The sequence below is a fragment of the Schistocerca americana genome, chromosome 1 (assembly GCF_021461395.2).
Source record: "Schistocerca americana isolate TAMUIC-IGC-003095 chromosome 1, iqSchAmer2.1, whole genome shotgun sequence".
NCBI classification, from domain to species: Eukaryota; Metazoa; Arthropoda; class Insecta; order Orthoptera; family Acrididae; genus Schistocerca; species Schistocerca americana.
Window position 1 is genome coordinate 1,022,021,562 of NC_060119.1, and position 144,179 is coordinate 1,022,165,740.

The window sequence follows — 144,179 nt, forward strand, 5'->3', positions numbered from 1 at the left end:
GATGGAGAGTGTCAATGATCTTCAGATAAGGCAGCCTCACCAATCTGTACATTGTGCCGCATAGATCAGTCCAAACACACCAAAGCCCTACAAAACTGGAGCAGATGTGCCCTGTCCCCTCCTCAAGACCTGTAGCTAAAGGCCGTTTATGATATTCAGTGCCTGCAGGGTTCTGGCTTTCATGTCTCTCAGGTGTGGCAACCATGACTACTTGCAGAAAAAATGAGGACTAGAAATCTGACTGAGTCTTTAAAAAGGAGAGTGGTGTCCTTCATATGCAAGGCAGTAAGTTAAAAATATGGTGATAACAGTTAAAATGAATGCGCATGCCCACACACCCACAACCTCCCCCCCCCCCCCTCCTCTCTCTCTCTCTCTCTCTCTCTCTCTCTCTCTCTCTCTCTCTCTCTCTCTCTCTCTCTCTCTCTCTCTCTCTCCCCCCCCCCCCCCCCCGCCCTCTCTTTTGCAAAAAACCGGAAACCTGTCTTTTCAGCCCACTCTTCTAATCTCTGCATTGTAAGTCGCAACTGGCCAGTTGCTATTGCAACACTGGAGAAGGAACAGAAAACAGCAAAATTGTCTACAAATAAGGAGCTTTGTACAGGAATCTTTACTGTAGACGTGACACTGTTTACAGCTTTGACAAAGAGAGTAACACTTAAAAGCCTGCCCTGAGGGAAACCATTTTCCTGCTCAAAACAGTCTGACAGTGTGTCACTTGACTCTGGTTGTGGCAATATTCCCCATGGAACTACTTACAGTAGACCATGCCACAGTGGTGTTTGAAACACTTAGAGACCTTGGTAATAGAACTTCGTGCAGTGAGTGCCCATGATCTGAGCTATGTACTGATATAACACATCTTGTCCATCTTGCACCCCACTTTCACAGTAAAGGCCTGCACACTGGCTAACAACTTCACATCATATCACATCACACCACATACTGAGTTATCCCATTCACTGCTGCAATAGCAGTATTCTACATCAAATATTGTAGCTACCTCTAATTCCATTTCTCATTAGCATGTATAGCACACACCGAGAATTATTGAAAAATAACCTCAATATTCAGTTTCTAAACTAATAGAATGTCAACTGTAAATTCTACGGGAGTGCAACAAAAGTTTAACTGAGAGGGTGACTATAAATTACGTGGCTGGATTCTATGTGGTTATCTTTGTGTCAGGCTGTCTGAATAGGCATGCTACTATGGAAGTCAATAGTATTAACATGCTGATACGTTCGACATTAGATACATGTACACATAACTCTTTCGCTGCTTGTCAACATTTGTTTGTTAAAGGTATATGACAGAGTGACTACAGAAAAAACATTGACAGTCATCCGACGGATACGTTTATTTGACTGGACTGTTAAAGGGTGGAAACGCAAAAATTATTAAGAGCAATCACCAAAAACTACTTTGAAATGGAATGTAACATTGACGTTACGTATCACAATTAAGATTATATTCAACAGTTTATGGATACGCAGGTCTTCACCGATTAGTACATTTTCTATCACATAGCCAAATGATAAAATGACATAGCAATGACATTCCGATTCTAAACAACCGCTACGTCGTACGTAGGTTTAACATTAACCGATAGATGTCAGCAGCGAAGACGCATTGTGCTCTCTTTCGGCAATTTTGAATACTACGCCCATACGGAGCCATTTTATAAGAAATAACTAATTACGCAGTATGTTAATTGTCAACTAAGAAATTGTAAAGGCCCCATATGCGATCTTGATGATCCGACGACATTTTCCAACATATGGAAGCTAAACGTGCAAATTCGAGTACTTGGTTGCATTCGCGCCATTGAGCCGAAATGGAGGAGGATCGAACATCGGAAACTGTCGTGCTCCCGGACATGTCCGAACCTCTTACGAATGAATCCGAGGAACATGGTGTTCTAACTTCGGATGCTCATCAGGCAGTGGCTCCAGTATCAGTTCCAGTTGCCTCGGTACCTGTTTCATTGCCTGTTGGGTCTTTAATTGGTGTCGCAAGTTCGGGGACGTTCAATGTTATCACTCCTGACCAGCTGGTATGTACATCTTATTCTGCAGTTCACTCTATATTGCACACTCAGGTGCGTCCGAATTTGTCGTCTGCTGTGACTTTAATTAGTCAGTATTGTACTTGTTGACAAAATATTTGCAATATACGATGCGTCTCTAACAACCGCGTCGGCTTCGTAATATTTACTGTGCAAGGAGAAAATATTTGCTTTAGACTAGTTTGTGGATGGTCATAGCAGTTCGAGAATTTCGGGAGGCAGCGTATGACTTACACGATGAAGAAATATATGCAAGGACAAATGCGAAATATATGCTGTTAATCCGCAAAACAAATACTTGACGTAGAAGTAATGGTTCATGTTTGACGCGTCTAGCCGTGTTGCTGCGGCGTCATAAGTTTAAAAATCTTACTTGTAATTTAAGACTGTGCTAATATTTGACGTGCCTGTTGTATGTAACCTGCACACTGTGCAACGAAAGCGCAGTTTGCAACATTGTTATTGCTGATTAGAGACTTCCGTTATTTCAGCTGGCCGGTTCAACACAGTTCAAACCTCATGTGCTGTGTGTGGATAACAGTTTCATATGTGATACGCGACAAGAAAAGGATGCCGACTCCATTAGAACCTGGGTAAGATCACAGGTATGTGCATGAAACTTGGTGGCGAAGGTTCACTCCTTGGTTAGTTTGCTATCTTTCCTGGTATTTGAAACAGTTTTGCATGAAATTGGTTCAGTGGAAGTTGGCCTTTAATTTATCCTATCTATGTACTCTTATTATTGCATTTCTTATTTTCTTTTGTAAAGAACTGTCTGACATTAAGTTTAGGGAGCTGGCATAGCCACCAGAGTCTTCCCCATACATCCCTTCTAGTGATGGGAGAGAAATGGAGAAGGGCAGTCAAGTGTCTCTGGATGCTTGTTCTGAATACTTTTTTTACTGTTATTGTTCATTGAGGCTGTTGAATTTAGTTTGTTCCTGTCATTAATGTTTGATTCTCCATAACTTTTCTAACAAATATTTAATACATTGTAAACTATATTGTTGCTGCAGATTTTATCACACACTTCAGAATTAATGGTATTGCAAGTTTAATCAGTGATAACAGCACACAATATATAATTATGTGAGATCTTAAACTTCTCTACTACTCAGGTTCCTCTTTAGTGTAGTGAACAGAGCAGAGAATGGTGAGAGGACTAGCTAGAGTCTGTTGCATCACAGGGACAGCCACATACAATGTGGAAGGTTGTTATCCATCAATGGAGTGAGCGTAATTGACTAACAGCTATAGAGGTGAATAAGATCCAGCACAAATAAAATAACATTTCATAGTTAGCTTTACATTTATCCATTCATTATGTATGAAGTATAACTTGTTCAAACGAAGGCCAACAGAAGACCAGAGTTACTGCACCTACATCTTCCTCTATTCTCTGCAAACTATATGAAGAGCATGGCATAGGGTGGATCCCATTGCACTACTTAGTAGTCACTACTATTGAACATTGAGGAGACTAATTGTAATCACATGAAATCAGCAGAAAGAATAACTTGTGAGTTCCAGAGTGCTACCAGTATTCCATTTGGCACAGTGACTGTGCCTCAAAATAGGGCATAGTGATAAAGCAGCTCCTCATATGCCACACATTTCTCTAGTCAGTGCTAAGCAACACTTGTGATGGTATTAGTGACCCCACTGGACAGTGGATGCCTGGAAAAAGTGATTTTGGTGATGAGTCAGGCTATACTCTTGCCAATCCCATTGAATGGTTTGGCTTTGGTGAGTACCTGGAGAATGTTATGTGCCATCATATGTAGTGCCAATGGAGAAGGGGGTGTCATAATATGGGATGTTTTTCATGGCTACTGCACTTATGAAAACGCTAAATCCAGACGGATGTGAATGTAGAGGATCAGTTCAGAGATAGTGTATCAGAGTGACAATGCATTGTCATAAAGTAGCACCTGTGAGACTATGATTCGTGGACAATAACATCCTTGAAATGGATTGAATGACCAGAGTCCTGATCTGGACCTGATGGAACACCTTTAGGATGAGTTAGAACACAGACTTCACTCCAGAAACCAGTGTCTAAAATCACTACCTTTTCTGGTTATGGTTCTTGATGAAGAATGGATTGCTATTCCTGCTAGGTAACATCCTGACAACCAGTGATACATTTTGACATGTTGCCTCATTATTTTCAAGGCATGAAGGAAATGTATTGCTGTGCATTGCAAATTTAATCCTTACTTAGTGGGTTTAAGTTGTGCGTAGCCCAGGATACCATTATTGAAGCATACGACAGAGCCATGTGTCCGTGGGAAATTGAAAGACCTGTAGTTTCCCCTTCTGTTAGACATGCCACAATATTAACATAATTGGCCCTTGTTAAGACCAGACCAGATAAATAGTTTGTCAATACTGTTTTCCCTGCAAATACTGAAAAGGCTGCTGTCCCTCTTTCAGTACAATATGTTAGGCTTCCGTACTGGAACCCACTTGATTTGGTTGCACACATGGCATGATTATCTGTAGTATTGAGGCACTTAAGCGATCCCACTGCAGCAATGGCAGTAAAAATGTTCCATATAACATGCCAAAGACCCACTTTGCCTTGTGTACAAATCATTGTGGAAGACTGGGAAAAATGCTCGAAAAAACTTAACTGACATTTGTGCATCCATAAGAAGGCATGTGTGTGAAACCTACAATAATTGCCACAGTCAGGTTCTGGTGAGAAAGCTATAAAAAAATCATATGAAGTTCTGTCCTTATGTGAGAGGAATTAATGGATCAAAATCTCCTTCAATTTCTCGTTAATAGAAAGTAAAAATACTGAAGTCTATATTTAACACTTTGAGACGAAGCATAGCTCGGCCTCCAACTTTGTTTTAATAAGACTGCCCAAATGGGACTCATTTTGTATGAGAAGAATGTACGGACTTCTTGTGACATGCCCCTTCACTGGTGCTGCCTCCTGTTCTCAATTTATAAAATTATTTCGAAAGACACATTAGTGAAAGTAAGGTGCTGCCGTGAATGGTTGAGCAAATAGGATTGCTTTGGTGTAATTTTGGCATGTACTTATTAGGTTTCACAGTTCGCTATAATCTTGCTGCATTTTGGAAGCTCAAGAGGAACACATTGCTCAATAAGTGAGGCCTGGCATGAAGTTGGCGTTCCAAAACATCCCAAAGGTGTTCTATAGGATTCAGGTCAAGACTCTGTACAGGCCAGTACATTACAGGGATGTTATTGTAGTGTAAACATTCTGCCACAGGCTGTGCATAATGAACAGGTGCTCAGTCGTGGTAAAAGATGCAGTCTGCATCCCCGAACTGCTCTTCAGCAGTGGGAAGCAAGAAGGTGATTAAAACACCAATTTAGGCCTGTGCTGGGATAGTGCCACACAAAACAAGGGGTGCAAGCCCCCTCCATGAAAAACACGACCCTGCCATAATGCCAGCACCTCCGGATTTTAGTGTTGACACTAAACACACTGGCAGATGATGTTCACCGGCCAGCACTCCACCCGACATTTTTCTACTATTCAATCATCCAATTTTCGCGCTCCTTACACCAAGCGAGGCGTTGTTTGGCATTTACCAGCATGGTGCGTGGCTTATGAGCGGCTGCTGGACCATGAAATCAGTTTTCTCACCTCCTGCCTAACTGTCATAGTACTTGCAGTGGATCCTGATGCAATTTGGAATTCCTGTCTGATGATCTAGATAGAGGTCTGCTTATTACACATTATGACCCCCTTCAACTATTAGTGGTCTGTCCGTCAACAGACAAGGTTGGCTTGTATGCTTTTGTGCTGTACGTCTCTCTTAAAGTTTCCACTTCACTATAACATTGGAAACAGTGGGCCTGGGGGTATTTAAGAGTGTGGAAATCTCGCATACAGATGTGTGACAAAAGTGACATCCAATCACCTAACCACGTTCGAAGTCCACGAGTCGCAGAGAGCCTCCAACTCTACCTTGGGGAACATCAGAAATCACTTCTGGTTTACTCAGTGTCTTTGTCAGTTGCTACAAACTGTGACCTCTGACAGGAAATCGCAAATCCAGTCACATAACTGAGATGATATTCCATAAACATGCAATTTCAGTACAAACTGCTTGTGTGGTACATCAGTTAACAGCTAGTTGTAATAGTAATAAGTAACATGAAATAGGAAGAAAATTTAAAAGTAAGTATTAGGAAAGGTGAACAGGTTTGTTTGAAAGTGTTTTGGGAAAAGGCAGTGCATCTGTAATGCAAATGGATACCAGATGATAGTGCAACCAGTTGTAGAGTATTGCTCCAGCATTGGAGTCAGTATCAAATAGGCATGTCTGGCATTTATACAGTTAATTCATAAGAGTGTTGGTAGGATTGAGAGGGAAGTACGGCCCAAATAATGTTTGGGAATTTAAATGGATCTTTAGGAAAAAAGCAATGTTTTTCTTGTAAAACCATATATGGTCAATTTAGAGAGCCAGAAATCTAATAAGAGGAGGTAGAGTAGGCATGTACAGAGTCCTATAGATAGCTGTTTCTTCCCATTGCTCAGTATGTGAAAGCAGAACAGAAAATCACTAATATTTGCACGAAGTACATTCTGCCAAGGACTGCCGCTTGCAGAGTATATGCTGTATATAGATTTCTGTAAATTTTAATCAAACTGGGAAGCTGCATTGCTAATCTATAAAAGCCAATTTTCCTACTTTATTTATTTTCTCTATAGAAAGGTTGATTTAATCCTTGTCTAAAACTGGGGAGGGGAGGTTGAGAGAGAGAGAGAGAGAGAGAGAGAGAGAGAGAGAGAGAGAGAGAGAGAGAGAGAGAGAGAGAGAGACATGTGATTCAAACACAAGTTTTTATTCTGAATGTTAAAAAAATTCTCATAAATATTGACATTACATTTTTAATAAGCTGTTAAGTAACTGATTATTTCGAATTAAATTATCTCATGGTTATGCGAGTTGTTTTTTCAACAATTCCTTGAAATTCTTGAATATGTAATTTTGGTGTTTTATATTCTGTGACAAATTATCTAAGGTGTTCTGTTTTAGGAATCAATCTGTATACAATGTTTCTTCTTCACCGTTCATAAGGATTTAGTATCACAATCTTGTTCCCTGCTAACAGAAATTCCATTTCTTAAAAATAATCTTGGGGCATTAATAAATCACTTGAGTTGTATTTAGTCCTTTATGTTTAGGTCACTATTGGTTTCATGGCCCCAAGAACTGCCAAGGGAGAGGGTGACCATGAGAAAAAGATTGAATAATCAACAAAAGGAAAACGTTCTAAGAGTTGGGGCTTGGAAAGTCAGAAGATAGAAATTCTGAAAAGGGAAATGCTAATGCTTGGTCTAGATGTGATGGGGGTCAGGGGAGGATTTCTGGTCAGATGAGTCTAGGGTAATAGCAGCAGCAGCAGAATATGGTATAATGGGAGTAGGATTCGCTATGAATAGGAAGGTAGGGCAGAGAGTGTGTTACTATGAGCAATTCAGTAATCAGGTTTTTCTCGGCGGAATAGAGAGCAAACGCACACTGACAACAATAGTTTAGGTATACATGCCCAACATTGCAAGCTGAAGATGATGAGATAAAGTATATGAGGAAATTGAATGGGTAATTCAGTACATAAAGGGAGATGAAAATCTAATACTCATTGGGGGATGGGAACGCAGTTATAGGGAAAGTAGTAGAAAAAGGCATTAAAGCAGAATATGGGCTTGGCGGGAGGAATGAGAGAAGAGAGGCTAATCGAATTCTGGAATAAATTTCGGCTAGTAATTGTGAATACTCTACTCAACTATCACAAAGAAGTGGTGGTATACTTTGAAATGATGGAGACATACAGGGATATTTCAGTCGGATTACATCGTGGTCAGGCAGAGTTTCTGAAATCTGATATTGGTATCAGACTTGAATCACAATTAGTAATGATGAAGAATAGCCTGATATTTAAGAGACTAGTGAAGAAGAATCAGTGGCAAAGGAGTGGGATACAGAAATACTAAGGAATGAGGAGATAGGTTTGAAGTTCCCTGAGGCTTTGGATATTGCAATAAGGAAAAGCTCAATGGGCAGTTCAGTTTAAGTGGAATGGGCATCTCCAAAAAGAGCAGTCGCAGAAGTTGGAAAAAAAAAATGTACAAAAAAGATAACTGCGAAGAAACCATGGGTAACAGAAGAAATACTTCAGTTGATCGATGAAAAAAGAAAATACAAAAATGTCACTGAAAAAACTTCAGGGAAGCTAAGGTGAAATGACTACATGAAAAATGTGAAGAAATGGAAAAAAAGATTGTCAGAAGGACTGACTCAGCATACAGGAAGGTTGAAATGTCCTTTTTTGACACTAAAAACAAGGGCAGCAACATTAAGAATGTGATGGGAGTACCACTGTTAAACTTGGAGGAGAGAGCGGGAAAGTGGAAAGAATATGTTTAAGTGCTTGTCTGATGAGATAATAGCAGAAGGAACAAGAGTCAATATAGAAGAGGTAGGGGATCCAGTATTACAATAAGAGTTTAAGAGCTTTGGGAGATTTAAGATCAAACAAGGCATAAGAATTTAGAACATTCCATCATAATTTCTAAAATTGTTGGGGAAGTAGCAACAAAATGACTGTTCATGCTGGTATGTTGACTGTAAGAGTCTGATGATACATTATCTGACTTTCGGAAAAATATCTACACAATTCCAAAGATCACAAGAGCCAACAAGTGCGAGAATTATCGCACAATCAGCTTAACAGCTCTTGCATCCATGTTGCTGGCAGGAATAATACACAGAAGAATGGAAAAGCGAATTGAGGATGTGTTAAATGACAATCAGTTCACCTTTAGGAAAGGTAAAGGCACCAGAGGGGCAATTCTGGCATTATAGTTGATAATGAAATTGAGACTGAAGGAAAATCAAGAAACGACCATAGGATTTTTCGGCCTGGATAGTGTTAGACAGTAGAAAATGGTGCAAGATGTAAGAAATTCTGCGAAAATTAGTGATTAGCTATGGGGAAAGACAGGTAACAAACGATATATACAAGAACCAAGAGGTAATAAGAGTGGAAGACCAAGTATAAAGTGCTTGGGTTACAAAGGGTGTAAGACGGAGATGTAGTCTTTTGCCTCTACTATTCAAACTGTACATGGAAGAAGCAATGAAGGAAATAAAAGAAATGTTCAGGAGTGGAATTAAAATTAAGGGGAGATTCACTGATGACATTGCTGTCCTCAGTGAAAGTGAAGAACAATTAAAAGGCTGCTGCATGGAATGGTCTACTGAGTACAGAACATCGATTGAGAATAGTCCCCCTGCGGGTCCGGGGTAAGAATAGGCCCGAGGTATTCCTGCCTGTCGTACGAGGCGACTAAAAGGAGTTTCAACCATTTCGGCCTTCCATGTGATGGTCCCCCTTGGGGTTTGACCTCCATTTTTCAAAATTCTACAGAAGTACGAGCCTTTTGGGGAAGGACACCTTACGTGGTGTACCACTGGTCGTAAGTGCACTAAGACCTTGGCACTCAGCATTGCACCGGCGTTGTAACCATACCCACTATTCCTCAAATTGGGCCTAAACGCCTGATGGGTTGTCCAAGTTACGCCCATAGTGCATCTCCATCTGCACCAGCGATCATGATGGACTTTCCATGGCACCAGAAATCCAGCACGGTAGCCAGCCCGTTGTGGTGGGGTCATCATGTACCCTCTAGGTTGTAGCCCCCTGACAACACAGGGATCGTATTGCCGATACCTGAGCTGCACCCTCCCCACGTCGTCCAAGGAGTAGATGCCCATCTCCTTGGGGCATCAGGACTCCCGGCAATGGTCATCCTGCCAGGTGGCCCTTGCTGCGGCTGGGTGGCACCCGTGGGGAGAGCCCCTGGTCGGAGTGGGTGGCATTGGGGCGGACGTTTCGCAGATGAAACGTCAACACGTATCAGGTCGCTCTGCGGCCGAGTCTTTCATAAGAAAAGGTACCGTTTCTAGTTCTGGTTCTCCTGCCCTTTCCCCCTTGGCCACTCCATGGGAGGAGGGACAGGCCCGCCGGCTTGGGGCGAAGTACTTCCCTCGCTATTTGGTCTGTTCTCGAACCGATGGGGGGACATTCGCCACCTCCAAGCCCATGTTCTTTGTTCAGCACATTGAGGACATCTTCGGGGAAATCGAGGCTCTCAGCAAGATGCATTCAGGGTCCGTTCTTATCAAGACCACCTCCGCCACACAGTCGGCGGCACTCCAGGCGTGCGACCGCCTAGGGGACATCCCAGTATCCATTGTCCCACATCTGGCACTAAATAGGATGCAGGGGGTTATTTTTCATCGTGACCTCCTGCTCCAATCTGATGAGGAGCTCAGGGCCAACCTGGAGCGCCGAGGCGTGCATTTCGTCCGGCGAGTCCAGCGCGGCCCCAAAGACCTTCGCATCGACACCGGGGCCTTTATCCTCTCCTTCGAGGGGGACGTTCTCCCAGAGAAGGTAAAGGTGATGTGCTACCGGTGCGACGTGCGACCTTACGTCCCGCCTCCTATGCGCTGTTTTAGGTGTTTGCGCTTTGGGCACATGTCGTCACGGTGTGAGGCTGAGCCCCTTTGTGGCGATTGTGGACGTCCTCTTCGTGAGGAACATACATGCACCCCACCACCTTGGTGCATTAATTGTCCTGGCGTCCACTCGCCTAGATCCTCAGACTGCCCCGCATATCAGAAGGAGAAGAAGATACAAGAACTCAAAACTTTGGATCGGCTCTCTTATTCTGAGGCCAGTAAGAAGTATGACTGCCTCCATCCCGTGCCATTGACCACTTCGTTCGCCTCAGTTGTGTCCACTCCTTCCGCGGTACCCTCACCCCTATCCTGTCCCCCCTCCGCCTCCTCCGCCCATCGGGGGGCTCTGCCTCCGCCTTCCAAATCCCTCCCTTCCAAATCCTCCTCCCCTGTGGCCCCCACCCCCTCTGCCCCAGGGGCCACCCTTCCTCCTCCTCCTCCTCCTCCTCCTCCTCCTCCTCCTCCCCCCACGCCACCTGAGAAGTGATCCTCTTCTCAGGCGTCCATCGGGGAAACATTCCGGACCCCAGCTTCCGAGGTCCGGCGTTCCAAAACGGACCCCGCGCGTGAGGACCTTCTTCGGGTCCAGCCCACCATCCCTGTGCCTCCTCGGCCTTCCAAGAAGGCCTCCAAGAAGAAGTCTCTATCCCACTCTCCACCCCGGCGCGTTTCGTCTGACGCTCCATCCGTGAGTCGCTGCTCCCGGCTGTCCTCAGTTTCGCCGGGACGCTCTGCTGCCAGGCGCGCAGCTGGCCTTTCGTCGGTCAATGATGCTGCCCCTCCTACACAACTAGGGACAGCGGCCGCAGCTGGCGACGAGTCGATGCAACCGGATCCGCCTCCCGTCGGTTGTAGCGTTGATCCCTCGCAACCTGGCCCTCCGCGGCCGTCGAGGTGACCAGCTCTTCCCCTGTCTCGTTCCACCAACTTTTTGACTAGCGATGGCGTTGTTTCATTGGAACATAAGAGGTATTCGATCTAATCGGGAGGAATTACAACTGCTCCTCCGCCTGCACTGTCCACTCGTCCTTGGTCTCCAGGAAACCAAGTTGCGCCCGACTGACCGTATTGCCTTTACCCACTATACCTCGGAGCGGTATGACCTCACCCCTGTGGACGGTATCCCAGCTCATGGTGGGGTCATGTTGCTCGTTCGGGACGATGTCTATTACCATCCCATACCATTGACCACCCCACTCAAAGCAATAGCTGTCCGCATTACTCTTTCTGCTTTTACTTTTTCAGTTTGTACCATCTACACTCCACCGTCATCTGCTGTTAGTCGGGCTGACATGATGCACCTGATCGTTCAGCTTCCCCCGCCGTTTTTATTGTTTGGCGACTTCAATGCCCATCATCCCCTTCGGGGCTCTCCTGCATCCTGTCAAAGAGGCTCACTCTTGGCGGATGTCTTCAACCATCTCAATCTTGTCTGCCTCAATACCGGCGCCCCGACTTTCCTCTCGGACTCTACTCATACCTACTCCCACTTGGACCTCTCGATCTGTTCTACCACTCTTGCCCGTCGGTTCGAGTGGTATGTCCTTTCTGACACCTATTCGAGCGACCACTTCCCCTGTGTCGTTCGTCTCCTGCACCACACCCCATCCCCACGTCCTTCGAGCTGGAACATACTGAAAGCTGACTGGGGACTTTACTCCTCCCTGGCGACCTTTCCGGACCACGATTTTCCCAGTTGTGACAGTCAGGTCGAATACCTCACGGCTGTTATCATCAATGCTGCCGAACGTTCCATTCCTCGTACTACTTCTTCTTCACGTCGCGTTTCCGTCCCCTGGTGGAACGAGGCTTGTCGGGACGCTATCCGTGCTCGACGACGTGCTTTACGCACCTTTCGCTGCCATCCTACGTTGGCGAATTGTATTGAATACAAACGACTCAGAGTGCAATGCCGTAGAGTCATCAAAGACAGCAAGAAAGCTTGTTGGGCCTCCTTCACCAGCTCCTTTAACAGATTTACTCCCTCTTCCGTCGTTTGGGGTAGCCTGCGCCGGCTGTCGGGCATTAAGGCCCACTCCTCGGTACCTGGCCTGACCTCAGGTAACGAGGTCCTTGTTGATCCTGTGGCTGTCTCCAACGCCTTTGGCCGCATTTTCGCGGAGGTTTCAAGCTCCACCCATTACCATCCTGCCTTCCTTCCCAGGAAAGAGGCAGAAGAGGCTCGGCGACCTTCCTTCCACTCGCTGAATCTGGAAACTTATAATGCCCCCTTTACTATGCGGGAACTCGAACGTGCGCTTGCACTGTCCCGGTCCTCTGCTCCGGGGCCAGATGCCATTCACGTTCAGATGCTGGCACCCCTTTCTCCGGCGGGCAAAAGCTTCCTTCTTCGTACCTACAATCGCGTCTGGACCGAAGGTCAAGTCCCCATGCGTTGGCGTGACGCCGTTGTTGTTCCTATACCCAAACCCGGGAAGGATAGACACCTTCTTTCTAGTTACCGCCCCATTTCTCTTACAAGCTGTGTCTGTAAGGTGATGGAGCGCATGGTTAATGCTCGGTTAGTCTGGATTCTTGAATCTCGACGGCTACTTACTAATGTCCAATGCGGCTTTCGTCGCCGCCGCTCCGCTGTTGACCACCTTGTGACATTGTCGACATTCATCATGAACGACTTTTTGTGAAGGCGCCAAACGGTAGCCGTGTTCTTCCACTTGGAGAAGGCTCATGATACCTGTTGGAGAGGAGGTATCCTCCGCACTATGCACGGGTGGGGCCTACGCGGTCGCCTGCCCATTTTTATTGATTCCTTTTTAACGGATCGAAAGTTTAGGGTACGTGTGGGTTCCGTATTGTCCGACGTCTTCCTCCAGGAGAACGGAGTGCCTCAGGGCTCCGTCTTGAGCGTAGCCCTTTTTGCCATCGTGATCAATCCAATTATGGATTGCATTCCACCTCATGTCTCCGGCTCTCTCTTTGTCGATGACTTCGCGATCTACTGCAGTGCCCAGAGAACATGCCTCCTGGAGCGCTGCCTTCAGCGTTGTCTAGACAGCCTCTACTCATGGAGCGTGGCAAATGGCTTCCGGTTCTCTGAAGAGCAGACGGTTTGTATCAACTTTTGGCGATATAAAGCATTCCTTCCGCCATCCTTACATCTCGGTCCTGTTGTTCTCCCATTCGTGGACACAACTAAGTTTCTAGGGCTCACATTGGACAGGAAACTGTGTTGGTCTCCACATGTCTCTTATTTGGCGGCCCGTTGTACACGTTCCCTTAATGTCCTCAGAGTTCTTAGCGGTTCATCTTGGGGAGCGGATCGCACTGTCCTGCTTCGCTTGTATCGGTCCATAGTCCGATCGAAGCTGGATTATGGGAGCTTCGTCTACTCGTCCGCTCGGCCATCCCTCTTACGCCGGCTCAACTCCATCCACCATCGGGGGATACGTCTTGCGACCGGAGCCTTCTACACTAGTCCTGTCGAGAGTCTTTATGCTGAAGCTGCCGAGTTACCATTGACCTACCGGCGCGACGTACTGCTGTGTCGGTATGCCTGCCGGCTATTGTCTATGCCCGACCACCCCTCTTACAAGTCCTTCTTCGCTGATTCTCTCGACCGTCAGTACGGGTTGTATGTGTCTGCCCTGCTGCCCCCCGGAGTCCGCTTCCGTTGCTTGCTTCGACAATTGGATTTTGCCCTCCCTACCACCTTCAGAGAGGGTGAGAGCCCGACACCACCTTGGCTCCAGGCTCCGGTTCATATTTATCTCGACCTCAGCTCACTGCCGAAGGTGGGTACTCCGGCTGCAGTGTATTGCTCACGGTTTGTCGAACTTCGTGCTCGAGTTGCCGGTCACACCTTTATTTACACCGTTGGCTCCAAAACTGACAATGGTGTCGGCTGTGCCTTTGTCGTCGGGGCCGCCACCTTTAAATACCGGCTCCTCGACCAATGTTCCAGCTTTACAGCCGAGCTTTTTGCTCTCCATCAGGCCGTTCAGTATGCCCGCCGCCACCGCCATTCATCGTATGTACTCTGCTCTGACTCACTCAGTGCTCTTCAGAGCCTTGGAGCTCCCTATCCGGTCCATCCCTTGATTCAACGGATACAGCAGTCCCTCCATTCTTTCGCTGATAATGGTGGTTCTGTCAGCTTTCTGTGGGTTCCTGGACATGTAGGAGTGTCTGGGAATGAGGCTGCGGATGCTGCAGCCAAGGCTGCAGTCCTCCTGCCTCGGCCAGCCTCCCATTGTGTCCCGTCATCTGACGTTCGTGGGGATGTATGTAAGAGGCTTGTGTCATTGTGGTGGGATGCTTGGTCATCCCTCCAAGGAAACAAGCTCCGGGCAGTAAAACTGCTCCCAACTGCTTGGACAACATCCTCCCGACCATCTCGGCGCGAGGAGGTCCTCCTGACCAGGTTGCGGATTGGGCATTGCCGGTTTAGCCACCGCTACCTGCTCTCCGGTGACCCAGCCCCGCAGTGCCCTTGTGGTCAGGCATTAACAGTGCACCATGTTTTATTGTCGTGTCCCCGTTTTAGTCAATTTCGTGTTGTCCTGTCCCTGCCATCTACTTTACCGGATGTTTTAGCTGATGACGCTCGAGCAGCTGCTCGTATTCTGCGTTTTATAACTTTAACTGGCTTGTCCAAAGACATTTAACCTTTTTACTTATTTTATCTGCATCTTTGTCAGGTCCTTCTGGTGTCCCCCCCATCCCCTTGAGTTTTACCGGATTCCATGTGCTCTAACAACAGTGACTGGGCGCTAATGACCTCAGCAGTTGAGCGCCCTTAAACCCAAACAAAAAAAAAAAAAAATTGAGAATAAATAGAAGAAAGACAAAACTAATGAAAAGTAGAAAAATTGAGAAACTAAACATCAGGATTGGTGATCACAAAGTAGATAAAATTAAGGAAGCAATAAAATAACAGATGACAGATGGAGCAAGGACATACATAGCAGAATTGGCACTGGCAAAAAGGGCATTCCTGACCAAGAGAACTCTACTAGTATCAAACATAGGCCTTAATTTGAGGAAGAAATTTGAGAATGTAGGTTTGGAGCACAGCATTGTATGGCAGTGAAAGAGGGATTGTAGGAAAAGGAATGAATGTGTGGGAACACTGCAAGACGAAGGGACAGGATGTAGGACATCAGAGAATAACTTTCGTGGTACTAGAGGAAGCTTTAGAGGTTAAAATTTGTAGAGGAAGACAGAGATTGGAATACATCCAGTAAGTAATGGAGGATGTAGATTGCAAGTGCTGCTCGGAGATGAAGAGGTTGGCACAAGAGAGGAATTTCCTGCTTGGCTACCACGTGGCCCCAGCCTTGGCAGCATTTTTTCCCTTCCGTGCTGCATGTCTATCCTCTTGCTGTTCTTTTTCCCCTCCCTCGGGGAACATGTCTGGGACATTATTGGGAATGTTCTGCATTGTGTCACTGACTCACAGAACAGTCTCACCTTTATCAGTAAACTCTTCCGGGCTAAGTTGCCGTGGTCGATCTGTAGAACTTCTTCTCCCTGACGTTTCGTTCTCAACTACGGAGAACATCTTCCGAGGTGAGTCGACGACTGGCTGCTAGGAGCTGGGGCCGCCGCTTATATAGAGATCGTAGGGGGCGCCACCACACGTCACATGGCGTCGATGTGCAGCTATCTCTGGCCAGAGATAGCTGCACATCGACGCCATGTGACGTGTGGTGGCGCCCCCTACGATCTCTATATAAGCGGCGGCCCCAGCTCCTAGCAGCCAGTCGTCGACTCACCTCGGAAGATGTTCTCCGTAGTTGAGAACGAAACGTCAGGGAGAAGAAGTTCTACAGATCGACCATGGCAACTTAGCCCGGAAGAGTTTGCTGATAAAGACGCCGGCCGTGAAAGCCTACATGGAATGAAGTCTCACCTTTGTTTTTTCCCTCCCTTTTCCTTTCTTTGTTTCCCTTCTCCACTTGTTCCTCCGCTTCAGCATTTGAGGTTCCCCTTTTTCGTCTTCCTCTCTTTGCACTCCTGAAGGCCGGCCCACACGTCTGACATGTAACACATGACTGGGTAACGTGTAATTCCCAGCCCTGGGTCAACAGGTAGGGTTCGCATGTACCCCCTGGTACAAGCAAAGCCCAGGGAGGGGTGATTGCCTGAGCTGCAACCTTCCCAAATTGCCAATTGGTCCCTCTGTCAAGTGTTCGGGAGGTGTGACCTGAAGTATGAACAATCATCTAACGCGGGTGTGCCCCCTTGTGAAGGGAGCCCCCAGTTGGAAGTAGCGCGCCATTGGAGATGCTGGCAATCGTGGGGATTTTCTTGCAATGAGTCGATCATCTTTCCAGTCAATGTCTACTAAACATGAACATAATGTGGTTAATGATTCAAAAGCCCTTTGCACTGCACCATGGTTCCTTGTGGTCTCACGTACTGAAGACGGTCAGTCCTTTGCCGCTGTAAATCCATTTATTATTTAGAAAGGTGTTCCTGCAATTGTCAGCCCTGCAAAATCCTGCTCTTGTTTACAGAGTGGCACTTTGCTTTTGGAGACTATTTCTGATTCTCGAGCATAACAACTGCTTGCTGCCTCGCTTCTACATGGCTACCCTCTTCGTGTCGAGGCCTGTAGAACTTTTGAGTTCTTCCTATGGTGTAACTTACACAAAGCTGCTCAACTGTCTGAGTCCGAAATCCAATCTTACCTCTCTGATCAGGGTGTCATTGCTGTCCATTGTATAATGAAAGAGAGATTCCTCCTTAGTGTCCACTCGCACTCTTTTTTCCTCACCTTTGATAGAGTGGTGCTGCCATCAAACATTAAAGCAGGCCATGAAATTATCAGTCCAGCTGTACATTCCGAACCCAATGCGCTGCTACCAGTGTCCTTGTTTCAACCACACTAGAACATCTTGTCGACACCCAGCCAAATGTGTAATCTCTGGTAGGGATGCACATAAAGGAGATTGTCCGCCTCCTCCTCCCCGCTGTACCAACTGCAATGGTGGCTGTGCTGCCTCCTCGCCTCCTCTCTGGAGTGTCCTGTGTATCTTGATGAGCAGGCTGTCCAAGATATTTGGGTAAAGGAAAAAGTACCTTACCCAGTTGCTAGCAAATTAGTGGCTAATCACAAACCCTGTGTTCTCCTGTCCGACACCTGTAGTTCTGTTCTTGTTACCCCCTAGCTTCATGAAGGACATGGCCACACAGACATGCGACCTCAAGTTTGGCTCTGAGGTTGTGAAATCGTCTAGTGTCAAGGTATCATCGCCACCATTCCCCCTCCCCCCTCCGTCCAGCTGTGCAACAAACCATCACACTCTCGCCTCAAGGGGTAAAGCCACCAGCTACATAACTGGTAGGCTGGAAAGAACAGTAGTAGTACTCCTGTGTAGACTTCATCCCTCCCTCCAGGCAAACACCACCCGAGTCTTCCCCTAACCAGAAAGACTCATAAAAGTCCACCAAAGGCAAACAGTCTTCTCCTTCGCCAACTCTAACATCCTCTTCAATGGTGCCGCCACGTGGTACATTAGCTTGGCCAGCCTCCATATCACCGGTGCACACCATGAACTGTTTTCATTGTTGGACTCCACAGACTGACCGCACAAGCAAGCCGATGCTTCTGTGGACCTCATGGAGCAGGATCCTCCTGCTTCTGTGCCCTGTAGTGGCAACTCCACACTGGCTGTCACTCAGCAGCCTCAGTTGACACCCCTACATTTCTTCCTCCTCATGACTGTCCACCAATGGAAAGTTCACAGCCTTCAGTCCCACAAAGAGGATTTATGACTGCTTTTAGCATCCCCTTGTACTCTGCCTCAGGAAACGAAATTGTGCCATCATGACTGCTTTGAGCTTTCACATTACTTACCATTTCATTTTGACCTTCCCCCTGAGGTTGGCATTCCATCTCATGGGGCCGTCGTGGTTCTCATACTGGATGACATTCATTGTCAACCCCTTCTTCCTGACTACCCATCTTAAAGCTGCTGCAGTTCGCCTTTTCCTTCCCCACCTGACTCCCTCTGTACCATTTATGTCCCTCCATCATTCGATGTCACCAGGGCAGACTTCCTTCAGCTTATTGGGCAGCTACCTCCCCCACTTTTGCTACTCGGTAACTTTAATGCGCATCATCTCCTTTGGGGTTCTCCCAAGATCTGTCAGAGGTGCAGATCTTCTTAACCTCGTCTGCCTTAACACCGGAGCACCCACTTTCCTTTCCGACTCTTCACACACCTATTCCCATTTGGACCCATCCTTTTGCAATGCCCAGCTTGCCCATTGTCTTGAGTGGTCTGTTCTGACACCTACACGAGCGACCATTTCCCGTGTCCTATCCATTTGCTGACTCCTACCCAATCCATGTGCATGCCCAAATGGCAGCTTATCAAGGCTGACTGGTGGCTTTAGTCCGCCCTGGTGACCTTTGAACAAGATTTTCCCAGTTGTGGTGACCAGATGGAATATCTCGCAAACATTATCCTTACTGTTGCAGAATGTTCCATTCCTAGCTCTTCCTCTTTACCACGTCATGTCCCAAGCCCTTGGTGGACTGAGGCATGCTGCAATGCAATTAGAGCACGGAAACTTGCTCTCCGCAGTTTTAACTGTCACCTTATAATGGAAGACTGCATTCATTATAAACAGATATGGGCAAAGTGTTGTTGCATTCTTCAGGATAGCAAAAGAGCTAGCTGGATTTCATTCATTAGTTCTTTTAACAGCTCCAGCCCTTCCTATACCGTGTGGGCCAAACTCGGACAGCTCTCTGGGACCAAGATCCATTCCCCATTTTCCGGCCTGACGGCAGACGATGTTATTGTGGACCCTACTCCGATCTCCAACACCTTGTGCCACCATTTTGCTGAAGTTCCGAGCTCTTCCCACTATAACCCTGCCTTCCTTCATTGGAAACTAGCGGAGGCGGCTCAGGCGATACCCTTCTCTTCTCCAAATCGTGAGTTCTACAATGCCACCTATACTATGAGGGAGCTGGATCGTGTTCTCAGTTCATCTCAATCCTCTGCCCCACAGCCAGACACCTTTCGCATTCAGATGTTGCACCACCTTTCTCTTGTGGGCAAGCACTTTCTGCTTAACACGAACAACCACATCTGGGCAGAGGGCACATTTTGCGTGATGCCACTGTCATACTCATACCTAAGCCCGTTAAGGACAGAAACCTTCCTTCTAGGTACTGCTCCATCCCTCTTACCAGCTACTAGTCTCGCAATTTACTGACAAATGCACAGTGTGGATTTAGTGTGTGGTGTCCTGCAGTTGACCATCTTGTTATTTTGTCCACCCATGTCATAAATGAGTTTTTGTGGCAATGCCAGACACTGGCAGTGTTTTTGATTCGGAGAAGGCCTACAGCAGCTGCTGGAGAACTGGTATCCTCCATACTCTTTACATGTGGGGATTCTGTGGCTGCCTGCCAGTTTCCTTCAGGCATTAAGATATTTTTCAAGGTGCGTGTGGGTTCTGCCTTGTCGGACACCTTTATCCAGGAAAATGGTGTGCCTAAAGGTTCCGTCCTGAGTGTCTTCCTCTTTGATATCACCATTAATCCTGTAATGGCCTGTCTCCCGCTGGGCATCTCCGGCTCTCTTTTTGTTGACGATTTTGCTATCTATTGCAGTTTTCCATGGAACTGTCTCACTGAGCGGTGTCTTCAGCGATGTCTTGATCATCTTTACTCCTGGAGCATCGACAATGGCTTCAGATTTTCCACCGACAAAACTGTCTGTATGAATTTCTGGTGACGCAAGTGGTTTCTCCCACTATCTTTACATCTTGAGCCTGTTGCTCTTCCGTTTGTTGAAACTACGATATTTCTTGGGCTCATGCTCGATAGGAAACACTCTTGATCCTCCCATGTGTCTTACCAGGCAGCCCACTGTATGAGGTTCCTCAGTGTCCTATATGTCCTCAATGGTACTTCCTTGGGTGCCGATTGTACCACCCTCGTCCGGTTGTATCGGTTCCTTGTCCATTCGAAACTAGACTATGGGTGCTTTGTTTATGCTTTTACATACCCTTCCCTCTTACGCTGTCTCAACACTAGCCATCATCGTGGCATCCATTTGGCTACGGGCGCCTTTTTACACTAGCCTGATTGAGTCTGTATGCTGAAGCTGCTGAACTACCCCTGTACTACTGCTGTCACTTTCTCCTCTGCATATATGCATGATGAAACTTCCTGGCAGATTAAAACTGTGCACCAGACTGAGACTCAAACTTAGGACCTGAACTGAGTTCAAGTCTTGGTCCGGCACACAGTTTTAATCTGCCAGGAAGTTTCATATCAGCGCACACTCCGCTGCACAGTGAAAATCTCATTATATATGCATGCTGTTTGTCTGCCATGTGTGGCCACCCATCCTGTGCCTCCTCCTTTGATGATTCCTTCGATTATCAGTATGGGACGCGTCCCTCTTCTGTTACCTCCTGTAGTCTGCTTTCGGCACTTGCTACGACAACTTAACTTCACGCTACCAGCAACTTTCCTGGTGGGTGTTAACCCTTCACCACCTTGGCTTTGTGAAGCAGCCCGTGTTAACATTGGCCTTCATTCGCTTCCTAAGGACACTAATCCAGCCTTGGTCTATCGCCTTCATTTTCACAACCTATGCATGGAAAGTCGTGATAGTACCTTCGTATATACTGATGACTTTCTGACAGATTTTGGGTCAGGTGTGCTTTCATCATTGGCACCCGTGTCTTTCAATATCCGCCTCTGGCACACTGCTCAGTATTTATAGCTGAGTTCTTCACCTTATATCAAACCAGTAAATCCAGCCCATCCCTTAGTGCAGCGGATCCAGGAAAACTGTCACTTGTCACTCTTGATGGAGCCATTGTGATGTTTCTATGGGTTCCTGGTCATGTCGATCTGCCAGGAAACAAGGCTGCTGACACTGCCAAGGCTGTAGTCCTCTTACCTTGGCCTGGGTGTACCTATATTCCCTCTGATGATACCTGTGTTGCTGTCTATCAGGAGGTGGTGTCCCTTTGGCATCGCCAATCTTCCTCCCTTCATGGGAATAAGCTCCGGCTTATTAAGCCTCTCCCAGCGGCTTGGATGACCTCATTTCGGCCCTCCCGCTGGAGGTCATTTCAACTAGGCTGCGTATTGGGCACTGCCTTTTTACCCAGCGTCATTTGCCAAGTGGCGCTACCCCATCACTTTGTACACATTGTGCCAAAGTTTTAACTGTCAACCACTTCCTGATGGAATGCCTATTTTTTTAACTGTTTACATTCCCATTTGGGTTTGCAGTCTGATTTATTGGCTGTTTTAGCAAATGACTTGTGGGCTGTCGACCACTTTTTACTTTATATCTGCCAAAGCAGTATGGCAAAGGCCATTTAATTTTTAATTTTGGACCTCTGTTTCTGTTTGGTGTCTTTTTAGCCCTTTTTCCACATGTCTGTTTTTAGTTGTCTTCTATTATTTCAATTGGGACTGACATATAGTCATTTTTAACTTATCTCTGTCTTCGTGTTCTATAGTTTTGACTGGGGTGCGTATGACCCCAGTTGTTTTTTGTGCCTTAAAGTAAAACAAAACCAAACAGAAGTGGAACTCGTGGTGGGCCACATCGAACCAGTCAGAAGACTGATGATACAAAAAAAAAAATTCCACAAAGCATTCTGTTCCATCTTACGTGATTGTTCTTGAAACCCTGGCAGGCACTACGTCACTACTACAGTTATTTATTCTCCAATTTTTTTTATTGCTTGCTAAGTAATGAAAGAGATGAGACACCAGTTCAAAAAGGAAAACAAGAAAATTTAAAGAATTTCTTCATATTTTGTCTTCCACAGCAGTCTGCTATGCAGTGCTGACATGTAGTATAGAATTCTTTTTCTGTAGGTATATGTTTGTTGCTTGATTTTTACCTTTTTAAGTATAGCATTATAGTGTAGTAGTCCATTTCTGAAAAAAAATGGGTACATATTATATTGATCTTGTTTTAAAATTAACAGAAATTTTATTCTAAGTATTAGTATTCTGTATTGCTTAAGTCTATTGAATATTTACTGAGAAAGGCACTCAATTTCAGAATGGCGAGCTTAAAGCAGCACACATTGTTATTCAGAGTGATCCTGTGGTTGATGAACAACAAACTCCTACAACACAGGCTAATGGATTGGCAATGCGAGAGATGCCTCAAACATCCTGGACAGAATCTGCTAATATGCCTATTCTTCCTGTTAGGTGTAAGGTAAGTCTTTGTGATATGTAATGGTTGATAAACATAAAGTTTTCCTCCCTCTTATTTGAGTAGTGGCTAATTTCAACAAGATTGTCAGAGTTTCATTCCTTCCTTCTTGAAATGTGCATCATGTTCTTTTATTGCTTTGAGGTGAAACTGTGTTAAATCTTCATACAACTAAAATCCGAAGGAATCCACAATTGTCAGAGGTAATGCTGACCATCGTGAACAAAAGTAAAAGTGATCATGTGCATGTAAAAGCTATGAAACAACTATTTTATTTATTTATCTTTTGCATCCTCATCAATATATGTTTAAACTTGTTAGAGATAATTGCATGTTATCAGCCAAAAATAATTTTTGTACTTGTGGAATTAGTTTTTATGAGAGATATGCAATCATCTCCATAAAGTTGAGTCACCTGTCTGAAAATGATCTAAACCTTTGATGTCTGAAAACTTCAGTTACCATTGTCTGAAACCACCACTACCACAATTCAGTCCAGTGATTAGAAAATATGGGAATGATTATTCACTTGTGTCTAGTGATGAGAGTATGAGTAATAAAATTGACATCATAATGTTATCCTCATCTTCTCTCGGCCAAATTTGCTAGATTTACATGCTTATTGCAATAAATCCTTCAAAAGGTGTATGCAGTTCGAATCAGAATGATGAAATATGTTCAGTAAAAATTATTTCCTTGGAATATCTCCAACTTGCAGGACATGCAAGTAACTTACAAATAAGTCCATGAAAAAGATTAGGAGTCAGTAAAGTTGTAAAATTTGTTTTAAATTGGTACCATCTGAACTCCTGATTTTTCTAGTGCTTCCCATTAGTGTTGCTACATGGGGGAAAAAATTATCTGGTTTGGCACATTTCCCGTAACATCTATGTCCACCAGAATTTGCATTTGCAGCAGAAAGTGAGTTCATGAGTTCAAAGGGTGAGAAAAATGTATCATAATTGTTGAGAGTGCAGTTTCAAATATTTTTTCTGTGATTTACGTAAATAACTTAAAGAGCACATTTGCTGCCATCATTATTCGTGCTCAATTGTCTTCAGTTATTTTTCAGTTTAATAAAACCAAGTAATAATAGTCTAACATTTTGTGAGTATTATTTAAGGACGAGAAATTGAAAATTCAACAGGTTATGGGCATCTGTTTTAAAACAATCAATCTTCCTCTTTGATGTTAGCCACAACCACTGAATTGCTGGTCCTAGAATTTTTTTTGGTAGCTTAACACTTCCTTTTGTGACTAGGGTTTTCACAACAATGCTATGTTAAGTTGAATAAGCTCCCTGAAGTTCTTCTTCTTTTTTAACTGGCATTTTTCAAATCTTTTTTTCTGATACCATTGAGTCTGAAATGCTGTAAAGGGGGGGGGGGGTGTATATCTCCATTTTTGCTTTTCCCGATGACTCCATTCAACGTACTCATCATCCAATAGCTTATTTTTCACGAAGCTGAGTGTCAAGTCTTTCATTGGCATTTTGATTGCAGTGACCACTAAATTGTCTTTTGCAGGTATTTTTGAAAATACGAGGGTCGTTCTGAAAGTAATTTTGCCTATTTTTGTTTAGCAAAACTAAAGGAGATACATAAATCACAACAGCGCAGCTAAATAGAGCAATATTTAAACTACAGACTGTCATTTTTCTACATGTTCACCACCATTTGTTATGCACTTTTGCCAATGATGAACCAGAGCCTGCATGCCACACTTCTAAAAATCAGAACTAGCTGAGGCTAACCTCTTCCTTACAGCTTTGGCAGCAGCATCTGCATCTTGAAAATGTTCGTGTCCACCTTTCAGAGGCCCAAAGAGATGGAAGTCTGAAGGCACTAAATTGAGACACTGTGGTGGATGTGGTAAAGCAGTCCAACCGATTATTGCGATGAGTTGCTTGGTCTCAAAACTGGTGTGTGACTTGGTGTTATAATAATGTCGGTGAAAGTTAGTCGTCTTTTCTGGCCGCACCCTGGAAATTCTGGCTTTCAGCGTAATCAGTGTCGTCTTAGTGTGCTGAATTTATAGTTTCTCCAAGCCCCAGTACATCCAAAAGAACCATGCCTGGCTATTCCAGAAGACTGTGCACATAACTTTGCCTGCATGTAGGTGCGTCTTGAATTTCTTCTTTGATGGAGAATTCGCATGTCACCATTCCATGGACACTTTTGGATTCTAGCACTTAATGGTAACACCATGTCTCACCTCGGGTGACGATGCTATTCAAAAAATTGTCACCTGCAGCTTAATATTGTTCCAGTGGGTCTTGACAAATTTCCATTCAGTGAATTTTTCTTGATCTTCTGTAAGCATCCATGGGATCCATCTAATACAGACTTGGTGGTAACAAAGATATTCCAACATTGTTTGCAAGGCATTACATTTGATGTTCAGCTTTGCGAACAATTCTCTGCTCATTATCTGCTGATCAGCATGGATGAGTTGATAAAGACGCTCTTCATTGCAAGGGATGACAGCTGTGCAGGGTAGACTGGGTCATGGCTTGCCTACACACCCTTTTCACCGCCTTGAAAATGCCGTACCCATCGCCTCTTATTGCTCATTATCTGCTGATCAGCATGGATGAGTTGATAAAGACGCTCTTCATTGCAAGGGATGACAGCTGTGCAGGGTAGACTGGGTCATGGCTTGCCTACACACCCTTTTCACCGCCTTGAAAATGCCGTACCCATCGCCTCTTATTGCTCATATCTAGTGTATCGTCTCCATAAACCTTCAGCAAGTGTCGATGGATTTCAGTCGGCGCAATTTCTTCAGCAGTGAGGAATTCACACCACTGTTTCATACATGCATTTATATTGGACTCCATTTTGGAACACTCAACTTCTGGCACCAACAACCGCAGAACAACAGAACCACCTGCAAATGAGAGGAAGGTTCAAGCATTAGCACTACACTGACATCTGGTGTGAACATCCAAAGCCACCACAGATTAATAGGAGGCATTACTTTTGGAATGACCTTCACAGGAGCATATGATGTCAGTTTCTTAGAGAGTAGCTCCAGTCAAAAGTAAATACCAAATAAATTAATCAGACATAAGAAAGTGATTAACTAGCATATCATTCATTGCACTGAATTTCTTAGTTAACTGTTTTCTTAACAGAAGTTGACTTGTGATTACTTTTCCCTCAAATGTATTGCACAGAGGTGTCCCTAAATCGAAAGAGGTTATCTTCTTTTTCGCATATTCCAAGTGACTGTCAGCATTGCATTGTATAAGACGAGACTTAAATTTCCTGTCTTGTTTAGTCAACTTGGTCGCCTTTCCTTTTGTGACAAACTGTGTGTCTGCCTCTGTGTCCACAAATTCCACCTTTGTGAGATAATTTGCTTGCACAAATGGTAAAAGTTCCAGTTCCTTGAAGAGTTTCCATCCGTAATTTCCAATTACCAACATTTTTTCCATTAAATAATGGGATAAGCTATTTTTCCACTTCAGTTGCCATCTCGAAAAAAACTTTACATGAGGATCCACTCGTGGCCAGGTTTAATTAAAAAGGGAAACAAGTCATTGCGATTGACCAAACGTCATATTGGAATAGCTTGCTAAAATGATTAGACATGAAAGATTGTAACAGTCAAGACACCTATGAAAGTTAAACTGGACAAAAAGGAAGGAAAAAGGATCAATAAGCCATGCTGAGAGTTTATTGGCTGCTTAACAGTGCTGCAATGACAGCAACAGGGCCTGATTTGTATTCTGTGGTCAACTTCTTAAGCACAAACCAAAACAATCCATCAGAACAACTCTGGGGATGCTCGAGAAAGATGTGAAACTACATTATGGAAGAGGGAATTGAGAAGCTCTTCTGTCCTATCTTGACACAAACTATAACAAAAAGGAAGATGCAAGATCTACCCCTGATTATCTGTTACAGTTGTTTGGAAGTATTGTCTGTTAGGCAACGAAGAGACAGACTAATGTTTTGTCTTTTACAGAGGCGGAATATGTAGCTCGGGCAACAACTGCTCTGAGATACGCTGGCTGAAATACTTACTGGATGACATGTAAATTTCACTCCAGCTACCAATTTGTCTATTGTAGGATAATCACTCCTGTATATGGCTATGGAAGAAATGGGAGCATTGTCGGTTGAGGCACATCAACGTTAAATATAACTTCGTGTGTCAGCTTCACTGCTGAGCACGTACATTTGAAGGACCAGATTGCAAACATTTTTACTAAAGGCTTACCAGCTCCTAGGTTCATAACTTTGAGAAGCTTGTTGGGTTTATCTTCATTTTTTTTATATATATTAAATCTAAAATTATTGAATTGAGGGGTTTTGAGTGCAATTTCAATGATTATATCTGTGATTTATGTAAAATAACTTCAAAGATAAAAAGCATGTTTGCTTTATTCTGTGCTCGGTTGTCTTTGGTTATTTTTCAGCATAATATAACCAACTAATAAGTCTTTAATATTTTGTTAGCTCACTTAAGTGTGAGAAGCTGAAAATTTAACAAATATTATGCACAGTACAAACATTTTTACTGTCAGCAATATGTTTTGGACAATTTTTGTTATTTGATATTAATAAAGTGAAAATTCTTTTGTATTTGGCATTTAGTAGTTTTAAAAATCTATCACTGCTTTTTGGAACTAATAGCTTTTTTTCGGCTTGTCTTGGAAGCAACAGATTTCAGAAGACAGTTGTAAAGTGGTTGATAGTGTAGTAGTAATAGTAGTTTATATATAAATGCAGTACAGTTGATTCCATTTACTTTCTCTCAAAACAGAACACAAGTGCAGAGCTACACAAAAATAGATTTGGTTCTGGTGGACGTGGGCGCTGCATAAAGCTTGGTGAAGCATGGTACACCCCAAGTGAATTTGAAGCATTATGTGGAAGAGCATCGAGTAAAGACTGGAAGAGGAGCATCAGGTACATCTAGGTTTTTAAAAAATTTATTACTTCTTAGCCTGGCTAATGTCTTAAAGAACAGTCATTAGTTGTGATCTGAAGGTGATAGCTGACAGACTTCTTGGTGTTGCTGTTGTTCTTTATCTTGGTGCATGGGTCTCGAAATCATTAAACAGTTAGAAATATAATCTATATTTACATTCACTGGATATATGCTTTAATGCACAGGTGGCATCACGTTGGATTTAATTGCCTTTTGTTATAGATTATTGCTTAAGGTCTTTAGGTTAGACTAAGAGTAATGGTGTCCTCAGAAGCTCCTCATTATGAATTCAGTAGCAGAAAGCAGAATCTCTGCTCAATATTAAAGTGCCATAAACTAATACAGTGATGATTAACAGATTGCTTTTCATATTGGTTAAACATTTTGTAAATTTCCTCTTCCTCTAACTTCCATTCTTGCAATGTATAAGAATATTCCTTCCAGGTTTGGTGGTCGAAGCCTGTTGACATTAATTGATGAGGGGATATTAACACCACATGCAACAAGCTGTACCTGTGCAGCATGCTGTGATGATGACAATGCGGTTAGTTTGTTACTGAATGCATGTAAATTTTAATTTTGCATTAACAACATAGTTAATTCTGTGTAGTTGGTTTATTATTATTGAAATTGGTCTTGTAGACAGGACCAGTTCGGTTATTTACACCGTACAAGCGACGCAAGAGGAAGGATACTGGTAACTGTGATGGAATGGGGCGAAAAATGAAGAGATCATCTTCAAAGGATGGGGATGGTAGTAATGGTGATGACAGTGATACTGGTAAGTATGGAAGAAATAAAATGAGTTTGACACAAAACATTTCGAACTACAGTGTACTCCCAATTATTTGTGTGCAGATTATTGGATTTGCGGGTTATTCATCCAAAAAAAGCGCATGTCATGCACACAAGAACTGCAGAGCCATGACTGAGCAGGCACAGTTGGTGGCAGCGGTGGCGGCTGCTGCTGCAGCTGCCGCCGCCGCCCGTCTAGTAGATATTGTCCCAAATACATGTTTGGAAATATCTTGATTATTCGTGTGCCTTCTCCCTCACATTATCCCAAATAATCGGGAGTATATTGTATTTAAATACAAAAATGTACTTGTTTGGAATGATCTGTAGCTTTGAAGTAAATTTTTGCTACTGCCATTTGTGAGGTACATTGAAGTTAAAATACCACAAATGTTCTCCCCCAGCCCCTTTGAAAAATTATCACAAAGTCTGAAACTTGTCACTTCTCGATGTAATCAAGCAAACATGCAACCTTTTATGGCTTTCTCATGCAATGCTGGAAGGAATGAAAAATGGTATCCACGTCTCACCCATTATCACAATCAATTAAAAGAAATCTAATTTATGATTGCATCACTCGTCAGCATTCATGGCACCCACCTGGAGGACACTTTCTGCATTTTGAAGTCTTCATATAGGATTGCATGCACAGATCTCGCAGAAATGGCAACTGTGGAGGCAATTCATTCCACACTCATTCAGCAATCCTCCAAAACAAATTTCTCCACTTGCTCAATTGTGGCAGACCAGCTGGTATACCAATATGTCTTCTTTTCTTGTTTCTTGATCCCGGCTTCTTGAGAACTCTTGTGAAGAGTCATGATAAAAGGTTAGTAGTGGCGTGGGACAATCTGTTGTGGATGAATTCATTTCAGACTAATAATCCATCCAGTTAATGTGCAATATCAATGTATGATAGAAGGGTTCAGAGAAACCTTATTACACGTCCACGAGATTTTAATAAATCCACCTGGCACAGTTTACCCTAGAATTGGAAGCTGATCGCTCGGGTTTAGTGCAGTAATGTCCGTTCAGTTATATTGGTATTTGTTACTGGTTGTAATGTGAACTACTGCTTGGCAGTGTTGGTGAGTATTCAAAATCTACTTGCAGTTAATGTTCATTTATCAATAAGAATAGTGTTAATAAGTGAAATGCAATAGCAATGTAGTTACGTAGCAGTTGGTAATTTAACTTTTGAAACTGCTGGTTTATTGGCATTTCTGGAAAAGAACACTCTTATACTCTCATTCGATCAGCAAATTCCATGTAACAGTTTGTATGTGTAATAGGACTTATTGTGTTGCAAATCATTCTGATGAATGAATTGATTTGCATTACAGTGCTGCTAAGCAACGTGATCGACGAGGTGATACTTGCCCTGATTGAAACAGAACCTTGATATTTTGAATAAATTTTCGGTTCATTTTTATAAAAAATCAGTCTGTCTCTCTAAGTAATTTCAAACTTTGTGCATTAAGTCCAAGTATGTTTGCAATTATTATACGCAATTTAATGGAAAGCTCAATCACACGCTAGTGTGTAACATGTTTCAAATAGAGTGCTCAGGTGTGTTTTTCCTGATAAGCTAAACAACTTTTTGTAGTAACATGATGTCTATCTCACGTAAAGTCTAAATGAAACTGGATTTCTCTCTATTCGGTTCAAAATCACAAAATGGAATTCGCTGCACAGGTCAGCAAACTGTACACATGCACTTACAGCAGTCTAAGTGGTAACTCGTCTAAGAGTAAAAGTTGCACATAAAGTCAAACTTTTTACATGCATACAAAAATCAAAACACCTTTATATTAAACAATTATGGCATACAATTACTAACAAAACATTTCCGATTCTAAATAAACTTCAAGAAACTGTATTTCATAATCAATAAAATTTTATCCCGTGAAAGAAAATATTGGTCTGCAAAAATGGATTCAGATTACTGTCAACTCATGTCTGGACGATGATGTCATGAATTGAATTGATACTGGATTGGTATGAATGAAATACCTGTACTCAAAAATACTATCAGTAGAGTAATTCACGGGCTTTTGTGACAAAGTTGGTACTCCTTGCATCGCTACACAGGTACGCAGCTGATATTATCTTGGTTTGTCGTCACACAATGTTCTGCTTTCTTTGAACTCTCACAACCACAAACGTGCATTCAACACATTCATGATACCATCCCCAAATCTCACGCAACTGACGATAAATTTCAGCTGGCGTTACACCACACAAATGGAGGGAATGAATGAAAGTGCTGTTCTTGCAATGGAAACACAATTTTAAGTATCAAGACTTTACTCTCACTGTTGCCACTAGAAGTTCTGTGTGCCATACAGGCTGCCATCTCTGCCACAGTCACAAGTGCACGCATATTTTAAAACAAATTGCATATTTCTGTTTCCAGGGCTGAGGGAAATATTCGGAGGTGTTATAATTTGAATTTACCTCACATATTTCCGCTGTTAATCAGTGCAACAGCAACATAAACAAATTCTAGTTTTAATATTAACTCTTTATTTTAAAAATTAAGATAAATGGAACTGTGATTATATTTTGTGGAAAGTATCATTTAAGTGATACTTTAAGAACCAGTTAAATGTAATTGTAATTGTGTGTGTGTGTGTGTGTGTGTGTGTGTGTGTGTGTGTGTGTGTGTGTGTGTGTGTGTGCTATGTTTGAAATTTTGTTTAAATGCAAAGTATAAAAGTAAAGCTGTCATCAACCAAAAGGTTGTTTAGAATCAGAGTGCTTTACTGGGCATAGTCGTGGTGGTGGTGGTGGTGGTGTATTCCACTGCCTTCCTCAAACTGTGTCACTGACTCATCCAGGCAGTTATAGGTGAATGTATGGTTCCACATGCGCTCGAAACCACAGTGCCGCTCATTGTTTCACTATAACAAATGTTGCTAGTTATGAGAGGTAAGTGACAGATGAAAATATCAGCAGCAACTGGGAACTGAACTGATTATTTTTCTTATTTGTAGTCCCACACTTCAGCACTGAACCACAAAGATATACATTGTATAAATTAATAAGTGTATGTGCTGTCAACCTTGACAAATATTTGAATGCTCTAATAGAGCGAGCACCCCCCTCCCTCCACATGCACGCACTAATTTAGTGGAAAGTAATGTATGAAATAGATAATGAAATAACTGTCCGTTAGATGATGGGTGGGAAAAGTTACATTCATTTAAATAATGTGTAATGAGAGTAATCACAAAGTGTGTGCTAATGTTAGTGGAATTATTGCACCATAAAAGTATAAAATAGTACTCATTTATAATCAAAAACCTCTCTAATTATGTTGACTTGTAGACATGGTGTATGTGTCTTACAGAAGTTTTATTGCTGGCTTAAAGAAATAGGACAAACTTAGATGTGAAAAGCTGAATATTTAATTTATGGAACAGGCTGAAAAACTGGCAAAATTATTACTTAGTAGCCACTACTTCTAAAAGTTTTTTTTTGTTTATATTTATGGATTGAATATCTGTGCTAACTTCATGAATTTGTAGTATCATTGCAGCTATTATTGCCGTCTGTTGCTTAGTTTATCTTCATAAATATCAGTGTAACTCCATGATCAGACCCAATGGACCACGCAGTACTGACTGGCTGCCTAGTCATTTTTTACAAAGTAGCATTATGTGGTGTGGAGAGGCTTGGTGTCAGCAGTCAGCTCTTGCTGCCACTGGCAGCTTTCTGACCTTGGAGCCACTAGTTCTCATTATTCAAGTAGTTCATCAGGCTAGTAGCACCCCATTCCTATCTTCCCACCAAGGAAAATTCCCTGGTGGTTCTAGAAACTGAACCCGGGTCTCCCACGTGGAAGCGTAATACACCAAAGGCTCACCTGCAGGGGTGGACGAAGTATCCATCTACTTTTAAGACTAAGCAGCAAGCAGTAGCAACAAAGCGAGAGGGTGAGTGCCAACACTAAAAATCCAAAGGTTTGGGGTTTGATCCCCTAGAAATTTTTCATTAATCACATCTATCACCTCTGCACATAATTTGATAAAATAAAAAATACCAAGTTGCATTTTGATTTGGAGCTCACATTAAACAGGCTATGCTTGTCAGCTCAGATTTCAGCAGGAGGTGAAGACATACCACCCGAAATAAGACCAAGTTTAATAAGGCAGTGTGAGTTTAGAACCAAACTCCACCTTCAGAGCTGCTCTAGTGGTGCAACTTTTTGTTGCAATAAAGGTAGTTGCCAAATTTCAAAAAGTAACCTCCTGATTCTGGAAATCTTACTCTGCTGATACTAAATACTGGCAGACCATACAATCTCTAGGTAATTTTAATTATGTTACTGAAATTCCTGAAAGTTTCTCCACCTGCAATTAGTCTGCATCCAGAAGATTCTGTTGTGTAGTAGATTTGTAGAACATAACTAGATTAATACTTTTGGATGCATTGGAAATGTTAACCCTTGGTTTCATATTATGCTAAAGCCCACTTCTCGCAACCTCCCGAACTTTGCTCTTCCTCTCCTCACCCAATAAATCAATGTACATTACAGACTCGATCATTGTTTTTCAGGTGGTGGAGATTGTAAGTCAGAGCAAGCTTGGAATAATACAGATTCATTTGTTCAAAGTAGACTTGGAGAAGGCATGGTTAGTTCTCCTTCACCAACTCATTCTATTGGTGATGTCTCAGAGATGCAGCAAGGAACTGTATCATCAGTTAATGAAGGCTTGAAGAGGTTAGAAGAGGTTAGTGCTATGTATCAGATTAAAGTTAAAATATGTTAACAATTTGTGTGTGATGTTTACTTATTTTTGTACTGAATGTTCCAAGCGAGGTGGAACAGTGAAAAGTCATAGAAAAAGCATATCTGAGCATAATGTTTCAAATCCAACCATCTAGTTAGTTTTACCATGGATTCTCTAAATTATTTAAGGCAAAAATAATGGGATAGTTCCTTTAGAATGGAATTGTGTAATTTTGAAGCTTATTGAGGGTGTTTTCACATGTTTTTGACATATGCACAATGTCATTTCCATTTCTGCCAGTCCCTGTCCATCGACTGCAACATGTTAAATTTTGCCTTCAGGACATCTCACATTTTAGTAGTATACAAAGTGTTGCAGATAATGTTCTTTCCATTTCTGCCAGTCCCTGTCCATCGACTGCAACATGTTAAATTTTGCCTTCAGGACATCTCACATTTTAGTAGTATACAAAGTGTTGCAGATAATGTTCTTTTCTCTGTAATATACAAAATAACAAGGGGAAACAATATTGTCTTAATTAACTGTAATAAACATTTCTCTTCCTGCAGAGTTATGAATATAATTTATTTAGTTATTTTCCACATAGTGACAGCAACAAGCTATAATTTTTAAAATAGAACACAATTTTTGTCATGTAGCTGATATATTTAAACCAACTGTGCATAAATAAATTGTAATCAAATTTCTACAAAGTTTACTTCAGGAACTAGAAATGTTGAGACTGGGGGAATGAACCAATGTTGCGTTCAATGTTCTGGTGGCAAAATGTGCACGTAAGTGATGTGTCCAAACTAGTACTAATTTTCATTAATGCAAACCTTATTGCACCTTCTAAATAAACAGCATGCAAATGAGACATAAGGTTGTTGGTATCATGGAGTGCAGAACTTAACTGATGTTCTGTTTGAAGTCACCTGGGTTGTGGGTTTGGTGACATAAACATGATTCTTTAGGCATCCCTATAAAAAGTAATCTACTGACATTAAATTGGGTAACTGTGAGCTGTTCCTGAGGATTGCCAAAGTCCTAACTACCTTTCAGGGAATCTATTGTTTGTCTTGTACAACATTACACGCAGAACAGGCTGGATGATAATAGTGTTACATCCACATATGATGTCTATTGTCTTGGAAGACATTATCAGAGATAGCACTTAAAATTGTCAACATTAAAACCTCAATATGTCTTACTTGTCACAGTACTGGCCACAATTTAATCTCAAAGGATTCTGAAATGCCCAGCTAAAATTATCTGTGGTTCAATAGTGCATATTACGATGGTTCATTGCATCATAATTTGTGATGTGGTTTTGTCAGAGAACATAACATATTGTAAGGCACCAGGGTTTAAAATATCAAATTTGATGAAAATAACTGATCGAAATTGTTCCCTTGCAGCTCTTGTCAGCCAGCAACTTTTCATAAGCTGGCATTGTTGGAGGTATTAAAATTCCTGTCTTCCCATAAAGTTTTTACATACTACAGCTCCCTTTAATAGCACGGAACTTATTTCCTGTAATCTTAACACATGTCCTGTTGTGTTGTCCCTTCTTGTCACTGTTTAAAAAAATCTTCCATTCTTCACTAATTCTGCAGAGACCACTCCATTCCTTATCGTATCAGTCCTCTTAATTTAAACATCCCTATACAGCACCACATCTCAAATGCTCCAATACTCTTATCTTCCAGTTTTCTCTCACTCTAAGATTCACAACCACACAGTAATGGGCTCCAAACATACGTTCTTAGAAATTTCTTTCTCAAATTACTCTTTTAGTAAACTTAATTTGTCCAGAAATGCCCTCCTTGCCTCTGCTAGTCTGCTTTTTATGTCCCCTTTGCTTCACCTGCCTTGTTATTTTGCTTCCAAGGTAGCAGAATTCCTTAACTTTATGCTCCAAATTTTTATGTTAAGTTTACCACTAATCTCATTTCTACTACAAGTCTTTACTTTCACCTTTCCTCGGTGTATTCTGTCCATAGTTTGTACTCATTATGCTGTTCTCTCCATTCAACAGATCCCATTATTTTTCACTTTCACTGAAAGTTGCAGTGTCACTAGAGAATCTTATTTGGCTGTGTCATGTTGTAACCAGTATAAAGTCCAAATCTAAGAGCAGTACTTTGAGTGAAGTGGAACGCATGGCACTGAAAGCAGATGGAGAGGGCTGCTTCTGTACAAACGTGGAATATTGCAGAATACAAAGACATGAAATTTTGAGAACCTTCCAGATGCGATAAATACTAAATAACAAATGATTGCTGATGGTCGGTGTTGACTGGCAACCTTAAGCACATCAGCCCAAGCCGTGTCAAACTGCATGTGCACACATACACAGCCTGTGGCATTGCTCCCTCTTCTGGGGAAAAGTGTGACATGCTGTTTCAGAATTTCTCATTGGAGCTGACTACAGCACCTTGGATGTAGATCTTGTCAATGGTTCCACATATAGCAGCATTGGCAGCTCCTCACATTCTGTTTGAGCATCAAAGGTAGCCCCCATCCATCAAAACTTCACCATTGTTGTGTGAGTCTTTGTTTCCTTGAACAAGAAGTCTCAATCAATCTGCACCTTGGAGTGTAGTAGGGCTTTGTGTGGAGAACATGGATGACATCTCTGAGCTTTGGCCTTCTTGGTGAATGGTAATAATTGTAGACTTGGTTTGCAATTTGAGACATGCCAAAGGAAAACATGTGCCCCAAAGTAACACTTTAGTGGTTTTTCCGACAGTCCCGTGTTCCTCATAAGCACACAAATCTGTAGCATGTGTCCTGGGCTATATCGCGGGGCAGTTTGGCATTCTAGTGGTCTAGGTCCTTCTCTGGGTCCTGCAGGGTCTGTATATGAGCCAGCTGTCTTGCTTCTTCAGTCCTGATGAGGAGGTCTTTCATGTAGTCGTCCTGTGTATCGTCTGGTTGAAACAGGAACAGTTTATCCTTTGTTTTGGCTTTGCAGCTATAGAGCAGAAAGAATGGTGTAAATCTCGTAGTGTCTTGCTCAGTTGTTACATGTAAATGTCATGAACTGGCAGTATTGTATCCCAGTCTCTCTGTCCACGTCATTTTAAAGATAGAGTATACCTGCCAACATATTAGTGTTCCATGAGGCCATTCATCCTGCAGCATCTTTCTCTGCTTCCTACCAAATTATCCATTGTTCAGCTGTCAACATCCCATACAGGGTGTTACAGAAAGGTACGGCCAAATTTTCAGCAAACATTCCTTACACACAAAGAAAGAAAATATGTTATGCAGACATGTGTCCGGAGATGCTTACTTTCCATGTTAGAGCTCATTTTATTACTTCTCTTCAAATCACATTAATCATGGAATGGAAATGCACGGCAACAGAACGTACCAGTGTGACTTCAAACACTTTGTTACAGGAAATGTTCAAAATGTCCTCCGTTAGCGAGGATACATGCATCCACCCTCCATTGCATGGAATCCCTGATGCATTGATGCAGCTCTGGAGAATGGCGTATTGTATCACAGCCGCCCACAATACGAGCACGAAGAGTCTCTACATTTGGTACCGGGGTTGCGTAGACAAGAGCTTTCAATTGCCTCCATAAATGAAAGTCAAGAGGGTTGAGGTCAGGAGAGCGTGGAGGCCATGGAATTGGTCCACCTCTACCAATCCATCGGTCACCGAATTGTTGTTGAGAAGCGTACGAACACTTCGACTGAAATGTGCAGGAGCTCCATCGTGCATGAACCACATTTTGTGTCGTACTTGTAAAGGCACATGTTCTAGCAGCACAGGTAGAGTATCCCATATGAAATCATGACAACGTGCTCCATTGAGCATAGGTGGAAGAACATGGGGCCCAATCAAGACATCACCAACAATGCCTGTCCAAACGTTCACAGAAGATCTGTGTTGATGACGTGATTGCACAATTGCGTGCAGATTCGTGTCTGCCCACACATGTTGATTGTGAAAATTTACAATTTGATCACGTTGGAATGAATCCTCATCCGTAAAGAGAACATTTGCACTGAAATGATTGAAACATTGTTGGATGAACCATTCGCAGAAGTGTACCCGTGGAGGCCAATCAGCTGCTGATAGTGCCTGCACACGCTGTACATGGTACGGAAACAACTGGTTCTCTCGTAGCACTCTCCATACAATGAGGTGGTCAACGTTACCTTGTACAGCAGCAACTTCTCTGACGCTGACGTTAGGGTTATCGTCAACTGCACGAAGAATTGCCTCATCCATTGTAGGTGTCCTCGTCGTTCTAGGTCTTCCCCAGTCGCGAGTCATAGGCTGAAATGTTCCGTGCTCCCTAATACGCCGATCAATTGCTTCGAACGTCTTCCTGTCGGGACACTTTCATTCTGGAAATCTCTCGATACAAACGTACTGCGCCACTGCTATTGCCCTGTGCTAATCCATACATCAAATGGGCATCTGCTAACTCCGCATTTGTAAACATTGCACTGACTGCAAAACCACGTTCGTGATGAACACTAACAGGCTGATGCTACGTACTGATGTGCTTGATGCTAGTACTGTAAGGCAATGTGTCGCATGTCAACACAAGCACCGAAGTCAACATTACCTTCCTCCAGTTGGGACAACTGGCGGTGAATTGAGGAAGTACAGTACATACTGACGAAACTAAAATGAGCTCTAACATGGAAATTAAGTGTTTCCGGACACATGTCCACATAACATCTTTTCTTTACTTGTGTGTGAGGAATGTTTCCTGAAAGTTTGGCCATACCTTTTTTGTAACACACTGTAAAAGTGCTGGTTGATAGGTGGATAATCTGCAGTGTTGATATTGTGTTTTATCATGATTTGAAAGTATCCAAAAATTATAGCAAAATGGGTAACGCTCGCCAAACATTCATCTCTTGGGCCAGATGCAGTTAGTAGCTTCCTCCTCCTACATTTTGTGTAGTGGTAGTGAAGCACAATTCTTTGTCAAAGGAATTAACTACCCTCTCTGGACTTGGTCGGCTGCCCCTAATGCACGTACCTTTAGGGATAAGCTTTGACTGCACATGACAGTTTGTAATCTGATGTGCTCCTTGACCACCTAAAATGCTTAGGACAGTATTATGAAAAGGACAGATTGCTACTCACCACAGAGGAGATACCAAACTGCAGACAAGCAAAACAGAACTCTCTCAATCTGGCAGTCTTTCTGTTGTCCTTGTCCTGTGGCTCAGCATCTCCTCTGTATGGTGGGTAGCAACCTGTGCTTTTCATCTTGTTGTTGTTATTCCATCTTTGATTTTTCCATTGTTTAAAATGCTTAAGATTGTCGCTGGCATATCTGTGTTTACACACACACACACACACACACACCACCTCGAATAGCTTTTGTCAAATGCAAAAAGTTCACTGTTCACTTCAGCTGGACATCTCGATTTATGATTGAATCTCATCTCATTGATGAGACGGCAGGATAACAACTGCTCAGAGCAATTTTTATTGTGTGTTCTAGTTGGAATAGACTTGTTAATCTGGAGCTCTGATCTTCCATAGTCTTGTTGCTTGTGATGCGTGCTAAGTCCCATCTGAGAGTATTATTAAGTACATTCTGTTAAAACAACAAATTCAAAGGTATGTGTTCTGTCATGAGTAGCATATTTTTGCACTCATGTTCTTGTGGGTTGGAGGTATTTCCAAGTTTAAACTTTCAGCACTCTCACCTTGATATTGCAGAAAATAGTCTTTATTTTTTAGCTGGTGATCAGCTTTTCGCATTACAGAAAATGAAGCCGCTAAATTGACTAGTGCCCAAACATGGCTGTCGATGAGATTTACTGATATTTTGGCGACTGTCATCTATGGAGGACTTCAATCTGCATTGGGCTCACCTCTTTAGATGGTCACTTCACTTAGTTTTCATGAATTCAATGGCTATGCAAGTGTCAGGTACCTCTGTGACAACAAAAACAGCCACAGCTTATTGGAACACCTCATCCTGGGTGCATTGTTGGGTTTTGTCCCACAGGTCAGCTATAATAGTCTGCAGTTGACTGGCACGAATAAAACTGCTGTGACAGTTGACATCTAGTGGTGTTAAAAGCTTGCTTTCTTTCTCTTTAGTAGTGTGCAAAGTGTCCAGGATTGGAAACATGTTGGCATTTTGTCCTCTCTCCTCCAAATGTCTTATCTTCTGTGGACTGTAACACTTAATGGAGTAGTGGGTAGTACTTACTTTGGTCAGGTGCTGGGCTGTAGTTTCATAGCTTTGGCAGAAGTCTGAGCTGACAGTCCATTCTTTCTGGGACACTGACTGTTGGTGAAGATTGATTCTAAAGATATGCATGTTCAACATTATCTTACCTCCTAGTGTATAAGGTCAAGATTCATTGTTCCTATCTTGTGATTACTCAGTCAGATAGTTATGGTTGCTGTGAAATACTCTCTCCTCTCATTATCTGGAGTATGAGAGAGAGAAGTTCATGGCTGTCTTCCACAACTGCCGTAGGGAAGACATTCAGGAGTCAGTCGTACATCTTTTGTCAGTCTCTTCTGTTGCATTTCCTCGTTGCACTGGCAGAGGTGATGGATTCCTGTCATTGTGACATATATTACAAGAAGAGCTTGGTAAAATTCTTTTGCACATCTTCCATGAAGTGGGGGAGTTTGTCAGCTTCTGTCATATTCGCATTCACGGTGCAGCATAGAATAAAATCATGTAGTAGGAATGTATTGTTTCCCATGACATCGGGCCTTCTTCAGTGGGTTTTTCTGCTAAGTGGACTTTCTTTTGTGGTTGCCAAATGTTTTCTTGAGTTCAGCCTGGAATTTGTCCTGGTTGTCAAGCTTATCTTTGTTATGTAACCACTGCTGGGCTGTGCCATCAGAGTAAAAGGATGGATTTGTCAGACATAGAATTTCAACACACCTATTGCACTTGGTGATTTGAATGTGTTCAGCCATTTCGTGAATCCTGACCATTTCCAGAAAACACTGATGGGTGCCTCATGTGCAGCTGACTTACCATTGTTTTGGAATCCATAAGTATTGTGCCTACACATATCTTAGGAATGCTGAACTGTTTGTATTTATGTTCCTGTAGGCAATAACTTTTACATTATCTAATTATAGCCCCACTGGTGTTTTGAAGTATCTGATATCGCCACCAAACAATTGCACTATCATAACACTACTAGTCCAGATCCAAAGGTAGGGTCGTCAATGAAGTAAAAGTTAGCACTGAAAGCATATGGATTACAAACACCACTGTACAGCCATAATAGAACTGAATTTCTTAATAGACAGCACTGCTACTTGTACAAACATCAAATATTCCAGAATGTGGAAATCTCAAACATAAGAAATTTTGAGACCGTTCCAGAAATGAAATACTGGATAACAAATAATAGCTGGCTGTATGGTTTGGATTGGCTACCTGTAACAGACCAGCCAGTGACATTAACTGCTATGCCACACTGGATGAATCAAAATTCACAGCAGTATCCTTTTATCCTGTATTTTAATCCCATTCCTGAACCTTTCTCTTATTTCAGTCATTCCTTCTTTGAACCATAGGGGTGAAAGACTATTTCCCTGTCTTACACTCATTTTGATTCAAACATTTCATTCTTAATCTTTGAATATTGTTGTTTCCTCGTAGTTCTTGTACATATTGCACATTACCCATCTTTCCCTGTAGCTTACTTGTATTTTTCTTAACATGTGGTAGCCAGTTTCATGAATATGTAAGGCTACAGCTGACTTCCCGAAGTTGTTAAAGCCAATTTGTGTAAGTTTTCTTTGTACGTTAACTTAGGTCTTTTAAGTGTTCAGCCTATGTAGTTCACAGTGCAAGTATTACATTGAATTTTGTTGACACCAGTCCTCTTGTACTTATGAACTTCATGTTGTAAATTGTTCCTTAGCTTAAAATCGCAAGAGATCGTTGGCTTAAATATGGCACTGACTTTAAAAGATTTAAAATACTAGTCTTTTTGAGAAAGATGACAGAAGTATGGGATTGTGTCACTCTTAGTATTGTGCATGGCAGTCGCCTTGAAATTCATATAATTTCCTTGCAACTTAACAATATTGTGAAAGAAAAGTTGCCACTTACCATATAGCAGAGACACTGAGTCGCAGAGAGGCACAACAAAAAGACTGTCACAAATATAGCTTTCGGCCAGACACTGTGGCCAAAAACACAAGTGGACCTCCCTGTAGCTGAACACGCTGCTAGGCATGATACCCCTCATCTGAATGACTGCTTCACAGCCTGTGCCATATGGATCCTTCCCACCACCACCAGCTTTTCTGAATTGCCCAGGTGGGAACTTTCCCTGCAATACATCCTATATTCCCATAACCCTCCTGGACTCAACCTCAGTTAGTCACTGTCCTCACCCATCCAGCCCCCTCCCTGTTCCCATTCCAGCACTACACAGCGGTCATTTCACCGCCACATCCAGTATTTCAGTTCCCCCCCCCCCAAGTTTAAATTGCATAATGTTGCTCTAAATTCTGCTGTTCTATTTTCATAATGCACAACAAAAACACAACTTCACTGATGGCACTCCCAAAAATCTTTTGATGGGTGTATGGAGCTGAAACTGTGTGTGTGTGTGTGTGTGTGTGTGTGTGTGTGTGTGTGTGTGTGTGTGTGTGTGTGTGTGGAAGGGATGAACACACTGATCTAAACAAGTAGAACAACACAGTGTTGCCAGATTGTTTGCAGTGCAGTCTCATTAATTTTCTTATACACCTTGTATACTGAATTGTGTGTTAAATATCATCATACTTTCTCCATCTTTCATCTGTTGTTGGATCAGCATACATACCTGAACTACTTTTGTTGGCGCTGGTGTGCTGTTGTTTCTGATCAGAATAATCCTATTACTGAATTGTTCACAGTAACTCACTCTTGTTCTGCCTTCATATTTATATGAATCCTATTTCTTTGCATCATTTTCTGATATTGTTGATATTATCGTACTTTCATCTAACCAGAAATCCCTATCTTCTTTCTGTATTACTTCGCTGATCTCCAATATATCTAGATTCAGCCTTTACATTTACCTTTTCGGGTTGTTTTAGTTCCCTACGTCATCATGTCTGACATGTGATGCACTGTCGTGTAGAATGTTAACTTTTCATTAGTAATTCAATCATTTTCTAATGGTAACTTCACCTTCAGCAGTCCCGTGTCAAGTGGAGAATTAATGTGCAATATTTTGCCAATGGAGAGATCGTTAAGACACCTTTTCAGTTAAATGTCCTATGTCCTGTGGATACAAATGTCTTTAATCCAATTGTTTTCATAGCCTTGCGCATCATCATGCTGCTGATCAGTGCTGATTCTTCCGCTGACCAGTGCTGGTTCTTCCGCCTTCTAGAGAAAGTTTCCTGCCAAAAGGATGCCCCCACACTCCATTCTTATATTTTCTTTGAGAAGGCTGCTGGTAGAACAAAGGTGTCTCCTTATACTAAGAGTCTTTGACTACCATAACTGATCACTTTATTCAGAATTAAAGCAGTTGTTGGGACTGAATACAGGACCCAGAACATTTTGGTTACTGGTCAAAGATGATAACCTTGGAGCATAGGTGACCAGCTGATGGTGTATTGCAGCTAAAACACTCCCACATTCTCATTTCTTGCCAATCTTAAGTCTGTTACTGTTGCACCTTCTGAAACTGTTTGTTTCTTGATGTTGTTCAGTACATAAGTACATAATGCCTGATGGAGCTCTTCAACAAGGACACCTCACATCATAAGCCATGACTGCTTCATTCGCATTGTGTTGTCACTTGCCAAGTGGTAGTAACATACACAAACTCTTTGTCGGTGTATACTATGCTTATTTCACATAAATATCTACAGCTGACCAAACCTCATCTGTTTGTGTGTTTCAACCTGGGGGTTGTTTAAGGATAAATTCTATAAAGTAACCAAATGTGACTTCCAACAGTGCATTGAGGAAGTTTGTCACTACATCACACCAGCTGCTTCATCTCTCACCTGCAGGTCACTTAGAGAGTGCAATGAGTTACGAATTCAGGAGAGTGGTGACTGGTTTGAACAGCTCTCTTAAATAAACAGTCTGCCACCAGAACATTCATCTGAACATAGTGAATTCTGTACAGTATGCAGCAGCCACCCCTAAAACTTTGCACCTTTCTAGTTCCCTACATAAAATTAATAGCAATTTGATGTAAATTTATTTTTACACAGATGGCCGAAGTACATCAGTTAGGTGATAGAAACAGATTATATTCTGTTCATAAATTGTAACCCATTGCAGTTGGGCCAGGTGATCCAGCAGTAAAGCATGTGATTGGAAACTGAATTGTCATGGGGTTGGACTGTGGGTATTTTAAATCTGTTCAACTTGGCCTTCACCTGTCAATGATGAGACAGTTCGCCAGGAATGACATGTGGTTCTGATAATAATGATAATAATAATAATTCCCGTGGAGGCCCGGGAAAAGAATAGGCCTCCGGTATGTTCTGCCAGTCGTAAAAGGCGACAAAAAGAACGAACCACTAATAGGGCTAACTCCCCTTTTAGTGTGATTAGTTGGTTCAGGACAGAACTAAAGAAGCCTCGGACAAGCGCAGTCATGGTCGGGGACAACGCTTCAACCCTATGCCTGCCCAAAATGGTAACGACACTGCTAGCCAACTGGAAAATGATTCAAATCCAAATAGAGGTGTTTTGCAGGATATGCTTCCTGCAACCACCCTAGAAGGAAAACAGACAGAGGATGAGATGGTCAGATGAAGTTAATCGATGTTCTGTTATTACCAAGCAACAAACCTAGGAACCAACACAACTTGATACAGATCACAAGTATACACAACATTTATTACCAGATACCCAAAATTAAAATTTGTAACAGAACAACAACTAGCTGATCAGATCCGTGTAATAATAAAAAATAACAGGATACCCCAGTCAGAATTAGAAAACATCAAACAAGTACAACAAATACTGGAACAAAATAATGTGCAATCAGAAGAAGAAGAAGAAGAAGAAGAAGAAAATACAGTAATGGACTAAAACATCACAGGGCAAACAAACAAAGAACAACATGCATCAATTAAACAGTCAGAGGAAAACGAAATCTTAAGACAGCCACCAGAACAAGCACAAATAGAACACGAAGTGACACACACGTTAGATATAGAAGAAAAATTTCAGCTGACATATATAGAATACAAAGACACAAATACAGACATTAGACCATTCTTGCATAGACCACCAAATAACACACAAGTCGAAACAACAATAAAAACTATCAATACAATCATACACAACAAAATAAATGAAAATACAACTATGGAAGAGTTACAACTACTGGTTTATATAGGGGCACTCACTACACTAAATATACACACTAGGCAGAGATCAGAACCAACCAACACACAGAAGAAACCCACAAAACCAGCATGGCAACACAGGCTACAGATCAGAATAGAAAAACTGAGAAAAGACATCGGACAGCTAACACAATTTATAAGAAATGAAATCTCGGAAAAAAAACGAAAAAGGTTAGGTAAAATCTCACAACAAGAAGTGATAAAGCAATAAAATGAAAAGAAGCAGAAATTACAAGCATTGGCCAAACGACTTAGAAGATACAAAAAAAGTGAAAATAGAAGGAAACAAAACCAAACATTCAACACAAACCAAAAGAAATTTTACCAGACAATAGATAACACACACATTAAAATAGACAATCCACCAAACATAACAGACATGGAACACTTCTGGAGCAACATATGGTCAAACCCGGTACAACATAACAGGCATGCACGGTGGATACAAGCAGAAACAGATATGTACAAGATGATACCACAAATGCCTGAAGTGACAATTTTGCAACATGAAGTCACCCAAGCAATTAATTCTACTCACAATTGGAAAGCCCCTGGAAAAGATAAAATAGCAAATTTCTGGCTAAAGAAATTCACCTCAACACATTCACATCTAACTAAATTATTTAACAGTTACATTGCAGACCCATACAGATTCCCTGATACACTTACACATGGAATAACTTACCTGAAACCTAAAGATCAAGCAGACACAGCAAACCCAGCAAAATATCGCCCCATAACATGCCTACCAACAATATACAAAATATTAACTTCAGTCATTACACAGAAATTAATGACACATACAACACAGAACAAAATTATAAATGAAGAACAAAAAGGCTGTTGCAAAGGAGCACGAGGATGTAAAGAGCAACTGATAATAGATGCAGAGGTGACATATCAAGCTAAAACTAAACAAAGGTCGCTACACTATGCATACATTGATTACCAAAAAGCTTTTGATAGTGTACCCCACTCATGGTTACTACAAATATTGGAAATATACAAAGTAGATCCTAAATTGATACAGTTCCTAAACATAGTAATGAAAAATTGGAAAACCTCACTTAATATCCAAACAAATTCAAATATCACATCACAGCCAATACAGATTAAGCGTGGAATATACCAAGGAGACTCATTAAGTCCTTTCTGGTTCTGTCTTGCTCTGAACCCACTATCCAACATGCTAAATAATACAAGTTATGGATACAATATTACTGGAACATACCCACACAAAATCACACATCTGCTATACATGGATGATCTAAAACTACTGGCAGCAACAAATCAACAACTCAGCCAATTACTAAAGATAACAGAAGTATTCAGCAATGATATAAATATGGCTTTTGGAACAGACAAATGTAAGAAAAATAGCATAGTCAAGGGAAAACACACTAAACAAGATTACATATGGGATAACCACAGCGACTGCATAAAAGCGATGGAAAAAACAGATGCCTATAAATATCTAGGATACAGACAAAAAATAGGAATAGATAATACAAATATTAAAGAAGAACTAAAAGAAAAATATAGACAAAGACTAACAAAAATACTGAAAACAGAATTGACAGCAAGAAACAAGACAAAAGCTATAAATACTTATGCTATACCAATATTGACCTACTCATTTGGAGTAGTGAAATGGAGTAACACAGACCTAGAAGCACTCAATACACTTACACGATCACAATGCCACAAATATAGAATACATCACATACATTCAGCAACTGAAAGATTCACATTAAGCAGAAAGGAAGGAGGAAGGGGATTTATCGACATAAAAAACCTACATTATGGACTTGTATCTAAAAACAAAGATGTGACTTACCAAACGAAAGTGCTGGCAGGTCAATAGACACACAAACATACACACAAAATTCTAGCTTTCGCAACAAACGGTTGCTTCGTCAGGGAAGAGGGAAGGAGAGGGAAAGACGAAAGGAAGTGGGTTTTAAGGGAGAGGGTAAGGAGTCGTTCCCATCCACACATATAGAGACACAAGCAGACATATTTAAATATGTCTGCTTGTGTGTATGTTTGTGTGTCTATCGACCTGCCAGCGCTTTCGTTCGGTAAGTCACATCATCTTTGTTTTTAGATATATTTTTCCCACGTGGAATGTTTCCCTCTATTATATTGATATCCTTAATTTGAACCCTACATTATGGACAGGTAGACAATTTAAGAAAATTCTTTATAGAACGAGCAGAAACTAGCAAAATACACAAAGCAATCACTCATATAAATACATCGGCTACACCACTGCAATTTCATAACCACTTCTACAACCCTTTAGATCACATAACATCAACAGATACGAAGAAAGTAAATTGGAAAAAGAAAACACTACATGGCAAGCACCCGTATCATCTAACACAGCCACACATCGATCAAGACGCATCCAACACATGGCTAAGAAAAGGAAATATATACAGTGAGACAGAAGGATTCATGATTGCAATACAGGATCAAACAATAAACACAAGATATTACAGCAAGCATATTATTAAAGATCCCAATACCACAACAGATAAATGCAGACTTTGCAAACAACAAATAGAAACAGTAGATCACATCACAAGTGGATGTAAAATACTAGCAAATACAGAACACCCCAGAAGACATGGCAATGTAGCAAAAATAATACATCAACAGCTTGCCTTACATCATAAACTTATAAAACAACATGTTCCCACATACAAGTATGCACCACAAAATGTACTGGAGAACGATGAATACAAATTATACTGGAACAGAACCATTATAACAGATAAAACACCACCACATAACAAACCTGACATCATACTCACCAATAAAAAGAAAAAATTAACACAACTAATCGAAATATCCATACCCAATACAACAAATATACAAAAGAAAACAGGAGAAAAAATTGAAAAATACATCCAACTGGCTGAGGAAGTCAAGGACATGTGGCATCAGGATAAAGTTGACATTATACCAATTATACTATCAACTACAAGAGTCATATCACACAATATCCACCAGTACATCAATGCAATACAGCTACATCCAAACTTATATATACAACTACAGAAATCTGTAATTATTGACACTTGCTCAAATACCTGAAAGTTCCTAAATGCGATGTAACATATACCGTACAGTTAAAAGGAAGTCACGCTTGATCAAGGTCCGCGTTACTTTCCATTTTTGACCAGACATAACGTCTGAGAAAAGAAAGAAATAATAATAATAATAGTAGTAGTAGTAGTAGTAGTAGTTGATGATGATGATGATGATGATGATGATGATGATGATGATGATGACACTACTACTATTAACTTATTGCTGTAACATTGGGGAAAATAACTTAAAATAAATTTGTAAAAGTAATTATATCATGCTATGATGCAGTGTGGGACTGGGGCTGCTCAATGAATTTTGGAAATATTTCAGCAGCTGTTATTTTTATACTAACTAATAACTTCTGTAGAAATATCTTTTTTGGAATAATTTGTTTCTAGCTCTGCGGAAAAAGTGTCTCATGTTGACCTATCTAAATAAATATCCCTTTCACTTATTTTATAAGTTACAGAGAAAAACACCCCACATGTTGTCTGATAAACTTTCACAGGTGTGTCGTCTTGTGGAAAAATCTAAGGTCTAATCATAGATACTCAAATCCACAGTTGAACATCTAGTTTTTATTGAGGATCTAAATCAGTATTACCTTAAAAAATCAGTGTTTGTAACAAACAAAAATTATTTCTGTATCCATAAACTGTAACACACTCAAGAAGTCAGCTACAAGAACTTGTTTGTCAGCTGCAGGATATGTTAATATGAAAGTGTAAATGATTAGTTTCCTTGTTGATCTGCCACTGCCCAAAATAACATTGTTAACCATTCATTGACCTTCAGCCTCTTCCTAATGGCCCGGAGAAAGGATTCGTAAAACCATTACACAAGAAGTAATCTCTCAAACATCCTCTCTACTATAGGCCCATTGGCATTCTGTCAGCATTTATCTAAGATTGTAGAATAAATAATTCATGAACAGCTTACTAATGACTTTAACATTGAATAACCTTTCAGACGAATACCAGCCTGATCGGCAGTAAAATCACAGCATGGGTGACTGCTGTTACAAAAGTGACTGATGTAGTGAAGTAAGAAATGGATCGGCAGGGGACAGTTAAGAGCTCTTTGGATTGGGAACAAAGGGCCACAGTAGAGGGATGCAGTATGAGTGGTCTAACAAGGATCATTATTGGGCCCATTACTTGTTAATGATGTAAACTATTCTCCCCATTTGCAAATATCAGTTATGTGCTGATGACCTTCAATTATATCTGAGTGCAAGTCTAATAAACCTGTGCACAGCAAGCAGTCTGTTACTCAAGAGGCTTATTGCCCTTCAGTTCAGAAAATCTCTGCCACCCTTAATTCTAAACAGCAAAGAAATAATCTTTTCTTCCCCTGTAAAGAATTAATAATCCCCATACTTGAGTATGGAATAATATTCTGTATGGATTTCAGCATCAGAACTCGCATCGGCTGGATCTGGTGACCTAAGCTTGTGCACAAAAAGTTCATGATGTATGTTATTTATACCATACCCCCTGCCTATGAATATATTATGGCTGCATGCCAACAAGCATTGAGACCTTCTCAATCATTGCCCTCCCTGTCTGCCTCTGTAGCGTAGTGGTAGCATTACCACCTACCACGCAAGGGGGCCTGGGTTAGATTCCTGGCAGGGGACTGGGTGTTGTGTGTCCATCATTTTAATCATCGACATGAAAGTGGCGTCAACTAAAAAGACTTTCAATACGGCGGCCAATAAATGCCATACAATTATTTCATTTTTTCATTGCCCTCCCTGTAATTGATGTTCAACTCTTAAACCATTATCTGAACACCACTGCAGAAATACCTATCCTCAACAAAGTAAAATTCTTCTGTACCACTACTTAACTCTCATATTCTCTGTATCATTTTCTATTGTAATTGGATAGATAAACTCTAGTCAATCTGTGGCAGGAGAACACACAGAGATAGATTTGCAGGTTTTTGGAACCAGTGGCTTCTTCTTATGGCAAAAGGGTTGAAAGGGAAGGAAAAGAAGTGAGGAAAAGAGGATGGTGAGGTATGGTATGATACACTCCTGGAAATTGAAATAAGAACACCGTGAATTCATTGTCCCAGGAAGGGGAAACTTTATTGACACATTCCTGGGGTCAGATACATCACATGATCACACTGACAGAACCACAGGCACATAGACACAGGCAACAGAGCATGCACAATGTCGGCACTAGTACAGTGTATATCCACCTTTCGCAGCAATGCAGGCTGCTATTCTCCCATGGAGACGATCGTAGAGATGCTGGATGTAGTCCTGTGGAACGGCTTGCCATGCCATTTCCACCTGGCGCCTCAGTTGGACCAGCGTTCATGCTGGACGTGCAGACCGCGTGAGACGACGCTTCATCCAGTCCCAAACATGCTCAATGGGGGACAGATCCGGAGATCTTGCTGGCCAGGGTAGTTGACTTACACCTTCTAGAGCACGTTGGGTGGCACGGGATACATGCGGACGTGCATTGTCCTGTTGGAACAGCAAGTTCCCTTGCCGGTCTAGAAATGGTAGAACGATGGGTTCGATGACGGTTTGGATGTACCGTGCACTATTCAGTGTCCCCTCGACGATCACCAGTGGTGGACGGCCAGTGTAGGAGATCGCTCCCCACACCATGATGCCGGGTGTTGGCCCTGTGTGCCTCGGTCGTATGCAGTCCTGATTGTGGCGCTCACCTGCACGGCGCCAAACACGCATACGACCATCATTGGCACCAAGGCAGAAGCGACTCTCATCGCTGAAGATGACACGTCTCCATTCGTCCCTCCATTCACGCCTGTCACGACACCACTGGAGGCGGGCTGCACGATGTTGGGGCGTGAGCGGAAGACGGCCTAACGGTGTGCGGGACCGTAGCCCAGCTTCATGGAGACGGTTGCGAATGGTCCTCGCCGATACCCCAGGAGCAACAGTGTCCCTAATTTGCTGGGAAGTGGCAGTGCGGTCCCCTACGGCACTGCGTAGGATCCTACAGTCTTGGCGTGCATCCGTGCGTCGCTGCGGTCCGGTCCCTGGTCGACGGGCACGTGCAACTTCCGCCGACCACTGGCGACAACATCGATGTACTGTGGAGACGTCACGCCCCACGTGTTGAGCAATTCGGCGGTACGTCCACCCGGCCTCCCGCATGCCCACTATACGCCCTCGCTCAAAGTCCGTCAACTGCACATACGGTTCACGTCCACGCTGTCGCGGCATGCTACCAGTGTTAAAGACTGCGATGGAGCTCCGTATGCCACGGCAAACTGGCTGACACTGACGGCGGCGGTGCACAAATGCTGCTCAGCTAGTGCCATTCGACGGCCAACACCGCGGTTCCTGGTGTGTCCGCTGTGCCGTGCGTGTGATCATTGCTTGTACAGCCCTCTCGCAGTGTCCGGAGCAAGTATGGTGGGTCTGACACACCGGTGTCAATGTGTTCTTTTTTCCATTTCCAGGAGTGTATGATATGATATGAGGAGAGTTTGGGAAAGTCTCCCAGAACCCAGTCAGGAAAGACTTAATCAGTCTTTCCTTCTCATCCCGTCCAAAATTCCTCCTAACCCAGGGTTCTGGGTGGCTTTTCTGAACAGTACCTTCCCCTTCAAACCTTCTGTGAGAAGGAGCCACTAGTTAAGAGAGCTTGCAGATTTCTGTGCCTTTATTGTATGTGCTGCTGCTGCTGCTTGGTGGCTAGATTTTTTTATCTAGCCAATTAAACTATAACATTTTATGTATCAGGACCCCGACTTGACAGACTTTCTCAGAATATAAGTTAGAGACAGTGCCTGTCGATGCAGCACTTCTGCCTTTTGGTGCATCGTCTCCTTCATTACTAAATAATTTGTAATTTTCAACTAGAACTTCCAGTATATTAAAATACAAGGGTATTCTTTTAAAACATAGCTGCATTCTGTTTATCCCTGGTATAAAATACTGTTTTTGGAAAGTTACTACTCACCATATAGTGGAGATGTTGAGTCGCAATAGGCACAACAAAAAGATTCACACAGTTATAGCTATCGGCCATTAAGGCTTTGTCAGCAACAGACGCATGTGTGGGCACGCGCACGCACACACAACTTGCAGTCATGTCTGCAGTCTTTTCAGTTATGAGACTGCAGATGTGTGTGTGTATATTGCTGACAAAGGCCTTAATGGCTGAAAGCTATAATTGTGTGAATCTTTTTGTTGTGCCTAACGTGACTCGGCATCTCCGCTATATGGTGAGTAGCAACTTTCCTTCTCTAATATTGGTACATTCCATCCTGGCTTTTCCCTTGTTTGTTTTTGGAAAGACTTTAGTAAATAAAGTGGAAAAAAACAGCTCTGAACTTGCAGTTATACATACAGGTATCCCATCAGATCCATTTGCTTCCATATTAGGCAACTATTTATTTTTTGGCTCCAAAATTACGTATCTCAATAATTAGTTACTCTTCTTCCCCAAACACTGTGTTTTTTAATATTAATGATTTATGTTGCAGATGGCAGGCCGTATTACAAAGCTGGCTAATTGCTTCCGGAGAACTCTTGAGGATACAAAGGAACTTTACCAAAGAGAAATGAACAAACTTAAGGATGCAAAAGACCAAGCTGTATTGGCAGCAAGAGTTGAAACTCAAGTTGCATGTTCAAGGTAATTTTATTGCAGTAAAATATTAAGTTATGGGAGAAAAACCAAAATAGCTGATAATGTTTTAAAAACCATGTTGTTTTCTTTCCATAACTTAGAGCTGTTGTATCCAAGGAGAACAAAATTTTTATAAAATATAAAAGTGTCAGGATTTATGAAGGAATGTAAGGGGATAAGTAAATTAGGTGTTGTTCAGCTATTGAAGTTGGTACTAACTTTGACATGTAAGAATTGCTGTTAAGATAATGGATAGCAGCATTTTTGCAAGTTGGCAACACTGATCATTTATGCCCTTTGAGTGATATTTTATTATAATGAAGGAAACCAGCCAGCAGTCACTTGGTATTGTGGTATATATTAATTTATTCAGCTAAACAGGTACAGAAGAAACAAGTGGAAGACTTTCCCTATAGGGACAGATGCTGGAGCAAGTGAATCCCATAATTTTAGTATGTCAAGGATGTATGGAAGCCAAACCTGTGATAAAAAATCATTGGAGATTATGTATGATTGTCAGGCATAACCATAGGAGATAATGTTACATGCATCACATCTGAATTAAGTATCAGTGCCAAAAATGTATTACCAGAACATTTTGCATTGGTTCTGCATAATTTGTGAACAGTGATTGAGAGTTGCAATATGTTTCACTGTGTCAGACTTGCAATCAATCAGTACCATATATGGTGGATGTATTAATGTGCTTTTTGCCTTCGACTGCCTAGCTTTTGTACCACTAAATGTGATGGTAAAGTGTCTTAGTATTCAGTTTTTCCCTATTACTCGCAAGGTACAAATTACAGCTACAAAGAAGGTCAGTGGATAAAATAAAATCTGAAGCTTCCAGAGGCAGTGTAGTCAGCCTGAATGATACATAACCATAATCTTTGCGCAGAGTGTAAAGAAGAAAAGGGGAAAAAAATGGATGGAAGAGGCAGCTACATGCCAGAGTTGACAGATGATGGGATATTGTTCTTTATGCCAAATGCCTCATTACATTTTGAAGAATCCTTTAGGGCGATTTCTCTTTAGATATTGAAGTGTGTGCAAAATGAGTGCAAAACTACAAACACATGCATTATTTTACTTTCAATTCATAACACACTCCATATTCCAGCATTTGAGCAGAAATTCTTGGTCACAGACCTGGTGTTAGGTATAAAGTTACTCTCTAATCCAGTGGCCAGTCCCCAATTCAGATCATTTTACTGTATACAATTACCTTCAAAGCAGCACACAAATGCGAAATAAGGCAGACTAGAACTACATTACCTTATATAAGTAGATGGGCAACTATTAGTGGACACTGAGTGGGGTCCACCTTCATGACAGCTTGAACTTGGTGGAGAAAACTTTGAGAGAGGTGTTCGAATGTCTGGAGGAACTGCAGTATTTCATAGTCCAGGTTGGGGCTCTGGGCAGGCCAGCCCATTTCAGGAATGTTGTGGTCTACAAACCATTGCCTCACAGATGCTGATTTACAAAAGGTTGCATTTTCAATGTTTCTGAACTGTTCATCCACTGTAGACAGCACAAACTGTAACCCCCTGTGGGTCTGGGGATTAAAATAGTCGTAAGAAGCGACTACAAGGAGTCGCGAAAGTTTTGGCCTTTGTGATGGTCCCCTGTAGGGTTTGACCTCCATTTTTCAAAATTTTCCCGAAGAGTGAGCCAATTGGGGAAGGGCAGCTTACATGGTGCATCATGTCTCTCGTACATAGAGATCTTTAGCCCACTTTCTTGTCGTCGCATTGCAGTCCAGCTCATTCTCCATCTCTTGGGTGAGGACACCTTCCTGGGTGAGTTTTCCACCATGCACTACGTGGTGTCGCTTTCTGCGCCAACTATGACCATGGACTTCTTTGCACCTCATATCCAGCATGGTAACAAGTCCGTTGTGGTGGGGCCGTCATGTACCCTGTTGGTTGTAGCCTCCTGACAACACAGGGATCGCTCTGCTGATGCATGCGCTGTTAACTCCCCACATATGCCCTGGGGCTTCATGACCCTAGGCAAGGGCCATCCTGCCAGATGACTTTTGATGCGGCTGGATGACGCCTATGGGGAGGATCCCTGGTCGGAGTAGGTGGCATCAGCTTGGATGACGTGCGATGAAGTGTACCACACCATCACTTGCTGGTGGTCAGACACCAGCAGTCAGTGTTCAAAGTCTCAATGCAATGCTAGAAAGTAAGACCCTAAATCGTTCCCCTCCCTGGCCACACCATGGGAGGTACGCCAGACTAAGGATGGCAGTGAACCTTATTCACCCTGGTACCTTGTATGTACGAGAACTAATGGGGACTCTTTTGTTTCGATGAAGCCAGTTTTTTGTAGAGCATTTAGAAGACAAGTTTGGGGAGATAGAGGGCTTGTCCAAAATTCGCTCTGGGTCTGTCTTCATAAAAACAGCATCCTCTGCCCAGTCATGGGCTTTTCTCACTTGTAACAAGATGGGGATGTTTCTGTTGCCATCATACCACATAAGCTCTTAAATATGGTCCAGGGTATTATATTCCACAGTGACCTTCTTTTGCAGTCTGATAAAGACAAGCTGCACACAAATTTAGAGCGGTGAGGTGTTCATTTCATGCGGTGTATCCATCGGGTTCAGAGGGATAATCAGGTTGCCACCGGTGCCTTCATCTTGGCCTTTGAGGGTGATACCTTACCCGAGAAGGTAAAGGTGATGGTCTACCGCTGTGATGTCAAACCATACATAGGCCTACCTCTCCCGATGCAGTGCTTTAAGTGCTGGAAGTTTGCCCATATGTCTTCCCGCTGTACTTCCAGCGTCACATGCCGAGATTGTGGATGTCCATCACATCCCAATACATCATGTGCCTGGTGAGCATAATTCACCTTGCTTGCCAGACTGCAGGATTTTACAGAAAGAGAGGAAAATCATGGAATAAAAGACCCTGGACTGACTGACCTATACTGAAAATAGGATTGCCTACATCCTGCCGCTATGACCCCCTCATACACCACTCCTATGAGAACAGTTGTAGCCCCCATCAGTTATGCGAATTCCAGTCGGCTGTGATGCAAAAGGCTACACCTGCCCCCTTAGTGGGGGGGCAATTCCCCCCCCCCCCCCCCCCCCACCGCCTCCCCTCCCCTGTTTCTCCTGTACCACCTACCTCTAGAGCACTGTCCCCCGCCAACCATCGGGGACACCAGTCCCCACTTCTCAGCCAGAGAAATCTCCTGCCAGTGGCTGAAGTGTCCAAAAGCAGCTGGTCGTAGGGCTTCACGATCATCCTCAGTCCTGGAGACTGAATCAGTGAAGCCCTCCCAGCCAGAGAAACCCAAGGAGCAGAGAGAAAAGTCCAAAAGGAAGACCCCTAAGACCAAGGAAATTGCGGTGGCACCCACACCACCACTACCTAAAAGCTCTGCGTCTGTGGATAAGGTAGAGATCATGGTGTCCACTGATGACCTAGATCTTGCCAGACCGTCAGCCACAATGGATATAGACTGCTCAGGCAATAAATCTGTGGTTGCAGGTGACCCTGAGGCATAAATTGCCTCATTGAATGTTCCATGCCTTCCTAGTCTGACGATGACGTCATCCTCCAGTGGAATAACGGCAGTTTTTTCCACCGCCTGGCTAAGCTTCGGCAACTGTTAAGCTTTACACCTGGTTTCTGCATTGCCCTCCAGGAAACCTGGTTCCCAGCAATGCAGACCCCTGCCCTCCATGGCTATAAGGGATATTACAGCAACTGTAGAGACTATAATGGAGTGTCAGGTGGAGTTTGCGAAACATTCTAAACTCGGTCTGTTGTGGAACTATGACCCTTCAGACCCCTCTTGAAGCTGTGGCTGTCTGCAATGTATATCTTCCTTCAGGTGGTGCAGTACCCCTGAATTGATAAACCCTGATTGATAAACTCCCAAAACCTTTCCTATTTTGGTGAGATTTTAACGCCCATAACCCCTTGTGGGCTGGCGCCGTGCTTACTGACACAGGCAGAGATGGCGAAGCTTTACTGTCTCAGTTCAACCTCTGCCACTTAAATACTGTGGCCGCCACACATTTCAGTGTGGCTCATGGAAGTTACTCAGCCATTGATTTATCTATTTGCAGCCCAGGACTTCTCCCATCTATCTGCTGGAGGTCACATGATGACCTGTGTGGTAGTGACCAGTTCCCCATCTTCCTGTCACTGCCCTGTGTCAGGCCCACGGACACTTGCCCAGATGGGCTTTAAACAAGGCAGAGAACTTTCACCTCTGGGGTCACTGTCAACTCTCCCCCATATGGTATCATCGATGTGATGGTTGAGCAGGTGACTACAACAATTGTTAATGCAGCGGAAAACACGATCCCTTACTCTTTTTGGGTGCCCGCAGCGAAAGCGGTCCCTTGGTGGTCGCCAGAAGTCACTGAGGCAATTAGTGTCGGCGAGCTCTACAGCAACATAAGCAGCACCCTTCCCTGGAACACCTCATAGCCTTTAAGCGGCTCAGAGCCTGCGATTGCCAGCTTATCAAAGGAGAGAAGCGGGAGTATTGGGAGAGATATGTCTCGACCATTGGATGCCATACATCACTTTCTCAAAGTCTGGATGAAGATCAGACGTCTCTTTGGGTACCAGACCCCAACAGGTGTCCCTGGCATTGACATCAATGGCGTGTTGTCTACCAACACACAAGATTGCTGAGCACTATGCTCGAGGCTCTGCGTCGAAAAACTACCCCCAACCTTTGGGATCCTCAAAAGGCGGACGGAAAGGAAAGTCTTCTAATTCGCTACGTGCCACAATGAATCCTATAACGCCCCATATACGGAGTGGGAGCTCCTCATTGTCCTTGCACATTGCCTCAACACTGCTTCTAGATCAGATTGGATTCACAGTCAGATGATAAAACATCTGTCATCTGACTAAAAGTGATATCTCCTCGTAATCTTCAACCGGATCTGATGCAATGGTGCCTTTCCATCACAGTGGTGGGATAGCGCCATCATTCCGATGCTTAAACTCAGTAAAAACCCAATTGATGTGGATACCTATTGGCCCTTGAACCACACCATTCTTTGTATGCTGCTGGAACATATGGTGTGTCGGCGGTTGGGTCGGGTCCTGTAGTCACATGGCCTACTGGCTCCATGTCGGGGCGGCTTCCGCCAGGGTCACTCTACCACTGATAAACTTGTGTCCCTCGAGTCTGTCATCCAGCCTCTTCCAGACGCCAACAGGTGGTTGCTGTCTTTTTTTATTTACGAAAAGCATATGACACGACCTGGCGACATCATCATCCTTACATTATGCGAGTGGGGACTGTGAGGCCCGCTCCTGATTTTTATCCACTATTTCCTGTCGCTTCGTACTTTCCGTGTCCAAGTTGGTGCCTCTCATAGTTCGCCCCATATCCAGGAGAATGGGGTCCCTCAGGGCTCTGTATTAAGTGTATCTCTATTTCTAGTGGCCATTAATGGTATAGCAGCAGCTGTAGGACCGTCTGTGTTACTGTCTCTGTATGCAGACAACTTCTGCATTTCGTACTGCTCCACCAATATTGGTGTTGCTGAGCAGCACCTACAGGTAGCCATCCACAAGACGCAGTCATGCCCACGGTTTCCAGTTTTTGGCGGCAAAGTCATGTTGTGCACTTCTGTTGGTGTTGTACCGTTCATCCGGAACCAGAACTTTACCTTAATGACGATCCACTCACTGTAGTGGAGACATACCGATTCTTAGGAGTGGTTTTCAACGCCTGATTGACTTGGCTTCCTCACCTTCGTCAGCTTAAGTGGAAGTGCTTGCAACACCTCAATGCCCTCTGCTGCCTAAGCAACACAAAGTGGGGTGCAGATTGCTCTACACTGCTGCAGCTCTACAGATCCCTTGTTAAATCCCTCCTTGACTACGGGAGTCTGGTTTATGTTTCAGCGGCACCCTCAGCGTTGCGTTTACTCGACTCAGTACACCACTGTGGTGTTCGCCTAGTGACAGGAACTTTTAGGAAGAGTCTGGTGACCAGTGTCCTGGTGGAGGCCAGAGTCTCTCCATTGTAGATTAGGTGTGCGCAGTTACTCTCCAGTTACGTTGCACACGTTTGTAATTATCCTGCACATCCCGAATTACAGTCTGCTTTTCCTGCCCACAGCGGTTCATCTCCCGCATTGGCGGCCCAGGTCAGGGCTTCCAATTGCAGTTTGTGTGCGATCCCTTCACTCCGAACTAGAGTCCTTGCCCTTACCACCTATACTTGAGGTTCATTCACAAACACCACCATGGTGTACAGCTAGGTCGCAGCTTCGCCTGGACCTTTCACGTGGCCCTAAGGACTCTGTTAACCCTGCGTCTCTCCGCTGTCACTTCCTCTAGCTTCTCGGCATGTACTGGGGCCATGAAGTAGTTTACACCGATCGCTCGATGGCTGATGGTCATGTTGGCTTTGCCTATATTCATGGAGGGCATGTAGAACAGCACTCCTTGCCAAATGGCTGCAGTGTTTTCACTGCAGAGCTGTGGGCATATCTCATGCTCTTGACCACATCCTCTTATGCCCAGGTGAGTCATTTCTCCTGTGTTCTGACTCCTTGAGCAGTCTTCAAGCTGGTTACCAGTGCTACCCTCATCATCCTTTGGTAGGGAGCATCGAGGAGTCCATCTATTCCCTGGAATGGTCCAGTCGTTCAGTGGTGTTCATCTGCACCTCAGGTCATGTCGGAATCCCAGGCAATAAGCTTGCCGACTGGGTGGTCAAACAGGCTATGCAGAAACCTGTTATGGAGATCAGCTTCTCTGAAACTGACCTGTGTTCAATATTACGCCGCAAGATTTTACGGCTTTGGGAGGTGGAATGGCATAACCTCAGTATGCACAAGTGTGCCATTAAGGAAACTACGAATGTGTGGAAGACCTCCGTGCATACCTCTCGCAGGGACTCTGTGGTTCTGTCGGCTCCACATTGGCCACACATGGCTGATATATGGATACCTCCTCCATCACAAGAATTCACCTCGGTGTCGCTGTGGCTCACGAATGATGGTTGTCCATCTCTTGCTGGACTGCCCACTTTTAGCCACTCTGCAGTGGACTTATAACCTTTCCAGCACACTATCTTCGGTGTTAGGCAACAGTGCATCAACAGCAGCTTTAGTTCTATGTTTTATTCGTGAGGGGGAGTTTTGGCATTTGCTCTAAATTTTAGCACATGACCTTTGTCCCTATGTGTCCGCCACCCTAGTGCTTTCAGGGTGGGGAGGTTTTAATGTTTTTGCAGAGTGGCTGGCTTTTCCTTTTTATCCTCATGGTCAGCCAGCCATGGTAACCTGCTTTCTTGTTTTAACCTCTTCTACCTGTTTCTTGCATCTTTGTGGTTTTATTGTCCCCTTTTGTCCATTTCAGTGTAGTTTCCCTTCAGTCGTTGTGGTTTTTCCTTTCATTTTGTTTTGTGTTGTCTCATTGTCTTATTCTCACCCTTGTGGCATTGTTTCTTTCGGAACAAGGGACCGATGACCTCGTAGTTTGGTCCCTTCCCCCCTCTTTTACATCAACCAGCGAACAAATCTAAAATTTTCATTAGTTTACCCATCTTAAGTTGTAAGGGGGCAAACTGCAATGATTACTTGACGTAAGGTGCACTACCCAAGGTTATTTGTAAACAAGCTTTGTTGTTGATCTGGTTTTGTTAAGTGTGGTTGCCATCTTCAGATCTCAAGGTTATTACATACCTCCTATACAAACAGTACAAGTACTCTTTCGAAAACATTGCTAGGTGTATGAGGGGTGAGATGAATAACGCATCGGCAAGTCAGGGTTAAAACCACTATACACAGTGATAAGCCAAATGCTTGTCCCCCTTACAGCATACTACTGTGCACTTCACTGTAGCCAGTGCATCACTACATTAATGAACCTAGGGGTCCTGTGGCTGCAATGAAGTGCACAGTAGTGTGCAATATGGGGGACAAGCATTGTGCGAATTACTCTACATTGTAGTTGTAACCTTGACTTGCATTGGCATCACTGATCTCAATCCTCGGACACATGGCAATGTTCTAGAAGCTGTTGCACAGCTGTTATAGAAGATATGTAATAACCTTTTATTGATGTCTGAAGACAGTAACCATGCTTACTGAAACCAGTAATCGGCAATAAAGTTTGTTTTTGTACCATAACACTACCTCCTCTGTACTTCGTTGTTGACACTAAACATGATGCCAGGCGAGACCCATGAGAAAGACAGGCTGCGGCACAAATGTCACAGAGGTAGGCCTGAACTTGCTCGCTCAGCTTAGCAGACAAAATGCTTTTCTAAACCTGTTAACTCGCAGCTGAGTACGTACATACTAACAAGAATCCAGTCTTTTACTGGAATCTGCTATTATGAAGTCACACTGATTAACGGTACAACAACAAAATTTAATTTAAGATCAGTACTTTATATATATGGTATAACAGCTTGTTTATAATATTTAGTCTCTTCTGCTTAAGTCCTCATTTCATATAAGAAGTGGTGCCTTATGCAACTGATAATCATTTTGACATGTTTGTACCCCAGTACAGCCACAACAAATTATAAGTAGGCCTAGGAACTTCTGATCACTGTAGGACTCCATAATAGCAGAGTCCAGTAAAAGATGCAATTCTCCTTTGTACGTACCCACCTAGTTAAGAGTTTAATAGGTGTAGAAATGTAGTTTCTCTGCTGAGTTGAGCAAGTAGCGAGCGCAGGCCTACCTTCGTGACACACGTGCAGACACGCTCCACCAGGGGGTTCGTAGTTTGTTCATGGTTCACGTGTGGCACACTTGGGACGCCAAGCTGTTGCAGCCTGTTCGTCCTTCCCAGACTGCATTTCCATCTGTCTGCCTGTTTCTACATGTCCTCGCTCCTTCTCTGGTCCTCCTTCTTTGTCGGTGTTACTGCTGTTGATCTGGCTATCCACCAGCTTTTTTGTATTTGTTCTGGTTGTTGTTCCCCTTGCCTTTTCATTCTCATTCTTCCTTTTTGACATTTTATTCCCCCTGGGGGTTTGATCTCCACTTATAAATTTTTCTCTCTGTACTGTGAGCCATTTAGGGACGAATTCCCTCCCTAGCATTTACAGCATGGAGTCATCCCACCCCCCTCCTTCCCCTCTTTTTCCCTGCTGTAAATGAGGCATTAACATTCCAGAGGCTGCTTTGTCAATGAGTGTGTGTTATTCCGTTTGTTATTCTGAACATTTTATGGCTAGTGTTGTTCAGTTGTTAAACAAAGGCAGGTCATGCTGTGTTCTGTTGTGTTGCATTGCTGGTGCCAATTTTAAGTAACACATTTCTTGACTTCCTTTTGCTTATGAGATTGTCTGTGTTTTCTTGCAGTAAATATAGTTCATATGCTTATTGTGGCTTATTTTGCCTTGTTGTGTTCTTGCTGTATTGGTAAAGATTTATTTTTAAACTGAACAAATTTGTAATTATTATTTTGTAGTAAATGCTAAGCTGTTCAATATTATGTATTGATGTCGCAGGGCTGTTTTTGAACAAAGGTCAGATAATCTGCCTGTCCATATTGTGGACCCAATTGAAACAGTAGGCCTCCAGCCAACGACAGATGGTAATGAAACAAAAAAGGTTAGTTGTTGCTATTATATATTTCTTCAGAAATTGTTGTTAATAATTTTTTCATGAATTGAAGTGCGCAAAATGGCTCTAATAGAAGGTGTTTGCTTCCAGTGTGCTAACTGCAATAGAGAAGCATTTGCAGAATGCTCGTTGTGTCGTCGTACACCATACTGCTCAACATTTTGTCAGCGTAAAGACTGGACAAGTCATCAAGTGGAATGTGTTCGGAATGCAACTGATAATAGTATTGGACAACCAGCTAGTTCAATAATGCTAATTGTTGAAAGTTCTGATCAAGTCCTAGGACATGGTGAATGTAATACTTGAGTTATTCACTCTGAAGGTGCCAATAATGCTAACTTACGTCTGAGGTATCTGTGATCTTTACGCTGTGTTAGTGTGTGCTGATCATGATGGATGTTTTCTGTTTAGTCCATATGATTTTCAAAGAAAAAAATTTGCACATGTTGCATATATGTACAATCTAAAAATTTTATGCACAAATGTTACTACGTGTGTTGTGTGAATACAATCCAGAAGTATTGTTAAAAGTATTACTAGTCATATGAGAATATTTTTATGGAAAGTGAGACCTGCTTCTTCCTTTGGTTGAATTGTGAATTCTAATTAGTCGGTTTGTTAACTGCTCTTCATTGTTGGTACATTTTTTTTGGTATCTGTTTTACACGAATGTAAAGGACATTTTTTGCTATATTGTTTTATATATGTATTTATAAAACATTTATCTTTTGGCTAGTACACATTGTATCCTTGTAAAACTGGTTAAAAGTATACTTAACTGACAACTGGGAGAGCTTTGTGAAAATGTGCAATTCATTTGTGTTTCTATTATTTGATTACAATGGTGATACACATCTGTTATGGAGAGCAGCTTTGTGATTGTAATGTAAACTTTTTAATCTGTGTGTGTGTGTGTGTGTGTGTGTGTGTGTGTGTGTGTGTGTGTTTGTAAATGTAAATTTATATTTATTATTTATTTGTGGTAGTTACTACATTGTTTATCATGAAAGGACCTCTTTAATAGCACACTGTGTGATGCAGGTATCTCAATGTCTTGAGATATGCTCCTGTGTGAGAGAAAAACTGACAAGTTACTTCAGCTAAATTCCAAAGTTGATCAGAATAAAAAAAATTTTTTTACAGATTTTGTATTTAATGGAATCCTGACATTTTCAGTTACTTGACTGTTGAATAGTTACAACTATCAATACAGTTTGTTATTGCTCAAGATTTCTTAGTCACTTGTGTGAAGTGACCATACACCATACCATTTTGCAACAAGACAAATTGCAGTTAAAGAAATAGCTTTAAACTATTTATTTCTATTGCAGATATTGTTCCATCAGAAGTGTTCACAATTGGGTATTATGAATTTTCAAAGGCTGCCTAAGGAATTGTGTAAAATAATGTCCGGCGACTTTATTCATACATCCAGTTATTGCTGTTGCTTGGTCCCTTCAGAGAAGGGAAGTAGTGTTTCCATGAAATTCTCTCAAAAGTTGACATTTAATTGTTCATTGTGTAAAAGAATTGCTGCAAACATCTCTATTTAAGAAATATTTCAAAGTATATAAAATGTTTAATTTTTATGTATCTGCAATGTGATTCAGATTACTGAAAATTTGTTAGACAACAACTTTTGTAAATGCGGAGCAATTGGTGTAAAACAAGAACAGATGTGTTTAGTCACTTCTGCGTAAATCTGAGAACTCAACTCTTTATTGATATATTGGTAGCAAGTGTCGAGACCCTTCTGAAGGATGTGTGGAAAAAACTGTTCCTGGATTGAAATAAGGCTAACTTGGAAACAGTATTTTAAGGTAAATATAATGAATTAAAAATGTTGCTTTTCATTCTGTTGTATGGTAAAATAGGTAAGTAGCAAGAAAAAACACTAGTATGTGTCGGTAAGTAGGAAGCTCAAGATAGCCATGTTGAATACTAAGAACTTCCAAATGTAGAAACAGATATGGACAATAAATGAACATGGAGTTAAAGTACTACATACTGGAATTAAGTGTTAGAATATGGAGAGGAAGCTATAGAATTTGGTCTCCTCAAGAGGGACCAACAGTTTATGGTTGATATAGCCAATAGTCACACAAATGGGTTTTTCATTTCTTTTTTTTTATAAAATTTTGCATCAGTATGTTTTAGGCTGCCATAGTTAAGACCTCAAAAATTTGCAAAAATACAGTACACGTACAATATTTACAACACAGTATTTGTGGAGAGGGACTGAAGAGGAGCTTCTCATATGTTTATGCAGTACATACAGCAATAAAATGCCATCAAAATGTAAAAACCTTCAAAAAGTGAAGAAAGTAGCAACAGTGTACTAGCATAAACTGTTAAACAATGTTGAAGCCAGTCTTGGATAGTGAATGAGAGAAAATGTTGAACCTGTTAAAAGCTTACTAAAAGTGCCGTATTGTATAATAGTCGTGCAAGACACAACTGTGTTCTAGTTGTTGTATGACAAAAATTAATCGACAGTACCACAATGAAAAGACAGGGTTCTATACATAAATTACTCGAAGACATACACTTTCTTCTTCTGTTTCTCTTTAAGATGTTGTAGGAGAGAGATGACATATTGTACCTAAAGTGAAAATATCCAACACACATAACCACAAAACATCAATAAAAATACTCTGTTATTCCATTTCTGTACTTTGAAAAAAATAACACATATTGGAATTTAATTTTCTAGTTCTCAAGTCACAGAAAAGACAGTGTTGTTTGGGTTTTTAACCAGTTGATTTAATGTTGAAATGCAATAAAGTAATGAAAACTACAGTATACTGTTCTACTTGAGGTAATCAGTTATCTTTCATTTGGTTTTTGCATTTAAGGTATGCAGATGCATTTTGCAATCGTTTTGATGCCCGATTTAAAGTCAACAATCTACAGGTAACAAGAGTTTGGAAATAAGCATTACATTGTTGATAGTAATCCCCAAATACATATATGAAGATAGTAACAGTTCTTGAAATAAGATACCATTGATGACCGTGCAGCTTCTCTAGAATAATTAAATAACTGAAACCCTCTGCTGCTGAGAGGTGGTGGTGTTGACATACCTCGATGGGGACAGCTGAAAAAGTGTGCCCCGACCAGGCTCGAACCCGGGATCTCCTGCTTACATGGCAGACGCTTTATCCATCTGAGCCACCGAGGGCACAGATGAATAGCGTGATTGCAGGGACTTACACCTTGCACGCTTCCCGTGATACCCACATTCCCACCTGTCCACAATATACATAAGTAATGCTCCTAATAGAAGCTGCACGGTCATGAATGGTATCTGTTCTTTCGAAAAGTTACTATCTTCATATATAGTTAAATGGCTACCCAGGCATTGACCTTCATCTGTGTGAATGCACTCCGGTTGCCCAAACTCTTACGGGAATAGTCACCTTAATGGGCACGAGTAATGAGTGGATGGGCAAAGTATCTATTAGGAACATTACATATGTAGATTGTGGTCAGTTGGGGATTTGGGTCTCACAGGAAGTGTACAAGGGATAAGTCCCTGCAGTCACACTATTCATGTGTGTCCTTGGTGGCTCAGATTGATAGTGTCTGCCATGTAAGCATGAAATCCCGGGTTCGAGTCCCAGTCGGGGCACACATTTTCAACTGTCCCCATTGAGGTACGTCAAAAACACCTATCTGCAGCTGAGGGTTTCAATTATCATTCTCATATACATAAGCAAAAATTAACATTGGATGTTATAGCAGATATACACTATGTGATCAAAAATATCCAGACACCTGGCTGAAAATGACCTAAAAGTTCGTGGTACCCTCCATCGGTAATTCTGGAATTAAATATGGTGTTGGCCCACTGTGAGCCTAGATGACAGCTGCCACTTTGGCAGGCATATGTTCAATCAGGTGCTGGAAGTTTTCTTGGGGAATAGCAACTCATTCTTCATGTGGTGTTGCACTGAGGAGAGGTATCGCTGTAGGTCGGTGAGGCTGGCATGAAGTCGGTGTTCCAAAACATCCCAAAGGTGTTCTGTAGGATTCAGGTCAGGACTCTGTGCAGGCCAGTCCATTACAGGGATGTTATTGTAGTGTAATCACTATGCCATACGCCTTGCTTTATGAACAGGTACTTGATCATGTTGAAAGATGCAGTCACCATCTGCGAATTGCTCTTTAACAGTGGGAAGCAGGAAGGTGGTTAAACACCAATGAAGGCCTGTGCTGGGATAGTGCCACACAGATCAGTGCAAGCCCCCTCCATGTAAAACATGACCATACCATAACACCACCACCACCACCACTTCCTCCTCCGGATTTTACTGTTGGCACAACACTTACTGGCAGATGACGTTCACCTGGTATTTTCCATTACCACACCATGCCATCGGATGGTCACATTGTGTACCACGATTCATCACACACAGTTTTTCCACTGTTTGATCGTCCATTGTTTATGCTCCTTACACAAAGCAAGGTGTCGTTTGGCATTTACCGGTGTGATGCATGGCTTATGAGCAGCCGCTTGACCATGAAATCAAAGCTTTCTCACCTCCTGCATAACTGTCATAGTACTTGCAGTGGATCCTGGTGCAGTTTGAAATTCCTGTGATGGTCTGGATAGATGTCTGCCTAATTACAACCCTCTTCAACCATCGGTGGTCTGTCAGTCAACAGACGAGGACAGCCTGTTTGCTTTTGTGCTGTATATGTCCCTTCATGTTTCCACTTCACTATCAGATCGAACAGTGAACCTAGGGGTGTTTAGAAGTGTGGAAATATTGCGTACAGACGTGAAAAGAGTGATACCCAATCACCTGACCACGTTCGGAGTCTGTGTTCCACGGAGTGCCCCATTCTGCTCTATCACAATGTCTGACTACTGAGGTCGCTGATATGGAGTACCTGGTACAGTGCACCTAATATGATAAATGTATGTTTCTGGGGGTGTCCGTATACTTTTGATCACAGTGTATTTCTCCGAAAATGTATTAAAAGTACTTTGTTTTATATTATAAGTTGCAATAAGTGAGGTCATGCTGAGAGATTTTTGTTAAATATAGTGTTTGTGTACAATTTAGAGAGAACTATTAGATTTCGCTATTACAGCCAATACATTAACACTGTCACTATAAACAGTATTGACTATTTTTATTATTTGCAGGTACATGCCTGCAGTTCTGGCACATATTGATCTTCTCACGGTACTATAGCGCGCCATTAGGAAATAAAAATTGGCACAGTCCATTGAGAAATTGGTGGATCATTTGGTAATTTGAATTTGGCAGAAACAGAAATGTGGCAACTTTGTCAGACCATTAAAGATGGGTAAAGAAGTCCTTTGAATTGACCTGACATTGCTGTAACATTTCCACTGCTGCCAAAAAAAATATTTCTGCACAGAACCCCACTTTATCATTGGGCTACATTATCTTGTTTTGGTTCTCTAGCAACATCCTATGGTACAGTCTTGGAGATTTCAATGTGTACAATGACTTAAGACATCTAATTGAAACTAAAACTGCCCCTCATTAACTTACATTGTAATTGGTTTATAAAATATAAAATTGTTAAAGCTTTTATAGCCATTTGTTGACAAATTGCCTCTTGGCTTCTGTCTCGGGTTCTTCGGCTGATATTTGATAACCCCCCCCCCTCTGACTTTTTGCCAGCGCTATTGTCTGATATTGCCAAAGCTTCACCCTCCTTTGCTGGTGGTGGACTGGAGTTGAACTTGCAGGTGCATATCATATCTACGTGGTGTGCCAATGTCGGACGGCTTTTCCGATGTTCTAAGTATAGGGGACAGATGAGCTCAGATGTTATGGCCCATAGTGCTTAGAGCCATTTGAACCAAATAACAGCTTGCACTGTATGTGCTTTAGCATTGTCCTGAAAAATGATGGTCAGGCCCTGTAGAAAGTGTCATCAGTTCTGTCTCTATGCTGTTCATTTTTGGAACACAGCCTAGGACCAGCTTAGAGGCGGAGTATGTGTTACAGTAAAATTCTTAAACACTGAAGCTCTTGCTGTACGTAAGAGCTATTACACCCGATTGTTCAGGGAAGCTACAGAAATACACAAACATGACAACAGCTTCAACAAGATAGAAGAAAGCTTCAAGGTGACTGGATCATGGATTCCCATGCTGCAGCAAACAACTGTTGCAGCTAGCAAGGGGAAAACCCTCGGACATTGGCACACCACGTAGATATGATGTGCACCTGCGAGTTTAACTCCACTCCACCACCAGCAATGGAGGCTGAAGCTTTGGCAATATCAGCCAATAGTGCTGGCGAAAAGTCTGAGAAATATGACCTGATGCTAGTAATAGATTTTAATGCATAAATAGGGAGGAATGAACATCCGTATGGAGTTTCTGGGAAATAATCACTACATCAAGAAAACAATGAGAACGGAGACTTACTATGCCAATTTGCAGCAACGAATAATATGATTATTAAAAGTACCTGCTTTCCACACAAAAGGATCCATCTGGGTACTATTTTGGATGTGCAAAATTAAAAAGTCTGTTAATGATACAACTTGTACTACAAATTAATACACTACTGGCCATTAAAATTGCTACACCAAGAAGAAATGCAGATGATAAATGGGTATTCATTGGACAAATATATTATACTAGAACTGACAACTGATTACATTCTCACGCAATTTGGGTGCTTAGATCCTGAGAAATCAGTACCCAGAACAACTGCCTTTGGCCTTAATAACGGCCTTGATACCCCTGGGCATTGAGTCAAACAGAGCTTGGATGGCGTGTACAGGTACAGCTGCCCATGCAGCTTCAACACGATACCACAGTTCATCAAGAACAGTGACTGGAGTATTGTGATGAGCCAGTAGCTTGACCACCATTGACTAGACGTTTCCAAATGGTGAGAGATCTGGAGAATGTGCTGGCCAGGGCAGCAGTCGAACATTTTCTGTATCCAGAAAGGCCTGTACAACACCTGCAATATACAGTCGTGCATTATCCTGCTGAAATGTAGGGTTTCGCAGGGATCGAATGAAGGGTAGAGCCACGGGTCGTAACACGTCTGAAATGTAACGTCCACTCTTCTAAGTGCCGTCAATGCGAACAAGAGGTGACGGGGACGTGTAACCAATGGCACCCAATACCATCACGCCGGTTGATACGCCAGTATGGCGATGACGAATACACGCTTCCAATGTGCGTTCACCACAATGTCGCCAAACATGGATGCAACCATCATGATGCTGTAAACAGAACCTGGATTCATCCGAAAAAACGTTTTGCCATTCGTGCACCCAGGTTCGTCGTTGAGTACACCATCGCAGGCGCTCCTGTCTGTAATGCAGCATCAAGGGTAACCGCAGCCATGGTCTCAGAGCTGATAGTCCATGCTGCTGCAAATGTTGTCGAACTGTTCGTGCAGATGGTTGTTGTCTTGCAAACGCCCCCATCTGTTGACTCGGGTCGAGACGTGGCTGCACGATCCGTTACAGCCATGCGGATAAGATGCCTGTAATTTCAACTGCTAGTGATACGAGGCCGTTGGGATCCAGCGCGGTGTCCTGTATTACCCTCCTGAACCCACAGATTCCATATTCTGCTAACAGTCATTGGATCTCGACCAACGCGAGCAGCAATGTCGCGATACGATAAACTGCAATCATGATAGGCTACAATCCGACACTTATCAAAGTCGGAAATGTGAGGGTACACGTTTCTCCTTCTTACATGATGCATCACAACAACATTTCACCAGGCAACGCTGGTCAACTGCTGTTTGTGTATGAGAAATCATTTGTAAATTTTCCTCATGTTAGCACGTTGTAGGTGTCGCCACCGGCGCCAACCTTGTGTGAATGCTCTGAAAAGCTAATCATTTGCATATCACAGCATCTTCTTCCTGTCGGTTAAACTTCGCGTCTATAGCACGTCATCTTCGTGGTGTAGCAATTTTAATGGCCAGTAGTGTAACTGTAGTTCACTGGTCTTATGCCATTCGCAGGACAGTACAACAAAATTTTCAGATTAACTGCATGATTACAATTTGTGTTTTTATAAAGAAGACAATAAAAAAAATTAAAAATTCATATTTCTGGCAAAACATTAATCCTGCATATATTATATTTTCTTGTTAAAATACAACTCTTTTGCTTTACACATGCAAAATGTTAGCTTTTTACGAGGATAAGTCACGCATGCTTTGTTTATTTGTTGTTATATCTTTGAAATTTTGGATCTGCTAGGTTAGTTTCGTTATGGCTGCTGTGCTGTTAATCATGGCTGCTCTGCTGTCTATTTGCAGTAAAGAAGAGCAACATTCAGTGATCCAATTTTTGTGGTAGGGAGGCGTATCAGGGACTGAAATTCATCGAAGACTTTTGGTACAGTACGGGAACAGCGATTGCCACAACGGATTGTTTACGAATGGATTGAAAAATTCCGAAATGGTCGCACAAGTGTTACACACAATGAAGGAGCTGGATGACTGTTTACCACCACAAATGAAGAAACCATTGAGCGTTCATGTGAAATGATTATCTTAGACTGACAATTAACTATTGACGAAGTGGCACATCGTCTGCAAGTGAGTCGCTGTTCTGCCTATGAAATCATCCATAACAGACTTGGGTTTCATAAAGTTTGTGCAAGATAGGTCCCAAAACAACTCACACAGCTGCATAAACAAACATGCTTGGACATCTGCAGAAAACATTTGGATCACTATGGTAATGAAGGGGATAATTTCTTAGACATGATCATTACTGGTGATGAAACATGGATCCATCATTACGAGCCGGAGAGTAAACGGCAGAGTATGGAATGGAAACATTCAAATTCGCCGTGCAAAAAAAAAAGTTCAAGACCCAACCGTCCATAGGAAAACTGATGCTTACAGTTTTATGGGACACACAAGGTGCAGTACTGAAACATAACAGGGAAAGAGGCACAACAATAAACAGTGCTCATTATAGTGAGATGCTTACTGCCAGGCTAAAGCCTGCAATTCGAAGCACACGCTGATTGCTGTCAAAAGGTGTTGTGTTGTTGTTGCTGCCCACACTGCTGAAACACTCCAGAAACTCAAATCTGAAGTACTGGATCATCCTCTATATAGTCCCGATCTTGCCCCCTTCTATCATTTGTTTGGCCCGCTCAGACATTAAGGGGCCATCTATTTGCCTTGGATGAAGCAGTGAAAGAAGTGGTGCATTCCTGGCTCACAGCTCAACTGAGAACCTTTTATGGGGGCATCAGGAAGCTTGTACAATGATGGACCAAGTGCACTGAAACACAAGGAGACTGTCAAAAAATGTTCTAAGTTTGCTATTTGATTACAATAAATTTTTATAACTACTTTGCAGATAATAATTGACTTACACTCACACATTAAGTATGGCTGTAATGATTTTTTAAATAAATGTTTACATTTTCTGTTACACCCCCCTTAAAACTGTTTCAGTGGATAAAAAGGTTACTTTTATATTGCTGTTTGATAAACAATCACAATAGTATGTTGATTATCCGAACATCAATCAAGACAGACCAATGGTTCTCAATTGGGTTGGTACTGCCCAACCATGGGTGGTGAAGAAGTTGGATGGGGGAGCAGTGATGGCCTCCCCACACTCGTCAACTCTGTCCCCCACCCCCACAGGCAATGCTCACAAAGCTGCAGTGGAAAGGTATAGTAACACCAAATGTTGTTGAATTAAGACTGTGTTCAAAAAGTGTGTTATGATCAGAACTAGTTGAAAACTTTCTAGTATTTATTTATAAACTGGTGGTGTGTCTGATTTCCTTTCTTTGAAGAAAGGGAAAAAAAGAAAGAAAAAAGAAAGTGTTGGGGGTGCTGAGTAATTTTTTTCTTTGTAACTGTGACAGTTGTCCACAAAACGTTGAACGTACGGCTTAACCAAACTGTTACTCACTTGCTTGTGTTGTCCTCACCCTGCTGTGGGCTTTCACACCCCCTGCCCCATCTCCTCCCCTCATCCACACCAATGTCAAGTTGCCAACAATAGCAATGCCAAGATGCTGACAGTAGTAACCATTTGAGCTGTTATGATCACTTGCGTCAGCTTTGCCGCGTAAAATGGCTAAATGTAAATGTGTTAGCCTTTCTGTGAGAGATAAATATGAGATTAATGAAAGATTGGAGAAAGGTGTAACTGCAGCCAAGTTACTTAATATGTACAAGGTTGGTAATTCGACAATCACCAGCCTTAAAAATAAATAAATAAATAAAAAAAAGAGGGCTTCACAAATTTTATACCTAAGTTTGAGTCTTCCCTGATGGATTATCAAGGCTTAAAACTGTGATGCTCTCCCATGAACATGGATCTAGATGATCCTTTTTACAAGTGATTTACGCACGTAAAGAAAGATCACAAGAATCAATCTCTGGTCCCATTCTTTGTGAAAAGGCAATTCAGTTTACTGAAAATCTTGGAGGGCAGTCAAATGTTAAATCAAGCATGGACTGGCTAAAATGCTTTAAATCAAGACACAGCGTTCATGAGCTTCAGATACAAGGAGAACCATCTGGTGATTCTCCATGGGTTGATACTTTCAAAATAAAACTAAGGGACATATGGAGGTGATGATGATGATGAGCGTTTGGCGTCATTGGCCGGGAGGCCCCACGCGGGGCAGGTCCGGCCGCCATATCGCAGGTCTTATTACATTCGGCGCCACATTGGGCGACCTGCACGCCGGATGGGGATGAAATGATGATGAACACAACACAACACCCAGTCCCTGAGCGGAGAAAATCTCCGACCCAGCCGGGAATCGAACCCGGGCCCGGAGGACGGCAATCCGTCACGCTGACCACTCAGCTACTGGGGCGGACATATGGAGGTAAAAAGGTTATGCTCTCGAAAACGTTTTACAGAGCCAATGAAATTGGGATCGATTGGAAAGCTTTGCCAAGAAAGACTCTTGCTTTATGTTGCTAAGTAGCAGCACCTGGTCTTAAAACAAGCACGGATCATATTACTGGTTTAGATTGTGCTAATGCTACTGGTGGCCACTGATCACATGTGCTCATCATTGGTAAGAAACCAAAAGTGTTGTTTTAAACAGATTAATATGTCAATGATGCCTCTTATTTACACACTGCAAAAGAGCACCTGGATGGATATTAGGCTTTTCACAGAATGGCTTATATGGAAGTTTTTGTACCCTCTATAAAAGCTCATCAGTTTAAGAATGGCAAAAGAAAAATGTTACTGTTTCTTAACAATGCACAAACTCATCGGCCTTGTGATATTTTAAATGGAAAAGACAACTTAATAAAAGTGTAGTTTCTTCTACTTAATGTAAGTTCCTTGTTGTAGTTCATGGATCAAGGTGTTAGTGAGAACAATATTACAGAAAATAAATGCTATGTAATTTATTGTTAGGAAAAGAAGAGGTGGGAGAAGAAAGTCAGTTAAGAAATCATAAAAATATTCATTTGAAAGATGTGTCCTACATGATCACAGCACCATGGGGTAGTGTAAAGGAACAGAAGTTGAAAAAGCTTGGAATAAAATGTTGGGTATGGTGGAAAATCCTTAAAGTCTAATCGAAAATGATGAACAGAATGACCTGTCTGAAATGCTCAGTATGCTAAAAGAACTCATTTACCATGAATATGGCAAAAATGATGATCTAAAATGGATGAGTGTCAAGGATTCAGATTCCTGGCACCAAATCATGCAGGATAGTGAAATTGTAAATCTGGTCACTGATAAAGCTGACTCTGCCAGCATCTCAACAACTAGTGGTCCAGAAAATGAAGATGAAAATATATCAATTGCTTCTGAAGAATTTACATGTTTAGACTCTACTTTGTGATGATTTGCAGCTCAAGACGAAAGTGAATGTATCAGATATCTATCGTGGGAAAAAGTGCTTCACTTAGCTGCTCGTGAGTGAGTAGACTTTAGATGGGCCCAAATTAAGGATTTTTTTTTATAAAGTGTTAATTCTATTCATGTGTACTGTAAATGCAAAATGCATATGTATTACAAGGAGTACAACTTTGCTTCCGCCCTTTTTTCCCCAACATTTGAGCCTTAATGAAACAAATTGGTTACACATGTATCATTAAAAGTATTTTCCATCACTGGCCACTACTTTCTCCCATCTTTTGGGCAATGTACGAATCCAATGTCAAAAAAATTGTTCATCTTTTGAAGCGATCCACAAATCAATTCAATTTGAGACTTCGTCATGAGATTGGAAGTGTTGGTCAGCCATACCATGCACCATTGCTCTAAACAGGTGATAGTCAGATTGAGCAACATCAGGAGAAATTAGCAGGTAGGGTAGGACTTCCCATTTTGACATTTCCAAGTACGTTTTGACCTCTTTTTTGCAACGTGGGGTCAAACATTGGCATGCTGCAAAATCATTTTATTGTGCTTCTCGCTGTACTGTGGCCATTTGTCTTTTAATGCTCTGCTCAAATGCATTAATTGCATTCAATAATGAACACCTGTAATTGTTTCACTTGGTTTTACCACCTCATAGTCCATGATTCTGAGCTGGTCCCACCAAATGCAGAGCATGATCTTAGGGCCGTGAATATTTGGTTTGGCCATCCACGTGGAAGCATGGCCGGGATATCCCCATGATTTTTTGCGTTTAGGGTTATCATAATGAACACGTTTTTCGTCCCTGGTCACAATGCGATGCAGTAATCCCTTCCAGTTTTGCCTCTGAAGCAACTGTTCACAAACACCGTTCAATGTCTTCTGGTTTCAGTTCACACGGGACCCCAGTTCCTTCTTTCTGAATCATGCCCATAGCCTTGAGATGTTATGAAATGGCTTTCTGTGTCACTTCCGCTAATCGTGCCAATTCTTCTTGAGTTTGACACGAGTTTTCACTCAGCAATGTCTCCAATTCTACATCTTCGAAAACATTCTCTCTTCCACCATTATGCCGGTCCACGACATTAAAATCACCATTCTTGAAGCATTGAAACCACTCACAACACGTTATTTCACTAATAGCATCCTTACCAAACTTATGAGAGAGAATTCGATGAGACTCAGCCACTGGTTTCTTCATATTGAAACAAAATAGTAACACCTCCTGCAAATGACAAGAATTAGGCTCATAAACTGATATTTTCAATCAAGAACAACTTTATGATGCAGACACAAATTGACTAATGTTTGAATGAGGTTATGTTTACCGAGGTCCAAGCTAACTGCCTGAGGCCTGCAATCTGTTTCTTTCGACCACTACTTACCGTTGTCACCACCTATCGGCAAACGGTGGAAGCAAAGTTGTACACCTTATACATTTTTTTGTTTACTAGGCTGTACTACTTACATTCCTACTGTACTTGCCTTTACAGTAATAAGAGATTCATGTTGTTAAAAATATATATATATAGCTTGTATTGGTAAACAAAAGGATACAGTTTGATTGTCTGAATAAACTACACCTATATCCCCCAATTATGTCAGATAATTGATGCGCTCTACTGTATTTGTTAAACATCGTGATTCTATTAGGTTGGTGCATAAGTTCATAGCATTTTTCCACAAGTGCACTAAACACAACAGATACACATAAAAGAGACTTTAGTCACCAATAATATATTCTCCTCCGCACTTAAAACAGTCCGCCAATGCTGGGGTAGCTTTCCAGTTCCATGACTGTAGAAATCATATGGTTTTGAGGCAAAGAACTCATCAAGCCATGTTCGGAGTGCATTTTCATCCGTAAAGGGAGTTCCTTGAAGGTTGTTTGATAGAGAGTGGAAAAGGTAAAAATCTGAGGATGCAAGATCAAATGAATAAGGTGAGTGTAGAATGACTTCCCAATCGAACTTTGTATAGTGTTTTATATTAGTCTAAAAGAGTGCCGGTGGGTATCATGATGGAGTAGCATCACTTCACACAATCTTCCTGGTCATTGTTCTTGGGTTGCGCCTGCAAGACATTTCAGTTATTAACAATAAATGACAGCAGTGATGCTTACACCTTGGGGAAGCAATTTATAGCACACCACACAATCGCTGTTCCCCCAAATGTATAACATTACATTTTGTGGTTGTGCACTGGTCTTTCTACGGGGAGTTGCTGCTCTGTTCAGGCTCAGCCATTCCTTTCTTTGCCTTTGATAGCATAAAGACACAATTTCTTGTCACCAGTTACGATACAGAACATGTTGTTCATGAGGCAATTGATGATAAGCAAGCAGAGATGCGTGTATGGCCACCTACTGATTTTTGTGATTTTGGCTTAGAGTATGTGATATCTACCCATCACCGGATTTTTGAACTTTTCCTATTGCATGCAAATATCACATGTTAGTGTAATTAACATATTTGCCAGTTCTCAAGTACACTGGCATGGATCATTGTGGATTAATGTGTTTAAATGATCTTAAACCCAGAAAGTCTTCCTGAGTGTGGAGAGTCACTAATGTGAAAACAATCCTCCTTAAAATGAGAAAACTATTTTCTTGCCATGCTCTGTACAATGGCATTACTACCAGACATGGACAAAATGTTTCTGGCAGACTCCAATGCTGTCACCCTTCTATTGAACTTAAACAGAGGAATGTGTCAGAAATGTTCAGATTTCTCCACTTGGCACACCATTTTCTAGCATCAATAGCTCCACTTCCTATCTCCAAATGACAAACTCAAAACAACAGCGGATCACAAATAAAGAATGACAGTTGATAAATAAACCCATAGCAGCCAGAATACCAACATGCAAAACAGAAACCCCACGAAATTATGCATCAGCCTAATACAATTTGTATACATTTCAATATTACAACAAAATGTTATATCCTGTAAAACAGTATAAAGAAAGAATCTAATGTTTGCAAAGGATTATAGAAATTAAGAGCATCCATGCATTTCTGATCCTGACAGTATGTACTAGAAAATTTTGAGATAGTAATAACGTAATTAGACATCCAGCTACTTGAATCATCTGAGCTCTTCATCCTGTTGATTTTGCACCTCATGATGATCTTTGTCTGGATAACTTTGGAGGTACGCTGGTGGTGCCATTGATGGTGGATAAAAGCCTGAAGCAGGAAGGTTTTGCGCAGTGAGTGCGCAGGGTGTGGAGTGAATAGGCCGGGGTTGTGAGAGATTTAATTTATAGTTCTGGGTGGTACACGACCCCCCCCCCCCCCCAGCGCGCGCGCGCGCGCGCGCGCACACACACACACACACACACACACACACACACACACACACACACACACACACACACACACACATTGGCCCCAGTGAAGGCACCAAGCATGGTTTTGATTGTCAGTTATTGTCTCCCCTGTGAAGCAATTTCCATGACTTTGAGGTTATTTGGCCGCTTTTGACACTAGTCAAGATGGTCCGGTCTCTTGCAGGCTTGAGGAGTGGAAGGACAGTGGTCATCCTGTTAAGTAACTTCATGCATGTTCTTACCTCTTGACCTTGCTCTTCCCCTGCCCCCTACTACAACTCATAATTAATAGTGACTTTTTAGAGTCATTTGGTTAAAAACTGATCAGTGAATTTTGGCTAACTGTAGCTCCCTATTTGGTGACTGTTAATTGTTTTAAGTTTCTATACCTTGTATGTGTCCTGAATAACAGTGGGTTCATAATTAATGACAATTGTTTATAAGTCATTTGCTGAAGAGCTGACCAGTGAATTTGGCTAACTGTAGCTGATTATTCAGGAACCATTAATTGTTTTTAAAATTCAGTATTACGCTGTCTGCTGAATGATAGTAGGTTCATAATTAATGGCAGCTGTTTAAAAATCATTTGCGTAAAATCTGATTAGTAAACTTTGGCTAACTTTCTGTTCAGTTACTGTTAATTGTTTTTAAAGCTCTGTACTTTTGGTGTACAGTTAATGGCTGTTGGCTCATAATTAGTGGCATCTGTTTAAAAGTCATTTTTCTAAAGTCTATTAAGCCAACCTTACTGTTGATTCTTCTTAAAACTCATTTGACTTTAATAAAGGAAAGTTATGTATTGAAGATGATGCACACTGAAAGTGTTAAGTGGGGATCCCAGTCCTTCCATTAGGGTGACCCAATCCCAAATCTTTCCACCCGAACTTCTAGTTATCAACTGGTAACCCAGAGCATGGTTATTTTGCTTTTCTGAAAGATCAAGAAGGAGAGGGGGGGGGGGGGGGGAGTGACCATCCTTTCCCTCCTTGCAATAGTGTTCTCAGTTACTACCGTGCTCATGTTAAATTTAAAGTGTATTTGGTTAATTACATACTATTTTCCAGGTAGAAATCATCAATCATCAGCATGGAAGCCAGACCATGCCCAGGGATAAGCTACCTTCAGAAAGACCACCTTTTGTACGAGTTAAGAATTATTCAGCAATTAGGAAAGGGTGGAGTGCCTGAATTGGCTGCTCATGTGCACGATGGCGTGGTGAAAGCCTTGGACCTCAGCCTCACCTTCATTGGTGAGGTAGATGCTGTGTTCAGTGATGGTTTGGCGGAGCTGACAGGACTTTGGGAAAATGTAAACTTCTTATGGGACAGTCAGCTACACGCAAACAAGTTTATAGGAGTCAAGCACAGGCCACACATTGGAAGAATCACCTCAGTGATTTACAGCAAGCCCAACAAAAGCGCTGCTGTTGATAGCTTAATTAGTCAATTTAGGGAGCTTTGTGCATTTCATATGCCATTGTTCTTCAGCTTCTTTATACCTTAACCCATGGAATTTTAAGCAAGATTTTCTCTAAAATTATGCAGAGTGAAGGATTCCTTCATGATTTGAGATCGCATTATTCAACTGAAGTTGTCACCCCGGATCAGGTATGTGTTGGAGCGAAAGCATTTTTGGTGCATGCAGTACCAGCATGAGACCTTGTACTAAATACATTGTTGAGATTTGACTGCTGTGCTAGCTTGGGGTTACAAGTAGTTGAAGGTGACATGTTTGAGACCGTATCAGAAGGCATGAAGACCGAGGACCGGTTACATGTGACTTTTTCAAGGAAATCTAATGCCTTTATGGAATTAGACTCCTTGGATGCTGAGACAGAAGGGTTAAAATTTGCTGATAAGCAACAGGAGGTGGGTGGTCACCTAGTTACTTCATGTGAGGGGGAACCACAGAAGGCCATGGATTTTGTGCTCAGTAAGGTCTGTTTAAGTTTTGGTGATTGTAGACATTCTGTGTGGACACGTTAGGTGAAAAGGGCCCTATGTTTGGATATCTGATACTGTAGGACACCAGTAGAATGATGTGCCTGTCTTCTTCTCCCTGTTGAGAACTGCTCTCACATTAGAGCAGTACGAAACCTGATGCTTCCTTACGTGTATGCCCACTTGAGTAATGATCCAGTACATGCTCTTTTGGATTCTGGGAGTTCTGTTTAACTACTTGACTATAACTGGTGCATCAAATTTGGGAATTTGTGTAGAAAGCCTCTTCTGTGGCCCCCATCTCAGAGAAATCATGTGGTTAGCAGTGGAGTTTCCAGGCAAGTTAGGCATACTGGATTTTACATGGCCTGTCAGTTTGTCATTGCTAAGAATCTGTCATTTAACTTGATACTGGGCTGTGGTTTCATTGAGAATACCAGGCTGCTTCTTGATTATCAAGCTCACACCTTTTATTTCAAATTTTGCTGTAATGAAAGGATGACATTGTGTTTTTGTCAGTACTCTCAACCTATTAGTAATGTACAATTCAGGTTGTGTGAGTTTGCCTCTGATCATTTGAAACCTGGTGAGGCTAGGCAACTGTTGGGCATGGTATCCTGATTTCCTGATGACGTCCTCACTAATAAATTAGGTCAGGTTACCCTCCATTCAGCGGCTGTTGCACGCAGCGACTGTTATTTTGACTTGTAAATAGATTTCAGCTATCAGTCATCCTTTGGAATTTTTATTGGCAGATCTAGATTTCAGCTAGAAACTAGCCATTCTCAAAGCACTATCATTTTTGGTCAATGCATGTAGGTGAAGTGACGTCACTCCCCCTGATGTTCTTGGAGGTTTACTGTCACTACCCCAGAATTGGATACGTCAGTCTGCACAATAAAGCCTTGCTGAAATTCAGCATAACTAAGGGTGGCTTTAATTGCCTCAAAGCAAGCTTGATGACTCACCCCCCAAAGGAATGGCTCGTATGCACAAATCATTCAAGGGTGCCACCCATTGGGTGACGTTAGGATCAAACATTTGAAAGAAACTCTCATTTCCAATAAATCTGGCCACTCCCTTCTTGCTCTTAGGGGTGGGGCAGGGGAGACAGGGGCAGAGGGAAGGTCATGTAAGGAATGTGTCAGCTGACCCCTTGAGCTGAAACCAGGTGACCCAAAAAGGACATACAAGGACGAGCCAAGGTAATCTTAGAACACTGCGCTGCATAATTATTGTTGAATTAAAATATTCAATGTGTGAGTGGTAAGCTTTAGCAGTTCTCTTTGCCTTGGAGAAATTTAAGTTCTACTTAGAGTATAGGGAATTTCTGTTCGAGACTGATAATACTGGCCAAAAAAAAAAAAAAAAAAGAATGATTCCTGCACTTCATGAGTAAATTCTCAATAATTTTGGGTTGAGAAAAATTAACATGACAATGAAAAATTTTCCTTGTCTAGTTTCTGTGTTACACACTAGGTGGAAGTATTTAATATTAATGGATTACGAGAAAAAGATACATTTTAATTACGTATGCTGACAACATTGAAAGTGTATTTGACTTTTTTTAAATGGTAGTTACATTTTAAGAGTCATAAATTGCTGGAAGAATGCCTTGCAGATGGTTAGGTCTGAAGAGAATCGTGTGGTGGCTGCACGAGATTGTCGTCTTCTAGGTTGCCTCTTGTAACAGAGTTCCGGAGCAACTGTACACAAAGACCAACAGTAATCTGCCCGGAAATGTCTTGAGGGAATCTTTCTCCATGTTCATCACTGACAGCTCCACAACTACGAGGGAAAAAACTAGGTTGGGACACGTTGCATCCAAGGTTATAATATTTTTGCAGGAACACTGTCACCAACTGAGTTTAGTTATCATCTCTTTTGTTGTCTAAAAATCCATGAACAGCTCCCTTGAAGGCTTCCCCAGCTTCCTTCTCTTTCCCCTCCAAAGCTTGGTCAAATGCAGGATCCTTTACAAGTTCTCGAATTTGTGGCCCGATAAAAATACATTCCTTAACTTAATTTCAGAAATTTCTCTATTATGTACTGAAAGGCCTGCCCTTCTCTGTTAATACCTTTGACATAATTTTTCATCAAACCCAGCTTTATATGCAGAGGTGAAAGAAGAACATCTTTTTGGTCCACGAGAGCCTGAGCAATGACATTTTTCTTGTTGGGGTTAAGATTTCTTGTAGGCCTGTCAGCTTTAATATAATAAGATTCCCTATCCATACTGTCCCACATACAAAAGAAGCAACAACGTTTTGTGTCCCCAAGTTGCATTCCTAAGAGTATGGCAATGACTTTTAGATCACTACAGACTTTCAGTTTGTGTTAAAGATATCTGATTGAGTCCAAGAGGCCTGTCATATTTGCATATGTCTCTTTCATATGAACTGCATGACCAAAAGGAATGGAAGGAAGACATTTGTCATTGTGAAGTAACACAGCTTTCAAACTAAGCTTGGAGGAATCTATGAATAGCCTCCATTCAATTGGATCATGATTCAAAGATTTCATCAAGCCATTAATGTAACAGCAAACAACAAGATTGCTTCTCTTCTCCAAAAAGGGAAGCAGTTCCAAGTGATGTTTTCTGTGCTGTGAGGCCATGACATCACTTTTAAGATGATTTTATTACTGTAGTTGAGACCCAAGAAGTTCTGCCTTCTCCTTTGACAGGTCAAGGTTTCTAATGAGATCACTCAATTCCGCTTAGGTCAGTCTGTGTGATTTATCACCTTTTCCCTCAAAATCATGGTCACAGGATGTGGAAGGCTTGTTTTGTTCTTCTTCCACACTGTCTTCATTTTCTACTTCAAACAAACAATTTTTGGGTAGAGTAGGAACTGGTAAACCATCTGAATGCGGAATGGGCCAATTAACAGATCAAAGATTCGGGTACTGAACTGTTCTTCTTTTCTTCATAGGCAATCCAGCCTATGTAGTGGAGTCAAGCAGAAATACCAGTCATCAGTATGGTTTGTAGGCTCCCGTCAACCATACGCACAGCAAAATCCATAGATTGTTTCTCATTTATCATTTTGCAGTGTAACTAAACACGAATTTCAGCATATATGTGGAGCCCAAAACTTATCCTGGTCCCCTACTTCCGTATTGAAATAATACTTACAGACAGTCTTCAAAAGAGGCGTCAGATTGCATTTCCGTGAGGAAAATTTTATTTCACCACAAATGGAACAAAAATTATTCACCTTATTTACAATGGAAAATCCAGGATGGAATGTAACAATATTGCAATATTGAGTGTGGCTGTAGTTGCCTTGGACTGCAGTCGTGTGTGTGTGTGTGTGTGTGTGTGTGTGTGTGTGTATGTGTGTGTGTGTGTGAGAGAGAGAGAGAGAGAGAGAGAGAGAGAGAGAGAGATCTATTTTTGATATGGGCTTAGGGGCCGAAAGCTTTATTTGGAACAGTCTTTTTGTTGTGCCTATCTGCAACTCAGCATCTATGCTAAATGGTGAGACATAATATTGTCACCTTATTTACACATTTTTGTGGCATTTTTATGAATTTTACACTACAAAAGTACTCTCAAATCAGAAATTCTGCTTTAATTATAGCAGAAACTATATGAAACTCTCAGTCACAGCAACAGTTTATGACTTACAAACAGCTTAAGAGCATTTGTATTTTGTTATTGGACAGGTGTGCCAACTCTGAAAACAAAATTTGCCCCAAACTGAAAACGTTGAACTATAAAAATGAAGTGTCACCTTATCTCCTAAGCAAGAGCTAATCTGTCATTTTTATGGTGAGTTTTTTAATTCAGCAGATGGAAATACATGAGAATTAATTATTTTTGAACCCAGAACATTTTCATTGTTGACCAGTGTAATCAGTTGTTGAGTTGGGCCCACCCCAGAGAAATTGGTAAAGTTGCTCATTGGGCAGCCTGCATCTCTGCATTTGGGAGACTTAAAGTTGCATGTATGAAGATTGCAACTCCCCACAATAGGCAGAGGATGGTGGCCAATTTGTTTTGTGCGGCACTGTGTTGACTGAAGTTCCCGAACTTTTTTGCAATCTCATAGGGAGACAGGAAGAAGATTCCCACATTTTCCAAATAAAAAAAGGCTTTTAAATGGGGAGCACATAGACGAGTATGTTCTTAATGAAAGTTTTGCGTGTCAAAAGGGAAGGGCAACAGCACATTCAAAATCTGTTTGCCTCCAGTATTGATTCCAGTATTGGGTGGTTATCTTGGTTTCCATATGACCTTGGCCAAAATTAGACAACATATGGTTTGGCCATCTATGTGTAAGGATATACAATGGTTAGTAGGGGGCATGCCAGATGTGCGAACAAGGCAGACCCAATTCTAACTCGTGCATTGAGTCTACTTGTGAGAGCAGACCTATGGACCATCTCTTTGTGATCTATGTAGGATACCTTCCACATACCCATTGGGGGAAGGGGGGAGTACTGCTACATGTTGGTGGTGGTGGTGGACGGGTTTTCCCATTTTAGTTGGTTAATTCCCAGCTGCAGGGTCACTAGTGGCCAATGTGTACAGCATCTTACCAAAATGTTTGCTGTCTTTGGACCACCGAGCAACCTAGTAGGAGATAATGCTATGGCATTTACATTAGAGAATTCTGGAGATTTTGTTTTGATCATTGTGTTAGGCATGTTACCTCTTACTACCCCAAGCCGTCCTTTGCTGATCTCATGAATAGGAATCTGAAGATCTTGTTAATAATATTTCATGTTAGGTCCAAAAAATGCTGAGACATTTCAATCTCGTGGTTAAATCTTGCTTTTCATACTGCTCAGCATGAGGCCATCAAGAACACTCCAACCTCATTAATTCTGGCCTATCCAGTTAAATCTCCCATGAGTAATCTCTGGACCACTGATGGGCTCCTCCATGAGCGAGTCACTCTCCCCCCCTCCAACCGTTAAACATAATCAGGAGGGAGCAAGATGCAATATAGGATTCCTGCATAGGTATCAGGCACTTAGATAAAATTGTGGTAGGTGCAAGATCAAAGGGAGGGTCAGAGACCATGTATTTGTGTGTGGGTTTAGCATTTTGTGCGTAGGTTTAACGTTAGAGCCAAGGCTAGAACACCATTTTATAGGCCCCTGTAAAGTTTTTAGATTTCTGAGTCTAGTTAATACCGGGTAGTTATAATTAAACTTTCCCTATTTAACATGTTATAACATGGAAACTAATTACCTTATGAGTACCAAAAACTTGGTAGAATTAATATCAAGAACACGGGGAAGAGAAATAATGCAGACTTAGTTCAATTGATTGGTTGGTTTGTGGGATTAAAGGGACCAGACTGCTATGGTCATCGGTCCCAGTTCAATTGAAACACTTTTAATGTGCTGCTATGGTACATTATACCATTACATTTTGTTACCATTACAGTTACAAAGGGGGCTCAGTATGGCACCCATCAGTGTCCAGAAGAGCCTGAAAGTGCAGGATTGCATTCTGCACAGCAGAACAGAGCATGCCAGTAGGTATACTGGCTACCTCTCGTGATATGCTATGCTTCAGATCAGTACATGTGTGAATGTTCCCCTGGTAAATCCTGTCCATCAGGTAGCCCCACAACCAGAAATCACAAGGACTGAGATACAGTGATCATGCCGTCCAAGCATTTGGAAACAATCAGTTGATAATTCGATCATTTCCAACAGTGTTTTGGAGAAGCAGGCGAACTTCATGAGTGATGTGAAGTGGGGTCCCATCTTGCGCAAAAACTGTTGCATTCAATGTGTCTCTCTCCTAAGCGGTGGGTATAACATGTTGGCGAAGCTAGTACTGGCCGGTCACACTGTACATCTTTGATCCCTGAGTGCCATCCTGTTTGAAAAAGAATGGGCCAATGATGACCGTAGCTGTGAAGCCACACCATACACAGGAATTTCATGCACAGTGACTGGAGGTGAAGATCCCCACACTCGTCAATTCTGTGTGTTCACCTCACCCATCAGAGAAAAATGAGCCTCGCCTGCCCATAGGATGGTCCAGGGCCTGCCATCAATTTCAGTCCTTGTGAGAAAGTGGAGAGTGAAGTCAACATGTCGTTGTGCGTCCTGTGGTGCAGGCTGCTGTATGGTATTGATCTTGTACCGAAATCATTTGACAATGGTTCGGAGCACCTTCCGTACAGTGGACCACAGGATGTTCAACTGTCATGTCACAGTGTGTACACATACGCCCCTGGTAGCTGAATGGTCAGCATGACGGATTGTCAATCCTATGGGCCCGGGTTCGATTCCTGACTGGGTCGGGGAATTTTCTCTGCCCAGGGACTGGGTGTTGTGCTGTCCTTATCATCATTCTATCATCCTCATCGACTGCAGGTCACCGAAGTGGTGTCAAATTGAAAGACCGGCACCCGGCAAAGTGCCTGCCCTAGCCATACAAATAAATAAAAACTGCCTGACAATTGGAAATTGCATGCAGCGTTGCCTGCCAAAGCAACAGCAATTTCATCAGTCACCTGTGGTGCAACCAGCCGTCAGCCTCTTCCCAGAGCGACACCCAGTTCTCCGGCTGATTCGAATTTCTTCATTATGCTCCATACAACAGGTGGAGAAAGAGGACTCTTCCGTGATCTTTTCACCTGGTGGTATTATTGAAGTGCAGCTGCAGCATTACTGTTGTTTTGATAATAGAGATTCACCAAAAATGTCCTGCTCCTTTTGTCCAAAAATGTCCTTCTCCTTTTGTCCAAGCTCATGTCGGCACATCAACAAGTGCACTGCGACTGGTCAGGTATGTGAGACTACGAATTATGATGACTGATCACCTCACCTGCTGGTCGTAGTTGAAACTGGACGGTGACACTGTGACACATGGAAATAATGCAGCCCATGCTCTGGACATCAATGCTACCAACTCTTGTACTCGTACAGTAATTAGTTTCCATGTTATAGCATGTTAAATAGGGAAAGTTTAATTATAACCACCCTGTATCTTGGTCTGTAATGAGTTGAACAAGAAGGTCTCTAGAGTATGTGTTTGTCAGGTTAAGGAGGGTAGGTAGCCCCTCTTTACCTTCTGCCCTTGGTGCTGAACCGCAGCAGTGTCCTTAAGTTTCAGTGGGTTTCACAACTCGTTGCTGATCTTTGTCTGGATAACGTTGGCAGTATGCCGGTGGCACCATTGGTGGGGACAAAAGCTAGCAAGCAGGAGGTTCTGGACAGTGATTATGTGGAGCAAATTGGCCGAGGGCATGAGATGTTTGAAGTTCTTGATGTTACATGAGAAAACAGCTCCTGTGAAGGCACCAAGCCTGGTTTTGACTGTTGGTTACTGCCTACCCTGTGAAGCAATTTCCATGAGTGGGCATGATACACCCATATTCAGAAAAAAAACCAGATCATCTTGAACAACTAAAGATAGGACGTTCATATTCACAGGACATGTACATTAGTATGTTGTGCAAAAATGATTAGTGTTTCAGTCATCTCAGTCAGCATGTGTCCTGTTGTCTAGTAGACACAGGGTCTGTCATGGGCCCTGATGAACCGTTCCATGTGTGGTGGCATCGGGGTGTGTAAGGCGCCAATGGTTTCCTGTTGTATAGCTATCCATGCTGCAATCACTTGGTTCCAAAGTTGGTGTTGGGTCACAGTGCTGCATCTGTCATTTCACCATATCCCACACATTTTTGATTGGTGACAAGACTGGTGATATGGCATGCCAGGGCACACAGCTGACATGCTGTGATACGAAGAAAGCATGTGTTGGTGCGGCAACATGTCATGCATCATCTTGCTGAAAAATAGTGTCTGGGAGGTTATGCAGAAAGGGTATGGCTACGGGTCACAGGACGTTATTCAGGTAAGTCACACTGCTCACAGTGACCTGGATATGCACAAACTGTGATTTTTGCTTGTACCCAATAGCACCCCATACAATAAGGCCTAGAGCTGGCACTGTACGCCTTGTGCAAATGCAGTCACTGTGATGGCCCTCCATATGTCTGCAGTGAACCAAAATGCAGCCATCATTTTCAGACAAGCATAACTTGGACTCGTCTGAAAACACTATCTGGTGCCATTCCAGCACCCAACAATGTTCAATAATACATCATTGTCATCTAGCACATTTTTGAACATTCATCAAAGGTAGGCGAAAACTGGATCATGCACACGTGACCCATGTCATAATAAATAGCAACGGACTGTCACTCCTGATAATGTACAATGTGTTACAATGTTCCACTGTTGCAGCAGAGATGAGGAGGATGCAGATCTGTCCTGCAATGGTATTTGAATGAGGTGCTAATCATCTTGGAGAGGTGGTTTGGGTTTACGGCTTTACACGAACCATTCGGCACACACCTGTTGCACAGCCAAAACACTTTTTCTCATGCGAGCAGCAGTTTCGTGGATGAATGCATCACATTATCACATTCACTCATGCCAATAATACGCCCTCTTTTAAACCCATTCATTTGATGGTATGGTTCACACACGTCTGCGAGGCATCCTGCACTTTTGCTCAAGTCTCACTGATCCATTACCTTTGATTTCTAGTGACAACGAGAGCTGCAGGCACATTTTACTGGTAGGTGGTATTGCACCAGGATATCGATGATGATCTTGAACCCAAGGGCTGGTCCTCTGAATATGAATGTCCTATCTCTAGTTGTCTAAGGTGTTCTGTTTCTTTTTCCCCCTAACATGAGTGTATTTTGGAAAACACACCTGTAACTTGGAGGTTATTTGGCCAATTCAGTGCTAGTGAAGGCAGTTTGGTCTCTTTGCAGGCTTGAGGAGTGAAAGGACAGCAGCCATCCTTACCAAGTTAAGTAACATTGGTGTATGTCCTTACTTCTTGCTTCTTGGTGGCCAACAACCCACAGCAAAGCTAAAAGCATGATTGCTTTGTTCACAGCATTTAAAGGTTAACCTCTACAAGCAAACTCAAGACAGAAAAATTTCGTAATTTGTTTGTTTGCATAACCATTTTCCACTGCAAAATTTCTGTTTTAGCGGTAAAACCAAACTGTAATTTCTCATTGTCATCGGTTATCTAAAACTATCCTCACACTGGCTGCAGGGGATGCCGCATTACCAAACGATAAACAGCCACGGTTGGCACTTGGTTTCAATTATAGGTGACAGTGCGACACCTCCTATTGCTGCCTGTTGGCACTTCCACGATCAGCGAAAGTGTCCAGTATTCTCCACCTCGTTGAGATACGTGAAAGCAAGGTGACACAACACTATCTGTTACTGCAGTCAATATTTGTTGTTATGTCCACTCTTTGCACTAATCTGAGTCAGACTCTCTCATTAATAATTGTAGATTCAAATTATTACTATCGGCTACATATTTCGTTTAGTGGTTACTGCCAAAGATGCTCAATAACAGGTGTCAGATAGATACTAACTGTAAGTGACAGATTCGCATTTCAAAATGAATTAACATCATTGATTTGCACAACACATGGACACTGAATTAATTCCTTCAAAAGTCACAGGGTTCATTTAACACAGCTTGATGTTTAGTCAGTCGAAAATTATTTCCTTTAATATTAATATGAATAAAATTATTATTATTATTATTATTATTATTATTATTATTATTATTGCCCAGAGATAATCCAATACACGGTTCACTTCTCGTGATACTCTGTTTGAAATAATGGGACATTGTATTTTTTCCTTAACTCAGTTTTTATTAACACACTTTCTTTGCTATGATTCGGTACTGGGAATGGTCACACTTTAGCTTGATAATAAATGTCCAAACAGGGTCTTTAATTGAAAGTCAACTTGCGACACAATGTTTGAATAGTCGCTTCAGCAACAACTGAAGTTCTTAAATTGGAATTAATGATATCAATCTTTTATTGATTGAGATGTTCGCTGGCTGTTAACATTATCTCAGTTAACTCAGTTTTCGTACTTTTGACAATAAATTAAATCAACTGAAATTTACTTTTAGTTACCCCAGCTTCCAATGAAGTTTATCATTTCACACAGTGGCGCATGAACTTAAAGAGACGCGAGTACTCAGGACTCGGACACTAAGAGCTTGGACACTAAAATCTCAAACACGAAGACTCCCACATGCTAAAGACTCACAGACACTAACAGTATGTGCTTTAGGTTTATATAGTTGCTGTGAAATAAAAGGGATGTTCATTAGAAACTGAATAAAGGCCCTTGCTACTTTGCATCTAATATTATATTCCATTGTCTCATATTACTCTTTTATTTAATTTTCTCTACTTTAAAACGGGAAGTCGTGATTTTATATGAGGTATAGAAATCAATTTTAGTTTTAAAAAAGATCATATATGTAACGAGGATTTAAAATAAACAGATTCCAAACAAAAAAAGGATAAGAAGGAAAACAAGAGCAAATAAAAAGTCAATAAAATGTTGGTAATGAGGCAGCGATGTATTAGAAATAAAAAGAACTTACATTTAAACCAATTAATAGAATAAAAATGAGAATCAAAGTCTGTTGATTTGGGTTAGAAAAATAAAATATTTCACTTAATTTGATGAGATTCAGACCTTCAACCTTCTACACATCAGGTTTATACACTCACCACTATCCTGTGTCATTATATGGTGTACCAGCTATAATGATTGGATTATGATAACTGCACAAATGATGCTGAATTGTGTCATGTACAAATGCATCAAGAAAGAAAGCCAAACAAGGATTTGACGTAACTCATTGTTGTGGGAGTTTGGCAATGACAAACCACCACCTACAATTTGCTTAAATCTGGATGACACTACCTAGGTTCATGTAGTTGGTTTCATATTTATAAAATAAACTATGTAATAATTATGTATAACTTCCAAAATATTTATCTGTAGACTGAAGCACTCTAGTTAAAAAATTAATAAATGACTGGTAAGCTTTTCACTGCACTTATACATATATTTTTATACTGTACTCACACTGATAAGCCACAACATTATGACCATCCACCTAATAGTTGGTATGTCCACCTTTGGCATGGATATCAGTGGCGACACATCATGGCATGGAAGCTGTGAGGCCTTGGTAGGACGCTGTAGGGAGTTGACACCACATCTGCAAACACAAGTCATCTAATTACCGTAAATACTGGGAAGGGGGGAGTGGGGAGGTGATGAGCTCTGATGCCACATTCAATCATATACCAGATGTGTTTGATTGGGTTCAGATCTTGTGTATTGGGGGCCAGCACATCAATTAGAACTCCCCACTGTGTTCCTCAAACCATTCCATCACACTCTTGGCTGGAGGCAGGGCGCATTATCTTGTTGAAAAATGCCACTGCCACTGGGAAACATGATCATTGTAAAGGGGTGTATGTGGTCTGCAACCAGTGTATGATACTCCTTGTCCATCATGTTGCCTTGCATGAGGTCCACTGGACCCATGGATGACCATGTGAAATGTTCCCCAGAGCAAAATGGAACCAGCGTCAGCTTGTTTCTGTTCTGCAGTGCAGATGTCAGGGAGCTGTTTCTGTGGAGGACGTCAGATCTGCGCCCTCCTATCAGCATGATGATGAAGATATCTGGATTCATCAGACTATGCAACCCTCTGCCACTGCGCTAATGTCCAGTGCCAATGGTCACATCTCACTTTAGTTGTAGTTGCCGATGTCATGGTGTTAACATTGGTGTATGCATGGGTTGTCGTCAGCAGAGGCCCATTATTAGCAGTGTTAAGTGCACTATGTGTTCAGACACACTTGCACTCTTCCCAGCATTAAAGTCTGATGTTAGTTTCGCCACAGTTCACGGCTTGTCCTGTTTTACCAGTCTGCCCAGCCTACAATGTACAACATCTATAATGAGGGATGACTGCCCAACTCCATGACGTCTGGATATGGTTTCCCATGGTTTTGCCACATGTTGAAGACACTCATCGTAGCACTCCTGACAAGTTGTGAAATTTTTGAAATGCTCATGGCGAGTCTCTGGGTCATCACAATCTGCCCTCGGTCAAACTCAGAAAGATCATGAAGCGTCCACATTCTACACAGACAGCACTCTCACTGACACTACATGGACTGTGTGTGTTTCTGACTAGCAGTCATTTCTCATCAGGTGATGCTGCTATTGCTGGATGCTTTTACATAGAAAGTAGGTTGGTGGTCATAATGTTCTGGCTGATCATTGTGTAGTACACTTGTGTAGGTAGCATAGACATAAAAAAATGTTTCGTACAGAGTAATTGCATCTAGCAGACAACTGATTATTATTCTACATTGTTTTAAGTTTCATGCAACATTTTGCAAAAATTCTAAGGATTCTGAATACACTAACAAACAAATTCCATAGCCTGAAAATAGGTGAGGCGGTACCTGTGTTCATATTTTGCATGCTTATAGGGCCTCAAACTCCACACTGAATCTTATTTAATGAATGTATTTTGACACTCTTTGGAATTTGATTAAACGTTGTTTGGTCCTGGGGATCTCCAAATCTCAATGCCCTCGAGTTTTGGAGGCCAACTAGGTTCAAAGGCCCAGTGCAGGCCATCCCCTTCAGTCTCCAACACCCGCTCTGCCTACTCCCCCTTAATTCACCACTGCGAAAAGCTTTTCCTCCCTGTACACAGAACATTACTGCACAAAATGTGTGGTCTTCACCAATGCCACTGTGCTCAAGACTCTGTGGATGAAGGAGGTATAAGGAACTCGCTACCCTCAAACCTTGAACATTTTGTACAGTGGATTTAGTTTTGCGTATATTCTGTCATGAATAATGCTTGGATATTTAGTCAAATGCTCCTTACCTATAAGCTGCAATTAGTATTAGCTAGAAGTGTTTTTGTTCTCTAGTATGTCATATTTCTTTTGCATGTCCAATATGTAGTGTTTTGACGTCATTAGGTTAAGTTATGCGTATGGTTTTATTGACTATGGGAACTTCATTATGCCCTATGCATGTACTTTGGTGAATGTATGTTTGCTTGTGTACCTACACACATTGTTGTTTCTGCTGTTACACACATTCGGTGGAGGTGCTTTCATCATTGGAAAGTTAATTCATGTTTGACTGTTATACACAAAATGATGCACTGGCGAACTACCAGAACCAGCATCGTAGTTTGCTGAGGGGTGTCTTTTTGTTTTGTTTCAGAAGCACTGAGAGAACTGTGCAAGGTAACAAAATTTCATGTATCATTCTAACCCAGTCTTACAATCTCTTTATTATCTCTTGTACAGTGCCTTATTCTTTGCTTTTAGATTGTCAGTTTCCTGTACAAAAAATTGTGATTGTTATTATGAGCTTTCTGAATTATTCTATTTGTAGGGGCCAATTGAGATCTGCCACTGGTTAATAGAGTTTGGAATGGTGCAACCTTATTTATTGGTTGATGGGAGAGTGCCCTTCAGTATGGATATTGTGATAAAATACTATGGGCATTCCACGAGCTGTGAATGTGCACATCAGGGAAATGACCATCTGTTTTTCTTAATGTTTTTGTCAGCCATCAGTTGATGCCATAAGAGCACTGAGCGAGTTTAATGATATATTTATGTTGCGATTCGTGAATACAGAGCCTTTTCTATTACCCTAACATTATTTCCTTAATGCAGCAAATAGATTTATAGTCCAATTAAAATTACTTAATACTTGACACTGCTACAGTGTTGCCATATCTGCTGTCAGCTACCGTTTGGTTATAGGTGACAAAAACAGAGTGGATGATGTTAATGTGTAACATGCAGCATTGTTGGAACCAGCTGCCATGAGGTATGACAGCAATGGGAGACGTTCTATCGTCAATTGATTTTAAGTGAATAATGACTGAACTGTGGCACATGACATGTTCTGTAGCCCTGAATTTAAACTCATGTCCTAACTTAACCCCAACTCAACAATCTGTGGCAGAACTAAAACTGTGATTCCTTCATTCACGTTGTTTAAGGCTAACCTCTTCGAGCAAACTCAAGACACACAAATTTCATTTCCAGCAGTAAAAGCAAATTGTAATTTCTTGCTGCCATTGGTTACCTAAAACTATCATCACACTGGCTACGTGGGCTATCACATTACTAACAAATGAGCAGCCCTGGTTGGCACTCAGTTGCAAATTATAGCCACACAAGCAGATTCCAAACAAAAAAAGAATGATAGTGAGAAAATAAGAAGGAATCAAAAAATCTATATGATGATGAAAATGACATGTCAAAGCATTAGAAATAACAAAAAATACGTATAAACCAATTACTTGAACAAAAATAGTGGTTGAAGCCTTCTGATTAAATTTAGAAAAATAAAGAATTCAGTGCAGTTGATGAGATTTGAAGCTAAAACCTTCCACAACTCAGGTTAGCATGCTACCGACTGTGTTACACCATTATTTTTAATGTAGGTATTGTATTTATGACTTTAGTCACCCAGATGCAACAATTAATTGAAGCCTTCAAAAATTTGGCTTCGTGCAATGTCGTATGAACCTTATGTAATGTAAGCTGATCTCTGTGATTGGAATAATAAGTTTATATGTGACTCTGAATTGTGTTCACGTGCAGAAGAATTCAGTAGTGTTTGGTTAGTGCTGTGTATGAAATGTCTGTATTTCGTCGGTGTCTATGTCTACATCTACATCTACACCCATACGCTGCAAACCACTGCGAAGTGCATGGCAGAGCATATGTCCTATTGTACCAGTTATTAGGTATTCTTCTCATTCCATTCACTTATGGTGCATGGGAAGAATAATTGCTTGAATGCTTCTTCCAAAGTGAAGCTGCACTGTTACAATGATGTGCTCTGTTTTGCTCGCTGAGATCTTGTTGGTGAGTTTGCAATTAAAGCTTCTCACCTGTGCAAGGTGAGCAACCTCTTCTGGGTTTGTTCTGCTTTCCACAGTGTTGGCTCTCTGCCTGTTTGTTGTTTTGATTGCAACACGGGACAATGGCGTGGCTTGCCCTGGCTTGGTATAGGCTGGAAAGGATTCTGAGAAAATTTTACGTTTGTCTATAACACATTTCAGCTGTGTGACGTTCTCCTCTTCTTTAAAAAATTCATCCCGAATTTTTCTTAGTGTGCCTATGAAACAGTCTCATGAAATGCATGTTGCATAGGTAATTACACATTGTACAATTCTGTTGTTTAATCGTTTGACCAGCTTATTCAAAAAGCTTTTTGATCCGTTCTTAATCCTATACTGTCTCTTTAGAGTCCTTATTTTCTAATATAAGTTTACAATCTTACTCTACAGTACACTTTTTGTTATTCTTTATTGCTACATTTAAGCCACCTGGAAGGTATTTTATGGATTAGTGATTCGTGTGGCTGAGTGGTTTTATGCCTCAAGAAAAAGTGGAATGAACAAATTATTAGTAGAACTGGGGCTGCACTGGTTGTGGAAATACTTAGGGGCTTGGTATTAAGTCATTGTTTATCTCCATAGTTCTGAATATTCTGGAACATTTGTTCCACCAACATTCATTGTTTCCGTGTCGCTGTAAACTCGTCTAGTGAGTGCAATATGTCAGGGATAAGGTGTTGTTGAGGAATGTTACAGCAGTTAGATAAAAGGGGATCTGCGGCATTTAATTTGGTGCAGGAAGCATACATTCAGGGCAAATCTATTGTTCTCCTAAGTGGTTTTTCTTGTAACCTCCCCTGAACCTCAACCTTCCCCTCCCCCTCCCCACCCCACCCCCACCCCTTTGGGAAGAGAGATGCCAGTTCCAGCACATTTTTATATCAAATTAATTGACTAATTAGTTGAATTGATCAATTAACTACCCACCATATTCTTATTGGAGGGAAATTCACAAATCGGCAGAAAATTCTAAATTTTGTGGTAAATTCAAGTCCTAATTACATTGTATTGCAAGGGATATAATAATAATAATATATTCTTTATTTAATACTCAGTTTGCAAATAGCTGGTATGGAGGCCTGTAGGGTACTCTTTATTTCATCATCTTTGCAATACTGATCTAGTACAAGCCATCACAATCTAAGATAGCCAACTGATGCAGTCTAACTCCCCTCCTCCTAATGGCGGGAGATTCAAAAATAGGCGGGAAAATCCAAATTTTTCCTCTGGCTCTGAAGCATGGGAGTAGGAGAGTGTTAGCTAATATTCATCAGGCATTAGACAGTAGCTCTATCGAGTTATGTCAATCTGCTGGATGTAGAGAGGATACTTTCGCTAATAGTCTAGCTAATAGCCCTATGTGGGAAGGATGGATAATAATAGTAGGACAGGAAGCGATCATTGAAGTGCAAGGGAATAGCTGCTGAGATGGATGTAAGGATGGATAATAATATTAGAACAGCGACCCACTGTCAGCAATTTTTTTCTTTATTGTTATTTTAATATCTTGTACAAAAGGTAGGCCAGCAGCGGCCTATCTACGCTGCCCTTCAGTCACAGAATACCATAGAACAGATAACATGTAGACAGATACACAGAAAATATGAATATGAAACAAGAGGTGACACAAATAATGATAATAATGAAGATGTGCGAACTGAAGACACTGAATTGCTTAACCAAGTGCATAACGTACATGAAGACACAACGAGTACACTGTTGAACGGTGGAGGACACTGAAGAGACATAAGTGCACTAGAATGGAGAAACACTGCACAGGAAACATTGACGATGATCTTCGACACACTGCACACACTACTGCACAAAAAAAGGGGAGGGGGGCCTGCCACAGGGAATAGGGGAGGGTAGAAGACTGTCAGCCCTCAATCCCTGCCCTTATACACAGGACTCCTGTAGCAACATCATTGGGGAATGAAACATGCTAATACCTGCTTATGTGTCACAAATTGCATACTAGCCAAGTAAAACGTGAGAAATACATAGTAAGATATTTTTTATGAATTCAGTGCTCATTATTTCACTTTAATGCGCCATCTCAAGCTGAAAAATCTGACCAGTCATCTCCAGTCTAGTCTTGTGCCATCTACCAAGTGTATTGTGTAACTGAGCCAGCTAGCCGGAAAGTTTCTTTGTAAATGTCGCTCCCAATAGGCTTAAGCTGCAGCTTCTGGTCCCCAACCCCTCGTGACCACTCCTGCCTATGGCTGTGGCACAATGCATGACAAGCAGACGTCACTTGGCTGGATAGTTCTAACCGCAATTCCATCCCCGACATAGACTCCCTAGTTTAGAAAATCTCTTTACCCAGACCAAAATGAGGATATTGTTTTGTCAATACACCTCGAGTTTCTCATGGAAAATGTAGATTCCTCCCTTTTATACGAGTTGTTTCCGAAGACAGAAGAAATTGGACCCTACTTGTAGTTTCACATCGCTAAAGTATCATTACTTGTTGTGAAATTCCTGTACAATGCTGTGGCATAGGCTACATTTCCTCTAAGTATTCTCTCATTGGATAGAAAAATCTGTTCTTGTCAGCTTAATTCTGCCATTCTAGAATATTAAACTCATTTTTGGTTCATGACAGAGAGCTAAGAGCAAGCTCTACCTTTGTCACAGGATGCCCCTCACACCCTGGAACTCTCTTAAAGTAACCAAATGGCTCATAACACACAAAGTCTCATAAGGTAGCAGCACAGAGGAGTGATGTATATCAGGTTTATACTATGCCCATTTTATAAATTCGGTAATACAACTGATTTTATTACAATGGTCATATCTCCCTGTGTAGTTGGGAGATTGAAATTCATTTAAAAGATCTTGCCGCAGTGAAAAAACACTTGATTACCGCTCCAACTCATGAATCAGAGCTGTGATACTCTCGCCCTCACTTCCACCCATCTGGCAGCATATCATCGATATCAAATTGGTTGACTAATTAACTAATTGGATTGCACTCACCAGGTAACCCAAAATGGGTGGTAACCAACACCAAGTAGTTGGAGATATCGAATGCTTATTGTATTCTATCTCTATGCTGCCTTGTCATGCTAATGGAATGAATTCACTTAGAACCCTGAATACTGCTCCTGCACTAATCTTGCCTGTCAGTCTATGGGGGCAATAGGATGTTTCACACTTTTCTCCATTCCCCACGATTACTCCACCCTCATCCCTGCCGCTGCCACCAATCACCGTGCCAGACAGCTGTTAATGATTCCAGACTCACGAAAGTTGTCCTACTTTTCATAGCAAGACTGAGTGCTTAAATGTACCTGGGGTGAATATCGGGGTTTTAAACAATGTGCTTCCCCTCATACTTCATGCAAACCGAAACGTTCTGAGATGTGCTTCCAACATATCCTGGAAAGGCTGACCCAGAGACCAATAGAAACACCTGTCTGCTAATTGCCCCATCCCAAATGTGTATGTGTCTGCAGACCTAGGTTTCCCCCAGAATACGAGATCTGTTAAAAAAATTCTGAAACTTTGTCCACAACATTTTTCTACGCTTACCTTTTACTTGCTGTGCATGATCTCCTTCGAAATACTGTCCTCCACAATTGATACACTGCTCCCAATGCAGTTTCCACTTCCGGAAGCAGTCCTGGTACACCTCTTGCTGGATTGCGCAAAGTGCCGTTTGTGAATTTTCTTTTATCTCGTCTATCATTGCAAATCTCTGTCCTTTCAATGGGGTTTTCAACTTTGGAAATGAAAAAGTCCACAGGGGACAGGTCTGGAGAATATAGGGGATGAGGCAGCACAGTGATTTCATTTTTCGTGCAATAGCCTCGCACCAACAGGGATGAATGTACGGTTGTGTTATGATGAAAGAGCCATGAATTGTCTCGCCACATTTCAGGTTGTTTCCCTCTCACATTTTCTCGCAGGTGTCGCAACATGTCCCAATAGGACCATCGATTAACAATTTGTCCCTGTGGCACGAATTCATGAGGAACTACTCCTTTAAAGTCAAAGAAAACTATCAGCATGGCTTTGACATTTGATCTGACCTGACAAGCTTTCTTTGGTCTTGGAGCACCTTTCCTGACCCATTGTGAAGATTGAACCTTCACCTCAACATCATAACCATGGTTCCACGTCTCACCACCAGTTAGGCCTCTCGTAAAGAACATCTTGTTCTCATTTGCATGATCCTAAAGCTCTTCACAGATTGCGAGGCGAGGGTCTTTCTGGTCTTAACTCATGAGCCATGGGACGAACTTAGCAGCAACATGCTGCTTTCCAAGACACTGAGTCAGGATTTCATGACATGGTCCAACTGAAATGTTACATTCTTCTGTAATCTCTTGGACAGTCAGTCTTCGTTTGGCACGTATAGTTTTGTTGACATTTCTGACATGATCATCATCGGTAGATGTTGAAGGGCGTCCTGATCGTGGGTCATCTTTAACTTCAGTCTGGTTGTTTTTAAACCATGTGGACCATTTGTTATACCGAGTACAACTTAAGCACTCATCACTGTAGGCTTCCTGCATCATTTGGTCTGCCTCTGTAAAGGTTTTCAAGAGTTTCACGCAAAATTTATTGCAGGAGTGTTGCTCCTCTAACTCTGCCATCTTGAAATTAGCAAATTGTGTGACACACCGCTCTACTCAATACAGCATTGAATAATAACTAAAAGACATAGAACAATGAAACATCCAGCAGTTACACATTAAACACAGGCGTGTGCAGGGATGCTAAATGCACGTCACTCCAACACACCATTGCTGTGAAATTACGAATTATCTGGAATTTTTTTGTACAGGCCTCATACAACCCTGTAGAAGCATTCCTACTGTCTTCCACCAAATTAGTGGGTGGATGCTTCAAGAACTCAGATGGGAATCCCTGGAGGTAATGTGATGTTCCTTTTGAGGAACGCTATTGAGAACCAACATTTGAAGCTGACTGCAGAAACTTTCTACTGCAACCTACAAACATTTCATGCACAGACCATGAAGATAAGATACGAGCGCTTATATGGGCGCATGTAAAAGGTCTTTTCTTAACTCACTCTATTTGCGAATGGAATAGGAAAGGAAATGACTAGCGGTGATTCAGGATGTACTCCGCCAAGCACCACATGATGGCTTGTGAGGTAAGCATATAGATTTAGATTAAATTTAGTCTGCCTATTCGTAAGAATGTTATCCTTATTTAGCGAGAAAACAAAAGAGGGCAACTATTTATTTACAGCTTGTACAAAATAGATACATGTTTCAAAGTTTTATTGACCTTCGCCAGCCGGTGTGGCCGAGCTAATACAGAATGAAATATCAAAAATATTATTATTGTTTTGAGAGGAAAAGCCGGTCAGGGTGGCCGAGTGGTTCTAGGCGCTTCAGTCTGGAACCACGCGACCACTACGGTCCCAGGTTCGAATCCTGCCTCGGACATGGATGTGTGTGATGTCCTTAGGTTAGTTAGGTTTAAGTAGTTCTAGCGGACTGATGACTTCAGATGTTAAGTCTCATAGTGCTCAGAGCCATTTGAACCATACTGACCTTCAAAGTACTCACCAGCATTGTGTATGGCCCTTTGAGCGATGTGGAAGTCGTAGGATACTCTTAGCAGTGCCAGTTGTGTTGACAGTTCGAGCGGCGCGTTCTATTGCCCAACGAATTTGTAGCAGTTCTGAAGCGAATGTCGTGAAGTGCTTCCTTCAGTTTAGAAATTGAGTTGAACTTAAGAGGGCTTAAGTCGGGGAGTTCAGTAGGTGGTATAGCACTTAGCAGCCCCTTCAGTCAAACAAATCAGTAACAGCTTGCACTGTACGTGCTTGAGCGTTGTCCTGCAAAATGATGGTCAGGTCCTGCAGAAAGTGTCATCACTTCCACCTCTAAGCTGGTCCTAGGCTGTGTTCCAAAAATGAACAGCATAGAGACAGAACTGATGACACTTTCTACAGGACCTGACCATCATTTTTCAGGACAACGCTAAAGCACATACAGTGCAAGCTGTTACTTGGGTCAAATGGCTCTAAGCACTATGGGCCTTAACATCTGAGCTCATCTGCCCCCTATACTTAGAACTACTTAAACCTAACTAACCTAAGGACATCACACACATCCATGCCCGAGGCAGGATTCGAACCTGCGACCATAGCAGCTGAACCGCTTAGAACCGCTCGAACACAGCAGTCTGTGCAAGCTGAGAGAGAGATGGATGTTGTGGTAGGCCATTTATTACACATTTAACCATTTTCCCATTGTTAGTTACATGGTACAATCTGTGTTCAGCTCTTATATAACTGTGTGTTCTCTGTGGAACTTAGAGCACTGTCTACCTGCAATAGTTAACAGCTTACCTTCATATACCAGAGTCAGTAGGGGATTTTCAATGCATGTATGAAGAATTCATGCCCACTAAACTGATATAATTCTTATTTTGGCACCCTCCTCTAGATAACGAATTTGTATGCAAAGTCCTCCATTTCCCTGTCACTTCTTCAACATAAATTGAATCTTCAGTTTTATAACTGCAATTATGCTAAGTCAGTGACAGGTGTATGTGTAGTTCTGTAATCCCTGTGTATACATTTGCTTGACCAATGTTGTGTGTGGAAGAGACTGTGCTCTGTTCACGGAATTACTGCTGCAGGGCATATAATTTCACATGCCAATCACTGCTGCTACACATTTGTCTATTTTTTCATAAGATTCCATTATTTGATGCATTTTTCTGTTGCTGACCATCATTTTATAGGATTAATGCGAGCAGAGCATAGTTTATGAACCATAATCAGATGTGAACAGTAAGCGCTGTACACTTACAGAAAGCTATATATTGCATGTAACACAAAGAATCTATTTTTTTCCTTTGGTGTGGAAGGTCATCTTTAATGTTTCTCACTATGTATGTCAGGTGTTGGAAATATATTTCTGCCATGGAGTACTAATAGGATTGGATTCTATGTGACTAATATATCAGAAATCACACTTATTTGCCGGCCGGTGTGGCTGTGCGGTTCTAGGCACTTCAGTCTGGAACTGCGTGACCGCTACGGTCGCAGGTTCGAATCCTGCCTCGGGCATGGATGTTTGTGATGTCCTTAGGTTAGTTAGGTTTAAGTAGTTCTAAGTTCTAGGGGACTGATGACCATCGATGTTAAGTCCCATAGTGCTCAGAGCCACACTTATTTAACATTATGGCATGTTTAAGTGCAGAACCATCTAGCCTTAGGAGTGTCTGTTTATGTTCTGTGATCATTTCTCTCTTTCACACACCTTCTTGGTATCGAATCCAAACACTACAACAATACTACAGAATTGATAGCTCAAGTGATTTATGCAGAATATGTCAAACTCCTTACATCTGGAACTCCATCATGGATAAACCAATCGTTTCTTCTTCTTCTTCTTCTTCTTCTTCTTCTTCTTCTTCTTCTCAATCATCGATTATATCAGCACAATACTATCAAATGTATCAGGCTCATATCTCCAATACACCAATAAGGGGTGCTAACCTCCTCAGCAAGCATACATCTAGAGAGATCATGTGTAATTGGATGTGTGACATGAGTAAGATTGGTATGGGACAGTCTTCGCAGAAGGGCGGTTACAATATTGGGATGAGATATTGGTCTATATGACTGAACATGCATTCTACTTATTCTGAAAGCAAAATATAGAAGCGTATTGATTACGTGGAACTCAGCTCGTTCATTTCCTTCACAAGACATCGAATGTAACATGTACAGTGCCCTCCTACTTCTAGTCAGTTCCAAATTAAACTGGAGACAATGTTGCTGCGAGGGTTTGTTAAAGACAGAGGAACAGTTACAAGATGCATACAGAGACCATCTAGAGTTGTGCCCAGGATCCACAAATGCCATAATTATTTGTGACCCCAACCACATAGGGAGAGATGGGTAAGTGATTTGGCTAATGAACATAGTTTTTGCACCTCCTCTCTGCTGATAGTTATTTCCTACACTACGAAATAGTATTTGTGTTATGCGATGTATGTAGTGAAACAGGGTTCACGATATGTCCACATGTCTATAGCACTCACAAAGTAATGGGTGGGGATGGTTTAGCAACGATACATAAATTGAGAATCATGTTGCAATGTCATTGGCTGATAGTATCATGAGATCAACACAATAAGACGTATTGGATGTGACAAGTCATCGAGAGTGGTAGTTTGGAACTCCAGTAATTAGGTAAAATGTGAGTAAATTACAAAAATTTGGTGAAATTAAAGAATTGATGAAAAATACTTAGAACTGAGGTAACTACAGATGAAATGTGAATGAATGAGGGTACTTACATGGTCTTCAAAGTGTATGAAAGTCACTCCATTCCTCCACTGGTGCGATTGACAACTGACTGTGGAGACTATTCGTGCTCTATGGCTCTAAGTCTTGCAGAATACTCTCTCGTTCCACCCTGTTGTTATGCATTGTAAGCCATAAAAATGAAAGATGCAGTGTCCAAATCTTTGGAGGTAAGTATGACCATCACTTAGGTCACTGAAACAGCGAGTGCAATATGTACTGCCAATATGAGAAATCAATGCTCTTCGTCTCCTCGAAAACGGAATACTGAGACATCTGTTACCCCTTCACTGTCGAAGATGAGATTGTCACATTTGGACAGCTGTTTGCAAATGCTCTGCAGTGCCGCAGTTTCCACATGTTGCGATATGTTCCACATTTTTGTCAATAAGAAACACCACCTCCACCCTTCATTTCAACCACCCTGTGTGTTGTGGGAGCAGTGTCCAGGTTTCTGTGTGTGGATTGAAACATGTTAACATCAGTGTAGCACCTAAACACAGACCTCAAAGTCACTGTAGAAAAATCAAATGTATGGTGGTGTACAAAGCTGTAGTCATACACTCCTTGAATGTGTTACAGCAAAAAAATCATTGTATAAAACTGCTTGTGAAACAAAAACAGAACAACCCTCTATTGTGACTGATAGTCTGTCACCTATGGTCTTCCTCCAGTATAGGCGACAAAACTTTACAGAGCTACATCTACATCTACATCTACATTTATACTCCGCAAGCCACCCAACGGTGTGTGGCGGAGGGCACTTTACGTGCCACTGTCATTACCTCCCTTTCCTGTTCCAGTCGCGTATGGTTCGCGGGAAGAACGACTGTCTGAAAGCCTCCGTGCGCGCTCTAATCTCTCTAATTTTACATTCGTGATCTCCTCGGGAGGTATAAGTAGGGGGAAGCAATATATTCAATACCTCATCCAGAAACGCACCCTCTCGAAACCTGGCGAGCAAGCTACACTGCGATGCAGAGCGCCTCTCTTGCAGAGTCTGCCACTTGAGTTTATTAAACATCTCCGTAACGCTATCATGGTTACCAAATAACCCTGTGACGAAACGCGCCGCTCTTCTTTGGATCTTCTCTATCTCCTCCGTCAGACCGATCTGGTACGGATCCCACACTGATGAGCAATACTCAAGTATAGGTCGAACGAGTGTTTTGTAAGCCACCTCCTTTGTTGATGGACTACATTTTCTAAGCACTCTCCCAATGAATTTCAACCTGGTACCCGCCTTACCAACAATTGCTTTGGAAGCAACTTCGATTACCTTCCAACTGCTCCATTGGACCACTATGTGTATATTTAATGGGATTACTACACAGGCTCGATGTCAACACGCAGGAGAGAGAGAGAGAGAGAGACTGGCATCTAAGATTCTGGCACCATTACACTGTCATGGTACAGGGTGATATTGATAGACTGTCATTATTCTACTGAGTTTCTTAGTGCAGTCATATACTCTGCATGGTTATGAATTTTCTCGTGTATTTTCCTGGTTATAATATCTCTCTACCTAGCCAGTCACAGGTGGAGGACTGTACAGCCTTCTAAGTAATGGAAAAGTTCTGTGGGAACATGATGTGATTTTGAGAATAATTAGAAGGGGCCTATGACTTGATGGGGGACATCTCTTACTCGGCGAAATCAGATGGATTTAAATGGTATATGTCGAAGGCCAGAGGATTCGCGAGAATATGGCAGGTAAGCGATATTCTGACAAAAGGGGAGTTGACGGGTGAGCTCTATACTGTTTCTTCTAAGTATTGTGGACAAATAAATTGCAACCTCTCACATATGTGTCACGAAGTGACTGCAATGAGAAAATTAAGGGCTAATATGAAGGTTTCTACAGAGAGACATTAGGCAGCAGAGGTTCCATCTAAATAAGGACAACATTCTTCCGTGAGTTTTGTGCACCTATTAATGGGTGGACTGACATCTTAATAGATGGACTAAATTTACATCTACGCTGAAGAATCAAAGAAACTGGTACACCTGCCTAATAACGTGTAGAGCCCCCATGAGCACACAGAAGTGCCACAATATGACATGGCATGGACTCGACTAATGTCTGAAGTAGTGCTGGAGAGAAGTGACACCATGAATCCTGCAGGCCTGTCCATAAATCTGTAAGAGTATGAGGGGGTTGGAGAGTTCTTCTGAACATTGCTAGGCATCCCAGGTATTTTCAATAATGTTCATGTCTGGGGAGTTTGGTGGCCAGTGGAAGTGTTTTAACTCAGAAGAGTGTTCCTGGAGCCACTCTGTAGCAATTCTGGACGTGTGAGGTGTTAAATTGTCCTGATGGAATTTTCCAAGTCCATCGGAAGAACATTGGACATGAATGGATGCAGGTAATCAGACAGGATGCTTACATATGTGTCACCTGTCGGGGTTTTATTTAGACATATCAGCTGTTCCATGTCACTCCAACTGCACGTGAGCCACACCATTATAGAGCCTCCACCAGCTTAAACAGTCCCCTGGCGACATGCAGGGTACATGGATTCATGAGATTGTCTTCGTATCTGTAAACATCCATCCTCTTGATACAATTTGAAATGAGACTAGTCAGACCAGGCAACATGTTTCCAGTCATCAACAGTCCAATGTCGGTGTTTATGGGCCCAGGCGAGGAGTAAAGCTGTGTGTCATGCAATGATACTCGCAAAGTGGAGAAGGGGTGGTTTAGCTATGATATTGAAACTTAGAAATATGATGTCACATCATTGGTCGGTGTTGAAATTACCGTAAAGTTGTTCGCACCATCAGCTGTGATGCTTATTATTAGAGTACATTGATGGTGTCTTTTCCGTCCCATCCGTGTACTGGCATGCTGGTGGTTACCACATAATGATTGACTGATATCGCTTGTTCGAGTTGGAGAAAGAGTTTCGGTAGATGGACAGCACCTTCTGGGTTGGATAGCACCGAAACAGTGATTGCATACATGACTGCAATATGATGAATCAGTCGAAATGGGACATAGTGTCATCAACTATTCCATGACTATGACAGATGAGTTTAAATGTAGAGCTCGTGATCACTTTTGGACTGTAGTTTGGAAACCATCCACAACGCTGCAAAAACTCCCCCAATTTGCTTATATTTTAACTCTCTTTTATTTAAAATCATCCAGTGTTTGTGTGTGTGTGTGTGTGTGTGTGTGTGTGTGTGTGTGTGTGTGTGTGTAGCGTGTTATGGCAGCCTCAGTAATAACATGATCTACATGGTGCAACGTCTGCGAGAGGCTGTGAATCAGAACGTCTTAATGTCAGTTTAGAACCTGACACAGACCTCAAAGTCATGGCAGAAAAACAAAATGTACGGCAGTGTACAAAGCCTGTCAGAAATCAATGTTTCAAACAATGACACAGGATCCCAGGGATCATCTCTTGCCACTTACAGTATAGTCTGTGGGATACAGTCATCCTCCTACAGTACGGGTGGTGAAACCTGGAACTGCCCTCTACACTGGATCAAAAGTTGTATATTTAATAGGATCGTCCCTCATCTGCAGCAGCAGTTTGACAGGTAAATTCGACGACGGATGGGGTGTCCCCTGTTATTCTGGGAAGCATCGCAACAACCCTCTCTCTGCGCCGGATCCACATCGCAGCTATGCGTCATTGCGCCTGCAACGACGCCTAAGTGAGTTCTATATCAGATGAAGTTAGTGGAGCTTTTATGGTGCGTAAATTTTCTCTGTTGGATGGTACAGAATAACAACGATAGCATGTTGGGCTGAGAGATGTGAATGGAGGCGTATCTGCTTCAGACTGTAGTATCTGTATCTAGTTTGGAGACATACCACAATGCGCGCATTTCCACCAAATGGTCGAAACACTTTAAGAGGTCCATGACTAAGGAATTTATTGCTAGCACACTCAAGCAGATGTAATTTCGATGGATTGCTCACGCGCTGCCTGCGATATGTATGTTACAATAGAATTGCAAACCAGAGAGCAGTGTCAGCTGCAGTAGTATGAGATGCAAGTGGAGAGCAATGGCCGTGCATGAATGATGTAGTATAAGGTAAAAGCAGCTGTGCACATATATAATTTGTAACAACTGAGTTTGTAATATTGTTATATCAAGTCCCATGTAAATGTTTTTAAAAAATCTTTTAATAATAATCTTTCTTATAAAAAAGACTTTTGATAACTATTCATTTGAATTTAAAGGATTTTACTAATTTCTCCTATCCATGGCCATCCTTACTATCGTAAAGAAAGATCAGTTGTTTCTTTTATACATAACAAATCTAGTGCCCAGTATTGCACTGGGCTGCGCCAGAAAAATTTCTTAAAGGAGCAGATATACATGCGTTATCCGGCGACTTCATTGAGGTAAGATTTTTCCATTTATTAAGAATGACTTTTCAGGGCCATGACACAGCATTGCTGACGTCCAGATTTACCAGTTTAGGATCACAGTCAGTTAATTATTGAAAGGTTATATGTGAGCCACAGTTTTATTGAGATATTAGTCACATTTTATTATTCCAAGGTTACACTTGGCGACCCTGCCAGGATCGTATTTTTTTGTGTATTTCTGAGAAGTAGTCAGTTATGTATCTGCTCTTATTTACTTAATGTTAAATGTAGTTTACATCTGGCACAACGCATCTACTAATTTGTCACTCCTTCTTTCACAGATCATCGGCAATTTATTGCTCTTTGTTGTTACTGTATTTGTTCCATTTTTGCTTTGTCTTTGTTTGAGTTTGTGCCTACCTCTGAGTTGTGAGAATGCCGCGAAAAACTGCCAACAGTACTTTGCGATGGTTATGAGTGAAAAAGCCGACTTGAATAATTTGACTGATAATACTAGCAACACTCAGTGTCATAATGATAATCCTTCAATTACAGATAATCAGTGCATGCTGATCACCAGTAATGATTTTAATCCAAATGATGAACAAAAAAATTCAATTATGTCCACGGTAAATTTAATGACGATTGATGACGTGGCACGTTCCGCTACAAAGAACGCTGCCCAGTTTGACACACTTGATTTGCAAAATTTACACAGTGAACAGATAAATGTTTCTAACGAAGATGAACAATGTACTCAAAACACGTTAGATTTATTGGATTCCGATGTAGTGTCCAACAGTGCGCATACAATTGGCAAACCTTTTCATGAATCATGGTTACACAAAACGTGACAAATACAGATACACCATCACACGGCATAGAGAATATAGTCGCTAATTTTGGCATGGATCAAGTTTTGGCAGAATTGCTACAACTTAATGAATCGAACAAACAACTTAATGAAAATCTCAAACAGTCGAATGAAAATCACGACAGGTCGATCAAACAAATTAATGAGAACTTTAAACAGATTAATGAACAGATTACAGTCATTGCCTTGCAATGTAATGAAACTAATAAAGAGTTACGTGAGGAAATTAAGGCTTGTGCTACGAACAGTAGTGAAGAGATACGCAATACACATGCAGCCACAACAAAATTACTTAAAGATGAAATCAATGCAGTTGCTGAACAATGTTCAGAAAACGCAACACAGTTACGCGACGAGTTTAAATTAATGTCAGCAGAACTTTCACGCACTCTGGATGCGAAAGCCGACAAGAAATATGAACAGAAGAACCAAATTGACGAACGTTTAAATCACCACCTACAAAACACAGAAACGTGTAACCGTAAATTCATACAGGAACAGAACACAGTAAAGAAACAAGTCATGGAAACAATTACTACACAGAGACAGGAAGACAAGCGTAAGTTGTTTACGAAGGCAAAACCATACGTAGACAAAAACATTGCTACAGTATCAGACGAAATCAGTACTATCAAGCAGTTGAACACTGAATTGCATGATGAAATCTCCGATCTAAAAACAAAACAGACACTAATATTCAGACTTCGGAAAATAAATACACAGTAGATTTCCAGACAGTGACCAGCAGACTTGAACAATTGGAATTAATACAGGATCCCGATGCCATTAAAGCAGATGTTAAGAAATTAAACAAAACCACACGCAAAATGCAAAAACTAATTAATGCTTGTGACACTAAAAATGACGATCAGGTAAAAGCACTGACTGAAAAATTTGATGAATTGGCCAGTCGTATTGACGTTATCGAAAATATGGATGACACCAAATCAGACGATACGTCACCAGTTTCGTTCAATCAAACACCCGAATTCCAAAACATACAACAGACAATCAGCGAGGTAGGTTCGTCCAATAATATATTACGTAGAAAATTGTCTTACAGCAAGAAGTAACAGATATGAAAAATGTTTCAGCCTCTTAACACGTCACAGCATACGCCACATTCTGCACATTTGTCACACTCACACAGTCATTAATACTTAGGTAATTTTCAGAGAGTACACGACTTACAAGGGAACCTCCCCATCGCACCCCCCTCAGATTTAGTTATAAGTTGGCACAGTGGATAGGCCTTGAAAAACTAAACACAGATCAATCGAGAAAACAGGAAGAAGTTGTGTGGAACTATGAAAAAAATAAGCAAAATATACAAACTGAGTAGTCCATGTGCAAAATAGGCAACATCAAGGGTAATATGAGCTCAGGAGCACAGTGGTCTCGTGGTTAGCGTGAGCAGCTGCGCAGTGAGAGGTCCTTGGTTCAAGTCTTCCCTCGGGAGAAAAGTTTACTTTCTTTATTTTCGCAAAGATCTGTCCGTTCGTTCATTGACGTCTCTGTTCACTGTAATGAGTTTAATGTCTGTGTTTTGCGACCGCACCGCAAAACCGTGCGATTAGTAGACGAAAGGACGTGCCTCTCCAATGGGAACCGAAAAAATTTGATCGCAAGGTCATAGGTCAACCGATTCCTCCACAGGAAAACACGTCTGATATATTCTATACGACACTGGTGACGGCATGTGCGTCACTTGACAGGAATATGTTGTCGAGCCACCTAACTTGTACACTTGGCGAATGGGTAAAAAGATTCTTCTACCTTGCCCGATTTAGGTTTTCTTGTGAATGTGATAATCACTCCCAAAAAAGTGATGAAAGTATAAGCGTTTGTCACATAAACTGAAAATAAAAAGTTAAACTTTTCATCTGAGGGAAGGCTTGAACCCAAGTCCTCTCGTTCCGGAGTTGTTCAGGCTAACCACGGGACCATGGCGCTCCTTAGCTTACATTGTCCTTGATATTGCCTATCTTGCGCATGGACTACTCAGTTTGTATATTTTGCTTATTTTTTCATAGTTCCACACAACTTCTTCCTGTTTTCTCGATTGATCTGTGTTCAGTTTTTCAAGGCCTATCCACTGTGCCAACTTATAACTAAATGTGAGGGGGGTGCGATGGGGAGGTTCCCTTGTTAGATTCCGAAGAGACACAGACAAACAGATTATCATACAATCCTGAACCTGCTCAGACATTCAGAGCGATAATTTTCATTACAGGCACTTTCTATCCGTTAGGAAATTTAAGGTATTTAAAAATGATTTTGTGGAAAGCGAACCGGCAACTAATATGAGACCGATCGCGAGGCAATGTTATTCGGTACAAGAATTTCAGAATGCTTTTCTGTCAGCGTATTGGTCGAAGACGACACAGCGCGGAACCAAGGACCAGTTAATTAGCTTACCGAATTATGAGAACTCAAATTTTCCCACTGTCACGCAATGTTTTGAACATATGGTACACCAAAACCAATATTTATGTGAGCCATACAGTGAGTCAGAATTTATCCAATTATGTATTTCAAAATTACCATGATCGTTAAGAGTGTCACTTTTAACAGGACAGCAGAAATAAAATATTTCGGCATTTAGAGATCTGCTACAGCTTTTGGAAGTTCAGCAGTCCGATCATTCCTTCATAAACAAAAATTTTTCACAGCATAACCAAGGCCAACAAGCATACAGTAATTAAGATCAGCCCCGCTATTTTAATAGCAAAGGTGATAGACGCTCCAGGAGTGACAACCACCAGAACTTTAATTATAGACAAAATTTTAATCAGCAGTATCCTCACAATTATCAGCAACAGCACACATATTTTGATAACAGTCGAGGTCTTTCCCCACAACAGCATCAAAACCAGCCGGTTAGCATACCTAACCAAAATGTAACGTGCAAGGTCAACCAAGCTTTAATGTTTCGCCGCCTACACATATAGCGTCGGCTCCGCCAGATAGTAAGCACAGCAACAAGGAAATCACTACGTACAGAAGACACATAATTCCAACTTACTTCTACGGACTGGAGACAGTATATCAGTGCCACCAGTAGGATCTCTTTGTTGACCAAGAGCAGCAATATAGCATAGGCCTCTATACATACATACGGTGAAGGAGGAGGAGGAGGAAGGGTGGTAGTGAGATGGCATGATAAGACTGCCTCCAAGTTGGTTAGTTCATGAGTGCCCATCAAGGAGAACACACATTCAACCATCGCCTCCTCTGTAGTCTTTTGGGACGACGATTTTCCTCAGTATGTGTATTGCATTATGACCCATTTATAACGAGGGTGTTTCTTTTTCTTTTTTTTTTTTTTCAAAATTTCAGTTCGTAATCAGAACAGTCATGCATTTTCCATCAGTTGCGGCATGGTGTATTGGCTTTGATTACTTGGGCTGCAAGATGGCTGCCAAGCAGGCGTCTGTAGCGATTTGAAACAGCGATAGACGCAGTCCTCAGCTGTATGCTTACAGATAATACACTTATTAAACTCCTCTCTGTCTGACATGAGCATCACGTCAGTTGAAAATATTTCCCACAAAAAAAAAGATAGTACCTTACCCGCCAGCCTTTTTCCTGCCCTCTTGTAGGTGACGTGTAGAATCTGAGTGCATGTGCCACTAGTTTTCGACTGGTATTGTGAAATTTTTTCCAGCAGGATAACATGAGTTGTGTGACGTCGCCAGTTTTTGAGCTGTACTGCAATTTTAGCCAGTCTTTGTGTAGTGCTATGCATATAGTTGTGTAACTACGACCAATGTTTATGATTAACTACGTAATTAGGACAGATCTTTACCTCAGCTTCCCAACCAAAGTTCACTAACCTAACCTTCTTCTCCTGCATCTGGGCATTTCCATGTACAGGGTTATTTCAAATGATTGAAGCGATTTCACAGCTCTACAATAACTTTATTATTTGAGATATTTTCACAATGCTTTGCACACACATACAAAAACTCAAAAAGTTTTTTTAGGCATTCACAAATGTTCGATATGTGCCCCTTTAGTGATTCGGCAGACATCAAGCCGATAATCAAGTTCCTCCCACACTCGGCACAGCATGTCCCCATCGATGAGTTCGAAAGCATCGTTGATGCGAGCTCGCAGTTCTGGCACGTTTCTTGGTAGAGGAGGTTTAAACACTGAATCTTTCACATAACCCCACAGAAAGAAATCGCATGGGGTTAAGTCGGGAGAGCGTGGAGGCCATGACATGAATTGCTGATCATGATCTCCACCACGACCGATCAATCGGTTTTCCAATCTCCTGTTTAAGAAATGCCGAACGTCATGATGGAAGTGCGGTGGAGCACCATCCTGTTGAAAGATGAAGTCGGCGCTGTCGGTCTCCAGTTGTGGCATGAGCCAATTTTCCAGCATGTCCAGATACACGTGTCCTGTAACGGTTTTTTCGCAGAAGAAAAACGGACCGTAAACTTTAAACCGTGAGATTGCACAAAACACGTTAACTTTTGGTGAATTGCGAATTTGCTGCACGAATGTGTGAGGATTCTCTACCGCCCAGATTCGCACATTGTGTCTGTTCACTTCACCATTAAGAAAAAATGTTGCTTCGTCACTGAAAACAAGTTTCACACTGAACGCATCCTCTTCCATGAGCTGTTGCAACCGCGCCGAAAATTCAAAGCGTTTGACTTTGTCATCGGGTGTCAGGGCTTGTAGCAATTGTAAACGGTAAGGCTTCTGCTTAAGCCTTTTTCGTAAGATTTTCCAAACCGTCGGCTGTGGTACGTTTAGCTCCCTGCTTGCTCTATTCGTCGACTTCCGCGGGCTACGCGTGAAACTTGCCCACACGCGTTCAACCGTTTCTTCGCTCACTGCAGGCCGACCCGTTGATTTCCCCTTACAGAGGCATCCAGAAGCTTTAAACTGCGCATACCATCGCCGAATGGAGTTAGCAGTTGGTGGATCTTTGTTGAACTTCGTCCTGAAGTGTCGTTGCACTGTTATGACTGACTGATGTGAGTGCATTTCAAGCACGACATACGCTTTCTCGGCTCTTGTCGCCATTTTGTCTCACTGCGCTCTCGAACGCTCTGGCGGCGGAAACCTGAAGTGCGGCTTCAGCCGAACAAAACTTTATGAGTTTTTCTACGTATCTGTAGTGTGTCGTGACCATATGTCAATGAATGGAGCTACAATGAATTATGAAATCGCTTCAATCATTTGTAATAGCCCTGTATTTAGGGGTGCAATTTGGCTTTCCGTTCAGGAGGACCAGAGTTCGAGTCTCGGAAAGGGTACCACCATTTTTAATGTCCCGCCAATTCCTGGGTGGGATGGAACGTCAACACAGCCATAGAACAACGAAATTCTCGTCAAAATTGGAAACTCCCGCCAAAATTCGAAACTCCCGCCAAAATTCGAAATTTCCGTCAATAGGGTAGGTGAAGGAGTGATTGGGGGAGGGTGGAGGGAGCTGGGATCCACGTGCAGGCTGAGGAAAGCACATTATGTCATCTGCGAGTGGGTGGGGGTGGACGTGTCTGGGAGGATAATTAATTGATCAGTTCAGTTAATTAGCATATCCATTTGATGTGCCACCATGTCCCTGCAACTCATTTTCTTTAGATGGTAGAAAGCGTAGTGTTTAATGAATTTAGCAGTTGACATGTGGAACATCGACGTGAATAGTTGTGTGTTGAAATACAAAATGCACCATGTATGAAGGTACAAAGATTAGGACAGATGAGGCAGATGGAAGAAAACAGCAACACTAATCATTACAGTGGAGGCCAGTACTAGCCCAACACGAAAGGCAGTCAGTAAGCCACAATTTTTCTTGTCCTCGTCCCCTACAAAAAATTTTGTCTTCCGCGTAAATTGTTTCTAACAACTGACCCAAGTTCTTTTCAGAAATTTGCGAGGCATTGTCTGTTCATTACTCTACACATCCGCCTACAGTAGCCGCTAGGCTAAAATTCACAAAGCGATAGAAATATCCGTCGCAATCAATCCAAGCTCGATTAAAGAAACAGATAAACTATTTGTCTCTTTTCTTACCTAGTCTTAGCTTTCTTTGTTAATCTGTGTGCCCAAATTCTGCCGTATCATATGCACACTTATTCAGCCTTGCGCGTTGCCCAGATGACGAAGTATTCTCTGAGTTCTCAAGCTCTCAGATCCATCGTTGGCCGGCCGGTGTGGCCGAGCGGTTCTAGGCGCTACAGTCTGGAACCGCGCGACCGCTACGGTCGCAGGCTCGAATCCTGCCTCGGGCATGGATGTGTGTGATGTCCTTAGGTTAGTTAGGTTTAAGTAGTTCTAAGTTCTAGGGGACTAATGACCTCAGAAGTTAAGTCCCATAGTGCTCAGAGCCATTTGAACCATTTGAAGATCCATCGTTGGGCGAAGTGTTCACAGTTCTACAACTCTCCGAAGTGCCGTGCTCTGACTGAATGGCATGTACTAATCTGCACGTAGTCGCGTTACAGACGTGGAACCTTAGCCCCTGCGGCTCTCTATAGCAGGATGGCCTATGGTAGCTCGCTACGCCGACCATTCCGTGGACCAACAAAACCCAACACCACAACCACCACCACCACCACCACCACTACCAACAGCAACGTATTGTGAATAATTCTGTTCAATTCCGCGTTGTATTTATCAACCCAAGACCGATTGCAAACACTCAATCTACATTTAATTGATTCTTCAGAAAACAGACTCTATGTTCGTATTTAAGTTCGATTCACACTTGAATGAACGGAACGTCAAAACAGTCCAGAATGCATTTCAAATGGCGGCTTCCACACGGAGCGTTAACGTAAAGGAACGGTGCGTGGCGTCAACGTCAACGTTTCTAGATATAAAAAAAAATGACGTTTAAGGGTGGGGTGAGGTTTAGGGCTGGGAGGGAAGGAGGGGGGACGGCATGGTGGTGTCGACTGCTAATGCGCCGAAATTAACTTATTCTGACGCATGCTTTGGCTGAACAAGTGAATGTATAGGAAGATGTGAGAAGACGATTTTATCTTCATTTTTGGATCTTTCATTCCTTAACCCAAGAGGCCAGAAGTAGGACCAGCGGTGTCTGTTGAGAAACGTAAACATGATGTGAGGCAGATAGTTGTTCAACACAGATACGCTTCAGAGGTTTGCCCATATGAACGCTTATTATTAAACCTGTCTCCACTTAATACTGCTGCATTTCGTTACTACGTACACGTTCACCTCCCCTGTGGCCTGAAATTGGCGTGGAATGTGAATTTTTGATTGTTGTAGATAATTTTTGTCTGAAGATGGAGGTGATAAGCTTGCAGTGGCGAATTTGGTGACAGCTGGTGTGGTGAAACCTTATGTACGAGAGTAAACATCGCCCATATGAAGTTGACAGGAGGTTTGCGTGTGAAGATGTTATATGAGTGTCGTACTGAGGAAGTGACTAAATCATTTTGAGAGAGCTTTTTTTGGCAAAAAATGACGATTTGGCCGTGAATTTTTTCTCACATCGTCTGTAATATGTGAGTTCGAGCCTTTGAAGGTTGCAAGAGGTGGAAAAAACTTGTCCAGACACTGAGAAACGTATAACGGCGGCTTTCACGGTAAGATTCAGAGTACAGGAGGGTGTTGTGTTTCTGTTTTTACGGTCTTTACTGCTGGCTCATGCATCCAGCGCAAGAAACACTTGCTATTACGTTGCATATGGTGTTGGGTTTACAACATTACTTTAGTTCAAAAATTACGAACAGGGGAACAGCAGTTAGTATGTTCTAGCGGGTAGTATGGGCCACTTGCTGTTTCTCGGGTTTGCCGCAAAACAACAGACGCTTGCAGTGCGTGGAATAAAGGGCATACATCACTCCGCTATTCGCTGTTTGATAGAATTTGATGTTGCTGTTGACTTTGAGTTATAGTGCGAGGTGTACTTTTCAAATGGTTCAAATGGCTCTGAGTACAATGGGACTTAACATCTGAGGTCATCAGTCCCCTAGACTTATAACTACCTAAACCTAACTAACCTAAGGACATCACACACATCCATGCCCGAGGCAGGATTCGAACCTGCGACCGTAGCACCGCGTGGTTCCGGACTGAAGTGCCTAGAACCGCTCGGCCACCGCAGCCGGCTGTACTTTTCAGTAACTGTCTATACTTTAAAGGTAAGAAAAAATGTTCAAATATGTGTGAAATCTTATGGGACTTAACTGCTGAGGTCATCAGTCCCTAAGCTTACACACTACTTAACCTAAATTATCCTAAGGACAAACACACACACCCATGCCCGAGGGAGGACTCGAACCTCCGCCGGGACCAGCCGCACAGTCCATGACTGCAGCGCCTTGACCGCTCGGCTAATCCCGCGCTTAAAGGTAAGAAGTAATATATCATACTAGTATTAATATATATATTAAGTAATCTAATGTAGACAGTAATCATGAAATTCCACTCACTCAAGCTGATATCTGTTTCCAATGTGTTTTAATGTGCAGTGCCTGTCGAGTAGTAGGGGCTATACAAGTTTTTTTTTATTTTTTTTTAGGGCATGATGATAAGGTTGATGAAGAAGCGTACCGACGAGAGGCGAGGGGAGTGGTTCACGACTGCAGTGAAACAAGCGGCTTAATGTGTTTTGGAAGGCGGAGTGACCGACAGGCTGCGGCCGATCGTTTCAATGTTCCTAAAACTACACTGCAAAGAATATTAAAGTCACTTGAAGGGAATCAGCAGGCATCTGTGACGCCTCAGAAGTTTTTTTTTTTGTTGTTTTTTTTTTCGAACCAACATTTGAAGAAAATTGCGAAGAAATGCTTGTGTTACACATGAAATGTTTAAATTCCACGATTTTTTTATTCTTCAAATTATTGGCTTTCGGGACTCGCCCATTCAGCCATCTCAAGAGTGAAATATCAGTTATGATGAAACGAGCATAAGGACTACACAACACCCAGCCCCAGAGCGGAGAAAATTGTCAACCCGGCCGGGAATCGAACCTGGGCCTCGTAGCCTGCAGTCCGTCGCGCTGACCGCATAACTACCGGGGCGGACTATATTCCATGTTAACGCCTGATTAGCGGCCCTCCTAACCGCGCGATTTACGACGAGCCACGCAGTTCGCACGGAAGAATGTCCTTGTGAACGATAATGAGGCAGCTTTGCTGTTAGGCCGTCGATCGGATACGTGCCGCATCTGCCCTCCAGCCCACTGACGTGCGCAACTGACGTGTGGGTTGGAGTTGCTTTGTCACGCTTGCTATTGTGTGCTCTCTCGCAGGTTCACTGTCAGTTAGCTGCAGCATGCGACGGCGTTGTTGTGTACTCTTTCGCAGATTCTAGTCGGTAGCTTATACTGGAACTCAGTATCATGGCGGATTCCCGTTTCTGACCCAAGGACTTCTTGACGAAATTATAAATACAGGGTGCGTCAAAAAATGTATACATACTTTGAACTGTCATAGACAATTTATTTCCCGTTCTACAAGGTTAAATACCTGTGAGAAAGTAATGTTATCTTTCTTCAACAGGTGGCAGCAGTGGCAAGGAAGTAAGTGCAACATGGCGGACGTGCGTTTGAGCTTTGAAGCGCGAAAGCAGATAATTAAGTGGTACTGGAAGTTTGAGAATGTAGCTGCGGTTCGAAGACAGTGGAGAAGTGAGTATGGTACAGAACCACCTTCAGGGTTAACAATTATACATCTACGAGACAAATTCGAAATTCATGGAACATTGTGTGATGTGTATAAAGGTCCGTCAGGGCGACCTCGTACAGCTGCAAGTGATGATTCCACAACTGCGGTCTTGGAACTGTTTCAGCGTTCGCCTAAAAAATCTTCTATGCAAGTGGCACGTGAGAGTAATGTAAGTGCTAGTAGTGTGCTACGCATTCTGAAGAAAGGCAAGTTTCGTGTGTAAATTCCAAGACTGGTGCAACAGCTAAGTGACGACGATCCAGATCGAAGGTTAGAATTTTGTGAATGGGTTCAGGAGATGGTGAGACGTGAACTGGGATTTATGGGTAGCATAATTTGGTCAGATGAAGCCCAACTCAAACTCAATGGAACTGTCAATAGGCACAATTGTGTGTTCTGGGCTGAAGATAATCCTCACATTACAGTTGAAAAAGCTGTGAATTTGCCTGGTGTAAATGTGTGGTGTGGTTTGCCTGCAAGGGGACTCATTGGGCCTTTCCGCTTTGAAGGTACTGTTACTGCAGAAACGTACCTAACAATGCTTGCTGACTCCATATTCCCTGCCATTCGTACATTATACGGTAATGATGAGTTTTATTTCCAACTAGATGGCGCCCCGCCGCTCTGTCATGGGAACATACGAGCATACCTGGATCACAATGTGCCAGGCCAGTGGATAGGACACAGGGGACCAATAGAGTTTCCTGCACGCTCTCCAGACCTCACGCCGCTGGATTTCTTCTTATGGGGCACAGTAAAAGATGAGGTGTACAAATGTAAACCACGCAATCTGGACACACTTTGGAATGAGATTCAGGCAGTGTGCGCAGAAATCTCATTGGACAGTTTGGTACGATGTACAGAATCAGTGGAGACTCGTACTCATAACTGTATTGATGCTGAAGGCCAACAGTTTGAACATTAATCACATTTGCAAAGTACATTTATTTTTCCAATTGGACTTTAAGCTTTCCATTTCCAGAAATTTAACATTGTAGAACGGGAAATAAATTATCTATGACGCTTCAAAGTGTGTATACATTTTTTGACGAACCCTGTATTTTCAAAAAGCAACAGTGTTTGTAGAACTGAGACACAAACACTACACAGGGTGTCCCAGGAGGAATTGTCAGTGTTGACTGATAAGACAGGAGCGATCGGTCGAAGCAAAAAGGTCTGGTAAACATGGGATCTAAAATGCATACCTTAAAAGCTATGAGCACATCTTAATTTTCGATACTGGGCAACAAATCTCTATTCCTCCGGGGATACCATTTAAAGACTGTAGCTTATGATAAACGATAAATTGGTTGCATTTTGCAAATCAGTTTTCCAGCAAACGAACTGTGACTTTGTTGCAAAAAACTGCCAAGCTTATGATACCCATTTAGAAAGGAACTTAGGAAAGTGTGTGACAGTATGCATAGTGGCTCTTGGTTATATTTATGTAGCAACTCTGTGTTACTGCGTGTTGCTTTTATTTGCTGTGGATCAAAAGCTGCTAACGTTAGCTGGCAATTTTGACTATACAGACAGATTTGCGTGATAGTAAGATGTCACCATCCCATGCTTCAACACTTTTTTCTGCTTCTTCTCCTCCTATACCTGCAGCGTCTCACACTTCTGTTCCAGGTCAAGGAACTATTTCCCTCAACACATTTTACGGCCAGTATATAATTATATGACCACAGCGTGGTGAAAGTGACCAGTCATTTTTTCTCGTGTTTAAGCAGTGACGTTGCCAAAGTGTGTGAATTTTCTGCTATGCAGTTTTCAGCAATTTCTCAAATAAAAAAAAAATATTAATACAATAAGTAGACAGTGACGATGTGGAAATTCCTGTGGCAAATTTTAAATCTTCGAGGGAGTGGCCTGTTGCTATAAATCTGACAGTCGCTCTAAGACGTTGCTCTGTGAAAATTCTCTTCCTCATAACACTGTTGTTCAAGCTTAATTTATCCTTGACGATGTCCCACAGTACTTCATTCTTAGTTCGATAGACATCTAGGTAACTGTGCTCCTTAACCCACGTACCACGTTTTCTCTGTTTTGTATTCCTGTTCACGTTCATATCTGCAACACCCATCGCTGTGGCAACGATGATAATTCGTATTCGATCTGTTTTCGCACGGAATGTGGCTGCAAACGTATTCATTGCTGCACGCCACGCAAGATTTTAGTACTGACGAAACTCCACACACTACGCTTGCGCACGTACCTATGTGCGGTTTCACCGTTGCATGCCGGCACAGAATACAGTGTATATAGAATGGAAACACGGCTGCAATCCATGCGACAAAATTTAGTGCGCGCGCACAAAGTGTGCCATTTTGAAATAGAGAAAACAGCCGTATCTGAAGCCTAATGCGAACTGATAAATCTTGTTTTTTTTATTTATTTTATTAGCTGAGCATTTCAGCTGCTGGGCTTGCCAACAAGTAAAGAGTTGTTTGCTATACTATCAAAGTTAAAAATATATAATGAGCAGGAGTAAGAGAGAAGACCACACAGGCAAGTGACGAGCAGTTCCCACAAAATGGCTGATAGCAGTGTTCGTACATGAGAAAAATGAGTTTTTCAGTTTTCTTGCTGTAAACAATAAAAGCTCATTTAACTGTAAAAATAGTGTATGTAAATGCAGCAAAGCTACATCGGCACCTGGAGTTAGTTTTTCAGTACAGGTTCTCCTTTTCCTCTAAAAAATTAAAAACGACTTGTTTAGCATTTGCATGTTTCTTCACTACTGTATATAATACCTCTCATTTGATTCTGAGGAAACTAATTAGTGCGTAAAATTGATTTATTTCGTATCTTATATTTTCACCGTAGACCTTGATGATCAAGTTCTGTTTTTTCGATGTTCGTCATAGCCACTGTGCTACTTAATTTCCAAGTAATCTGCAGCATATAATTTGAAGGCTTTACAGTGACAAATATGGCCACTAGCTACTTCACATTTGGTTCACATTAGGTGATACGTTGCTGTGTAATAAATGTAGCTAACATATTGAAATTGTTTTTAAAGTTGTAAGGAAAGTCACATATCACTACAGTACGGAGAAAATGGAAGTTAAAGTATTTTATTACTGGCAGGCTGTCTAACGGCATCACGCGCAAATATCATGCAGTTCACTCTTGAACAATTCGTGCAAGTAGGGGATGCACATTTCTCAAAATAGTATTCGTGATTTACTGTTGTACTCACTGCTGGAAGAAAATAATGATGATGAAGAAGGAGAAGACACTCCACATCAACAGTTACGTAATGTAAAGGCTGAAACACTTCTCATATTTAGGACAAAGTGTTACGGCCAGTATGTAATTATATGACCACAGCGTGGTGAAAGAGACCAGTCATTTTTTCTCGTTTTTAAGCAGTGACGTCGCCAAAATGTGTGAATTTTCTTCTATGTAATTTTCAACAATTTCTCAAATAAAAAAAAATATTAATACAATAAGTAGACAGTGACGATGTGGTTATTCCTGTGGCAATTTTCAAATCTTCGGGGGAGTGGCCTGTTGCTATAAATCTGACAGTCGCTCTAAGTAGGGGATGCACATTCCTCAAAATAGTGTTCGTGATTTATTGTTGTACTCACTGCTGGAAGAAAATAATGATGATGAAGAAGGAGAAGACACTCCACATCAACAGTTACGTAATGTAAAGGCTGAAACACTTCTCATATTTAGGACAAAGTGTGACAAAAGTTTCTTTGTGAACTTATCAGTCGTCATTTATTAAATGAATATGATTTATCTTACATAATACGTAAGAATGAAATTGGAGGTCTGGGTATCGTTTCAAACATTTTTATAAATTAAATTTTAATGCCGTCTACTCTCTTCATTTAAAGCAATACCTACATTAATTCGAAGTAAATTCGCTGACTGCCAATATCTTGGCATCACCTGTGTGTTATGTACAGAGACACTACCCATTAATGAAATATGAAAATTTGTGGTGGACCAGAACTCGAACCCGAATTTCCCGCTTAATATGTGCGGTCACCTTAACCAATTCAGCTGTCCGTGCACGGAAATTTCCTCAGATTAATTTCGGATGGCTGTCAATCATCGTTTTTATGACTGTTGGTCCAGACATGCAGGTAAATAATATCTGTGTGTTACTTTCAGGCTGAACATGAATGAATATTCCAGCATTAATATACAGCAAATACTGAAACGCCTGCAGAATGCCTCGTAACAGCTGCTTTATAGGAAGTGAACTTGAGTTATCAATTCAAAGTCCCAAAAAAGAAGAAAAAACAGTAAAATAAAGCTGCTGAAAGGAAAATACCGATATTTACAAAACAAAGTAGCTTTATTGTCATCTGCAGCAAGTGGCGGATACAGAGAAAATTCAAGGAGAGGGCGCTTAAGAAACGTTGAACTACCTTTACTTTTATCGTAATAAAAAAAATAATCAAGTCACATGCAGAGTTTAAGAAAGTTTTATTTAAAGTGATTATACACATATACAAGATAATGCCATGTTATGATGTAAAAAAGTTACAATTGTTGTTCTCTTCCTTAAATGATGAATTCTATGCGCCCATTCTTTCTGGTAAATTGGTGAATTACATCGTCAATAGGACAATCAATGTCAGGGTGAGTGTTCAATAGAGCTAAGCCATTAAGTCGATCCTCCTCCACAGTCAACCTCAGCCATGTTTTTGTACGCCGCAATGTTGTAAAACTTCTTTCTGCTGTAGCAATAGACGTAGACAAGCAAATATTTGTGCAAAGTAGGATAGTCAGATCTGGGACAAACAGACAACGCTTGCATAACAGAATCACGATCATTAAGAGCGTTTATGCACGTTTGGCTGTATTGAACAATCTCTCCCATTAGTTTCTTTTTAATCACGAAGAGTGATTCTTCTTCAGTTAACGGTAGTTCAGTTAAGCACTGATTTAATTTATGTGCCACATCATTACCGTCATGTTTCAGTAGTTGTGAGGGCAAAAGTATGATGAATCTTAAATGATGAATATTTTATTCAGCAAAACGTTCTCTCATGTCAGTCGTAGCATGGTCCAGTGTTGGAATAAAAACAGTTCTTTTCCAATATGTCATAGCATCATCATTATGGTCGCAGCTTTCCCTGTGTCTTCGTCTGCCTGTAAGACGAGGAACACTCATCTCCACGTCTGACACTTCCATAACTGTCTTCCCCTCTTCAACAATACGAGCAAAGTGGCTATCATCATTAGCTCTCATGCCGTCGTACACCTAGAGCATCGAATCTAATTTTGCATTTGCCATCGCGACGTCCAAGCTGTGGTCCTGTTAACATTTTGCTGACTGGATATGTTATGCTCATAACGTCACTAAATGTAAACAGAGTGATAATAAACTCGCAATTAGAGAGAGCTCGAAGGAGAATATTGGCTTTTGCAGCCGTTGTTCAATCCCTCCAACACTGTATTTCTTTAAGAACTTCGCAAACTGTTCCGAGATCAACTGCGAACTGAATAAGGGCATCACGTTGCTCAACCCATCTCGTTTGACAATGTAACTGCAGCGAGTGTTTTAGGTGACTCTTCACAATGTTGCGAACCGCTTGCTAGACGCTGTAAAGAACGATATTACGTATTCAGTAATGCCAAGTTTGTTTCTCACAGTTGTAACTTTGCAACTGCGAGAGACAGCGAGACAGCGACTTCGACACGGTGCTAATTGCGCGTTGATAGCTTTCTTTCTTATTGTAGCCACAGCTCCTTTCAATTCCGACATATTAACTGAGAAACCATCATAGCCTATATCCACACAGTTCTCCAGTGACAGAGAAAGGCTTTTCTTTCTCCTTAGAATCGTAGTACCTAATACTTCACCAGTAACGCTACGCTCTTCATCTTGACTCTCTTGAGGTCCATCGTGAATTTTTCCGTTACAATCATTGTCGTTATGGATGTCAACGAAACCCAAAAATCTTACGTGTAATTTGCTGTCTCTATCAACATATCTTGCAGCTAAACTCAGTTGGCCGATGTGCGCTATGTCCTTAGTCTCATCGAAGATTATGATGTAATAACGAGAATCTTTGATTTCCTTCGTATTCTCGATAACGTCACTGTTTCACGGCATCAAATAAGTTCGTCATACATTGTTTTACTTATGTACGTGGCGTTCGCTGTAGTGGTCTCAGGGTGATGTTTTAGTTGCAAATCTCCAGCGTCAATTCTAAATCTTAGAAGAGCTTTAAAGTTTCCCCTTGTTACTCACTATACTTTCACGATCATTTTCGTTTTTTAATAGACTCCCATCATTTCTATGCCCCACGGAGAAATATTTTGCTTTCCTGAAATATGATTGTTTTTATTATAGGTACAAGACGGTCTCTGTTTTCCCTAATGTATTCCATTCTCTGTCTTGACAGTTGATTTATGACCTCAAGTTCGCGGTTATCTCGTGTTGCCAAAAATAATTTTGCATCTGTTGACGCTTCAACGTGGTACTTGAGTTGAAAGTGGGTCTCAAGGTCACCATCTTTACCAGTAAGTCTGGCAAACTTTGTTAGTGATTTTCTTTCCTCCAACCATTTTATTATTCACAAAAATTGAACAGTTAATGCAAAGAATTCCCTTTTTGACTTGTGAGAGCACCAGCAATAGATACTGTCAAAGGGATTATCGTGCACTTGTCTGCGTTCAACCTGTCCGCTCTTGTTGTGCTCGGAAGTAGGAAAGATATAACCTGTTTCAGGTTTCCTTGGAGCTGTGAGAAGCTTGTGTTTTATATCATCACTAATATTTCCTGACGCTAATATTTCCAAATAATTGACAATATCCGTGGGATTAAAGGAATCGGTCGATGAACTTTGTCGTGGAAGTTTCGACGAAGTGCTGGACTCTACCTGTACAACTGGTGGTGTTTTTGCGGCTGAATGGTGACCGGAATCTTCAGATGTTTCTACTTTTCTTTTTCTTATTACATAACCACCCATTTTATTATATTGTTACGGCACAGGTAAATTAGATGCCAATTATTCTCGAATAAACACTTCATCCGCACTGAAAAATGCAACAGTAACTTAGCACAAGGTCACACTCCGCGTGTTCCTAATGTCACTAAGCACGACACTGAAGTCCGTGGTAATAGCCAATAATCGCAATTGTTCACTTTTTATCACTTCCAAGTTATCGCGACGATTGTAGCTTTCAAACTATCTGGCAGCGACTCTGCTTCACTTATATATGTGGCTCTATTGTTTCGAGAACATTCGCTGCCAGAATGTTTGCTTCCAGACTGTTATGGAGTGTGAACAACTACGTACTGTAAAAGCGACAAGCCAATATGTACCTTACGACGTATAAAGGGCGAGTCTCCAATGATGACGTCGTCCGGCAATTTATGTGTATGCGGTTCCGTTCCTTTCTAGTGCATTCGATAGAGGGCCTATATAGTAACAACATGTTTTCTCAAAAGTCACTATAACCAGATTTATACACATCAATAGTTTCCCATACCTAACTCGTATTACGAATTAGGTATGGGAAATTATTGTTACGTCATTAGTAAAAATATTGTTACGAGTCTCGTAACAACATTTTTGCTAAGAAATTAATCACTCTCACTCTTGACTAATCTTCACTCTTGCACTTGCTACAACTAAGACTTTTTACTTATTCATTCTTGAGTCTTAATATTTCTGCTTTTGAATGTAAACTAGTTTCCTATTCGACAAATAGTCCGTTTTTATAACGCTACGTATCGAAGGTTCTCAGTAGAAGAAAACAGTAGAATATTCGCGACTTTTCACGAACAAATGCCCCACAGAATAACGTATCGAGATCACTAGAATGGCCGCGTCTTTTCTCGTAGGTATGCGTTAGCTATCTTTGTACCAGACAGAAACGTATAAAATACGATGACGCGGACGCGCGTGCTATATAGGAAAGTACAACTACTCGATTCAGTGGAGTCGACTGACGAAAGAAACGAACGAATAGCGTGCGGGCTGGTTGGTGGAGGCGGCGCGGGTGGCAAGGGGCACTGTCTGCAGCTGAAAGCAGTGGCGGCTCACAGCTCGCGCAAGGGGACAGTAATAAATTTAAAAGCTTATGCGGTCAGTTATTAACTAAAGATTTATCACAACTTGTTTCACTAGTGTTCCTTCCGTAAAATTTTTCAATAAGTCAGATTACTTCCGTTTCGTAAAAATGACCATTTTGAACCATAGTAGTAAGAAGCTACCGTATCGCGTTTACTCAATTTCAAGATGACAGTCTTTCAGAAAACATCAATCTTGCAAGTTTAATGCATTCTGTCAAATTCAGTTGATCACACGTTGCAAGGGTTTTTAATGAACTGTTATTTCTAATTTGTACTTCCGGGGCATAAACAGATTAATTTGCTTGTGAACTACAGAAACACCTTTTTTCAAAAAAAAAAAAAAACTATCTTTCGTTGTATAGCCCATTCTACCTGACACGTTTTTTAATATCGCGGATTGGTAGTCTGAGAAGATACTTTTTTCTATGCGTTGCTTTGGTTAGAAATCTTTTTTCACTATTTACGGCAAACAAAGTCCCAATTGGACCACTCATGTCAGATTTCCACAGGCCACTGTTTACAATTACACCACAGGTGGCTTCAGTTTCCGTCACACCAATCTACAGCGCCTTCCTTACATGTAGATGCATTGGCAACATAATTATATTAACTTTATTTTACACTACTAGCCATTAAAATTGCTACACCACGAAGATGAGGTGCTACAGAGGCGAAATTTAACCGACAGGAAGAAGATGCTGTGATATGCAAATGATCAGCTTTTCAGAGCATTCACACAAGGTTGGCGCCGGTGGCGACACCTACAACGTGCTGACATGAGGGAAGTTTCCAGCCGATTTCTCATACACAAACAGCAGTTGACCGGCGTTGCCTGGTGAAACGTTGTTGTGATGTCTCGTGTAAGGAGGAGAAATGCGTACCATCACGTTTCCGACTCTGATAAAGGTCGGATTGTAACCTATTGCGATTGCGGTTTATCGTATCGCGACATTGCTGCTCACATTGGTCGAGATCCAATGACTGTTAGCAGAATATAGAATCGGTGGGTTCAAGAGAGTAATAACGGAACGACGTGGTTGATCCCAAGCTAGCAGTCGACATGACAGGCATCTTATTCACATGGCTGTAACGGATCGTGCAGCCACGTCTCGATCCCTGAGTCAACAACCATCTGCACGAACAGTTCGACGACGTTTGCAGCAGCATGGACGATCAGCTCGGAGACTATGGTTGCGGTTATCCTTGATGCTGCATCACACACAGGAGCGCCTGCGATGGTGTACTACTCATCGACGAACCTGGATGCACGAATGGCAAAACGTCATTTTTTCGGATGAATCCAGGTTCTGTTTACAGCATCATGATGGTCGCATCCGTGTTTGGCGACATCGCGGTGAACGCATATTGGAAACGTGTATTCGTCATCGCCATACTGGCGTATCACCCGGCGTGATGGTATGGGGTGCCATTGGTCAGTTACCTCTTGTTCGCATTGACGGCACTTTGAACGGTGGACATTACATTTCAGATGTGTTACGACCAGTGGCTCTACCCTTCATTCGATCACTGCGAAACCCTACATTTCAGCAGGATAATGCACGACCGTATGTTGCAGGTCCTGTAAGGGCCTTTCTGGGTACAAATAATGTCCGACTGCTGCCCCGGCCAGCACATTCTCCAGATCTCCCACCAACTGAAAACGTCTGGTCAATGGTGGCCGAGCAACTGGCTCGTCACAATACGCCAGTCACTGCTCTTGATGAACTGTGGTATCGTGTTGAAGTTGCATGGGCAGCTGTACCTGTACACGCCATCCAAACTGTGTTTGACGCAATGCCCAGGCGTATCAAGGCCGATATTACGGCCAGAGGTGGTTGTTGTGGGTACTGATTTCTCAGCATCTATGCACCCAAATTGCGTGAAAATGTAATCACTGTCAGTTCTAGTATAATATATTTGTCCAATGAATACCCGTTTATCATCTGCATTTCTTCTTGGTGTAGCAATTTTAATGGCGAGTAGTGTATTTAGTACCAATCCGATACCAAAGCTATTCGAGGATAGGATGTCATTTGTGTCATTGCTAGCTGACAGTGCATAACTCCCGAGAATTTGCCAGTAGTAGTACTGGAAAACAACAGAATTTAAACCCGATGTCGTGTTTTATTCGAGAGCTAGCTGTCACCGCAACTGGTGCACAATGTACAGCGAGCTGGCTTGCGATAAATACTGTGTTATCAGAGACGGTTTTATTATCCTTCTACTCACTACATTTAGATCGACACACTTCCGGCAAACGCGTTCGCAGCTCGTGGTCTAGGGGCTAGTGTTGATGCCTCTGGATCACGGCGTCCCGGGTTCGATTCCCGCCCGGGTTGGGGATTTTCTCTGCCCATTGGACTGGGTGCTTGTGTTGTCCTCGTCATTTCATCATCATTTGTGAGAGTGACTGACTGACTAGATGGGATTGTGAAAAGAAACAGGACTGTGTAGAAATTGGAACTTTGTACGGGCGCTGATGACCGCGCAGTTGAATGCCCCACAAACCAAACATCATCATTATCATCATCGGACAAGCGTAAACCAAATTTCTGGAACGGTTTCTCGCTGTCGTGTTTAACCTACATGTTAAGGCTTGAGCACTTTTGCTAGATCGGTCATATATGGCATTTAGAAATCATCTATTTCGATTTCTGATTTATTCAGCAAACTTGCTGTTTCTCTGCAGTTAAATATTAGCGGTAGAGAACTTCATACTGTCAATATTTCTACTTCTCCTTCTCTGCTCTAGGAGTCACTCCTTACTCATTAGCCGAAAATTGTTAAAAACGAGATGTAACGTGACAACCCACACATATTTCAGAAACGGTTGTACGTTTACATTGGAGCGATAGTCGCTTGTAGAAGTGGAAATCCGACAGCCACAAACGCATTTACAGAATCAGTACTGAAGTGCATACACGGCCAACCAGAAGCGGTATTGGGAAATCAGTTTACGATACTCGGTTTTGAGAGCCCCGTGTAAAAATGAAATGAAATGAAATGAGCGTATGGCATTGTTGGCCGTGAGGCCCCATCCGGCGAAGTTCGGTCGCCGAGTGCAAGCCTTATTTCAGTCGATGAAACACTGGGAGACTGGCGTGCCGGTGATGAGGGTGATATGATGACGAGGACAACACAACACCCAGTCCACAAGAGGAGAAAATCTCCGAGAATCGAACCCGAGCCCGCAGCACGGGTGGCAAGCACGTTACCACCCAGCAAAGCAGGAAGCCCCATGTAAACACAGTGCTACTGATTCTGCCTATCCCTTACATTGTTCTATTATTAAATAGATTTACTACAAACAAGATCTTGATTGATTTAAAAATACTAGACTGCACTTACTATAATTTTGAAGTCAGTCTCAACTGAACAGGAGTTAAAAAATTTTCATGAAAAAGTTAAGTTCCGATCACAGCACAGAGCGATCGGCTGACTGTCATTTATTTGAAGGATTTCATCGACTACGTGGCAGCAACCCCTCTGACTTTCAGCGTGTAATCTGACGTGAGAACTTAATTACAACGAATATAAGGTGTCAAGACATTTATTTTCAGTTGCGAGTACTTGAAATTAATTCTAATTAAAAACAAATCATGTATGTTCACCGAATTGGACTGAGCTTGTTTACTAACAGGGCCTGTGAATTAACAATTTACGACGATGTCAAGCTACGTTACGTCCGCTACTACTGTTTCAAGAGATTGCAATGAAGTTTGTGAATCGTCCTTCGAGATTTAAATAAAAATAAACTGAACACGACCCTGGAGATCGAAGACATCGTCACCCGCTGACTTAACAAACAAAAATTTAGCACCCATAAAACACTACAAAAAGGAGGAGGAACCACATCCTGCAACTGCTCATCTCCTTGTGAGGAACCTACATCCCAGTCATGTTATCTCTAGACATGGGTATATCAGATGGCCGTCAAGATCTCCCGACCTTACAGCCTGTGATTTTCTTCTGTGAGGCTACCCGAAATCACAAGTGTTTAGATGTCCAACACCGCACACAATTCAGGAGTCGAAACGTCAGAAAGAAACCCGACGAACCCCTGTGGAGATGCTGCTACAGGTAATGAGCAATGTCAGCAGAGGACTTGGCAAGTGAGTATAGAGGAATGGTGGGCATCTAACAGACATTATTTTTGGAAAAAAGACTTTTTTAATTTATTTTTCATTTTGAAGACTAAATGCTATGTTTACTGTGTGTCCTTGTGCATTTGAAGTAAATAAAGCTGGCTAATCAGTCACTCTTGATAACACTACTAAAATTACTCGATTTACTGCCGCACCCTGTACGTTAACCATGACTATGGTCGCTAACTTTTTTAAGAGACAAATAATGCATCTTATTTCAAAGAGACGTGAATAAAAAACATATTTCTGATAAATAATTATTTTCAAAATTTATATATTTCTCTACTTTCAACGGCCTTGCCGCAGTGGATACACCGGTTTCCGTGAGATCACCAAAGTTAAGCACTGTCGGGCGTAGTCGGCACTTGGATGGGTGACCATCCAGGCCGCCATGCGCTGTTGCCATTTTTCGGGGTGCACTCATCCTCGTCATGCCAATTGAGGAGCTACTCGACCGAACAGTAGCGGCTTCGATCAAGAATACCATCATAACGACCGGGAGAGCGGTGTGCTGACCCCACGCTCCTCCCATCCGCATCTTCCACTGAGGATGACACGGCGGTCGGATGGTCCCGGTAGGCCACTCGTGGCCTGACGACGAAGTGCTATATATATATATATATATATATATATACTCAAATACGGATTTCTTTCACGTTTTGCAACAAATATGAATTTTTTGTTGGTTTTATAAGGTCAATAACGCATGTAACATTATAAATTTATGTTTAAATAAATGATCAATTACTTTGTTCAGATTTATTGAAGCTCTGTCTTCCCACTGGTTTGCACTGGCTACCAAAATTTCTGTTCGGTAAATGATGAGTTGACGTGAACAGCAAGAATATAAGGTACAAACTCGTAAATTGTTTGGTGATTTAATCATTTGCTTTTTAAGCAGATAATATTACTTGTTGGAAGGATTTTTTTGCGAAAACTTTTTATCATAATCCGTTAATTTAACTTAAATATCTTTAATTAATATTGTTTCATAATTTGAATCATCCTTGCAGATATTGCACATCGCAAGAAATGCATCCTGAGCATTGCTTCATATTCAGTCTGTGAGACGTCGTCTGAGCTTTGGAGGAAAGTTCGCTTAAGGCGCCCGTCACGCCAGGACCCTTGTCGAACAGCCTGTGCATGGGGGCTTAATTAAATATAATGCAAATATTTTTTAATTTTAGTCGCTGTATGTCTGGCTACGAAGTCTCGTAACCGGTTGGCCCTGACTAGTATTAGTACGCAATCTGACTGCATAGAATAACAACAAAGAATGAAAGGAAATTTCCGTTACCACAATTAATTAACTAAGTCCCCAGCAACTATAAAAGCTACGAAACAAAAACTACGAACAACAAAGCACAAGTGTAACTGTTCTGTGTGTAGAAGTGTGATTCAACGTACACATCTGGCACGGTTCTTCCTCAATAAGACAAGATATTTTAAATACCATTTACACTGAATTAATTAAATAAAACTGAAATACTATAATTGCACATAGAAATCCGAATTAAAGTCTAACATGAACACAAGCCAGATGCTTTGTTGACTGAACCTGTGACCAAGAGGCATTGTTAGTTAGGAAATTTAAAAAAAAATAAAAAAATAAAATGTTCTTTACCTTCATATATATCGACTAAAAATACACTCTGATCATTACAACATCTCCATTCGAACAACATCTGCTGTCCAGCCCATCAAAACAACTGCACACGACATGGCCTCAAATAGTACAGCTATCAACATCCTCTCCGCAAGCACTAACTACCACAACTTCTGAACAAGCACTGCCAGTGGAGGCGACGGAATGAAACTCTTTGGCGCGATCTCTGGCGCTGTGACTCAGTGTAGCCACCTTTCAACTGCTCCCTTGAACCCTGCCACCACTGGCGAGTACCCGACCCCTAAGAAATTAACATAATGAAAATACAGTCCCTAATAATACAGTTAGTGCGAAAGAGTCTCAATACATAGCAAAAGGAGGGTGTGAAATCTAACTACAAAATTAAATTAAGTTCCTGGATATTACAGGTTTAATGTTTCAAAAGGCTATCCTCAACTTTACAGAAATATACGCAAATGCAAGTTATAGGAAGATAGGCTATATAGAAGAACATTTCATAAAAAGCAAAACTAATGACATTAACATTCAATTAAAATACTGGGAGGTAAGACCAAACTGGAAAGGAATAAGAAAAAAGATTCTTGTCATATTACACACTAAAGTAAATCACAAGTTTACTTTCTATTGATTATCGACATGACTGATTATTGGATCCCAAGGGAAGTAATAAACACAGCCCGAATCCCAAGGTTCTTCACTGATAAGCTCTGGTGTGTCTCACAAACACATGTATCCCATATTAACTAAACTGTCAATCAGCCTCTCCCTAACTTCATTACTGACTCGGTGCGTAGCGCCACAGGTTTATCCTATCATCACTGAATGATGACTACGGCTGCAAAATAAGCATCACCATCGCCGAAGATGCGTCAGCATCAGTCGTGAGACGGTATGACGTACACTGTCAGTTGCTTCCCTCCGTTTCTGAGCCATCAGCACGAAAAGAACCCAGTTTGGTGCGCAATCCAAGTCCAAGACTGCTTGCTGCCGAATAGACCAACATTTCTCCAAATCTGCCGGTGATCAAATCGCCCTCTAGACTTGCTTGGTTTTCTCCTCCTGAGTTCTGCACTGCGCTTCTCAGCAACCCCCAGAGCCAATCAGAGCGCCTGCTCAAAAGTGCTATCAATGAAAACATTTTACAACACAATTTCAACTCGCAGCTACCAAATATGTAACGAGAAACCAATCATAAACGGTCCCGAGAATAACGAAACTGCACCCAAATCTGTTCCCAGACTCTGTGCCCAGGTAACACTTTCCTCCAACAAAATCAGCGGAAAAACAAGTAGCCATGAGCGCTCTCCACATTCAGGAAACATAAGAACGACATTATCTGTTAAAAAAATTCCTTCAGTCTCATTTTAGAGGCTGGGCTTTTGTTTGAGCTAGTGTTCCCTCTCCCATAAGGCGCCCTCCTGAAAAACGTTAGTTGTGTCTCTCGTATTGCCTGCAATCTGATTTCCAGATAAAACCTTTTTCTGGAATGTGAACTCTCTTGTTTCGCTAGCAAGTTCCCCGCTGACTCCCATGTCCAGGCACCCGTCAGTTCAGAGTTTGGCTCAAGCTAACTTTTCAGGTGTGTCCTCCCCTCGGCTTCCTATGGGCGAGTCCTTGCAGCAAGTTCCTCCTCATTACACTATCACTGAGACCCACACAGAGCTTCCCCGAAATCATTTGTCCTGTATCGCCAAAGTCATGCACAGAACGCATTTAAGATTAAACGAAATAAAGAGAGAAAATAAACTAAAGAACCAAATACTGTTGAATCTTACCCCCGAAATCAATCTCTGTTAATAAAAATTATGAAAGCTCAAATTAGTATTAATTAAAGAAATAAATAAATGAGAAAAATAACAAGAGGAATCCCAGGCTCAGACATGCGTCTCTCACCATCTCCACCGTCGAGTAAAAAATTGATTAAACTAAAATAGACGGGGTGTAACCTCTCCCAGTAAATTTCCAGAACCACTGCTCCCGAGAAAAGATCAGCGCTAGATGTAAGGAAAACAGTAAATAGTCTCACCTCCACATGAACACAATTTCACACCACAATTACGCATTTTGAGTCATCAGTACATATGGTCGTGGTGCTGGAAAGAATCCGAAATAGGTTCTTGACATTAAGTCAAAAATGGGGCCCAGCTATATTACCTCAGTCACACTTGATTACTTTACGACAGCAAACACAATCTTATTCAATTATAAACACTCAACTCTAAGGCTCCTGCAACAATCACACCCCTGATATAGATTACTCCATACTTATCCAGTACGCTCAATTTAATTGAGCAATATGATAATGACAACATTCACACAATGTGAAAGGTGGCTACATTGAGTCACAGCGTCAGAGATCGCGCCAAAGAGTTTTATTCCGTCGCCTCCACTGGCAGTGCTTGTTCAGAAGTTGTAGTTAGTGCTTGCGGAGAGGATGTTGATAGCTGTATTATTTGAGGCCATGTCGTGTGCAGTTGTTTTGATGGGCTATACAGCAGATGTTGTTCGAATGGAGATGTTGTAATGATCAGAGTGTATTTTTAGTCAATATATATGAAGGTAAAGAACATTTTTTTTATTTTATTTTAAAATTTCCTAACTAACAATGCCTCTTGGTCACAGGTTCAGTCTACAAAGCATCTGGCTTGTGTTCATGTATTAGACTGTAATTCGGGTTTCTGTGTGCAATTATAGTATTTCAGTTTTATTTAATTAATTCAGTGTAAATGGTATTTAAAATATCTTGTCTTATTGAGGAAGAACCGTGCCAGATGTGTACGTTGAATCACACTTCTACACACAGAACAGTTACACTTGTGCTTTGTTGTTCGTAGTTTTTGTTTCGTAGCTTTTATAGTTGCTGGGGACTTAGTTAATTAATTGTGGTAACGGAAATTTCCTTTCATTCTTTGTTGTTATTCTATGCAGTCAGATTGCGTACTAATACTAGTCAGGGCCAACCGGTTACGAGACTTCGTAGCCGGACATACAGCGACTAAAATTAAAAAATATTTGCATTATATTTAATTAAGCCCCCATGCACGTGGCGACCGCTGCTTCGGATCGTCCCTTGGAATTCTTTTGATAGCAAAAATAGCAGACAATAGTATTGTTGTAGTAATTTGTAGTTTAGTAATTGTAGTCTATATTGCATGTGTAGATTTGGTAATTGAACGTTTGTAGTTGTCTTGTCATTCTTCTAATGGTATTTTTTCAGAATTTAACTTTTGATGTCTTGTATATGGGTTTGACAATTTTGTGCAATTATGAAGATTTCAATTGTTCGTTAATCGTGTTTGTCGGGAAGCATTTGGTGTGAATGATATTGTTGGAGATAAAGTGTCACTGTGTGTAATTTTCGTATAGTGACGAGTTTTGTATGTTTTGTAAATGATTAGGCGACCGATGAAAAAGGCAAAAATGATCGATAGGGAGAATGACGAAAATGTTAACATGGCGAACTCGCCAACACAGGAGAACAGTATGATGAATAATGAAGTAGAAAACAATTTAGTAAGTCAGGAAAATAGTCCGGAACCAGTTCAAAATTTTCCACAATCAAAAAATTTTCAGAATACGAAATTAACGACAGAAGATTCTGGAATAGTATCGAACACAGATAGCTTTACAGCTATGACGAAAGAAGTTGGTTTTGCGGGAAATGTTAGGGGTGAAAAGAATTTCGAACCAGTTAATATGGAGCAGTTGATGAGTGCAATATTAAATTTGGGAACACAGTTAGGATCTGAATTAAAAACAGTGGCAACACGGTTAGACTCACAAATAGGAACAATTAAAACAGAGATGGAAACAATGGAAACATGGTTAGACTCACAAATAGGAACAATTAAAACAGAGATGGAAACAATGGAAACACGGTTAGACTCACGAATAGGGACATGTTTCACAAAGATGAAAGATGAATTAAAGAAAGAAATTAGAGAAGTACAACCGATTTTGAATTCTCACAATAACAGATTAATGGCAATACAAATTAGACAAAAGGAACAGGATAGAGAACAGGAAGAAAGAGATCGCGTGATAGTACAAAAATTTTCAGAGTTAAATTTACAACGTGCACACGATAAGGAAGAAATATTTGAGAGAATCGAGGAATCCGTACCAAATGACAGAATAAATAACCTAACACAACGATATGAACAGTTAACTACTAAATGTGTCAATACTGAAACCCGAGTCGCGACACTTACGGAAGACGTAAATAAACAGAAAGAAAAAACAGGTGACTTATCGGAAAGAGTTGAGGAGATTTCAGATAAATTGACAAATCTTAGTTTACATGGGGACAGAGATTCAGATGATACAGCTCCATTGCCATTTGCAGAAACAGAAGAGTAACAGAGCATAAATAAACATGTTGAAAATCAGGGAAAATTTAATGAACGCGTTAAAAGGGAATTTGAGTCATTACGAAAGCAAGTCAAACAAATTGAAAGCGAAATCGTAGGAAGAGACAGCAGAAGAAATTTAGAATCACAGATAGCAGAGGGCTTTGAAGAAAATAATTTATTTCATTTACGAGATGCAAGAAGAGAGCGGCAGGCGCGCGAACTTGACAATAATCGACATTCGGACTGGGACAGACGCGGTAGGTCTTTGTCGCCACGAGGCGAAAACTTTGACTATAAACACTTTTTAACTGTTCGGAAATTTAAGATCTTTCGCAATTCTAAGAATGACATACATCCAGGTTCATGGTTAGATCAATTCATGTACGCACTTCCACCAAATTGGCCACGAAGTCACAAGCTGGAATTTATGTGTGGATATTTAGAAAACGAACCGGCGACGCGCATGCGCGCACTTATTAGAGATTGTAATAGTTTATATGATTTTTATCATGCATTTCTAACGGCATATTGGTGCGAAAACACGCAAGACAGAGTCAAACACAGTCTTATTATGCAGCGTAATTTTAAACAGTCTGAGTTCCGCACGCCAGCAGAATACTTCGAAGACATGATTCGAAAGAATCAGGTCCTTTCCAACCCTTACAGCCCGACTGAATTAATTCGCATTTGTTTAACTAAGCTGCCACAATCCATAAGACAAATTGCTTTAGCCGGAAGATGTAAAGACGACATTGAGACTTTTAAGACTTTGCTAGGAGAACTTGAGTATGACGACGACGACGGGACTTCTTGTAATTTTTTCAGTAACGGTAATCACAATAGATTTTCAGAGAGAAGGGATAATGATCGGAACGGACGTTACATGGGTAATTTTGAGAATGACAGACGAAATAGACAGGACAATAGATACCAGCCTTATGACAATAACAGACGTTCTAACAGAAATTACACAGACAATTATAATAACGGAAATTCCTACGGGAATGATCAATTATACGGAAACAGTAATCGGTATCATCAAGACAGAAATTATTCATACAATAATAGACATTCTTAGTACAGAAATAACCAGGGTAGTAGATATAACAATAATTTCAGAAGTGACAGTCGAAATTACACAAGAAGTAGTCATGCAGATAGACAGGAAAATAGAAATTTTAATAACAGACACAATCAAGAATTTACATCTAACAGACAGGAGGGACCTAATTGGCATCCTCCGCGTGACAGAAATTCCGAGAGACAAGTGCAAATCGTAGAAATTGATCCGCGAAATGACGCGAATAATCAAAGACGTGACGCAAACAATCGACAATGTCTTGTAGCTCGGCTTCTGGCAGCCATATAGACGGTTCAGAGAGTAATGACACTACGACTTTACACTACGTACGGCTGGAAGACATGAGAGACATTTTGCTAGACGAAAAGGAAAATAATGTAGACGCATTTTTACATCCTGTTATTGAAGTATGTGTGGGTAAGAGTAAGTTCACTGCGGTTTTAGATTCTGGGAGCCCATTGAATGTTATTAGTGAATCAGTTTTTCGTATATGTGTAAGAACTATTGCTTGTCCTATGTTACCTGTTTCTAAAACTACAATTCGAGGAGCTATTTCTGGAAAAAGTGTGGAAGTCAAACAACAGACCAACCTAAATTTCATTTGTCAAGGATACGAATTTTCTGCTAATTTTATTATTGTTCCACTACTCAATACACAAATTATATTAGGTATGGAGTTTCTTAACACACATAAGGCAATTTTAAACTTTAAAGAAGGAAGTGTGAGTTTGACTGTTGCCGGAATGCCGAAATGTTTGAAATTTTTCGAGTGTTTAACAAAATCTGAATCAGACACAAAATGTTTATGGTTTCTTACTTCTGATGTTTTCGCTGAGTATTATGACGACAATGTGTTCATTCATGACAACGACAGTAGATACAGAAACGGGATGGATGATATAATTAATAGCGAAGAATTAATTAATGAAAAGGTTAAGAAAGCTGAAGTGCCAGATGACTTTGCAAGAGAAGAACTGCACCAAATTTTGACTTCGCATGCTACAGTATTTAGTCATCACACAGGAACTATACAAGGCTTACAATATTTATTTAAAGTAAAAGAACACACACGATTTCGAGGAAAAACATACGCTATTCCTTTGGCATACAGAGACAAGGTTAAGAATGAACTTCAATACATGTTAGATCAAGGTATTATTGAGCCAGCAGTCAGTCCTTATACCAGCCCATTACACGTCGTTCTTAAAAAGGATGGGTCAATTCGTTTGGTTCTGAATTCCAGACAGATAAATAATATCATCATTCCTGAAACTGACCACCCACAAAATTTAGATGAACTTCTTCAACATTTTCATGGAATTAAGGTTTTATCCACAATTGATATGCGCGCAAGTTTTTGGCAAATAGAACTCCACCCTGATTGTAGAAAATACTCTGCCTTTTTAACCTTTGGTAACTGTTATCAATTTCGGACATTACCTTTGGACTTACTGTATCTTCTGCAGCATTCATTCGTAGTTTAAACGAAATTTTACCTGTTTATCTTCGTGACAATATTACTTCATATGTTGACGATATTGTTATTGCTAAACGTTCTTGGAGTGGGCATAACAAAATTTTGGATTCATTATTACGTATTTTTGGAAGAGTTGGCATTACAGTGAACTTGGAAAAAACTGAATTTGGTCGTTTTCTACAGAAGGTACTCTTCCTGATCCAGAGAAACTAGATGCTATTCGTAATTATGCTGTTTCTACTACAAAACGTGATGTTCGTAGTTTCCTTGGTATCTGTAATTTTCTTAGACGCTTTGTTAGATTGGACAATTTGGCTACACCTTGTTTATGTGAACTATCTGGAAAGAATTCTAATTGGTGTTGGGATGATGAAGCTCAATCAGAATTTGAACAACTTCGTGATGCTTTAGTTGCTGCTCCACTTCTGTCACATCCGGATTTATCCAAAGATTTTTGTTTGGAGACGGACTCATCATACAAAGGCCTAAGTGCACACTTATTTCAAGAGATAGAAGAAAACGGCGTTGTAGTACAGAAAACTATTGCATTTGGAAGTCGTGTTCTCTCTAAATCAGAAAAGAATTATTCGATTACGGAACTTGAAGCCTTGGCTGTTGCTTGGGCTTTCACAAAATTTCGGACATTTTAGTATGGGAGACATACTAAGGTTTACACCGATCATCGAGCTCTGGAATTTCTTATGTCAACAAAATTAACACATGGAAGATTGTCACGATGGGCGCTGTATCTACAGGAATTTGACTTTAGTATTGTTTAAATACAGGGTTCTTCAAATATTATTGCTGATGCATTATCACGTGCACCTATGGGTTTGAAACAAAGTGCTGAAGAGGACTGCAAAGAAAACAATTATTGTTTGATGTATATTCAAGGCGTTGCGTTTGAAAATTTTATTTCGTCTTCGCTCCAGGACATCGCTATGGAGCAAAATAAGGATCCAATCTGGAAGGACATTAAGGAGAAGTGGAGGAGAAAGGAAAGCGTAGCGATTAGACAGTATTATTTAGTTCGCAACGATATTCTTTTTAAACGAAAATCGGTCGACAACTCTGTTTGGATAGTTTGTATTCCTGATGAGTGGGTTAATAAATTGATTTGGTATACACATTTCAGTTATGCACACTTTGGTCCCAGAAAATGCTTTCATAAATTACGAGAAAATTGCTACTTCAGTAGTATGGAAAAACGTATTCGATCTGTTCTTTCCAAATGCAAATTACGTCAAAAGGCTAAGCCGCCAACTATTTCTCACAGAGCACCGTTGTTACCTATCATTCCAGCGAAATTAAAGGACATGGCTGCAGTCGATTTGTTCGGTCCAGTGGTTCGTTCCACTAATGGTTTTGCGTACATTTTGGTAGCAGTGGAACTGACATCAAAATATGTGTGTGTTACACCTTTACGCAAAGCAACAGGTCGTTCAGTATCTAATGCTTTCATCAAACATTTTCTTAAAGAAGTGGGTCATGTTGATAAGGTTATATCGGATAATGGATCACAGTTTCGCTCTAAAATTTGGCTTCGAACTCTACGGCGTCGTAAGATTAAACCAACTTTCATTTCACTTTTTCACCCTCAATCTAATGCTTCAGAGAGATGGATGAAGGAAATCAATAAATTGTGCCGTCTTTGTTGCCATCAGAATCACACAACGTGGGATCAGTATCTTCATATTTTTCAAAAGATTCTGAATGAACTCCCTAATGATTCAACTTCTTTACCGCCTATATTGATATTAAAAAATAAAGCACCGACAAATCGCATTTCTGAAATCGTTCCTTTTCCGCCTACACGGAAACTGCGGCATTCTGAAGTTGTGAACCTGGCTCTGCAAAATATTGCATCTGCGGCTGCTAGAAGAGCGAAATCAGCTAAACGTCCTGGTCGTTTAAAAACCTTGTCAGTTGCTCAAAAGATGTTAATTAAGTCTCATCGTTTGTCTCACAAAGGAAAATGCTTGTGTCGCAAATTTTTTCTGCTTTATAACGGTCCATATAGGGTTCGCAAAATTATTCATGATAACACTGTCGAAGTAGAAACTCTTAAATCTCGGCGCTCTAAGGGAATACATCATATATCGAACGTTAAAATTTTTGTGGAATGACATACTTTAGAGAAACTAACAGTTATACGTAAACACACTGAGAGTACAAGGATACCGCGCCGTGTTCCGGCGGCGGCACATACTCAAAGCAACAGTCAAGTCAGCGCGGCGCACAAGGCAGTCGTTGACCGCAAACAATTACTTCCTACCTCACGCGTACCTACAGCTGATCGAGCGCTCAGTGCGAATGCACTGACAGCCGTAAACAAATACAGTCTAATTTCTCCGAATAAATTCAGTATAAAGCTATAGTGACTTGATAAATTATGTTATTAACGTTCAGTATTTTTCAGGATACGGTTGTATAAAATATTTAAGACCTTCAGGTAAATTCTGTGTGTGTCCGACGTTAAGAGGACTTGCTATCGAGAAAATTTCAGGAAGAATGTAATTTCGAAGAAGAAACTAATAAACTAAAAAGGTAATTATTAAGAGGACTTGCTATCGAGAAAATTTCAGGAAGAATGTAATTTCGAAGAAGAAACTAATAAACGAAAAAGGTAACTATTAATTGAGTTTATTTTTCAGGAAACATATTTCCACTTAGGTACGTATTTTAGATGTAATTTGCTGCTCGCGATTACGTGATTCATACTTTGTGCTAAATTTTATGTTCTATGAATTTACTTGTGAAGCGACGTGCTTGCGTACATTAACTGATTTTGACAATGATTGATTAATGAACAGGGTTGTTACTTGTGTATATTATGCATCGCTTGGCTGCACTGCTTTTTCACTGATGTCATATTTTTCTATTATGTGCCTGCTGTGCTTATTTATTTAAATTATAATTGTCACATGATTAATTGTGCTGATATGGTTATGTATGTAAGTTATACCTTGTGATTTATCTGCTTGCGCCTTCATGTTTACTTATTAAGATTACATATGAACATTTATTTGCTTATGCTGATATGATGCTAATGACCTATTTATTGTGTAAGATATATATTTGCTGCTTTGCGTATGGATAGCATATTTACACATTTCTTTTTTTGTTGTCATAACTACTCTTTAATTTGATATACAGAAATGCTGATATGCAGTGAACGAACATGGAGTTTAGGTCACACTATGGTATTAATTATAGATTGTTCGCTTGGCAGAGCCTCGTTGTAGGAATTGTGCTGCATCCACTTGTTGACATTCTGTTCTCCACTGGTATATTTACTTGCTATTGCATGTTTTGCTTATGCACAGTGCCTTATATTTTTAAGATAAGAAAATGAATTGCTGTAATTCTACGAACGACATTAGTACAAGAAACTTCATAGAAGTCACATGAGCTGGAGGTTTTATGGAAGCTGTATAAATTTATGCTAATAGGAAGGAAGCTAACGACATGACATACCAACACTAGGTTTAGACCATTGACAGTTATTACACTGCATTTTTCGTGAGCAATTGAAATAGGAAGTGACACTTGACACAAGAAATACTCCACATGTTTGCTTCTGTTTTGCCATGATTCTTGAAGTGGTGTACACACTGTGAAATATTATGATCATTCACACTCCATACTCGTACTTACTTACTGAAAGTTATTCGAACTAAAGGCTGTTAGAGGTCATGTATGCATTTCTTTTATTTAATGATGGACAAGGTAACCAAAATGTATTTTATAATTCATAATGAGTAGAAGATTTAGGTCAGATGAATTACACAGAGGTTGTGTGTGGACATTGTGTCTTCGGATTGTATGGGATGATGAATTGAAGTTTGCACTAGGATTTTATCTGTACTTGTTCGAGGAGACTGACTAGAGGAAAGAGTTGTTATGGAAGTGAAATGATATTGGCGATAAGGTTTATATGTGTTGACGTATTGAAGAGGTATTATTGAGGTATTGAGATTGTGTGAAGTTGATGATTATTGGAATTTTGGTGGACAAGAGGTAAGGTAAATGATATTGATGATAACGTTTATATGTATCGACATAAGAGGTATTATTGAAGTATTAAGATTATGTGATGCTGATGATTATTGGAGTTTTCGTGGATAGGAGGTAAAGTAAGTGAGGAGCATATTTTTTTGTTGGTTTATATGGAACAAGGAGGATGAAGATGGCAGACTAGTACACTCAAGTGGAAGGAAGATTGTCTACACACAATTTGTTAAATCGATAAGCAGTACATACTTTTTTTGGAGAGAGGAAGTATTTGCATATCTTGGCACACTGACAGTTGTTCAGCAACCATACATTTGATTTGGCTTGGCAAACATTGGTCTTGACATAATGACTATGACGTTGACTAACTATTATTGACTGTTATACATTGCTGCCACTACTACTTGATACACATGTCGAACATCAAATCTTTGCCGAATTGCATTTACACAGTTAACACTATTCAATTACACAGTAGCACGTAATGTGGATGAAAGATGAGTGAGTGTGTTTTGTGTGTTTTCCTTTCCTAATCCCAAATAATTGCTACCGACCTATCTCCTAAATATTATTTTACTTGATTGTTGTGGCTTGCACTGACACCCATAAATATTATAGGTTTACTGTTATTTGTGTATTGTAATAGTTAATATGACAATTATCTGATATCATTTGTGTGTTTATTACAATTTGTATGTTTAGTGTAAGAGCATTAATAATGATTTTGTAAATGCAATTGTGTGTGCATTCAATCTGTTGTTCATGCCTGCACCTGTTCAACATTAATGGGTGCCACTTAGAAATGTTTAATTTCTGCTGGTGAACTCTGATGAACTGTCTAATTAGTGATAGTGAATATTATGGACTGTTACCTGCACTTATTCAAAATGATGGGTGCCACTTGGAAATGTTTAATTTCTGCTGATAAACTCTGATGAACTGTCTGATTAGTGATAGTGAATATTATGGACTGTTACCTGCACTTGTTCAACATGATGGGTGCCACTTGGAAATGTTTAAATTCTGCTGATAAACTCTGATGAACTGTCTGATTAGTGATAGTGAATATTATGGGCTGTTACCTGCACCTGCTCAACATTGCTGGGTGCCACTGATGGAACTGCTTCTACTGAAATAATGTCACTTGTTGCTGTCTGCACCTGCTCAACACTGCTGGGTGCCACTGTTGGAACAGCTCAACCAGTGATGAGATGTCACTTGTTGCTGTCTGCACCTGTCAACACTACTGGGTGTCACTAATGGAACTGCTTCTACTGAAATGATATTACTTGTTGCTGTCTGCACCTGCTCAACATTGCTGGGTGCCACTGATGGAACTGCTTCTATTGAAATGATGTCACTTGTTGGTGTCTGCACCTGTTCAACATTGCTGGGTGCCACTGATGGAACTGTTTCTACTGACATAATGTCACTTGTTGGTGTCTGCACCTGTCAACATTACTGGGTGTCACTAATGGAACTGCTTCTACTGAAATCATGTTACTTGTTGCTGTCTGCACCTGCTCAGCATTGCTGGGTGCCACTGATGGAACTGCTTCTACTGACATAATGTCACTTGTTGCTGTCTGCACCTGCTCAGCATTGCTGGGTGCCACTGATGGAACTGCTTCTATTGAAATGATGTCACTTGTTGGTGTCTGCACCTGCTCAACATTGCTGGGTGCCACTGTTGGAGCTGTTTAAATACTGCTGATGAAATGTTATGAGACTGCTATTTGCACCTGTTGACCATTGACGGGTGTTACTGTTGGAACTGTGAACTACTCTGAGGAGTGCTACTTGTTTATTGAACTATTGAAAGGATTTTATGTGAATATTTGTATAAACTGATTTTTTTGTGTATTTACTGTTTATGAAATCTTATGAGACTCTTACCTACTACACCTATTCATCATTGCTGGTGCCATTGATTGAATGATACTTGTGTAAACTATTATGTAAAATCACATGTATGCAAGCATTTGTATTCCTTACTGTATTTAATATATTAGGTTATTGAAGGGTCAGTGCAAAGCCAAAATTTATCTAGTTGTGTGACTTTTACTTATTAATATTATCTTTTATTTTTGTCTGTATTTTTTTGACGAATTTGGTGGTATTTTCACCACCAATGCTGGCAAAAATGCCATCAAATTCTAGCCTGTGGAGGAGGGGCATATGAAAGGTGGCTACACTTGAGTCACAGCGCCAGAGATCGCGCCAAAGAATTTTATTCCGTCGCCTCCACTGGCAGTGCTTGTTCAGAAGTTGTGGTAGTTAGTGCTTGCGGAGAGGATGTTGATAGCTGTATTATTTGAGGCCATGTCGTGTGCAGTTGTTTTGATGGGGTAGACAGCAGATGTTGTTCGAATGGTGATGTTGTAATGATCAGAGTGTATTTTTAGTCAATATATAT

At 41.5% G+C, this 144,179-nt stretch overlaps 1 protein-coding gene across 2 annotated transcripts; it reads left to right on the forward strand.

Moving 5' to 3' along the window:
- The first annotated feature begins 1,677 nt into the window (after positions 1-1,677).
- On the forward strand, positions 1,678-63,058 carry LOC124549039 (deformed epidermal autoregulatory factor 1). Of its 2 annotated transcripts, none has more exons than XM_047125212.1 (10): positions 1,678-2,056; positions 2,560-2,673; positions 22,617-22,778; positions 27,549-27,694; positions 28,161-28,260; positions 28,359-28,497; positions 33,072-33,247; positions 52,179-52,330; positions 61,802-61,904; positions 62,007-63,058. In XM_047125212.1, the coding sequence occupies exons 1-10, from the start codon at positions 1,838-1,840 to the stop codon at positions 62,220-62,222; spliced, it is 1,527 nt and encodes a 508-aa protein (XP_046981168.1). In that variant the 5' UTR covers positions 1,678-1,837; the 3' UTR covers positions 62,223-63,058. The 2 variants fall into 2 exon arrangements, with proteins under 2 accessions (XP_046981168.1, XP_046981169.1); XM_047125213.1 differs by having other exon boundaries at positions 2,560-2,661.
- The last annotated feature ends 81,121 nt before the right edge of the window (positions 63,059-144,179 follow it).

Excerpts from the sequence above, each read along its gene's own strand:
- LOC124549039 (XM_047125212.1), top strand. The coding sequence starts at position 1,838 with ATGGAGGAGGATCGAACATCGGAAACTGTCGTGCTCCCGGACATGTCC. Across the intron at positions 28,261-28,358 it reads GCTGTGATGATGACAATGCG|ACAGGACCAGTTCGGTTATT; the intron begins GTTAGTTTGTTA and ends TTGGTCTTGTAG. Across the intron at positions 61,905-62,006 it reads ATGGTAATGAAACAAAAAAG|TGTGCTAACTGCAATAGAGA; the intron begins GTTAGTTGTTGC and ends GTTTGCTTCCAG.